We start from the raw sequence: 136351 nt of genomic DNA, 5'->3' as shown, positions 1-136351 counted from the left end.
TCTTACTCTCTTCATCGCTTCCTCTCTCTCTTTTCTCTCTCTTTCTCTCTCCCTTCCTCCTTGTATCTTTCTTTCTCTCTCCCTCCTTCCCGCCCTCTCTTTCTCTCTCTCTCTCTTTCTCTCTTGTATACCATGCTGCCGCCTCCCCCATTGCAGCTCTCGGGTGGTGGGAGGAGCTCGGGACCAAGGTGGGCCTGTAGGGGCAGCAGAGCTGCGCAGCTCTGGTGGGCATGGGGCAGCGGGGTGGGCAGTGAAGGTGGTGCCGCCAAGCAAGGGTCAAAGTAGGAGCGGGAGGGTGCTGGCAGCAGCGGCACTGTGCTGTAGCCTCAGAGTGGTGGCAGGTTAGTCGGCTGCGAGTGGCTGCGAGCAGGAGGCACCGACGGCGGCAGCTGGAAGTGTTGCCAGATGCCACACATGCTGGCGCTGTGATGGGCATGGACGCGGGGCTGGCACTGGCCCGTTGGCTGGGCCGGGATGGAGGTTAGGCAGCTGGGACGCCCGCTGCTGGCCCCCAAAGCTAACCTGCCGCCGCTACCGACAGGGAAGCTCCAGGCGGGCTGGCTGCTGCAGCTGCAGGAGAGGCCATTTCCGAAGCTGAATGGCGGAAGCTCAGCGCCTCCCTTGAAGGGCTGTGCGCCCGTTTGGCTCCAAACTTTTTGCAAACTTTGCCAGGCTTCAGGAGTGTGTGTGTGGGGGACCAGCTCCAAAATCGGGACATCTTTGAACCGCAGCGGGATGCAGGAAAAACCATTCAAAAGTGGGACTGTCCCACTGAAGTTGGGATGTCTGGTCACCTTAACCAAGGAGAGATTCGATCAATAAGTTGGAACAGCTTGCCTGAGGAGGTTGTGAGAGCTTCAACACTTGAGATTTTCAAAGGGAGACTGGACCGCTATTTGTCCAAAATAGTATAGGACAGTGATGGTGAACTTATGGCATGGGTGTCACAGGTGGCACATGGAGATATAACTGCTGGCACGAGAGCTGTTGCCCTAGCTCAGCTCCAACATTCATGTATGTGCCGGCCAGCAGGTTTTTGGCCAGCACAGAGGCTCTGGGAGGGCATTTTTGGCTTCCAGAGAGCCTCCAAGGAGATGGAGAGAGGGAAGCCTTGGAGCAAAACACGAGCCTATTGGGCCCACCAGAAGTTGGGAAACAGGCCATTTCCCGCCTCCAGAGGGCCTCTGGGGGACGGGGGAATCTGTTTTCATCCTCCCCAGGCATTTAATTATGGGTGTGGGCACTCGCGTGCACGCTCTTTCGGCACCCGGGGGGAAAAAGGTTCGCCATCACTGATATAGGGACTCCTGCTGGAACGGGGGATTGGACTAGATCAGTGATGGCGAACCTATCGCACGGGTGCCACAGGTGGCACGCGGAGTCATATCTGATGGCACGGAAGCCATTGCCCTAGCTCAGCTCCAAATTTCATGTGCATGCCAGCTAGTTGATTTTCAGTTCACGCAGAGGCTATGGGAGGGCATTTTCGGCTTACAGAGGGCCTCCGGGGGAATGGGGGAAGGCATTTTTGCCCTCTCCAGGCTCCAGGGAAGCCTCTAGACTAGAGCCTGAGGAGGGTGAAAAACAGGCTTACCAGGACCACCAGAAGTTGGGAAACAGGCCATTTCTAGCCTCCGGAGGGAGGAGGAGGCCGTTTTCAACCTCCCCAGGCATTGAATTATGGGTGTGGGGAGCCACACATGCATGATAGCGTGTGCACACGCACATTTCCATGGGAAAAAATGTTTGCCATCACTGGACTAAAGGATCTACAAGGTCCCTTCCAATTCTAACGAACGAACGAATGAATGTTATTGAACAGAAGCTTTCAGATGCTTTTCTGGTACGATAGGTCATCCTCGATTTACAACGGTTTGTTTAGTGGCTTTTCAAACTTACAACAGCACTGAAAAAAGTGATTTGTGACCGTTTTTCACACTTACGTTTAAGTTTAAGTTTAAGTTTAATCAGATTTGTTTGCCACCCCTCTCCGCAGACTCAGGGCGGCTCACAGCAATAACAACACAATGTAAAACAAATCTAATATTTAAGTTAATTAAACAAAAAACAAAAAAACCCACCCCAAATTAAAACCAATCATACATACTAGCGTACCATGCATAAATTTTATAAGCCTAGGTGGAGGGAACATGTCAATTCCCCCATGCCTGATGACAGAGGTGGGTTTTAAGGAGCTTACGAAAGGCTAGGAAGGTGGGGGCAACTCTGATATCTGGGGGGAGTTGGTTCCAAAGGGTCGGGGCCGCCACAGAGAAGGCTCTTCCCCTGGGTCTCGCCAAACGACATTGTTTAGTTGATGGGACCCGGAGAAGGCCAACTCTGTGGGACCTAACTGGTCGCTGGGATTCGTGCGGCAGAAGGCGGTCCCGGAGATATTTCTGGTCAAACTTGCAACATGCCCATGGTCACGTGGACAAAATTCAGACACTTGGCAACTGTCTCATATTTATGACGGTTGCAGCCTGCCCGAGTCATGTGATCACTGACAAGCAAAGTCAATGAGGAAGATAGATTGGCTTCACGACTGTGTTACTAACTTAATAACTGCAGTGATCCAATGAACAACGGTGGCCAAAAAAAAAAAGTTGCAACCATTGTCTCACTTAACAACAGAAATGTTGGGCTTAATTGTGGTTGAAAGCAGTGGTGGGCTACGAGCCGGAACGTTAAATTGCGCTCGCCGCTGCAGCTCATACGTTCTTGCAGGGCCAGCATGATTTTGCTTCTGCACCTGTGGAGGTAGCAAAATCGCGAACGGAGTCGCAGGTGCGCCCATGTTTCAGCGAGGTTTTTTGTTTCCGCGTATGCTGAAATATGGGCACACTTGCGGCTCTCTGCGCGATTTTGCTACCTCCACAGGTGCAGCAGCAAAATCACACTGGCCCCACAACAACTTATGAGCCGCGGCGGTGAGCACAATTTAGCCTTCTGGCTCGTAGCCCGCCGCTGGTCGTAAGTCAAGGACTGGCTGTATATTGGTTGCTTCTTGACAGCAGATTTGCAGCACAGGAAATGTAGAATTCATTTCAAGACTGTGTTACAAAGAAACCCACCACATCCTGTCCACATTCAAGACAAATCACAACAGCAAATGTCTGGTCTTTTACATATTTGTCCTGTTTACCTCTTTACTCCCTCCCCAGCTGCCTCTTTCTACTTATCACACTTAAAAACACCTGCAATTGGGAACAGCTGTTTTGTATATTTAACAACAACAAAACCCTGGGATTCCAGATTTCAAAACAGTTTAACCATTTGGACCCTCTTGCCGAGCCCTCCCATTATAATAATAATAATAATAATTATTATTTATTGGATTTGTATGCCGCCCCTCTCCGCAGACTCGGGGCGGCTAACAACAATGATAAAAACAGCATGTAGAAATCCAATTAATAAAACAACTAAAAACCCTTATAATAAAACCAAACATACACACAAACATACCATGCATAACTTGTAATGGCCTAGGGGGAAGGAATACTGTATCTTAACTCCCCCATGCCTGGCGGCATAAATGAGTCTTGAGTAGTTTATGAAAGACAGGGAAGGTGGGGGCAGTTCTAATCTCTGGGGGGAGTTGGTTCCAGAGGGCTGGGGCCGCCACAGAGAAGGCTCTTCCCCTGGGGCCCGCCAAACGACATTGTTTAATCGACGGGACCCGGAGAAGGCCAACTCTGTGGGACCTTATCGGTCGCTGGGATTTGTGCGGTAGCAGGCGGTTCCGGAGGTAATCTGGTCCCATAATATCCACATTCTTATATTTTATTACAACAAAACAAATTAACTTGGAATAAAATATTTAATAATAGGATTTATAAAGTCAGCTTGAAGACATCATCTGCCCAAAGATTAATAATTATTTTATATTCCTCTCCTTCCTCCTCAAGTACTGGAATTGTCATTGCTGGCATTCCTTAGGAGTCGGGGTACATTTATTCAACCCAGCTTGAATATTCCAACTGCTTTCTAATCCTTAATGCATGTTATTAAAAACAGCAGGTAGCATTTTTTTTTTGTTTTAAATGTCAGCAAAAGAAGCTAGAAGCCAGGCTGTAATTTCCCTAAAGCTCCTTTGTGCTGTAAAATATTCCTTCTACACTGAAAAGGGTGGTGAAAAGCCAGTTACAATATAGGCAAGATCCAGGGGGAAAAAGAATAAAACTAATGAATGTGGCAATATTCTGCAATTCCAGAATTACTGCAGAAAACACTTTAAAGGAATTATGGCTGCCAAGTATATTAAAAAACAGAAACAAAATCCAACGCCGAGCAATGCTTGCAACAACTAAAAGGAGAGCGAGCGGGAAATGCGTAGGAGGGGGGGGGATTAGATGATTAATATCACTGCAGACATCAAAAGCAAAGAGGCATGCACATCCTTACCAAAATTGTTCTTTGGTCCCTGGTGTTTCTGGTGAACAGATTATCCCTGCTGAGACAGAAATAAGATGAAAAGGGATTTAAAACATGGAACGATGGTCTCATCTGGGTACCTTGTGGAGTTACCATTTTAACCCAGGGCCCCAGAAGATTCAGAAGACCATCTGGAAGCGGCTGCACTTCCAAGGGAAAAAAAGCATGTGTACTACTGTGCCTACCGTCCCTGTCATTCTGTCCTATTGTCCTTTTTATCGCTTCTTTGTTATGTTAATACAAACTATAATTCTATACCTGTTTAGATAGATAGATAGATAGATAGATAGATAGATAGATAGATAGGTAGGTAGGTAGGTAGGTAGGTAGGTAGGTAGGTAGGTAGGTAGGTAGGTAGGCAGGCAGGCAGGCAGGCAGGCAGATAGGCAGATAGGCAGATAGGTAGATATACCGTAGATAGATTGATTGATAGATAGATAGATGATAGACAGATAGACAGATAGATAGAGAGGTAGGTAGGTAGGTAGGTAGGTAGAGATAGATAGATAGATAGATAGATAGATAGATAGATAGATAGATAGATAGATAGATAGGCAGATAGGTAGATATAGATAGATAATTGGTAGATAGATGATAGACAGATAGACAGAGAGAGAGGTAGGTAGGTAGGTAGAAAGATAGATAGATAGATAGAGAGAGAGAGAGAGAGAGAAAGAGAGAGAGAGAGAGAAGTAGGTAGAGATAGATAGATAGATGATAGGTAGGTAGGTAGGTAGATAGGTAGATAGGTAGGTAGGTAGATAGATAGATAGATAGATAGATAGATAGATAGATAGAGACAGACAGACAGACAGACAGACAGACAGACAGACAGACAGACAGACAGAAAGACAGACAGACAGACAGATAGTACTGTAGCCTAGAGTCCAGAAGTTGCCCCATATCTATGTCTGGTTTCGTCCTTATTGGTATTCCTCAGGCACAGGCAAACAGACTTTATTCTACACCAGTAATGGCGAACCATTTTTTCCTCGGGTGCCAAAAGAGCAGGCACGTGCGCTATCGCATGTGCGCGAGTGCCCATACCCATAATCCTATGCTTGGGGAGGGCGAAAACAGCTTCCCCTGCCCCACGGAGGCAAACCTATGACACGGGTGACACGGGTGCCTCTGGAGGCAAGAAATGGCCTGTTTCCCAATTTCTGTTGGGCCCAGTAGGCTCGTGTTTCGCCCTCCCCAGGCTCTAAAGGCTTCCCTGGAGCAGAGAGGGTAAAAACGCCATCCCCCATCCTCCTGGAGGCTCTCTGGAAGCCAAAACAGCCCTCCCAGAGCCTCTGTTTGAGCCAAAAATCATCTGCCTGGCACACACATACACATTGGAGCTGAGCTAGGGCAACGGCTTGCATGCCAGCAGATATGGCTCCACTTACCACCTGTGGCACCCGTGTCATAGGTTCGCCATCATTACTCTATGCAGTTGAAATCTGGAGAATCCCACATCTAAATTGACCACCAAGTGGCGCTGTGTCCCCCAATGAAGATGGAATTTGGGACACAGCACCTCCTGGTGGTCAGTATAACAGATAGTACAGTACTTTAAAAAAGGTAAAGATTTTCCCTTCCCCATTCTTCTCTGACTCTATGGCAGAGGTCTCCAACCTTGGCAACTTTAGGAGGTGTGGACTTCAAATCCCAGAATTCCTCAGCCAACTACAGTATGCTGGCTGAGGAATTCTGGGAATTGAAGTCCACACCACATAAAGTTGCCAAGTTGGAGACCTCTGCTCTAGAGGGATGGTGTTTATCCCCCTTTCTTGGCTGAGGGAGCCAGATGTTTCTGGGGTCACGTGACCACCATGACTATATGCCAAGGTGCATGGAATGCTATTATCTTCTCACCAAAATGATACCTATTGATCTACTCACATTTCCATCTGCTTGGTTAACAGGGGATAACTGAAAAAAGCACATACAATATACCCTGTAAAAATAAGAGAAAATCCCCCCAACTTCCAAGAGGGTGTAAATTCTTGCCCCTGGGAGCATGATGTAATATAACATTGTGTATGGCTCAGCGCTGAGAAGTTAAGGGAAGATGCTCTCTATATGGTAGTAAACCTAGAAAATTGTGGCCCATAAGCAATATTAACTGAGCCCCCCGTGACCTATTCTAAAACTTCAAATGAACAACACAACTTTAATAGTTGCCAGTATCACATTACTAATGGATGGCAGAAGCATTTCCTTGGCCTACTTTAATTCTCAAACCACAACACAGAGGAGAGGAGGTGTGTGTGTTCTGCTATGTCTTAACGCTATGTATAAGGATTATCTTCGTTTTTCTATTTGCAACTCTTGGAGGATGGCCATGTCTAGGTTACTATCCTATAAAAGTTTGGAAACATAATGGCTGTTGGATCCCAATGCAAAGTCAAATGGGCCACCAAACAGCCAGTTATAGGAAGACATATAAATGACCCCTCCCCAAAAATGTGCCAGGCTTTGTGCTACGACATCAGCAATGAAACGTAGAAACATAGAAGATTGACGGCAGAAAAAGACCTCATGGTCCATCTAGTCTGCCCTTATACTATTTCCTGTACCTTATCTTACGATGGATCTATGTTTATCCCAGGCATGTTTAAATTCAGTTACTGTGGATTTACCAACCACGTCTGCTGGAAGTTTGTTCCAAGGATCTACTACTCTTTCAGTAAAATAATATTTTCTCACGTTACTTTTGATCTTTCCCCCAACTAATCTCAGACTGTGCCCCCTTGTTCTTGTGTTCACTTTCCTATTAAAAACACTTCCCTCCTGAACCTTATTTAACCCTTTAACATATTTAAATGTTTCGATCGTGTCTCCCCTTCCCCTTTTGTCCTCCAGACTATAGAGATTGAGTTCATGAAGTCTTTCCTGATACGTTTTATGCTTACGACCTTCCATAATTTTTGCAGCCCGTCTTTGGACCCGTTCAATTTTATCAATCTCTTTTTGTAGGTGAGGTCTCCAGAACTGGACACAGTATTCCAAATGTGGAATAAGGCTGAAAATCAGTGCATGCATGAATGCTGGAGCTGACATGGAACAAAGCCTCGAATGCCCTCAGATGTGCCACCTGTGGCATGTGTGCCATAGGTTTCCTGTGACTGGCCTAGGCACTGACATATTTTATTTTATTTTTCTTTATTCAAACCTATAAGCCACCCTTCTCCAGTTTGTAATATTTATATTTTATTGTGTTCTACTAATCTAGATGAAATGTTAATATACACTGCTCAAAAAAATAAAGAGAATAACACTCAAATAACACATTCTTGATCTGAATGTGTTGTGTACCCTTGTAAATATCCAATATGTAAATAGGTTATGGTAATTCTCATTTAATACTGTACTTTGTCCTGTACAAAGTTGAATGTGTTGACAACAAAACGAAATTGATTGTCAATCAGCGTTGCTTCCTAACTCTGCGGAGAGGGGCGGCATACAAATTTAATAAGTAAGTAAGTAAGTAAGTAAGTAAGTAAGTAAGTAAGTAAGTAAGTAAGTAAGTAAGTAAGTAAATAAATAAATAAGTAATAAGTAAATAAATAAATAAATAAATAAGTGGACAGTTTGATTTCATAGAAGTTTGATTTACTTGGAGTTATTTTCTGTTGTTTAAGTGTTCCCTTTATTTTTTTGAGCAGTATATATTGTTAGTCCATCTATATATGCCATATGCTAAATATAATAAATAAGGATTTATCTTTTTAGGCTATTGGGAGTTCCCACCCATAAACTCTTCATAGACTTCATAGTTTATGAGAAGTTGGAAAGCCATGTATAATAACACACTCTGGAATGCTGAGAGAGGCACAGAGGTATTGGTAGCTGAGATAGTGCGTCATATATTTACTGTTTCACATTTTTAGTTCCTGATTTGTGTATGTTACAGAGATTTGCTCCTCAAATCAGTAAAGTAAAACCAACCTTCATTTTCTCGTGGCTTCATAAGTAAACTCAGTCTTAAGCCATAAATTACACTAAACTAATCAGACTGACTGGGTTCTCACAGCACATTGAACACAAACTAATCTTTTTAAATTAGCAAATCCTGCCAATTCAGAGGCAATTATTTGATCTGCAAACTTGTTTGGTTTCTTTATCGGATTCTAAACAATGAGCCAAGAATCTCACAGCATTACTTAGAGATGTAGATGTTCAAATAAACAAAGCAAGAAAATTGTAGTTTGGATATTTGACCCATGTCTTTTTATTTAAAAAAAAGAACCTGGTACAATTGGTTTGATACCATATATAACATCACAAAAGAGAAACAACTACTGTAGAGCGAAAATGCAAGGATAAAAACTGAGCTGGCCAAATTGCCCATCTACATTGTATTACAGTATTTAACTTACGTCAAATGATTTAATACGCTCCAGGAGTCTGTGGACATCAGTGCAAGCACAGCAGGGAGTGGCGAAGTTAATTTACAGCCAAAGCAATATATTTTTAACAAGGCAAGATAGGAACTAGAGGGAAAAAAATAAAGTGACTGATAACTGAAACCAAAGTAGCTGCAGTCATCTGAAGAGCCATAGAATTTTCTCTTCTGACCAAACAATTGCAATCAAAAAGTGCTAGCTCCCATATAATTCAATGCCCTAAATGTTTGGTTTGAACAAACTAAAATGTATGTCACAAACATGTTTGGACTTAGCTAAATCCTCCTGCAATGTTCCCCCACTCAAGAATGCACATTTTAATACAAAAAGCTTTTACAAAGATACTGCGAAGGTAGCACAGATATTGGTTGGACTGCACATCAAACTATTGGTATGTCATTTGATCTAGAGGTCATAAAAACAAGCATAACTTCTTTTTTTTAAATTGTTGTGAGCCGCCTCGAGTCTTTGGAGAGGGGCGGCATACAAATCTAATAAATTATTATTATTATTATTATTATTATTATTATTATTATTATTATTATTATTAACTACCACCTTGCTTAGCACTGGAAATTGTGGTTCCAATTGTGGTCATAAATCGAGGACTACCTTCATGGAAGTGGTTTTCCATTGTCTTGTTCCAAAATCTTTTTTCAATTTTCACTCGGGTGATCTCTATCTGTTCTATTATTTTGTTTGACTATTTGTCCTGGCGTTTAATACTCCTGGCTTTGGCTGTAATAAGATATGATTAAGATTATAAGTACGGTATATCATTTTGAGATGGAAACACTACACTAAATGACCCATTACTTGGATAAGTGCTGATGAAATAATTTGCCTTAGTAAATTTAACAATTATGATATTGTGTACATATTCCCTCAATGTTTGCTGTTCTTTAAGAAGATAGAACTGAGTTTAAAGTAACTCAGATATAAATACTTAACACCATTGGGATTTGTTTTAACAGCCTTTTCAGTTGAAACTGGATTTGCAATAATAGACTAATATGATGCAATTCTTTGTCCCTAATGTAGATTAATATAACAAAACTGAAATTATATGAGTATTATGTTATTAATATAACAAAAACAGAAATGAAATGATCTTAATATGTATTTTTCCAGGCAAAAGGATTGCTTATCCTGAAATATGGAGAAAAATTCATCTATTTACTTTTCATCCCAATTATGCTTCCTTTCAATATAAAAAGGGATTAGGAGTTTGGTGGATCCACATTTTGCATAAACTGGATCTAATTAAGCATTACTGTATCACCTATACAAAAAGGACTAAATAGAGTATATTTTTTATTACCAGTATGTACATACATTTATAGACCTACTGAATTCCTAAGGACTTTTAACAATGTACAGATAAGACACATACAATACAAGCTACAATGAATACAATGTAAATTATAAGACCTATTGAACTATTGTATATTGAAAATATGCAAATTTGAACTACGCTTTCTGACACTAGAATGTCTTTAGCATCTCAGAAAGATTTTTTCCTCATTGTACTCTCTGAAACAATTTTAACTAAGGGGGAATCAATGACTTGTAGGACGTTTTCTGCAACTAAGTCCACATTTTCCTTTTAGGGAACAAAGAATAAAACAATTAGCAAATTGCCTGAGGCTGTTTCGTAGTAGAATTCTTTACACTTGATAAATTCATGTTTGGTGGTTTGGTGCTTTTTACAGTTGCATCACAGTTTGCTCACATTCAGCTTGTTATTGACCAAGACTTCTAAATCCTTTTCATATATATTAATAATGAGTATGGTTTACTCTCCACCTCATACTAATGCACTTGATATTTCTTATTCAGGTACAGCTATTGAATTTTAGCTTTTGGAAATTCATTTTCTTTGACAAAAAATCTCTACCTATATGGGAGCTTTGCAACAATTTCATTTACAAAAAACTCTTTCTAAATTATTTGTTAATATTAATACTGAATGGAACAGGAAGAAACTTGAAATGGATGGCTTTTTTTCTGATCCAGTTTATTTTCACATCATATTTATGAATTAAAGGAGAATTTGCTTCATGAGGATTTCCAAAGAAAAACTAGTATTTCTTTAAAAAATAACTGCAAATAATTTAAATACCATTACAATTATCAGCTTAGGCTATAATATAAGGGCTTATAGCAGGGGTCGGGAACCTATGGCTCGCGAGCCAGATATGGCTCTTTTGATGGCCGTATCTGGCTCGCAGACAGGGCTCCTACCTGTCTATGGCCCGGGCCCCGGCGCCCGCCAAAAACTCCCCAACCCCGAAGAGAGCCTGAATAATGGGGGGGGGCGGGGGCGGCGCTTCTGCTGCTGAGCCCAGTCTTCTCCTGGTGGCTTTCGACTCCTCCCGCCGAGGAGCTGCAAGGCTGGCCTCGGCTCCCCTTCCCTAAACCCCCGCCAGCCCCCTCCTTCCCTTCCCACCCTGCCCTCCTTCCCCGAGGCGTCCCTTGCCCATCATCCCCTGCCGGCCAATGGGGCAGCGGGACTGCTAGATGGGCAGCTCTTCCGGCGAGGGTGGGCCTCCGCCCGCGCAGAAAGCATCCTCCCTCACACCCAGCGCCAGCCATGGGAGCTTCCGCCGCCGCCTTCCGCAAGGCCCCCAGAGGAGCCGCGTGGGTCTTCTCCTGGTGAGTCACCGCTCCCAGAGTGTAGGGGGGGGAGCTTTGCAACCTGCAGCCGAGGCGTCCCGGGGACTTGCAGCAGGTGAGAATCGCCGCCGGAATTTCCAGCAAGACAAAAGAGAAAAAAAAGTTTCGCTTCGGAAGCAGCCGGGAGTCTGTGCTTTTGACAGCCCCCCCACCCCCCGCTTCGTTTAGGGGCGTGGAGGAAATGCCGCCCGGGTGACAGGGGAGCCGATGGTAATCGCCCTTTTGATAGCTGGAGCAATTAAAAAGGGGAGGAGCTCCGGGCCAGGGAGGGGAAGGCGAGGGGGGGGTGCATGAAGGAATGCCTCCCTCCCTTCCTCCGGTATAAAAATCCAGGTGAGGCGTCGCGAGGGCTCCACGCGGGGTCTTCCGGCCCGGCCCACTCAGGAGCAAGAGAGGGACAGAGAGAAAGAAAGAGGGACAGAGAAAGAAAGAGAGGGACTGAGAGAAAGAGGGACAGAGAAAGAAAGAGGGACAGAGAGAAAGAAAGAGAGGGACAGAGTGAAAGAAAGAGGGACAGAGAGAAAGAAAGAGAGGGACAGAGAGAAAGAAAGAGAAGAGAGAGAAAGAAAGAGAGAGGGGGGAGAGAAAGGGAAAGAGGGAGAGAGAAAGGAAGAAGAGAGATAGAAAGGGAGAGAGAGAGAGAAAGCAGGAGACAGAGAGAGGGAGAGAGAAAGGGAGAGATACAAAGAGTGAGTGAAAGAGAGAAGAGAGAGAAAGAAAGAGAGAAAGAAAGAGAAAGAGAGGACAGAGAAAGAGAGAGAGAGAATTAGAAAGACAAGGACAGAGAGAAAGGGAGAGAGAGAAAGAGGAAGAATAAATATTAAATATTGTATTTGTTCCCATTTTGTTTTTTACTTTAAATAAGGTATGTGCAGTGTGCATAGAGATTTGTAAAATAATAAAATAGATAATTGACATAACTTACAATGCGTTGTGTGACATGTCCAACGTTCCATCTTCTTTCTTCTGCGAATGCCTCAAAGCTGGCATTCTCTCAACATCAGGTGGGAAGAATGCCAGCTTCCAGTCATGCGCAGGAAAAAGAAGAAGCCAGACTGCTGGACTGATGTCATGCATCGCAAGCTCACAATGTAAGTTATTTATTTAATTTTTTTACTGCTAATTACCATTGTTTCAGTCCAGTTGTGGCTTTATACAGCAGGGAGGAGCATTCCTTGCTGTACTAAGTGAACATTGGAGCGATTGATCTGTCAATGGCCCTTTAAACATATTGTACGGCTCTCGCGGAATTATATTTCAAAATATGTGGCGTTTACGGCTCTCTTAGCCAAAAAGGTTCCTGACCCCTGGCTTATAGGGAGAACTGTGTTTAGAGGCCACTAAAGATTGGAAGGTTAGAGAACGTATACCTAAATTATTCCTTCAGGAGCTCCAGGCAGTGTAGGAAGTTAGCACCCATCCCTCTCCTGGTAAAATAAAATACTGTATTTTAGGAAATATTTTAAAAGGCAGAATATTATATAGAATATCCCTAGAGAAATGGAAAAACATGCTTTTAGGCAGGAAACAGACTCACTCCTAGTAGCCTCCACCTTTGGTGATGGGATTAAGACCTTCACCCTAAGGACATGATAGGATTAGCCCTCTACCACATGGCACCTGGAAAATTACCAGAACTCAAAGAAGCTTGGGAGACAGCCTAAAAGGCTAGCTAAGACTCCCGTCCCTAGGGGGAGGGTCTGACCACCAATCGGAGTGCATTACATATAGGACAGGAAACTAAGATTTGGGGCCCAACAGAGATCATAAGACCAAGGGACTCAACATTTTCCTTTTCTTTTTCTCTTCACCCAACATCTTGAAGCATGTGATCCACCTTTTCTGTTCAGGAGCTCCTGCATCTGCTCCTGACCTCCATTAAACCTTCTTTCCAAGCAGCTTCCTGTTAATGACTACTTCATCTTCAACCGCAGCAATACATGAGCACCTAACAGATTCAAACTAAATGCAAACTGCTCCAAACTCGACTGCAGAAAATACCACTTCAGTAGCAGAGTGATCAGTGCCTGGAATGCACTACCTGATTCTGTGGTTTCTTCCCCCAAACCCAAAAACTTTAACCTTAGATTGTCTACAGTCGATCTCTTCCTGTTTCTAAGAGGTCTGTAAGGGACATGCATAAGCACAGCACTGTGCCTACTATCCATGTCCTACTGTCCTATTGTCCTTTTAGGTTGTCGTTACTTTTTTACTTATGTTTATACAAACTATTACTATCCTATACATGTTTGACAAATAAATAAAATAAATAAATAAAAAATAAACTTCCATGAATCCAGTATCTTTCCCCCCACTTGGAACTGAACCCAGCAATACCCAACAGTATTTTCAACAGCAGTATAACAGCAGTATACCGACCGGAGAGGGCAAATTGAAGAAAGGGAAATTTTTAGATAGAATTCTTTATTGGCCAAGTGCGATTGGACACACAAGGAATTTGTCTTTGGTCCATATGCTCTCACTGTACTGTACATAAAAGAAAAGATACATTTGTCAAGAATCATGAGGGACAATACTTAATGATTTGTCCTTTTTATTGCATTCTGTACTGCAGCTCGCTTATTTTCCAGAAGCCCCTCGAGATCTGGCTTTGTCATCAGGCCTAGGGGCCTCGGGGACCGGTGAGAGGTTGAGGGGGCTCAATTTATCAATTGTCGTGAGTGCTCTTTAATTTAAAAAATCCCCTCTGTAAAACATGTTTATTGCTTTACACTTTTTTTTTGCTGTACGCCGTCCATGGTAACTTTTTGTGAGGTGGTCATAAAGATTTGATTTTTTTTTTGCTACTTTTGGAGGGCGGGAGTTCATAAGACAAGAAACAGTCCCCTGAGGTTGCCCTGTTTTCACTCTTCCGCCATTAAAGCCTTGACCGTTCGCAAGTTCCTCAGCTAGCTTGTCCCCACTTGCCGTCACCTTCCAGAAAGGCACCTTCCACAACCAATTGAACGCCGAACTCTACGTTCCTTAAGCCAATGAAAGTTTCCACTTGGACCCGCCTACTGTGTCCTAACGAATACTGTACTACGATGTGCGCACGCGCTGTCTTAACCAATGCCCCACCCTTTTCTTCGTCTCGGCCCATCAGCCAATCAGCAACGCTTTCTTCCACATTGGCACAGCCTTAAAAGGCGAGGAGGTGGGAAGAGAAAATACTGTTTACCTCAGAAAAGAAACCCGCACGACCGAACGGTGGAGAAGAATAAGAAGAAAAGACGTGGGGGAGGGAAGGGGGCGTGGCCTCATTTTTTCCACGAAGCCTTGGCGAGGGAGCCGATTCCAAGAGAGAGGGAGCGCCGCTCTTGAGCAACCGGAAGTAGGCCGGGCTTTGGTTCGATACAAGTGGGCGCCGCTGACGCAATTCTACGTCACGGATGGGAGGGGCTATCTCCGCCCACTGCCATATAAAGGCAGTTGGCCGTCCTCCGACGCCCGCCATTTTGTGCTGCCGAAGAGAGCAGAACGAAGCAAAGTCTCGCCGAGAGGTAGCCCAGAAGGAGGGGGCTGGAAGGAGGAGGAGAAAAGGGCAAAGACCCGACCGGGGGTTCGGCGACCAGGGGGCGGCCCGGATGGTGAAATCCTCCCTGCAGCGGATCCTCAACAGTCATTGCTTTGCCCGCGAGAAGGAGGGAAATAAAAAGACCAGTATCGACACCATGCCCACCCTGCCCACCAACGCCGCTTTGAGGAGGTGAGAAGAGAGAGAGAGGAAATAAAACAAAAAAAACCCACAACCCGGCTAAAATAAACGCCTCGCTTTGCCTCACGCTCCGCGGCCTAGTCTCGCGGCCTCGCCCTGCGAGCCCCGCCCAGGCACGAGGGGAGGGGGCGGAGCCGGCCGGGCCACGCCCCCGTCTCCTAGCAACGTGTGGGGTGAGGGGGAAGAGCGAGCCTTCGGAAACGGAGGTTGTCTCAATGTCTCCTTTCGGGCCGGCTGTGCTCGCTTCTCCCCAATTCCGGGTGTCGTGTGTGGAGGGAGGATGCGCTTTTCCTGCGATCCTCCTGCCGTCTCTTTCACCTTTAGTCTTAACAAGGGGGAGGCTATTTATTAATTAATTTATTCGACTTCTGTGCCGCCCAATCCCGAAGGATTCAGGCCTATTGGGATTCCCTGTGTTCCCCAAAAACCTTGCCCCCCCCCCCGATTCCTAGTTTGGAAGCGTTCCAGAAACAACTCGTTGGAAACGGCCGGGCCCGAAACTCCCCTTCCCTATTTTGCAAACCGAAACTCCGGCATTTAAAAAAAGGGAAGGGAAAAAAGGAACTGAGAGCGGTCTTCTTTTAAAGGGCCTCTGTAGAAGCTCCCTACTTCCTGGTAGCTGAGCGCGTTTGTTAGCTACTTTCCGACCAGAACAGTGGTAAAATCCCTGAGTCCCATTGGGATTTTACTTATTTATTCGATTTTTTTAAAATGCCGCCCTTCTCTTTGACTCGGGGGCTTACAACATGTTGGCATTAGCCCTTTTTTTAAACAGAGCTAGCATATTGCCCCCACAATCCGTGTTTTACCCACCTGGGAAGGATGGAAGGCTGAGTCAACCTTGAGCGGGTGATGAGCAGATCTAGCAGATTGAGCGGCATATAAATTAAATTAATTGAATTAAACTAAAAGAATCGATTTTTTAAAAGAATAATACCTCAACAGAAGGTGTTTCACATTTATTTTATTTATTTATTTATTGGGCTTATATGCCACCCTTCTCCGATGACTCAAGGGGGCTCACAACATAAAAAAATACAATTTACCTCTTGTCCTCTAGATATGGCTTTAAAAGCTGGTGGAGGCCTTATTACTGGTTGTGTGGACTTTTCAGTCTACTGTATAGTCCCCTGCTGGTCACAGTGTTTTCTTGCCAGGTGTCCTCCCCAGAAGTGGGTTGTTTATTGCTTCCTTCCTAAGGCAGTGAGAGACTGCCTTGGCCCAAGATCACCTCCTTTTATGTACTTTTATTAAGGTGGGACTAAAACTCCACAGTCTCTCCATTTCTAGCCTTACCAGGCTCGCTATTTAATTGGTTTCAAAGAAGGAAAGAAAATGGAAAATTCTGATTAGTCCCTTATTGAAGAGAAAAAAATTACTCATTTTACCCCATTAAATGTTGCAAGGTGCCCTGAATCCTTGGAGAAGGGGGGGCATATAAGTCTAATTAATAATAATAATAATAATAATATAATGGTGGTGATTAAAAGTATGTACAATCCCATCAGTACAGGGAGGATGAAGCAAAATTGTATTGAAGCCATAAAGCTTAATTTTTGGGTGGGTCTGGCTTCCTTTTTCTTCCAGTTGCATAAACTAAAGAAATTTTAGTTATATATTACAGGAAAGAGAATTGGAAGAAAGCAACCTTTTATTGATAAAATTAGTTGCTGTCTGTCTATTCCCTTAACTGTTTAAAAATAAACCTTGTCCCTTATTTCACAGTTCCTGGGAAAGATCCTCTATTACCTATGCCTAGAATATCCTTAGCTTAGGGGGAAAAGGTCCCATTTGAGGTGATGTCTTATGTGAAAGTCTGTTTTAAACAAGTTATTCCTTTTCTCAGTTTCACCATCTTTTGGGTGCTGAGCATTAGCATACATTATAATATAAGGTCCAACAATCAAGTAGTAGGAAATATATATTTTTCAAGCCTGAATAGCTGCCCCCCCAAGAATATTTTGCTGTATGTGATCATCCACCTTCCCTGTTGTACATGAAATAAGTCCTATCTTAATACAGGGGGGGAAATCATCTCCCAGCTAGTATGCAGCAACAAGATGACATGAAGGTATTCCTAAGTATACATATAGACATACAGCTCATTTTCATGTGGGTGTTTCTTGCTTCAGATCTTGCCTTTCAAAAAATAAAGGTTTTATTAGAAAGGGAGTTATCTTGTTTTATTTCTATATGAAAAGCTGTACCTTTCTCCTCACCAAATATAGTCCTATGCATACACCCAATCTGCTCCCCTTCAATATGATAACACCCCTCCCACCCCACAATTAGGTGAATTTGAGCACTGTGACAGAATTGCTGAAAAGTAACAGCTGGATACAGTTGATCTATTGTAAAGACAAAAACACTTGATTGCAGGCTTTTCTTACATTCATATTTTCACATAGCAAATTCAATGGAATAAGGAAGGGAGAAGTATATATGGTTTTATTGTATGCTTTCCAAGACTAACCATGCTTCCTTGGTAAGATGAATTGTAGTTAAACCCATCTAGACAGCATCTGCTTAAGAGAAGCAATTGAATTTATAGCTAGAAGTATCTTAAATCGTTAAAGGCAAGCTGTTTGTTTAAATTTGATTTTATCTTTAGCAGATGTGACTTTGCTTGCAAAATGGGTGGCATCAGGGCGATCAGCTTTGCAGTTAGAAACCGAAACCAACAGTGGCCCCTGAGAGTCATAATAATGGATACAGGGAAAATGTTTTGGTTCCTCACCATTTTGAAGAAGGAAACAGCAAAACTTTTCTGTAATATGGACTATAGAATTTAAAAAGATATCTTCCACTCTAGAAAGAGTCAAATAATTCCCAGCCATCCCTGTATGGCTTCACTTTACATCATTCCCCTATGGGAAGAATGGCTGTATGCCACAGAATCTTTTCAGTAATTGATCTGCCTTAAAGTTAACTATGAACTAATTCCCACAACTGATATTTTTGTATGTTTTCTGAATTTGGATTTATACATGCTAAGAAATCTTTAGCCACAACTAAAGGGCTTCATTCAGTACACTATTGGGTTAAACCAAACTACATATTATGGCTTGGTACTAGCGGTGAACTTAATCAAGATAACAGTATTTCATTCGTGCTATGCAGTCAGGAAAAAAGCTGCTTCAGGGAAAAACCCAGCTATTTGGATCACCTAACCAAGGCAAAGTTCACTTGCAATGTTTCCTCAGTTGAACCAGACCAGCTCTAAGACTATAAAATGGTTGGTTGAGATAAGCTTAGATTTTTTGCTTAGCACGCATTTTCTTTTCCTGATATGAGAAGATCTTCATTGTAATAAGTTCCTTTGATGAGCCAAGGAAATTTTGCAGAAGGTACAAAAAAAGGCTGGCTTCTATATCATTCATAGAGTTCCCCATCTTGGGCTCCAGATAATTAATTATGTATAACCCTTCAGCCATCATGATCAATAATTGTGAATAATGGGATATACAGTATTGGCCAACATCCAGAGCTTCCTATGCTTGGGATATTGTTGCATTAAAGTAGAGCCCATTTCAACTTGCTGATGCAGTTCATCTTAGAATTTCCTTTCTCTGTTCTACTGGTATAATTCTCAGTTGTATATGATAGAACAAGGGGCACGTGAATGAAAGTTGTTTTCTTCCTTTGAGAATTTATGAGATGCATCTTCCTGACCCAACTTGGAGACAACTCTAATGTGAATTGTCTTTAGCAGATAGTTGAATTAGGTGCTGTAATAAAAGTAAATTGAATTAGCACCCCCAATAGCCAGCCCTGAATCCCCTTTTTAAATCTGATTAAATGCCATTCAGTATAGTTTCTGCCTGTTAGATTTCTCCCAAGAACTAGCTGGGCCTTTATTCTCCAGACCAGACATTGGCAGTGTTGATTAATGCTACGGCACCTAAAATAATGGTGCCAACAGAACCTTAGACAGGCAGACCGAAATGAATGGCCACTATCTTTTAAGATTTCAATGTATGGCATCTTAGAGATAAGTTTAGCAAGTTTGTTTTTTTAAAGAAAAACATGGCTTATGTGCTTCAGCAAAAACTGTCTGCCATTTCTCTACATTCCAGTCTTGGTTAGATTTAAACAAAGCAGGAAAGAACCATTTTAAAATGTATGCAAAATGGGCTGTTTTATCCATAAACATTTCCCACATAATAGAGAATGGGACTGAAATACTTCATACCATAGTTGAATGGTTTTGATGAGTACTCCATTCAGCTTAGTTTTTGTGGCAAATAATGTCAATATCAGATGAAATACAAAAGAAAGCAGAATGAAAAGCTTTGATTCAGAGCTATTGAAATTGGCCTCAGGACACAATACAGCATTTGAGTATGGAAAATAATGATTAGAAAATAGACGGAATCTATCTTGCATAAGACAATTCCTTACCAGAATTTTTTGGTTCACCCATGTAGATTAATATTTTGGAAACAAATGAGTGAATTCAGAATTTTTGTAAAATTAAGCCCTTATTTAACTGATATATAGGTGACATTGAACAGAGTAAGGTCCAGCTAGTTCAGTGATTTTTTTAGGACTCCATTAGCCAACAGGTAATTGAAGCTATCCATAAAAGAATAAAATGCTGTTTCATATTGCAGGAGTAGCAATGTTAAGCTTAATGCCTATTTTTTTCTGAAGCTATTCTGGGATACATTGATTATTTAATTGCTGAAGTATGTGCACTATCCTTCAAAATAAAATCACAAATTAAAATTTAAAAGCAGTCATCAAATAAATTAAAGTAGGAAACCTTTAATTATTATGAGTAAACCTTAAAACTGTGTTTTAACATTGACTCAAAGCAGTGCAGGGTGAAATTTGCTTCCCTGTGCCGCACTGCACATTAATCAAAACATCTCACACAGCACAAAAAGCCCAGTTTTGTGCAAGGTACGGGAAAGGGGTTCTTAAGTGGAAGGTGGACCCGTTTTGCATTGTCGTCTTCTTTTTTTGGGAAAAAAAGACTGCCGTATATGATAGAAAAGTCTGTTAAAGAGTTTATTTTAGGAATGCTAATTTAATGCCTACTGCTAAAAGATTTCAGGGTTTTTTTAAAGGGTGTTCAAAATGGTGGATTTCTCCCCCTTCTGTTTTGCAAATGGCTGCTGGCAGGATGGTTATGAGAATTTCCCTGAGGGGGACCTTGATCTGCTGCATCTGCTGTGGTGACGCAACCCCAGTGAGCTTGCAGAATGAAAGATGGTGCAGAGGGGAGGGGCTAGCAGGAACAGCAGTAGCTGTGGTTGGTATTAAAGGCAAAATAATTGCTTTCAGTTAAATTGTATGCTGGTGACAAAATCACCTCTGCAAACAAACAGGATTCCTTTCAAGATGACAAAATGTTTTAAATTGCATAATTGAACTACCTTACAAAATTATTACAGAATATAATTGGAGTAGACCCACACATTTTAAAAATACCTTTATATATCCATTTAATTGAAAATTATGGGAGCATCTAATAGTTTGCTAACCTATCTAAGAAAGAATGAAAGTTTTCTATACTATGGTAGTAATTAGGAGAGTCCTAAAGGAAGCCTCTGATTTTTCTAACTTTGAAAGGATTTCTTTTTTAATTTGGCATAGCTGGATCTAATTTTAATGCAAAATGAATTTACTAACAACTGAATATTGGCCAGCTCAGATTATTTCCACTTATTTAAAATAAAATTTATTTATTTATTTATTTGATTTTTATGCCACCCTTCTCCTTAGACTCAGGGCGGCTTACAATATGTTAGCAATAGCACATTAACAGAGCCAACATATTTCCCCACAATCCATTATTGCAATCCAGCAATAAAAGCTACATAACATTAAAAACCAAAACACAGTCACTGAGAAATTAGGACAGCACCAACCATTTCCTAAAAAGCTTCATTAAATAATACTGTCTACCCTTTGTGGCACTGATACATTCTATAATGGGGCAGTCATAATAGGAGCTATGTTTGGGTTCATGCCCACTTGTTGCAAAATGGAACCCTAAACTCCTCCCTCTGCACTTAGTTTAGACAGATTCCACTTACATTAACTGGTCTCTGAAGCCCCGTGGAGTGTTGCAGCTCAAACGCAGCATTTTGCATTGGATTCAGACTTACTAGCAATCAACTGGAGAATAAATGTTGCATTGCAGTACTATTCCTGCTTGCTAGCATCCCAGTTGCTATATTTCTACCAGTTTCTACATAATTTTCAAAGGCTATTTAGAATGTGTTACTGTAATCTAAATGTAGGTTTACAGTTTTTTTGTTTTTTTAAAAACCACAGTCTGAATACAATGGTTATGTAATGTAAAGGTTGCATTGTGACACATAAAGGATCTGTGTTTACTTATTGGATCTACCAAAACTAAGAAGAGACTTTGCACTGAAGTCTGCCCCATTCGGTATATATCCAGGTGTGATTCTGGGGGCAGCTGCATAATTCCCAGAAGTTTAAAACAGTCCATGTAACTACTAGAAACACATAGAGCAGGAATGATACTGAGATAATTTCATCTCTCAGTTTGCTGATCAGATTATCTAGACATCTTCAACTTTAGACTTTCTAAATGTGCTGGTTTATACTTCTTGCTGGCTGGATGTAATGGGTTATTTTTCAACATATTTTAGTCTGCCCTTGAATTTTGATCTCAATAATGTTTCTGTCTTCCTCTCAGTTCCAGGGTGTCCTTCAGTTGCTGTAGTAACCTGGGTCCAGGGCCTCTGTGGTGCTCCTGATGTCCCTCACCCACCCCTGAAGATCCCAGGTGGGCGAGGGAATAGTCGGAGGGATCACAATCTTTCAGCTAACTTATTTTATTCTGTAAGTACCTATCCTCTTTATAAATGGAGATTGATAGAGTTTGAATATGTGGAGGGCTTGAGAAGTGTAAAGGAATTGGAAGAGGGTGGTTTCTGGATTGGGGTATTAAGAGCAATTGTACTCATTTTGTACCTATCTGAATATTGGGCCTGGCAAGTAAAGCCAGCGCAGGAGCGAATCTTGTGTTGTTGGAAAATTTGGACTGCATTGTTTGATCAATATGTTCGGGGGAGCTACAAATCTAAATTCTGTCTTGCTTTCCTAGGATAATCGGCTGAATGTAACAGAAGAAATAACATCAAGTAACAGGACAAGAATCCTGAATATCCAATCCAGGCTGACGGATGCCAAACACATCAGTTGGAGAACTGTGTTGAATAACAGCAATTTGTATATCGAACTTCCCAATGGTTCTATGCCGGAGGGGAGCAAAGACAGGTAGAACAAAATAGCTGGTTTTGAAATAGTCAAGATTACGAAATAGTTCTTAACTGTTAGGTCAACAGCATATTTCATAATCACGAGTAATATAGTTGTTGATCCACAGCTGCAAAATGTTCTTGGGTATTATGCTTGCAGTTATGTTCTTGCCAGTGTCACGTGTTGCCTCTTTTCTTGGATTCAGTTCATACTTTCCCATGATTACATTTCATGACTCTACATGGCATTTGAGAAGAAGGTCAAACTATACATATTGATAGATTTGAAAATTAATTAGTGAAACTGCCAGGTGATACTTTTTCTCCTATTTAGCTGAAACAGTAATGAGTAATTAGAGAAAAAATTATCAGTGCCCTATGGTGTTCAGGAGCATGAGAAAATGATGCATTTTAATTCTCAAAACTATTTTTCACCAACTACATTGAAAGTGTGTGTTGCTGTGGTGTTTGAGAAGGGGCTTCTTGGTTTATAATCATGTGTAAAGCTAGAAGAGCATGAAACTTAAAATGGCCACAAGATTATAGAGCAAAAAGCATATAAACTTGCACAACAGCCCCCAAATATTTGAGCAAAATACAATGAAAAATGCCTCACCACACACACAAGCTTACCCTCACATTGTAACTACTGTTAAAACTATAATCATTTATACAACTAGCCAATATTAAGGCCATGATCTGAGCTCCGGTTCACAAATGAGCCGATTTTTCCCCCTCCTGGTTGCATTTGGGAGCTTAACATTCTTGACTTATCCCTAACTATGTATGGTAGGTGGATTATAGATTTCCTAATTTACAAAGTTCTTTTTTTAATCTTTTAACTTTCCTTCTTATCAGCGGATGTTTTAGATAAAAACCATAGTTTCGAAATACAGTACCGCTGAGGCTGGGTGGGGGAAGTGTCTCACTCTCTTCCTGTCTTTAGTTTTGCAGTTCTTCTTGAGTTTGCGGAAGAGCAGCTTCAAGTAGAGCATGTGTTCATTTGTTTCCACAAGAACCGAGATGACCGAGGTAAGGGAGCTGGGATGTGAGCAGAGACTGCGTTTCTAAGAGGGTTGTGCAATGGGTGGAGCGCTTGATTGCCTGTTAGCCTTGAGTCCTAGATCTCAAGGAGAATTGAGGTACTAAATCTCTTTGTTTTTCCTCATAGCTTCGCTGCTCCGTACCTTCAGCTTCTTGGGCTTTGAGATTGTGAGACCAGGTCATCCCCTTGTCCCCAAGAGACCTGACGCTTGCTTTATGGTGTACACCTTTGAACGAGATTCTTCTGAAGAAGACTAGATTGCAGTGTTTGCCTCTTAGAGCTTGTTCCTTGTCGAAGATGAATCTGTAGGATTTTTTGTCAACATCTTATGCATCAGCATACACGCACACACATAAAACGACTTGCTCTTTGTACGAATTATTGTGACAGCTGCTCTGGTGGTGGGAAAGATGTTGAAAATTTCCAACTCTTGTCATCTTTTCTCTTTTTTTCCCCTGGACTTGTCCGCATGTTGTAATTGTGCAAAAATAAATGCTCACTCCAAATTAGCAGTATATTTCTTGGAAGTTTAATATTGTGTGTTTGTGATACTGAAGTATTCGCTTTAATTCTAAATAAAAGTTTATATTTTACTTTACTGCTGGTTTTACTGTTTCAAAACCTTTTCGGTTTAGAAAGAAATTGGCACAAACCCTTGAATTGTTATCTTTCATTTATATTAAAATCCAGCTACTCCTAACTAGCCTGGTCAATAACTTCGGTTAAAATATATCAGGAACCATCATACATACATAACCAGCTTGGTGGAAGATGCTATAGAGACAGGAAAGTTAGATAAACAATTTTGGATGCAACAACCCACCCTCAGTGGTTGAGCTCCTCTGCACTGACTAGTTTTTAGACATTGTATTATTATTTTAAAAGATATTAAAACATTTATTAATCTACTATCTAAAAAAATACAAGGCTTGTGGAAGTGAAAAGCATATACTGTACTGTACTTGTCTTTGAGTTCTGATCATACAAGTTATTTAACCTTGAAAAACCTGGCAATGGGGAAAGAAGTTATGATGGGTTTAGAGCTCCTCATCTCTGCCTTTCTGCTGTTAAGATCTCCCATCTTTTCCCCCCTTCCCATATGAAAATAAGATTGGGGCAATTTCAAATTTTGGCATTAAATTGGTCACCCTTTCTTGATAAATTATCCCAAAACAATGGACAACTTAAATCCCATAGCTACTTTTCTGAATTGCCTCTACCACATTGCAGAAAGAATATTTTGAAGACTGGATCTTGCCAAGCATTGAATACATGAGCCTGTGAAGGTAATTCTGGATTTCCACTTCGGTATTTCAAGCTGGGATGCAGATTTCCTGTCTCCTTAAACTGGATCTGGTGTTTGGGAAGAAACTAATGGATTACTTCATCTACCTCATTGTCTATCTGAACCAGGACTCCTAATGCCTTCTCCAATGCACTTGCAAGGAGAGTCCAAGACGGGGTTATTCTTCAGTCTGATTGGTCGGGACTGAGTTTAATTTAAATATTAATTATTAGGCAGGCACCGCCTCCCCCCTTAGCCCTCCAGTCTAAAAAACTCAGTCGCAGTAAAGGGACTTCTGAGTTTGCTCACATTGTCACAGTGGTGTCACGTGATGGTATTATGGCTCCCTCCCCTTTGCTAAACCAGTTGTGGCCAGCGCATGACGCATCTGGCCTACGGGCCATGAGTTTGATAGCCTTGGCCTAGAATGTTAACAGTCATGTTCTAACAGGATACATGTTGTAAGACGCACCTAACTAAATTTTTAGTGCTTTTCATGACGACCTCAGACAACTATGCAACCATCTTTTCATAATCATCCTTTGAAGACAACCATAGGTTCTGTCTGTAGCATAAGTTGCCAATGTTAGTCTTGTTTAGGATGGGATTATCGTGGCTCTTGTAGTTCAGGTTTATGTTCCTGAGCTACAGTTCAATGCAGCTGACAAACAATGTGGCCCATGGTGAGGTATGCTGGGAGCTGCAATTTAACAGCTGAAGGGGTGGTAGGACTTCTGCCTGAACTTTGAGGTAAAACTTTTTTTTTTTTACAAACTTACAAATGTTTACCTCTCATGTTTTGCTGGTCTCGGGTTTCCTAACAGATGTGATAAATCAATCCATTCTAAATTATTAATTTCAGTATGCCCCCCCCCCCCCAATGAAGTTTCCTGAGTTAAGTATTGGTTGCCCTTCAAATGGGGTGGAGATTGGGGGCGGGGATTTGACACGTATACTTGCGCCAGGAAGATCCCAAGTTCAATATTTTGGGACTTTCCAATTCCCTTTTTCTCTTACAGTTTGACTATCCTGCATTGATGCCACTTTAAGAAATACGGGCCACAAATCCCATACATAACTTCCAGGGTTCTGCTATACATTCCTGTTGAATTTATTCTCCCAGGAGGCAATTTTTGGAAAAATAAAAAAGACAGGACATTAAAACTCGTGGGATGAAATAATGGAAATGAAGAAAGGCATTTAATACTGCCAGATGAATCCCAGCGACCGGTTAGGTCCCACAGAGTCGGCCTTTTAGAGGGCCTGTCAACTAAACAATGTCATTTGGCAGGACCTAGGGGAAGAGCCTTCTCTGTGAGGGCCCCAAGTCCCGACCCTCTGGAATCAGCTTCCCCCGGAGATTCATACTGCCCCATCCTCCTCGCCTTTCGTAAGAATCTTAAGACTAATTTATGTCATCAGGCTTGGGGCTATTAGATCTTGGCCCCTGGCCAACTGAATGATTGTGTGATTGTTGTAAGAATGAGTGTGACTGACTTTTAATCAATTGGGGATTTTAAATTGGATTAATTTTATTGTAGATTACTGTTATTTATATACTGTAAGCCGCCCCGAGTCTTTGGAGAGGGGCGGCATAGAAATCCAATTAATACAATCAATCAAATAAAATAAAATAATATAATAGAATTGCTTCAGTTTAATACCCCTCCTATCAGCGGCAGTATGCCAAATTATTCAATTCATCTTGATGTCCATAAAGCTGTAATAAACAAAGCTCTAATGTTTAATAAGTGCCATATTGAGAAACCAAAAGAAGACAGGTGGAATCCTTGTGCTTTTAAATTTGATATTTTATTTATCTGTGATGCCTCGAACAGGATTGCATCAGCTGTCCAGACCCAGAAAGCAGTGCCTCCCACATGCGTTCAGTTCTCCTCAGCTAATTATTTAAAATGCTTTACACCCTCAACACTGGGCACCTTAAAAAGATCATACAAGTGAAGAAAGGTACTAGGTCTACTCTCTTCACCGAGGTTCTTAAAACAACAAGGTTGCTGTTTTGGAAAAAAGCCATTGAAAAATATCCAGCTAAGAGTTTCTTTGTGGTTAGCCCAACTCGCCTCCGTGAAATGGCTAATTCACTCGTTCCTATCTTGCCTCTCACTTCCTGTTTCAGATGGCTATTTCTGTTCAGATCTTCTCCACGTAATTCCCAGGAAAAATTCCTTCTCGGCCATGGAGACGACCCTTCCACCATCCAGACTGATCTATAAAATCGACAACAAAAAGCAACAGTTAGAGTAGAAGAGTTTCGGTGGCACAGTGGTCAGAGTGCAGTACATACACATGCACACCATTCATAAAATTGGCCATCTAGGATGTAAAAATTTATGTCCTCCAGGCTTGCTGACACAGCCAGGTCTTCAGTACATGTGCAGAAGCCGAATCTTGTGCCCACGCGCACCTGCGCCGGTCACCGGGAACGTTCTGGTAGCGCTGGCAACAAGGATCCCTTCACTGGAACCAGTGTTGTCCAAAGACACTTCAGGCGAAGAAATAAAGGTCAGTTTTAACCCAGGGGCTGGCGGGAGGGCTTTTTTCAAAGCATAGAACGAGGACAAGCCATCCAAACAGGAAAATCGGCCAAAAATCCAGGAAAAAAAGATGGCAGTGAGCACAGACTGGCACAGTTAGAATTGGATCCACGATGCCAAAATTACATCACCAGAGGGTCACTAGTGGTTCGGGCGATCAGGTCCGAACTGGGAGGAACCCATCCCTGGCTGAGGTGCACAGAGCACTGTGACCTTCCCAACAAAGGGATACCTATTTATCTACTTGCATTTGCATGCTTTTCAACTGCTAGGAGCTGAGGCAAGTAATGGGAGCTCACCCTGTCGTGCAGTGCTTGGGTCTTGAACTCGGGCTGTCTGATTTCCAGCTGACAAATTGAGCACCTTTAACCACTGAGCCATCAAAACTCAGTGAAGGGCTGCAAATTTTTTTACTATCACACTGTGGGTGTGGCTTATTGTGGGTATGGCTTGATTGTCATGTGACCAGGTAGGAGTGGCTTGCTGGCCATTTGAATAGCCACACAAAGGACAAAGGACAGACCGTATTATTTGTTGAGGAGCACAATAACATTTTAAGGTTTTGTCCTGAACCCACAAGGTTCAGTATGATAAGAGATTAGGCAAGTAGCTCCATTTTCTTTAATTACTATAAAAGTTCAGTTCTAGATAATGATTAAAATGATTAAGGCATTTATAAATTTATAAATATTTAATTATACTATTTTAAAAGTAATTAAAGATCATGCTAAGGTACTAGAGAAAGGACAATAAAAAAAACTACTAAGTATTCAATAAATAGTGCATAAACCTATTACCTCCACTGCCTCCCCCCGCCTTGTGGGGACAATAGCCCATTACTGATCACACCCCACTAACTTTGCGAATACTTGCACCTTCAATCATTCTCATTTTAAGCTTAAAACCATGTTTATATCAGATTCCCATTTACAATATTTCCCACAGCTGCAAGTGTGGGGATTTCCAGTCCCCTGCTCTCAAAAAACGATTGGCGACATACGACAACTGGGCCAGAGTGAATTCTCCTCACCTTCCATCAAGAGATCTATGACATCGCCCACTTTGAAACTCAGTTCGTCAGCATCCTGGCTAAGATATCGATACAAAGCCCGACAACGTGGTCCGGAAATCTTGGGTTGTGGTTTGGGTCTTCCTGCAGCAGGAGGTGGCCTTTGGCTAATGCTTCTTTTCCTTTGTGTCCTGATACATCCGAGAGAAAAGAGAACAAGTTAGCCAACATGGCTGAGGACGAGGTTACCCCTGGAACCAACTTCCCCCAGAGATTCGTATGACCTCCACCCTCATGGCCTTTCGAAAGGCCCTTAAATTATGGGCTTTTAGCTTTCTAATTATTGAATTTCTACTATATATTGTTTTCTGTTGCCACCCCGAGTCTGCGGAGAGGGGTGGCATAAAATTTAATAAATAAATAAATAAATAAATAAATAAATAAAACACAGCTCTGTCGACAGGCTTGGAGCCATTGAGCATTATACTCTGCTCCGGCCAGCTGCTATGAATGTACGAAGAATGAATGTTTATTTATTATATTGTATTTTATCATTTTCTGTGGTTGGCTGTGGTGAGTGGCCCCGTTCTGAGGAAACAGAGATGAGCAGCAACCGTCCTCTAGAGTTGGACACCACTGGACATTGGAAATCTTTAGTGAGAGACACGGTGGTGCAGTGGTTAGAGTGCAGTCCCGCATGCTACTTCTGCTGATCAACAGCTTGGCAGCAATTTGGCAGATTGAATCTCACCACTGGCGCAAGGTTGACTCAGCCTTCCATCCTTCCGAGGTGGGTAAAATGAGGGCCCACATTGTTGGGGGCAACATATGCTGACTTTGTAAACAGCACTGTGAAGCGGTATATAAGTCTAAATGCTATTGCTATTTAGGTTTTTTTTTTAAATAAACTAGCACCTACCCAGCCATGCCCTGGTCGGGGACACTGAGGAACTCCATGTTTTGATCCTGGGGTGCCCTGGCCCTTGGCCGCCGTGACATATTTTGTTTTGGAAGTGCCGTGGCAGGGGGTCCTGACCCAGGCCTTTGGGGACTGCAGTAAGTCTGCTCCTGTTGCCTGGTGTTATAAGGAAGTTGAGCAGCTCCATTCCTGCAGATAACTGATGGATTTCCTCCTGGAAGTGGTACAAACAGCAGTCTTAGTAAACCATCCACTTTTTACATACTAAATACCATATTTTTCGGAGTATAAAGTGCATCTTTTCTTCCCTAAAAGAGGCTGAAAATTCAGGTGCGTCTTATACTCTGAATGTAGCCTTTTTCAAAGCTTTTCCCCCCAGCCCTAAGTAGGTGCTAACGATCTTCCCAGCTCTTACCTTGCAGATTCTTTCATTGTTACTCTCTGCAAAGAATGTTTTCCAAGCCCTAAGTCTTTGCTCTGACTTGCTCTAAATAAGTTTCTTTCCAGCCCTAACCAAGTGCTAACGATGTTTCCAGCTCCTACTCACTTTCAAGCTCTTTCATTGTTACTCTCTGTGAAGAATGTTTTCCAAACCCTGTTTTCGTAGGGTTTTATTTATTGCTCTACATACTCCAAATGTTTCCTTCCAGCCCTAACTAGGTGCTGACAACGTTCCCAGCTATTCCCAGCTTGCAAGCTCTTTCATTGTTACTCTTTGCGAAGAATGTTTTTCAATCCCCAAGTCTTTGCAGGGTTTTTTTCATTGCTCTACTTGCACTGAATGTTTCTTTCCAGCCCTAACCAGGTGCTAATGATTTTCCCAACTCTTACTGGCTTGCAAGCTCTTTCATTGTTACTCTCTGCAAAATAAGGTTTTTTTTAAAAGCCCTAACCAGGGGATAAAATAATGTGCTGAAGCTGACCAGACTAAGGACGGCAGCCAGATTAATATCTGGTAAGCAGATTCTTTTGTTTATTTTCCTCCCCCAAAACTAAGATGCGTCCTATACTCGAATGCATCTTATACTGTACTCCAAAAAATACGTTACCCAGCAGATAACCCTCCTTGCTCCTCATTTAGACTCTGTAGGAGATCTGGGATATTTTTGTGTGTGAAATGTGCTTTTGTTGGGGAATTAATTCTTAAACTTTTGAGAGGTCCCTCAAATTCTCAGAGAGCCTAAGACCATGTAGGTTTAAAATTATGAAAGTATAGTTCACCGTATCTGGTGAATTTTAGCTGCTAAACTCTCTAAATTAGTGCTTCTCAAAGTTGGCAACTTTAAGATGTGGGGACTTTCAATTTCCAGAATTCCCCAGCCAAGAAGAGAATTCTGGGAGTTGAAGTCCACACATCTTAAAGGTGTCAATTTTAAAACCTGCAAGCTTCTCTGAGATACATATACCGGTACCTACAAGGAGAGGATCCCATTCTTTACATAATTTTTTAAAAAAATCATAGTGCCCAATCAGAAGCTAAAAAATAAAATAAAAATCACACATCAGGAGGTTTTCCCTCTTCAGACTTAATACCCACTCCAAAGGAGACACTGCAAACAGATTCATAGTGCCTTGGTATGCTTAGGATAGTGCTGACTTTTTGAGCCTGCCTTCTCTATGTTTGTAACTCTCTCACAATAGTCTTAGAAGTTGAGCACAGTCTTCCTACCTCTTGGAATTGGCGCAGCAGCTCGGGATGTTGGTGGGTGCTTGGGAGGACGCCCTCTGCTTTGCTGGATTCCTTTCTTGGTTGGCTCTGTGGGATGAGAAAAAACATGGAGGGAGAAAAGGTTGAAGGTGGAAGTTCTCTGATGGCATTTCTTAATCTGGTGCTAACCTTTGAGTGCCCCCTCTATCTATCTATCTATCTATCTATCTATCTATCTATCTATCTATCTATCTATCTTTCTTTCTTTCTTTCTTTCTTTCTTTCTTCATTAATTCATTGATTCATTGATTCCTTCCTTCCTTCCCTCTTCATTCTCCATTCTTCTTTCTTCCCCTCTTTCCTTATTTTTCCTTCGTTGTTCTCTTCCCCGTTTCCTTCTTTTTCTTTTTTCTTTCCTCTTCCTCTTTCCCTTTCCTTCTTGCATGCTCAATTGCAAAAGAGGAAATATTTCTCCCTTTTTTTTGTTTTTAGTTTGTTTTGCTAGCCCTCTGCCAGCACAAAGGGAGCTCGGGAGGGCTGTGCATGCCACCCCACTCTGAGCTCCATTTCTGCCAGCAGAGGCTCCGGAGGCCTTTGCTGTTTCCAGGCCGGCCCTGTGGGCTAGATCTATACACCTTGCGAGTCTGATCCAGCCCACGGACCTTGAGTTTGACACCCCTGTCCTAGGAGAAGTCAAACCAAGGCATTATTGATGCTGGAAGAGTGCCAGAAAAGATTCAGCTGACCAGCTTCCTTAAACCTCTAAATTGCCCCCCTCTGGTTGGCCTTTCAGACAAGACCCATAAGCTGGCATTAATTTAATTTAATTTAATTTAATTTAATTTAATTAATTTTTTATTATTTAATTCTATGCTACCAAATTCCTGAAGGACTCTGGGTGGTTTACAACAAGATATAGAAATTAAATTTAAAAACATCATAAAAGATTTAAAAACTGTTAAAAATCACATACATATCATTCAGGCCGGACCTCCTCCTCCAGAATTAAGTCCTAAACGAGGGGCAGGGGACTTACTGGAATTTTTAGGCAGCCCATTCCCAATGTAGACACAAAGATTTTTTCCGGATGGTTTGAGAAAAGCTATGTCGCCTGGACCATTCATAAAAGTCACTGTCCGGGTACCGCCTCCGCCCCAGCCTTCCTTCTTCACACGGAATTGTAGTCTGAAATGAAGAAAGAGGAAGACAATCCAGATTACAACATTTAAGGTATGCTGTGGTTTGCACGTGGGATGGGGCAACCTCTAGTCTCAAATCCTAGTTCTAATTCTATATTTGGGCGCTTATTCATCTGCCTTTGGTGATTTCATCCAGGAGAGCCAAAATGGATTAGAGCGCCATTTTGCCCAGACAGCAAAAAACGAATGACACAATTACGCAAATTAGAATTAAGACACTATCACAGGAAATGGTGATGGCCAAAGAAAGGCAAGCTTTAAAAGGGGATTACATAAATTTATGCATGAATGGGCCACAAGAGATTAGTAGTCACCATTATTTATATACAGATAGTCCTCAACTTTCAATCATTTGTTGACGTTACAGTTGTATTGCCACTGGTTTGCATTGTGATGCTTCCATGAGTGATTTCACTTCCGCGCATGCTCAGACAGTGGATTCAGCCTGAAACACAGCTGAGCAGCTGTGCTTTGGGTGGAGAAATAAAGGTCAGTATTAACCCGGGGGCGGGCGGGCTGGAGGGCTATTTTTCAAAGCACAGAGCAAGCAGAAGTCATCAAAACACAGGAAAATTGGACAGAAATTCAGAAAAAAAAGATGGCGGCGAATACAGACTGGCACAGACAGAACTGGATCTGTGATGCCAAAATTATATCACCAGTGGGTTGCTAATGGTTCAGGCGATCTGGTCCGAACTGGGAGGAACCCACCCCTGTAAATTGTAGAGGCAGATAGTGGAGTCCGCCATGTGGCAAGACTTTGTCTATAGGTATAAAAATAATAAAAAGCTCGGCTTGGAAGAATTACCATGTCCATTCTTGGTTTGGGGCCTGACAACTCAAGGGGCTTCTGCAGTATTGGTAGCGAAAATGGAGACCGGTGGGAGGCCACGTGCGGCCGTGTGAGATTTGGCTTCTGTGCATGTGCAGGAAGCCAAATCTCACACAAGGACACGCGCATGCATGAGATTTTTACTGAATTTTGACCTTTTTTTGTTGCGCAGAAGCTGTGTGTGCAACTGCACTGGTAGTGGCAATGACAAAGAACCCCTACCTGGGCTTCTGACTTCTAATCCAGTGGCTAAGGTTACTATACACACAATGGTTTTCCACAGAACCTGAAGATGGATGGATTTGTAGATAAGAGAATGGCAGTGTAGTATTCCTTGTGTAGGTCAAAGGTCATATGGTTGGGCAAGCCCAGATGTGACTCAAAGCCACACATGGATGCTCAGTTCACATTATGCTGTTAGCATGGGCTTTGCTCAGGCTTTACAATCACGGAGTTCTGGGTAGAGTTCAAGCTGAGGAAATTATAGCCTGTAGCAAAATGTAACACAGGTGATGTGCCTGCTGGCACCACACAAGCACATTCTTTGCCTACTGCCAAGATACTCCTTTAAGTTCCCTAGAGTTTGTCCTTGAATTTGCAATATTATGTATGCTACAGAATTCATTGTATGCACGTTACCACATCATGTACCAAATCAAGTCGGCCTTCTCCAGGTCCCATCAACTATACACTGTCACTTGGTGGGACCCAGGGGAAGAGCCTTCTCTGTGGGAGCCCTGGCTCTCTGGAATCAACTCCCCCCAGAGATTCCTGTTGCCCCCACCCTCCCCGCCTTCCGTAAGAGTCTAAAGACTCATTTATGCCACCAAAACTGGGGTCAATAGATTCTACCCCTAGCCAATGAATGTATAGCAAGTTTGTTTGAATGGACATGTGTGTAAGCTAATAGGCTTTTAAAAGTTTTTTTAATGTAATTCTTAATTTTAATTAATCATATCTCAATGGACAGTAATCCCTCGTTTTTCATGGGGGATGTGTTCCAAGACCACCCGTGAAAAACAAATTTCTGTGAAGTAGAGGAAATATTTTTTTAATGTATTTAACGAATATTTGGACTTTTAAAACCCACCCTTTGCATTAAACTGTCATCCTATAATGTTTCTCAGCTGGAACTACATGTGATATCCTACCATTTTCTTTAAGAGTACAGTAATACTGTAGAAGAATTTTATTAATTTTTAATGGATTTAAATTTTCAATGGATTTAAGCCCCCTTTGAAAACCCGTGAAATAGTGAATCCGCAAAAGATGAACCGTGAAGTAGCAAGGGATTACTGTATACTGTTTTTATATGTTGTAAGCCGCCCTGAATCTTCAGAGAGGGGCGACATAAAAATTTAATAATAATAATAATAATAATAATAATAATAATAATAATAATAATAATAATAATAATGTAAAACTGCGCATGTACATAGCTAAAGTAGCCTAAGAGATAGCATTCATTATAAGAGAGCTGGGCGGAAAAATAAAGCTGGCTTCACTCGCTCCTACATGTCTCTTGTCTCTCTTTGAACCCTTCTCCATTCTTCGTGGCAGAAAAAGGAAGGGGAAGAAGGAAAACAAAACCACCAAACACACTTCCGGCCCACAGTTGCTATGGGAAACGGCCGTGACTGAGAAGCTGAGGGAGGTTTTAAATCGTTTCCCATTGTCGAGGCAGGGAACTGGTTTTGCTCCTGTTATATATCATAATTGGAACTCTGAGTTAACTCTTTATTGACTTAACAAGGAACTACAGGACAGGCACGAACTAGAACTGAACAGACACTGGAATAAAAACGCCTCAGCCGTGCCTGACAACTCTTATAAATAGCTGTCAGGCGCGGCAGCCAATCCGGGCTCCAGAAACTGCCGCTCCCGGAACTGGCCAATCAGGAGTAACTCCGGCTGTTGCTAAGGTCGCAACACCTCTCTTGTCTAATAAATGAGGTTTCCAAAGCCCACCCCCTCGGTCTGCTCACGTGTCACTAAAATGGAGCTGGAGCTTTCCTCGGGTGATTTCCTCGTAGCGTTTGCACAGCAGGCTGATGACTTCCGTCTTGAAAATGGATTCCAGAAGCGTATCTGCCTCGGCTTCATGCAGGATGAAGAAATCATCCTGTTTCGTGCTGGGGAGAAAAGAGGCGGGGGAGGGGGAGGAGGAGGAGAAAAAAGGATGTCAGTTCTCTGGAAAGAAGGACAGATGCCTCAGAACCCCCCGAGGACCCCAAATAACGCTCGTGACAAAGAGGCATCTCAGCCAGGCGTGGTTTGTCTTACAAGGACCAGCAATTGCAAAAATCCTTTCTCCCTAAGTTCTTAAATCAAAGTTTTTTTTCCTAGTCCTCTGGTCAGGGGTGGGCTACTGCCCAGACGGGTGGGGGGGAACGCAGTGGGGTAGTGAAAATTGATTGATTGATTTTGTCCATTACACAATGAGGGTTTTAGTGGGTATACACATAGTAAAATACATAATGAAGGTTATAGAGGATATACTCATAGTAAAATATATCTAAGAAAGAAGAGAAGAGAAGATATAGGAATAAAACATATCAATGAAAGAATAGAAGAAGAGATATAGGAATAGAAGAAAGATATAGGAGAGCTAATAGGACGGGACGGAAGGCACTTTACTGCACTTATGCAAATGGAGCTCCACCCCAGAGGACCCAATTTGCACTGAAAGATGTTGAAAGAAAATGCAGGGCGTCCTGCATAAGCCGCGCCCACACTGTGGTAGTAAAAATTTTGGTAGCCCTTCACTGCCTCTGGCCCAATTATGTGTTGGGAGTCTGGAAGAAGCAGCTGGGCCTGTAGGCTTTGAAATGAGGGGGAGAAGCAGCATTGGGTTCCTACTGGTGTGCTTGACGCCATTGAACCGGTAGTAAAAATGGACCTGCATGCGCAGCTTCTTGTGACCGGTGGGTGGGCATGCACACCTGTGCAAGATTTGGCTTCTGCGAATGCGCAGAAATCTAAATCGTGCAAGGATGCACACCCGATTTTGCCAATTTTCAGCATTTTTTTTGCTGCCATGCAATCAGCAAAATCTCTCACATGTCCATCGGGCGAAATTTAGCTTCCTGCACATATGCAAAAGCCAAATCTTGCACAGGTGCACCCGTCCACCCATTGGTCACCTAGAACTGCGTGCGCAACTGCATCAGTAGCGGTGGCGACAAGGAATCTCAACTTTGATCTTGTATGAATGATGGCACTTCCCCATTCAAAACTGATGTGTAAGATGGGGATCTTCCCAGTGGTGAAATCCAATATTTTTTACTACCGGTTCTGTGGGCATGGTGTGGTTTGGTGGGCATGGGAAGGGAAGGATAATATTATTAATAATAATAATGATAATAATAATAACAACAACAACAATAATAATAATAATAATAATTTATTAAATTTGTATGCTGCCTCCCCTCTGTGGACTCGGAGCGGATACTGCAAAATCCCTATTCCCACCCCACTCTGGGGCCAGCCAGAGGTGGCATTTGCTGGTCCTCTGAACTGCACAAAATTTCCGCTACTAGTTCTCCAGAACCTGTCAGATTTTACCCCTGGATCTTCCTGCACTCAAGGCCTCCTGTTCAATGAGCAGAGGACAACTGTGACTAGAAAAAAATGTCTCCTGCTTTATTTGTTGTGCCACTACTGCACTACACACCAAGACTACTAGACAACATTTCCCCCACGAACGCCATCACTTTGCTAAACATAATTCCCTCACCACTGTCAAACATAGAAACATAGAAGATTGAGGGCAGAAAAAGTGCTCATGGTCCATCTAGCCTGCTCTAATAGTATTTACTGTATTTTATCTTAGGATGGATATATGTTTATCCCAGGCATGTTTAAATTCAGTTACTGTGGATTTACCAACCACGTCTGCTGGAAGTTTGTTCCAAGCATCTACTCCTCTTTCAGTAAAATAATATTTTCTCACATTGCTTCTGATCCTTCCCCCAACTAACCTCAGATTGTGCCCCCTTGTTCTTGTGTTCACTTTCCTATTAAAAACACTTCCCTCCTGAACCTTATTTAACCCTTTAACGTATTTAAATGTTTGCATCATGTTCCCCCTTTCCCTACTGTCCTCCAGACTATACAGATTGAGTTCATGAAGTCTTTCCTGATAAGGTTTATGCTTAAGACCTTCCACCATTTTTGTAGCCCGTCTTTGGACCCGTTCAATAAGGTTGCATTTCTCTTACTATTAGTCTTCTCATAGTTTCTATTGTTAGTTCTTAAAGCAGTTGGGTTGGCCTCCGTGCCTTTTACAGGATGGGAATGCAGCTCACCTGAGAGACACTCGGTTGACTCTTTCGACCTCCAGTTTCTTCTTTAGCACCTCCCGGATCTGGCCTTTCTCAGGCCCCTTTTTCACCTTCTCTCGGCCAATCAGGCACAGGTGTTTGGGTGTTAAGATTAAGTCCCGCTTGATGGACTGTGCAGATGAAAAATAAGAAGGAAATAAGTTTGGAAATAAGTTAATTACCGTTGGTAATCTGCTCCAAAAAATTCCTTTTTTCTTTTTAAACAAGTACTGAATTTCAGAAAAAAATATAAAATACAAAGATCCAGTAAAAATGGTTTCGAGGGAAAAAGAGGGAAAGCAAAATTAGGGGATATAGACAAGAAAAAAAAGGAAAGTATAAGTAGTCCTTGACTTAGAATCATTTGTTTAGTGACACTTCAAAGTTATAGTGGCATTAAAAATGACTTATGATGTCAATTCGCACTTATAACCATTGCAATCGTGATCAAAAATTTGAATATTTGGCAACCTAATCCTACGTAGCTTCTTCTCCGGTAATCTCACACTACTAACCAGAGCATACAAAACTTTTGCCAGACCAATCCTTGAATACAGCTCATCTGTCCAGAACCAAACCGCATTTTGGACATAAACACTCTAGAAAATGTCCAGTGATAATTTCCTAGAAGAGCCCTCCACTCCTCCACTCACAACAGAATACCCTACGCAACTAGACTTAAAAATCCTAGGTTTAGAAAGTTTAGAACTATGTCACCTTAAACACGACCTAAGCATAGCCCATAAAATCATCTGTTACAACATCCTTCCTGTCAACGGCTACTTCAAGCTTCAACCACAACAACACATAAGCACCCAACAGATAAAAACTTAAAAGTAAACTGCTCTAAACTCAACTGCAGGAAATACGATTTTAGTAACTGAGTAGTTGATGCTTGGAACTCAGTACCAGACTCTGTAGTGTCGTCACCTAACCCCCAAAACTTTACTCTTAGACTATGCACTGTTGACCTCTCCCGATTCCTAAGAGGTCAATAAGGGGCGTGCATAAGTTCACCAGCATGCCTACCGTCCCTTTTTCTGATGTTTCTCTTTTACTAGTATTATATCTTTGTATACCACTAATAAATTTAAAAATAAATAAATAAACTTGACAAATGGCAGGAATTATTTCAGGTTTTGGAAAAAGAGTTCGGTACTGGAAGACAGACATGTTGGAAGATCAACTCCATCTTACCTTAAACCGCCTGTCATACTTGTTGACTGAATCGGCAAAATCGATTCTCTCCCTTCTGCCCAAAAACTGACGCAGTTCTGGTTTGTCCTCCATGCCCAGATAATCACCCACGAAATTCCGGTTGATGCTGTTTCGTCGTCTCTCTTTGAAGTTGTACAGGATATGGGATGCTTCATAAAGAAGGGACGACAGGGGAAGAGCAAACAGTGAAGTGCAGTAGACATTGGTGGTTCTATAGAGATGGTTATATGACTGATAATTATTTATTTATTCAATTTTTTAATGCCACCTTTCTCCTTAGACTCAAGGTGGCTTGCAACATGATGTAAGCCTTACAACATGCTTATAACATGTTAGCAATAGCACTTTTTGACAGAGCCAGCATATTGGCCCCCCAATCTGGGTCCTCATTTTACCCACCTCGGAAGGATGGAAGGCTGAGTCAACCTTGAGCCGGTGATGAGATTTTATTTTATTTTTATTTACTATTTATTTTATTTATTTATCCATTTGTCCAATACACAAATACATAGAGAGAAAAATAGACATGTAGTAATCAGTGTTCCCTCTAATTTTTTGGGGTGGGTGGGCGGAAAAGTATAGTGTCTGAGCGGCAGTCCCTTCGGGACTGGGCGGCACAGAAATATTAAATAAACAAACAAACAAACAAATAAAAAACCCACCCTGTTTTGCCTCAGAGAATTTCAAAATAAAATACTGTACTGTGTGTCTATAACAGTGAGCTCATAATAGGGCAACTCTATCAATATCAAAATGCCACTTAAATAGTTGAGCTAGTTTCAAACTAGATTTTGATTTTTTTTCTCTCTTCCTTACTCCCATTCTTTTTCTTTCTCTTTTCCTTCCTCTCTTTTTTCTATCTGTTTCTCTCTCTTCCTCTCTCTCTCCTTCCCTCTCACTCTTTCCCTCTCGGCTTCTGGGCAGGTTTGAAAAACTCTGAGTTGATGATGATTTTTAAGTGAGCGATTGCTCACTGCTCAGCTTAGAGGGAACTATGGTAGTAATATATATAAGGGTAAAGTGAACTTAGAGGAGAGGATATATGAAAGAAAGAAAATATATATGATAAGTGAGAGAAAGGAAAGACAATTGGACAGGGGACGAAAGGCACAGCAGTGCACTTATGTACCACTGATACGCAAATCTAGCAGTCAGCTTTAGTGGCCTGCAGTACTGCACTCTACCCACTGCGCCACCTCGGCTCTAATGTTATTGATTATTAATATGAGGGAGAATGTGCAGTTCAAAAATGTGAAAAGCAAATATTTGTTATAAATGAATTGGAATCTCGCAGTTACTACCTAACATACAAGGTGACTGGAAGGGACTGGGAGGTCTTTTAGTCCAGTGGCCCAGTTCCATAGAGAGATCTTTCCACAGATTGGTGGAGTGTGGTTTTGCATGCTGCCTGCATCGCGTGGATGGGGCTTCGCTTGTTTGCATAGCCCAGTTTCTGGCATGACACGGCAGTGCCGGTCCATGGATTGTGGGTTGGGACCCCTCTTCTATTCTAAACCCTTACTCAAAGCAGACAACCTTATAGCAAATGTAGAAGCTCTTATATACTGTCAAGGATTAGCTCAATCCTAGGTGATATTCCATTATGTTATCATATAAGGCAAAAGAGGGATGTAGTAAGCACTTTAATGAATGCTGAGTCATAGGGTGTAAACTGCAATCTGGTTGGGCCAGAGCATTATAGAATGCAAAGCAACTTTACAATGATAATTGGCTTTTTATGTTGGCTGTTTATGTTGGCGGTAATGTTAGTTAGTTGAGGCAGTTTGAGCATGAGTTAATTGAGTTAGAGCTGTAGTGTTGATATGGGGAAACCTGGATTGGTTTAGTATCTACATGTAAGTAAGCTTTACTGCATATTGTTAAAGCAGTGTTTGCTCCTGTAAATAGAAGACTAAGACTGTTATGTTCGTTTAAAGAAATAAAGAGAAATTCACTGATTGGTTAACGCGGATAGTTTTAGGTTGCCACCAACAGAAGATGTTTTGATCGCACTGAAGAATAAAACTCTTTATTACTGTTTTTTACAAAGTGTCTTCATTATTTCTCTGCACTGGTTCCTAAATTGCCACACTATAAATTATGTTATCTTGTCAAGTCCTACTGTGTGACTCTGTATATATGGACATATACTGCTCCACAGTGCTTTGCAGCCCTATCTAAGCAGTTTACAGAGGCAGACTATTGCCCCCAACAATCTGGGGTCCTCATTTATCCACCTTGGAAGAATGGAAGGCTGAGTCAACCTTGCGCCTGATGAGATTCGAACTGCCAAATTGCAGTCAGCCAGCAGTCAGAAGAAGTAGCCTGCAGTACTGCATTCTAACCACTACATCACTGTGGCTCTTATACCATCCTGGTCAAACAAGTCTATTTTTGAAAATCTCCAAAATAGAAGTTGGAAAAAAAAACCCTCCTACCTTCTTCTCGCATCTGCTCATACTTCCTGACGGCGATGTGACGGCGCCACGCTTTCTGGATGACCCGGGCGTACCCATCAAACTTTCGTTCCCGCATCTCCTCTAGGAGGAAAAGCTGGGGGCAAAAAGAGAAAGGGGGAAAAATAAATAAAATGAAGGCAGGAGGAAGAGAAAGGGGGAAAAACTTGCATTTTTTTTAAAAAAAAAAATTAAATTTTGTTTTGTCAAGTATGTATTGATAGTATACAAAGATATAACAATGTTTATATACATGATACATAAGAGAGAAACATCAGGACAGGGGATGGAAGGCATGCTGGTGCACTTATGCACACCCCTTACTGACCTCTTAGGAATCGGGAGAGGTCAATAGTGGATAGTCAAAGGGTAAAGTTTTGGGGGTTGGGTGATGATACTACAGAGTCAGGTAGTGAGTTCCATGCATTCAACTACTCGGTTACTAAAGATGTATTTCCTGCAGTCGAGTTTTGAGTGGTATCCTTTAAGTTTGTATCTGTTGTGTGCTCTTGTGTGGTTGTGGTTGAAGCTGAAGTAGTCGTTGACAGGGAGGACATTGTAGCACATGATTTTATGGGCTATGGTTAGGTCATGTTTAAAGTGACGTAGTTCTAAGCTTTCTAAACCTAGGATTGTAAATCAAGTGGAGGAGTGGAGGGCTCTTCCAGTAAAGTATCTCTGGAAATTCCAACCAGCCCTATCAGGTAAACAGGACCAAGATCACAACTCCACAGGAAGGCTAAAACTACTTTTATTGAAATAGCTACGATAACAGAATCTTGCAACCTGGATTGTGCTACCCCATCCCTTTATATGTGGATTAGGGAGGCGACCCTTTCCAAAAGTTATCTTATTGTTGTGGACTGAAGATATGAGGGGCGCTTAGTGCTCTCTGAGCTTGGTCGATATGAGCCAAGGTGGCACAATGGTTAGAGTGCAGTACTATAGGCTACTTCTGCTGCCTGCCGGCCTACTGAAATTTGGTAGTTTAAATCTCACAAGGCTCAAGGTTGACTCAGCCTTCCATCCTTTACAGGGTGGGTAAAATGAGGACCCAAATTGTTGGGGGCAATAGGCTGACTGAACCAGTTAGAGAGGGCTGTAAAGAAATATATAAGTCTAACTGCTATTGCTATTATTTTCTTGCATTTTGGGGGGGGGGCAAAGAATTTTTTTTCTCTCTCCAAAGACAATACAATAAAAATTATAACAACAACATCAAATTGTTTTACAATAAATCAATTTCAGGAAGTTATAGAATACAATGCTATGTAGTTTTCTGTGTATGATATGACTGTATGTATGCTTTTTATATACAGTATTGGGGTTCCTTGTTTTTAGACTTTTAAAAATGTATTATTGTTATTTTAGAGTTTAACTATTAGATTTGTCATTATACAGTAATACCTCATGATACGAACTTAATTGGTGCAAGGAGGAGGTTCGTAAGACGAAAGGTTCGTAAGACGAAACATTGTTTCCCATAGGAAACAATGTAAAGTCAATTAATCCGTGCAACCAAAAAACCCCCCGCAAAAAAACGGCTTTCGGCGACTGCTGGGAAGCCGCGCGGCTGTTTTAAAAGGTGACAGCCGGGCGGCGGGGCTTCCCAGAAGCCTCCCGAACGCCGGTTCATAACTCGAACAAAGTTCGTAAGAAGAGGCAAAATTTTTCTGAACCCCGGGTTCGGGGGGGTGCTGGGAAGCCCCCCAGGCCGGCTGTCACCTTTTAAAACAGCCGTGCGGCTTCCCAGCTGTCTCCCGAAGCCGAACGCCAAAGCCGAACTTCCGCGTTCGGCTTCGGGAGACAGCTGGGAAGCCGCGCGGCTGTTTTAAAAGGTGACAGCCAGGCTGGGGGGCTTCCCAGCAACCTCCCGAACCGAACCCGGGGTTCAGAAAAATTTTGCCTCTTCTTACGAACTTTGTTCGAGTTATGAACCGGCGTTCGGGAGGCTTCTGGGAAGCCCCGCCGCCCAGCTGTCACCTTTTAAAACAGCCGCGCGGCTTCCCAGCAGTCTCCGAACGCCGGTTCGTAACTCGAAAAAAGTTCGTAAGAAGAGGCAAAATTTTTCTGAACCCTGGGTTCGTATCACTAGTTGTTCGTAAGACGAGGGGTTCGTATCTTGAGGTACCACTGTATATTGTTTTTATCATTGCTGTGAGCCACCCCGAGTGTACGGAGAGGGGCGGCATACAAATCTAATTAATAATAATAATAATAATAATAATAATAATAATAATAATAATGCTACCACCTTCACTTTTGATATCTGAATAATAATAGCTGCCCAATTTTCTAATGCTATAAAAATATACTATTGCATATTTTTTATAGCCTAAGCTAGGTAACATTATCCATGCTCAGCTACAGATACAGATAGTCCTTGACTTAAAATAGTTCATTTAGTGACCATTCAATGGTACAACGTCACTGAAAAAAACAACTTTAACCGTTTATCATTCTTATGAGCAGTGAAGGGCTGCCCATTGCCGGCACTACCGCTATGCTCCCGGGGTCCAGCACGGGCGCGCAAGCGGGCAGCGGGCGGGCATGTGCGCATCAGCATGAGATTTGGCTTCTGCGCATGTACCCAAAGCCAAATCTCACATGAGGACACACGCACGTAAGATTGTGGCAATTTTTGCCAATATTTTTGCTTCTGCACATGCACAAAAGCAAAAAAGCAGTGAAAATCGCCGAAATCGTTTGTGCGAGTGTCCTCATGCAATATTTGGCTTCGGGCGCATGTGCAGAAGCAAAATCTCATGTGGGGGTTTGCATGCGCCTGCTGGGGGCGCACGGCTGCTCCCGCATCCCCGATTTTACTACCACCCTATATAATGGCCCGCACCAGGAGCAGCCTAACGCTGCTTATGACATCCCCATGATCAAAATTTAGATTCAATTAAATTCAATTTATTAGATTTGTATGCCGCCCCTCTCCGAAGACTTGGGGCGGCTCACAACAACAATAAAAACAGTATAACAATGGAACAAATCTAATAATAAAATTACATTAAAACCCCCCAACAATTTAAAAACCATACAACACATACATACCAAACATAAAATATAAGAAAGCCTGGGGGAGATGTCTTAATTCCCCCATGCCTGGCGATATAGGTGGGTCTTGAGTAACTTGCGAAAGACAAGGAGGGTGGGGGCCGTTCTAATCTCCAGGGGGAGTTGATTCCAGAGGGTCGGGGCCGCCACAGAGAAGGCTCTTCCCCTGGGGCCCGCCAAACGGCATTGTTTGGTCAACGGGACCCGGAGAAGGCCAACTCTGTGGGACCTTATCGGCCGCTGGGATTCGTGCGGTAGAAGGCGGTTCCGGAGGTATTCTGGTCCAATCCTTGGCAGCCGGTTCATGTTTATGACGATTGCAGTGCCCTGGGATCATGTGATGCTTTTTAGGGTCCTTGTAACAAGCAAAGCTAATGGGAAAGCCAAATTCACTTAACAACTGTGTTACTAACTTAATGACTGCAGCAGTGATTCGCTTAACAACTGCGGCGAGAAAGGTCGTGAAATGGGGCAAAATTCACTTAACAACTGTCTCACTTAGCAACAAAAATGTTGAGCTCAATTGTGGGCATCAGTCAAGGATTACCTGTATTCAACAATCCTGAATACAAATACAGTGGTACCTCTACCTAAGAACGCCTCTACTTAAGAACTTTTCTAGATAAGAACCGAGTATTCAAGATTTTTTTGCCTCTTCTTAACCATTTTCTACTTAAGAACCCGAACCTGGAAAAAAATTCCCAGAAAATTTGAGAGCAGCATGAAGGCCCAGCCAGTTTCCTGCCATTCCCCCTGGGTTTCTCTCTCTGGTGCAGTGTATGGGAGGCAGCCTTGCGCTGAGTATGGGAGGCGCGTGCTACTCCTCGCCACCTCATAGTCCCTCTTTTTTTTAAGCCTTAAAGTTTTGTATTTTTTTGATTCCCGTCACTTCACCTTCTTCCTTCAGCAGCGTCTGTCCTTCTCCTCTTCTTCTTCCTCCTCCTCTTCCTCCCACCCAAATTCCGAGCTTTGTTGTGGGTGGCTCTGGCTCAGCTCCTGCCCCAGGGAATGGGGAGGTGGATGCAGGGGAAAATTCAACATGTCACAGGCCTGTGTTATTGCCGACAGAATCAGTTCAGAGTTTAGTTTCCTCGGATGAAGAAGAAGGTGGGAGTGACTCGGCAGGGGAGGGCTTGGCACACAGCCCAGGCAGTCGCTCTCCCTTATCTTCCGTTGATTCAGATGATGACATTTTGGACCCACGCAAGCGCAGAATTATGCGTAGAAGAGACCAAATAAGAACATATTACAGGAAATAAGGGAGGCCACTTGTGTTTGGTTGGAGCTCCAGTAATTACGGCTGCTGCTATAAATAGCAGCATGTGGGTTTGGCCATTGTGGAAGAATATCTGATCAGAGATCGTCAGGAATCCTGTTTTGCTGGACTTTGTTGCTTTTTCATGCCTTTGAAACCAAAGCAGAGCAACGTGTGTGTGTGTGTCTCACTTCGTTGAAAGAAGAAGGGGTTGAAAGAAGAAGTTCCTTCACAGCTGCTAGCTAAGTACTTAATGACTGCTTAAGGGAAATTGTACAGACTACCCGGTTGTTTTGGGAAGAGTGCTCTTTGCAATACAAAAAGAGTGCTTAGTTTATTTTGAATTTTGTGATAAAGAACATTGTTTTGAATTTTCAAACATGTGTGTGTGTCTGAAATTTGTACCCTTGAATTTTCGGGAGGCTCCTATCAGAGAGCCTGGCAGAACAAGCTTTTATTTCTTTCCTAATGGATTTGCACGCATTATTTGCTTTTACATTGATTCTTATGGAAAAAATTGCTTCTACTTACAAACTTTTCTACTTAAGAACCTGGTCATGGAACGAATTAAGTTCTTAAGTAGAGGTACCACTCTATTCTCCTTTATCGATACTTACTGTTTTTCCTTTTGTCACTTTAGTAACAAACCTTGCATATCTCCATCAAGGTTTCCTTCCTTACCCTCCAACCCTGTAAGTCAATTTATAGATTGTATTTTTCACCTGACATCAACTATGGAAAAGGACCCCATTTTTCAAAAGAGCTAAGTTTGTCTAGCTTACCGACTCTGGATTCTTGACAAAAACCTTTGTGCGGCCCATCTGGTACTGATCCACATCCATGTTGACAGACTTTAACAAGTGCTGGACGCCTTGGCGTTCATCCCCTCGCCACCTTGGCCAGGTTTCTGGGGTCAGGATGGCATACCTTAAAAAAAAAGGAGTACAGTGATCCCCCGCTCGTTGCGAGGGTTCCGTTCCAGGACCCCCCGCAACGAGCGGGTTTTCGCGAAGTAGCGCTGCGGAAGTAAAAACACCATCTGCGCATGTGCAGATGTTTTTACTTCCGCAGCGCTAGCGAGCAGCCAAAGATTGGGGGTGGCGCGGCTGTTTTAAAACGTCGCCGCCGGCATGGGGGGCTTGCCAGCACCCCCCGGACCCCAAACCCGGGTTTGGGGGGCTGCTAGGAAGCCCCCCATGCGGGCGGCGACGTTTTAAAACAGCCGCGCTGCCCCCAATGTTCGGCTCCTCGCTAGCGGGCAGGCAGGCGGCGGACAAGCCGTTCGCTGGCGCCGCTCGCTCGCGCTTCCCAGCTGAGTCCTGAAGCGAATTCGCTTCAGGACTCAGGTGGAAAGCGGCGAGAATGAACGGCGTGGGCGCGGGACGCGCGAGCAGGCGGCGGACAAGCCGTTCGCTAGCGCTCGCTCTCGCCGCTTTCCAGCTGAGTCCTGAAGCGAATTCGCTTCAGGACTCAGGTGGAAAGCGGCGAGAATGAACGGCGTGGGCGCGGGACGCGCGAGCAGGCGGCGGACAAGCCGTTCGCTAGCGCTCGCTCTCGCCGCTTTCCAGCTGAGTCCTGAAGCGAATTCGCTTCAGGACTCAGGTGGGAAGCGGCGAGAATGAACGGCGTGGGCGCGGGACGCGCGAGCGGGCGGCGGACAAGCCGTTCGCTAGCGCTCGCTCTCGCCGCTTTCCACCTGAGTCCTGAAGCGAATTCGCTTCAGGACTCAGCTGGGAAGCGGCGAGAATGAACGGCGTGGGCAGGCGAAGGGCGGGCGGCAGCGAGGAGTTTGCGTGGGCGGTGGGGAAACTCCTTGCTGATGCCCGCCGCTCGCCCTCCCGCCAGCAAGAGGGGGAAGACCCAGGGAAGCCGCCCAGCAGCTGATCTGCCTGGCGCCATCTACGCATGCGTGCCCATAGACAAAAAGGGCACGCATGCGCAGATGGTGTTTTGACTTCCGGGTTCAAAAATCGCAAATTACCCATGGTCAGGGACGCAATAACCGGGGGATCACTGTACCTGTATGTGCTCAGATAATAACCTGAAAAGTGATGCTAACATTCAAGGAATCCATGACTATAAGTGTAACCTGTTTACTGAAGGTTATTATCAATTATTGCAATGATATGATATTGCCAATAAAGCATTTCATTATTCTGAATTATTTAAAACATAAAAATTATACCCCCCTCTAGGTGTCTTGGGAAAAAGTTACCTTTTAGCTAAAAGGTCAAACCAACCATGATTGGATTAAGAACCTGTATGCTGAGTTAAGGCAACTCACCCCTTCTTGATTAGTTTAAGGAAATAATTATTTGGAGTTCTTGACTTTAGGTAATTGAAATCCTTCTCTTTGTTTAGTTAATTAAGATGCTCTCCTGTTTATTTAGCAACCATTGTACCTGACGGGATTTGTCTTTATGCTATGTGTCACATATTAAACTATTTACATTGTAATTAGGTTAAGAATTACAGTGTTCCCTCTATTTTCGGGGATTCAAACTTCGTGAATAGACTATACCACGTTTTTTTCAAAAAATACTAATTAAAAAATACTTCGTGGTTTTTTTTCTATACCATGGTTTTTCCTGCCCGATGACATCATACGTCATCACCAAACTAATAATTTTTGCAAATAAATAACAAAAAATATAATTATTGTTAATAAATAATTATGTTTATGAATATCAGAATCACTAAGTGTCTTATTCCATGGTGAGTACCCGTAACAATGGTGAGTGAATGGTTGTTAAGGGAATGGGGAAGGGTAATTTAGGGGTTTAAAGTGTTAAGGGATGGCTTGTGATACTGTTCATAGCCAAAAATGGTGTATTTACTTCCGCATCTCTACTTCGCGGAAATTCGACTTTCGCGGGTGGTCTCGGAACGCATCCCCCACGAAAATCGAGGGAACACTGTAATGTTTTATATTTGTACTGGTTAGTTTCTCAGGAATTTCATGCTGGCCGCTTTCTCTCTAATGAGCTGGAGATATGAACTCCCAGGCTGCAAATCTTAGTCCTGGAAAGTGACTCTGGCAGCTTGAAACAGATTCACGGTTCATTGAAACTATGCAAAATATATCATCGGCATGAAGGAAAAGGATTTGAACTCAGAAAGTCCTCTCATCTTCAAGTCTCCGGCATCCATGATGAGGAACGTTGTTTGCCACGATCACCTTCTCTTAGAAAGTCCCTTATATACTGGCAAGGCATAGCCAAGTGTCCAATAGATCTATTAATGCTAAGAACCCCTTCTTTTCAGGTATTCCTGTCTGGACCACATTCTCCTGACTCTTGCATCTAACTGGGGGTCCTCCTTCTCCTCTGATTCCTCATCATCCTCTAACTCAATAAGTCCCATAACTGGGGGTGCTACAGTCTCCGGTGGTTCCTCAGTCTCCAATTCCCCTTCACTCTCACTCTCAAACTCAGGTGGCAAGAACACTGGCCTGCGATGCCAGTTCTCCTCCGTCTCCTGGTCCTTGAAATCTGTGACCAGCTGAGCCAGATGTGGGCCACTCACAACACTATATCTATCTATCTATCTATCTATCTATCTATCTATCTATCTATCTATCTATCTATCTATCTATCTATCTAACTAACTAACTAACTAACTAACTAACTAACTAACTAACTAACTATCATCTATCAACATAGAAACATAGAAGACTGACGGCAGAAAAAGACCTCATGATCCATCGAGTCTGCCGTTATACTATTTTCTGTATTTTATCTTACAATGGATATATGTTTATCCCAGGCATGTTCAAATTCAGTTACTGTGGATTTACCAAACACGTTTGCTGGAGGTTTGTTCCAAGGATCTACTACTCTTTCAGTAAAATAATATTTTCTCATGTTGCCTTTGATCTTTCCCCCAACTAACTTCAGATTGTGCCCCCTTGTTCTTGTGTTCACTTTCCTATTAAAAACACTTCCCTCCTGAACCTTATTTAACCCTTTGACATATTTAAATGTTTCGATCATGTCCACCCTTTCCCTTCTGTCCTCCAGACTATACAGATTGAGTTCATTAAGTCTTTCCTGATATATTTTATGCTTAAGACCTTCCACCATTCTTGTAGCCCGTCTTTGGACCCGTTCAATCTTGTCAATATCTTTTTGTAGGTGAGGTCTCCAGAACTGAACACAGTACTCCAAATGTGGTCTCACCAGCGCTCTATATAAGGGGATCACAATCTCCCTCTTCCTGCTTGTTATACCTCTAGCTATGCAGCCAAGCATCCTACTTGCTTTTCCTACCGCCTGACCACACTGCTCACCCATTTTGAGACTGTCAGAAATCACTACCCCTAAATCCTTCTCTTCTGAAGTTTTTGCTAACACAGAACTGCCAATACAATACTCTGATTGAGGATTCCTTTTCCCCAAGGGCATTATTTTACATTTGGAAACATTAAACTGCAGTTTCCATTGCTTTGACCATTTATCTAGTAAAGCTAAATCATTTACCAAATTACAGACGCCTCCAGGAATATCAACCCTATTGCACAATTTAGAGTAATCTGCAAATAGGCAAACCTTCCTTACCAAACCTTCCCCTATGTCACTCACAAACATATTAAAAAGAATAGGACCCAGAACAGACCTACCTACCTACCTACCTATCCAATCATCCATCTATCATCTACCCCTCCATCCTCAATCTATCATTTATCTATCAGTTTGATAACAGTAACTTAACTTCTTACCTTTGCTGGAATTTATGAAAGATTCTTCGGTATGCAAATCCAGCTCGGCGGACTCGGATATTCTCCTTCAGTCCCAGGTACTCCACTTGGTGCTTCACCCTGCAAGGTGTAGGTGTAACATAGCAGGGGGATGATGCACCTCTCAAGGACATTAATTTTATGAAAATTGCCAACGAGGGAAGACGTCTTAGAAATGGGAGAGGCCAGGCCAATTGGCAAGTACAGGTAATCCTCAATTTACAACCTTTGTTTTAGCAACTGTTCAAACTTACAATAGCACTGAAAAAAACTGACAAACAATTGATCCTCACTCTTATGACCATTGCAGTATCCCTATGATGGTGCTTCTCAAATAGTGGGGCATGCCCCCCCTGGATGGGCATAGAGCGATGCTGGGAGGGGGTGTATGTGACTCCAGGGAACATGCGTGGTCCCTCTCGATTGATTTCCCCCAGACAGGGAGTGTTTTTCCATTGCACACTGTTCCGAGCCCGGAAGAGAAGGCGGTCAGGTGGAGCAGGGGTGGCTGCGTGGGTTCTTGTTGTTCTCGGTGGGCGTCGCAGTAGCCATGAACGGCGTGGCGAACCTGCTGGTGGACAAGGAGGAGCATCCTCTACCGCTGGGTGAAAGCTTTGAATGGTACCCTAAAGCAGTGTTTCCCAACCTTGGCAAGTTGAAGATATTTGGACTTCAACTCCCGGAATTTCCTAGCCAGCGAAAGCTGGCTGGGGAATTCTGGGAGTTGAAGTCCAGATATCTTCAACTTGCCAAGGTTGGGAATCACTGCCCTAAAGCTCCTTCCACACCATTCGCTGTGAGCGCCCGGCAGAGGAGACGCTTATGGGTTAGGCCGGCAACTCCAAACATCAGCTTGACTAAGGTGGCCTGGCTCTGCCAAAAGAGGGCCCTAACCACGGTAGACTATGCTTGCCTAACCGAAAACGGGCTCCACTGAGTTCAAGTGTGACTCACTGCCAGGTAAGTGGGTAGAGCAGTCTTCCTTAGCCAATATTTTATTTATTTTATTTATTTATTGTTAGAGTTGAAAGGGACCATGCAGGTCATCAAGTCCAACCCCCTGCCTGAGCAGGAATCCTGGAGCACCCCAGCCAAGTGGCAGTCCAATCTCCTCTTGAAAGTGTCCAGAGTTGGGGAGTTCACATCCTCCGCAGGCAGGTTGTTCCAATGGTTGATCGCTCTGACCGTCAGGAAGTTCTTCCTTACTTCTAGGTTGAATCTCTCCTTGGTCAGCTTCCAGCCGTTGCTCCTCATCCGGCTCTCTGGTGCTCTGGAGAATAGAGTGACCCCCTCCTCTCTGTGGCAATTCCTCATATACCTGTATACAGCTATCATGTCCCCTCTGGCCCTCCTTTCCTCTAGGCTATCCATACCCAGTTCCTGCAATCTCTCTTCGTAAGTCTTGGTTTCAAGTCCCCTAATCATTTTGGTTGCTCTTTTCTGCACCTTCTCCAGAGTTTCAATGTCTCTTTTGAAGTGTGGTGACCAGAACTGGATGCAGTACTCCAGATGTGGTCTGACCAGGGCGTAGTAGAGTGGTATTAATATTTCCCTGGTCTTGGAGTGTATCCCTCTGTTGATGCAGCTTAGGATGGTGTTGGCTTTTTTGGCCGCTGCTGCACATTGCTGGCTCACGTTTAGTTGATTATCCACCAAGACTCTTTCGCAGTTACTGCTGCTAAGTGGAGGTTTTCCCAGGCTGTATGTGTGTCTAAGTTTTTTTTTACCAAGGTGAAGGACAATAGTTTGCTTGTAGCTTATATTAAGTAAAATAAGAAATTTTAACACTAAAATTCCATTGAGGCCCAGATCGGAGTGTTGGGGTAGGGACGCAAAATGTTTACTTCTTCATAACAGAAAACAATTGAGAAGCACTGCCTTATGGTCACGTGATCAAAATTTGGGTGTTGAGCAACCCTCATGAATTTACAAGTGCGGCATCCCCGGGGTCATGTGACCACCATTTGTGACCTTCCCATCTAGTTTTTGACAAGCAAAGTCAATGGGGGAAGACCGATTCGCTTAAGGACCGATGGCACTTGAAAACTGTAGTGTTTTGCTTAACACATGTGGCAAAAAACATTTGTAAAAATCAGGTGTGGGTCACTTAAGGATCTTGCTCAGCATCAGAAATTCTGGTCCCAGTTGTGGTTATAAGTCAAGGGCTACCTGTCACAGGATCAATTCATACCTTAAATGCATTTTAAGATTAGGTTCTGCTTGCGGTTTTGATGTGGTGATTTGTGCACCATTAGTAGCAACTCCTTCGCTCTTACCTACTCTCTTCCCAGTCCCGTGATCTCTTCGTCTCGTTGGGCTTAATGCAACGGATGTAATGAGGTGTACACTTCATCAATGTGTTCACAAGGTCATTGGCTTGTTTCTGGGAAGATTCAAGATCCATAGTATTTACCCAATCTGTTCCGCCACATTCATTAATTCATTAATTCATTAATTCATTAATTCATTAATTCATTAATTCATCAATTCATCAATTCATCAATTGATTCATCAATTGATTCATCAATTGATTCATCAATTGATTAATTGATTAATTAATTGATTCATTAATTAATCAATTAATTAATTATTTAATCAATCAATTAATTCATTAATTTAATTAATTTAATTAATTTAATTAATTAATTCATCCATTAATCCATTAATCCATCAATCCATTAATTAATTAATTAATTATTTAATCAATTAATCAATCAATCAATTAATTCATTAACTCATTAATTCATTAATTCATTAATTCATTAATTCATTAATTTAATTAATTAATCCATTAATCCATTAATTCATTAATTCATTAATTAATGAATTAATTAAGTCAGTGTTTCCCAACCTTGGCAACGTGAAGATTATTTGGACTTCAACTCCTGCCAAGGTTGGGAAACACTGAATTAATTAATTAATTAATTAATTCATTCATTCCTTGGATTTGTATGCAATTAATGTCTTCTGATTTTGTTTCAGAACACTAAGAATAAAGTACTTTCCAAGAGTACTTCCAGAATTAAAATAAAATAAAGTATTTCCAGAATTTCCAGAATCCAAAATGAAGTACAGTGGTACCTCTACCTAAGAATGCCTCTACTTAAGAACTTTTCTAGATAAGAACCGGGTGTTCAAGATTTTTTTGCCTCTTCTTAAGAACCATTTTCTGCTTAAGAACCCGAGCCTGGAAAAAATTCCCAGGAAATTTGAGAGCAGCAAGAAGGCCCAGACAATTTCCTGCCATTCCCCCTTGGTTTCTCTCTCTGGCGCAGTGTATGGGAGCCAGCCTCACGCTGGGTGTAAGGGAGGCACATGCTCCTCCTTGTCGCCTCAGTCTCTCTTTTTTTTAAGCCTTAAAATTTTAGATTTATTTTTTAATTTCCCTCACCTCACTTCTTCCTTCGGCAGCGACTGTCCTCCTCATCTCCTTACTCCTCCTCCTTCCACCCAAATTCCGAGCATTTATTACTTTCCTAATGGGTTTGCATGCATTATTTGCTTTTACATTGATTCCTGTTGTGGTTAGCTCTGGCCCAGCTCCTGCCCCAAGGACTGTGGATGTGGGGGAGACATCCACATGCTGCAGGCCTGTTTTGACCCCGGTGGAATCTGATGATGAAGGCTCCTCTGACCAAGAAGACATGAGTGACAGGGAGGAGGAGAGTGTGGCAGACAGCTCAGAAGGAGATCAATTATCTAGCTTCTCCTTGGATTCAGAACAAGAGTTAATGATACAGCCACGCATGCGGAGAGCGATGCATAGGCAGCAACAACTGAGAGATTATTATCAAAGAAAATGAGGCCACCTGTGGTTGGGTGGGGCTGTGGTCATTAGTGAGGCTGCTATAAATAGCAGCCTGTGGGTTTGGCCATTGTGGAGGATTATCTGATCGTTGTGTTTCGTGACTGCTTTACTGACTTTGACTTTTTGTGTGCTGATTTTTCCCTGCTTTGAAACTAAACCAGAGCAAAGTGTGTTCCACTTTGTGAAAGAAGAAGGACTGTGAATTGCCTCACAGCTGCAAGATAAGTATCACAGAACTGATAAGGGATTTGTACAAATTACCAGTTTGTTTGGAGACCAGTGCTCTTTGCTATACTAAAAGAGGGCTTGGTTCAAGTGACTTTTCCTTATAAAAAACATTGTTTTGAATTTTCAAACGTGTGTGTATCTGAAATTTGTACCTGTGAATTTTTGGGAGGATTCTACCAGAGAGCCCGACAGAACAGATTCCTATGGAAAAAATTGCTTCTACTTACAAACTTTTCTACTTAAGAACCTGGTCACGGAACGAATTAAGTTCTTAAGTAGAGGTACCACTGTACTTCCAGAATTCTCCTTCTCAAATAGTCTCACTGACGTCTGAAATTTAATTGAGAACTGCTATTGCTTTGAGATCAGTATTGGGTTGCTACCGGAACGGTGGGGGGACACTGCACCGGTAGCAGAAATGGAGCTGCGTGCAGAGCTGTGGGTGATCGGTGTGTGCATGCGTACGTTGGAGTGAGACTTGGCTTCTGCGCAGGTGCTGGAAGCAAAATCTCACATAAAGGATACACACAAACGCAAGATTTCGGTGATTTTCGGTGATTTTTTTGCTTCCGTGCATGTGTGGAAGCAAAAAAATTGCCAAAATCTTGCACACCTGCGCAACTTCTTGTGAGATTTGCTTCCTGCACGTGTGCAGAAGCCAAATCCCGTTCTGACGTATGCGTGCACCCTCCACCTGCTTGAGATGTAATGATTGTGTTAGGAATCCAACCGACAATCACCAGCTTGCGCTAATCAGGCTGTGCTGAAACTGAAACAGGCTTTTTGCTCCAAGGAGGCAAATTACTGGGAGGCAGAGGCCAAAAGGTGTGTCTGTGGGGGGGGAGAAGGCTACATTTGGTGAATAAGGTGCACCCAAACTTCCACCATCTTTTAGTATTTATTTATTTATTCATTCATTCATTCATTCATTCATTCATTCATTCATTCATTCATTCATTTATTTATTGATTTGATTTGATTTGTATGCCGCCCCTCTCCGGAGACTCGGGGCGGCTAACAACAATAAAAAAGACAATGTAAACAAATCTAATATTAAAAATAATCTAAAAAACCCCAATTTAAAGAACCAATCATGCATACAAGCATACCATGTATAAATTCTATAAGCCTAGGGGGGAAGGGAAAATTTCAATTCCCCCATGCCTGACGACAGAGGTGGGTTTTAAGGAGCTTGCGAAAGGCAAGGAGGGTGGGGGCAACTCTGATATCTGGAGGGATTTGGTTCCAGAGAGTCGGGGCCGCCACAGAGAAGGCTCTTCCCCTGGGCCCCGCCAGACAACATTGTTTAGTCGACGGGACCCGGAGAAGGCCAACTTTGTGGGACCTAACTGGTCACTGGGATTCGTGCGGCACAAGGCGGTCCCGGAGATATTTTTGGGAGTATAAAACACACTTTTATAAGACATGGCTCTAACCCAAATGGGAATGTACCTTAATTTTGGATCCAGCTGTAGTGGGCCGTCCCTTTTTGTCTGCATCAAGTTTTTCTGGGAAAAGCATCCGGATGAAAGCACTAGGAAGGGGAAAGAAAGTCAGAAATAGACATGTAAAAAGAAACCACTGATGCAGACTGTGATTGTATTTGAGATGTTGTTCCCCTGTATCTATGGGGCGCAGTATCGGGTTCCTATCCAGTACGGGCCACACTGCGCACCGGTAGTAAAATGGGAGATGCCTGCACAGCTTTGAGTCACCGGGGTGCGCACGTCGTCTCACAAGAGTTTGCTATCTGCGCATGCGCAGAAGCAAAATCTTGCTGGGACTCGCATGCCTCCACGCCGGCGACCTGAATCTATGCGTGCAGCGCACCAGTAGCAGTGGTAAATGGCAACCTCTGCCTGGCACAAAAGGATAAATTCTTCCATGCTTTATATTCAGACAGACCCTGAATAAGTTAATCTACTATCAATAGCCATATATTTATATATGATCCTCTTAATAGAATATAATTCTTTATTGACCAAGTGGAATTGGTGCATATACTCTCAGTGTACATAGGTTTGTTGTTTTTTGAAGGCTGAAAGAACATTGTACCACAAACCCCGTCACTTTAGCATTATAGGCGTGATGTTGATAGGCTTATAGTCAGTGAAGGGCTGCAAATTTTTTTTACTACATTGTGGGCGTGGCTTATTTTGTGGGTGTGTCTTGCCAGCCATGTGACCAGGTGGGAGTGGCTTGATGATCATGTGACTGGGGGAGTGGCTTGAAGATCATGTGACTGGTTTAAAAGAGGGCCGACTTGATGTCACTCACATCAAAGGTTTGGGTTAGGGTGCCTGGTCTCCCCTCACCTCAAAGAGATACAATTTCCCTATCTATTTACCATTACTGAACATCCAAAATATTCTATTTAATTCTAGGGATATATGCCACATGTGTACATACATATTACACACAGGCACAGGCTCAGGGTCTTGTACCAGATATGAGATGGGCAGCCATATACATTTACTGAATAAATAAATAAATTACTGCTTTTGCCAATCTGACCAACACCTTCACTGCTAGTTTTATTTATTTATTTATTTAGACATGTTTATGTTGTGTATATTGGAGGGGATGACCTTTTGAGAGCTGCCTGCAATGAAATTTCATTTTAATGTATGCCGATTAGTATACATAGAAACATAGAAACATAGAAGACTGACGGCAGAAAAAGACCTCTTGGTCCATCTAGTCTGCCCTTATACTATTTCCTGTATTTTATCTTACAATGGATATATGTTTATCCCAGGCATGTTTAAATTCAGTTACTGTGGATTTACCAACCACGTCTGCTGGAAGTTTGTTCCAAGGATCTACTACTCTTTCAGTAAAATAATATTTTCTCATGTTGCCTTTGATCTTTCCCCCAACTAACTTCAGATTGTGTCCCCTTGTTCTTGTGTTCACTTTCCTATTAAAAACACTTCCCTCCTGAACCCTATTTAACCCTTTAACATATTTAAATGTTTCGATCATGTCCCCCCCTTTTCCTTCTGTCCTCCAGACTATACAGATTGAGTTCATTAAGTCTTTCCTGATACGTTTTATACTTAAGACCTTCCACCATTCTTGTAGCCCGTCTTTGGACCCGTTCAATTTTGTCAATATCTTTTTGTAGGTGAGGTCTCCAGAACTGAACACAGTACTCCAAATGTGGTCTCACCAGTGCTCTATATAAGGGGATCACAATCTCCCTTCTCCTGCTTGTTATACCTCTAGCTATGCAGCCAAGCATCCTACTTGCTTTTCCTACCGCCTGACCACACTGCTCACCCATTTTGAGACTGTCAGAAATCACTACCCCTAAATCCTTTTCTTCTGAAGTTTTTGCTAACACAGAACTGCCAATGCAATACTCTGATTGAGGATTCCTTTTCCCCAAGGGCATTATTTTACATTTGGAAACATTAAACTGCAGTTTCCATTGCTTTGACCATTTATCTAGTAAAGCTAAATCATTTACCATATTACAGACCCCTCCAGGAATATCAACCCTATTGCACACTTTAGAGTCATCGGCAAATAGGCAAACCTTCCCTACCAGACCTTCCCCTATGTCACTCACATTCAAAGTGACAATAAAGTTATTCTAAATCAATGCCTGGGGAGGATGAAAACAGCTTCCCCCACCCCCTGGAAGCCCTCTGGAGGCCAGAAATGGCCTGTTCCCCAACTTCTGGTGGACCCAGTAGGCTCATGTTTTACCCTCCCCAGGCTCTAAAGGCTTCCCTGGAGCCAGGGGAGGGTAAAAACTCCCTCCCCCATCCCCCTGGGGACTCTCTGGAAGCCAAAAACAGCCTCCCAGAGCCTTTGTGCAAGCCAAGAATCAGCTTGGTGGCACGCACATACACATTGGAGCTGAGCTACGGCAAAGGCCTACGTGCCAGCAGATATGGCTCCGTGTGCCACCTGTGGCACCCATGCTATAGATTCGCCATCACTGCTCTAGAACAATTAGCCATGCCTTCTGGCTATATAAGGGCTAGTCTTGTGATGAGTGAGTGCGGAAGTCAACTGTATAATGTGAGTGATGGATGATCGGAGTTGGATCTGGGACTAATTAGGTTATTAGGACGAAATTACCAACCGAGAAGAAGGAACTTCTTATCTCTGGGTTGCCTGCCAACTCAAAGTGAGTCAGTGATAATGCTAGCTGCCTGATCAAAGGAGAAATAGCTATGATATCAATGCCCCAAATAGCATCTGAGAAATAAATCAGATTCCAGTCCAGTTCTCACAACATTGCCATTCTGATACTAACTTCTTTCCAGTACTCCACCCAGATTAAGGTTCATCCCACCTCCCAACACCCACAAGTTCATCATGAGGACCAGTCCGAGTGCAGGGATTCCACCGGCTTCCTCTTTCATTCAGTTGATGCAGAACAAAAGATGACCTTGGGCTCTAAGAAAGGAATTTGTTGTGGCTAGTAACTTTCATTCAACCACCCCTCCCAATTCCCTTAATACTGTACTACTGTGGCAGGCCAAAGCCTCTAACTCCACCTGACGGCTTTCAGCCTGACATATGAACTGGAGATCTGTTCTCGGTTGATAATTAGCTGGCCCAGAAAAGACATTCCTTACTAAGTTCCAACACATCTCAGTTTAAGCAAGTCCACTTTGAAAGTTGTCGGAATAACTCCTCCACTCGAAATAGAATACCCTATGAGACTAGACTTTCAATCCTGGGCCTAGAAAGTTTAGAACTAAGACGCCTTAAACAAGATCTAAGTATTGCCCACAAGATCATATGCTGCAACATCCTGCCTGTTGGCGACTACTTCAGCTTCAACCACAACAACACAAGAGCACACAACAGATTTAAACTTAATATTAACCGCTCCAAACTTGACTGTAAAAAATATGACTTCAGTAACCGAGTTGTTGAAGCGTGGAACTCATTACCGGACTCCATAGTGTCATCCCCACACCCCCAACACTTTACCCTTAGATTATCTACGGTTGACCTATCCAGATTCCTAAGAGGTCAGTAAGGGGCGAGTACAAGTGCACTAGAGTGCCTTCCGTCCCCTGTCCTATTGCTCTCCTATATCTCCTATACCTTTCTTCTATTCCTATATCTCTTCTTCTATTCTTTCATTGATATGTTCTATTACTATATCTTCTTTTCTATTATTTCTTAGATATATTTTACTATGAGTATCTCCTCTATAACCTTCATCATGTATTTTACTATATGTATATAGATATATACCTACTAAAACCCTCATTGTGTATTGGACAAAAGAAATAAATAATAAATAAAATAAATAAATAAATAAAATTCCCATTCCTGACTCTTGGCCATGTTCTCTGACTGGAGTTGTAGTCCATGCACACTCCAAAACTTTCTATTTTCCTTCATTCTGTGTTTTTGTTTTGGCAGTAAGACAATGCCTCAGAGAAACCTATAACCAAGTATATATAAAAAAAGAAAAATACAACCAAGTAAAGTTTGGGGAGAAAAGCAGGGGAAAGAGACTCACAATTCACTGCTCTGCATTAGTTCTATCAGGTCGGTGAAAAGCACATCCCGATTTCGTTCACAAAATCCATTCACGTCATAGGAGACCTGTGGTTAGAATAGCCCAATGGTTAGCAATTTTGCCATCTGTAATTCCTGTTAAACCTGTGTGTTCTCTCACTGTTTCTTCAAATAAATCTATCCACTCCCAGTCCAGCACCGTGCAGGTAGTCCTTGTGTTAAAACCCATTCATTCAGCGAATGATTCACATTACAACGGCACTGTAGAAAGTTACTTATGAATGGTTCTCTGCAAAACTCACACTACTAACTAGAGCATACAAAACTTTCACCAGACCAATCCTTGAATACAGCTCATCTGCTGGGAACCCACACCGGATTTCGGACATAAACACTCTAGGAAATTTATTTATATATATTTATATAATTAGATTTGTATGCCGCCCCTCTCCGAAGACTCGGGGCGGCTCACAACAATAATAAAAACAGTATAACAATGGAACAAATCTAATAATAAAATTATATTTAAAAAACCCAACAATTTAAAAATCATACAACACATACATACCAAACATAAAATATAAGAAAGCCTGGGGGAGGTGTCTTAATTCCCCCATGCCCCCAGGTGATATAGGTGGGTCTTGAGTAACTTGCGAAAGACAAGGAGGATGGGGGCCGTTCTAATCTCCGGGGGGAGTTGATTCCAGAGGGCTGGGGCCACCACAGAGAAGGCTCTTCCCCTGGGCCCCATCAAATGACATTGTTTGGTCAACGGGACCCGGAGAAGGCCAACTCTGTGGGACCTTATCGGCCGCTGGGATTCGTGCGGTAGAAGGCGGTTCCGGAGGTATTCTGGTCCAATGTCCAGAGATACTTTATTGGAAGAGCCCTCCACTCTTCCACTCGCAATTTTGCTGTAGCTCTGCACTTTTTCTAGAGTCTCGACACCTTTTTCTATACTGCTCAAAAAAATAAAGGGAACACTTAAACAACACAAGTAAATCAAACTTCTGTGAAATCAAACCGTCCACTTAGGAAGCAACACTGATTGACAATCAATTTCACATGTCAGCACATTCAACTTTGTACAGAACAAAGTATTCAGTGAGAATATTTCATTCATTCATAGAAACATAGAAGACTGGTGGCAGAAAAAGACCTCATGGCCCATCTAGCCTGCCATACTATTTCCTGTATTTTATCTTAGGATGGATATATGTTTATCCCAGGCATGTTTAAATTCATTTACTATGGATTTAATAACCACGTCTGCTGGAAGTTTGTTCCAAGCATTTACTACTCTTTCTGTAAAATAATATTTTCTCACGTTGCTTCTGATCTTTCCCCCAATTAACCTCAGATTGCGCCCCCTTGTTCTTGTGTTCACTTTCCTATTAAAAACACTTCTCTCCTGAACCTTATTTAACCCTTTAACATATTTAAATGTTTTGATCATGTCCCCCCTTTCCTTCTGTCCTCCAGACTATACAGATTAAGTCTTTCCTGGTAAGTTTTATGCTTAAGACCTTCCACCATTTTCCACCATTCAGATCTAGGATGTGTTCTTTGAGTGTTCCCTTTAGTAGAACAGAGTTAGCAATTTTCAGTGTAGAAACCGAAAGGAACAAGGAAGGGTGGGGGGGACAAGGAAGGAAAGTGGGGAATTCGGGAGACCTTGCCAGCATAGTGGTGGATGATGAATCCTGAACTGGAGCCGTTGAAATGCTCGTGCATCCCCACTCCGGACTGGAGCTTCTGCAGGAGGGTCTGGTCTGCCCCCTCGCCCTTTGCATACACAGTGGCGCAAACATCATCTAAGATGCTCATAATTCCAGGAGGATTCTGGAAGAGAGAGACAAGGAGTGAAAAATCTGGCTTCTCCATCCCAAAGGAGCATTTTTTTCAAGAAGCGATTGGGGGCATTCTTAGAAACATAGAAACATAGAAGACTGATGGCAGAAAAAGACCTCATGGACCAGCTAGTCTGCCCTTATACTATTTCCTGTATTTTATCTTACAATGGATATATGTTTATCCCAGGCATGTTTAAATTCGGTTACTGTGGATTTACCGACCACGTCTGCTGGAAGTTTGTTCCAAGGATCTACTACTCTTTCAGTGAAATAATATTTTCTCACGTTGCTTTTGATCTTTCCCCCAACTAGCCTCAGATTGTGCCCCCTTGTTCTTGTGTTCACTTTCCTATTAAAAACACTTCCCTCCTTAACCTTATTTAACCCTTTAACATATTTAAATGTTTCGATCAGGTCCCCCCTTTTCCTTGTTCTTTGTTTTGCCTTGAAGATATTTCGCTTCAGAAATGGTAAAACTTACATTAGAATTAAGAAATAATGATGAATTTTACAATTGTTGGGACTTATTTTACTGTTGGATTGAAAAAAGAAGGCCAAACCGTCATAACATACCTGCTAAAGGATAAAAGAAAATTACCTGGTGATAAACTTTAATGTTTATAGGAGATTAAGGTATTTATATTAATTAAGAGAATGCACATAGTTAACATTATAATCCAGACTTGTCACGCAGTCACCCATTTTTTGCGAGTTTTAACCTTGTACATCTATGTTGTCTTTGTAATATTTGTTTATATAGGTAAATAAAATTTTCTAATTTAAAAAAAAAAGGTATTTCACTGCTCACCAAAGAAGCTTCTTCGGTTCTCTTCAGAAGTGAAGAAACTTCTTAGATGAGAGAAGTGAAACGTCTTTAAGGGAAAAATAAAGAAAGTCTAGTTGTTTCTTCGGAAAAAAAGCACCTATGGGACAACCATGACTTGGATGACTGAGAATCTCCATAGACATTGGGCCTCTCTCCATGAGGGGTGGGTTCGTCCGGGTTCGGACTGATTCGCCCAAATGCTGGTGATGTCATGATGATGTCACTGAACCAAACCGGATCAGTCAGTGCCAGTCTGTGGGTGCCACCATCTTTTTTTTTCTTTTAAAAAGGAATTTTTTAAAAAATTAAAGGGAAGAGGAAGCAAACCGACAGTGAGGTAAATTGGAACCCACCTCTGCTCTCCATCCTGTTCAAGAGGGCAAGATTGCTTGAGTCCAAACATGGCAAATTCAAACCGCTTTTAAATTGGTTGTAAATTGTATTATTAAGAAATGGGCAAAATGGGATACTGTTTTTATAGCTCCACTTGTAATGCGTTTGTTTTCAGATAGAGATGGTTTTATTTTTCCCAGCTGGTAGCAAAAATCCTTAAAGATTTCTCTCAGATATTGTAATTTATCTGTCTTTTGTATTCTTTTAATTCTGGGAGTCCATACATCTTAAAGTTACTGAGGTCGAGAAACACTGTCCCAAAGCATTGAAAATGTATTTGTTTATGCAATTTACAGCCCAACCGTTTTACCTCAAGGTAATTCTGAGGTAAAAAATTATAATTCCATCCAGGAAACAAAGCTAAATTTATGCTAAGCCCTCTCTGAGTCACTTTGAATAGTGAGATGGGTGGCATATAAATTAAATAAATGTATATAAATAAATGTAGGAGTCTCTGAGGTTTCTTTTTTAGAGAGTAATAGCTGCCATAGAAAAAAATATGGCAAAAATTTAAATGAATTTTAGGGGAGAAAAAGGCATGGGTGTTTCATTATTTTATGGAAAAAAGCAAGGCCTTTTAAAAATTTAATTCAACTTGAATAAAGTACCCTGTTTCTCCCAAAATAACACATCCCCTGATAATAAACCCAATCGGGCTTTTGAGTGCATGGCAATAAGGCCAAGCACTTATTTCAGGGTTCAAAAATAATATAAGACACTGTCTTATTTTGGGGAAAACATGGATAGTAACACCATCCCCAGTTCAACCCTCACACCTCAGCAAATTCACAATCTCCTCCTCAGTCCTTCCCTTACCACTTTGTTTTCAATCAGGTCACACACAATTTTGTTGTTGAAATATTCAATGGGGTTCCACTTGATGCCTTCCTGCACGTACTCTTCCTAGGGCAAGAGAAGAGATTGCTTTTAAACAAGCAATTAATGCACATTGGAAAGAACAGTAAAAATGAGGACCTAGTTAAAAATACCATTCTCTACCTATCTTGTTAAGAACACTTTTCTGAACTGATAATCTGCAGCTCACAGATCGGAACAGATCACATCCGTTTCAAACAAATACCGTGTTTCTCCGAAAATAAGACAGCGTCTTATATTAATTTTTGCTCCCAAAGATGTGCTATGTCTTATTTTCAGGGGATGTCTTATTTTTTTCCAATGAATTGTATCCTGTATCCTGCTGCAGAAAAAATGCGTCCAAACATGCAGCCGCATGTTGGATGCATGTTGGATGTGTTTTAAATCTGATTGATGCAGCATTTTGGGATGCAATTTATGGACAGCAGTGTTATTCTTGACAAATGTATCTTTTTCTTTTATGTACGCTGAGAGCATATGCACCAAGACAAATTCCTTGTTTGTCCAATCACACTTGGTCAATAAAATTCTATTCTATTCTATTCTATTCTATTCTATTCTATATGTTATGTTTTGGAATGCTGAGAAATGAAACGTCTCCTTCGTCTTACTTTCGGGGGATGCCTTATATTAGGCAATTCTACGAAATCTTTCCTATGTCTTATTTATTTATTTATTTATTTATTTATTTATTTATTTATTTATTTATTTAGATTTGTATGCCGCCCCTCTCCACAGACTCGGGGCGGCTCACAACAAAGTGAAAAAAACAATTCACAACAAATCTAAATTTCTACTAAAAACATTTTAAAACCCCATTTTCTAAACACACATACATACACACATACCATTCATAAATTGTATATGCCCGGGGGAGATGTCTCAGTTCCCCCATGCCTGACGACACAGGTGGGTCTTAAGGAGCTTTATTTATTTATTTATTTATTTATTGCTTGGATTTGTATGCCGCCCCTCTCCGAAGACTCGGGGCGGCTCACAACATGTAAAAAGACAAATCGTAAGTAATCAACAATTTAAAATTTTAAAGATTTAAAAAACCCCACAAACTAACAGACTCACACACAAGCATACCATATATAAATTCAACGTGCCCAGGGGGGGGGATGTTTCAATTCCCCCATGCCTGACGGCAAAGGTGGGTTTTAAGAAGTTTGCGGAAGGCAGGAAGAGTAGGGGCAGTTCTAATCTCCGGGGGGAGTTGGTTCCAGAGGGCCGGTGCCGCCACAGAGAAGGCTCTTCCCCTGGGGCCCGCCAACCGACATTGCTTAGTTGACGGGACCCGGAGAAGGCCCACTCTGTGGGACCTAATTGGTCGCTGGGATTCGTGCGGCAGGAGGCGGTCTCGGAGATATTCTGGTCCAGTGCCATGAAGGGCTTTAAAGGTCATAACCAACACTTTGAATTGTGACCGGAAACTGATCGGCAGCCAGTGCAGACTGCGGAGTGATGGTGAAACATGGGCATACCTGGGTAAGCCCATGACTGCTCTCGCAGCTGCATTCTGCACGATCTGGAGTTTCCGAACACTTTTCAAAGGTAGCCCCATGTAGAGAGCATTACAGTAGTCGAACCTCGAGGTGATGAGGGCATGAGTGACTGTGAGCAGTGAGTCCCGGTCCAGATAGGGCCGCAACTGGTGCACCAGGCGAACCTGGGCAAACGTCCCCCTCGCCACAGCTGCGAGATGTTGTTCTAATGTGAGCTGTGGATCGAGGAGGACGCCCAAGTTGCGGACCCTCTCTGAGGGGGTCAATAATTCCCCCCCCCAGGGTAATGGACGGACAGATGGAGTTGTCCTTGGGAGGCAAAACCCACAGCCACTCCGTCTTATCCGGGTTGAGTTTGAGTCTGTTGACACCCATCCAGGCCCCAACAGCCTCCAGGCACCGGCACATCACTTCCACCGCTTCGTTGACTGGGCATGGGGTGGAGATGTAAAGCTGGGTATCATCGGCATATTGATGATACCTCACCCCATGTCCTTGGATGATCTCACCCAGCGGTTTCATGTAGATGTTAAATAGCAGGGGGGAGAGGACCGACCCCTGAGGCACCCCACAAGGGAGAGACCTAGGAGTCGACCTCTGTCCCCCCACTAACACCGACTGCAACCGGCCAGAGAGGTAGGAGGAGAACCACTGAAGAACAGTGCCTCCCACTCCCAACCCCTCCAGCCGGCGCAGAAGGATACCATGGTCGATGGTATCGAAAGCCGCTGAGAGGTCAAGGAGCACCAGGACAGAGGATAAACCCCTGTCCCGGGCCCGCCAGAGATCATCCATCAACGCGACCAAAGCGGTTTCCGTGCTGTAACCGGGCCTGAAACCCGACTGCTGGGGACCTAGATAATCGGCTTCTTCCAAGGACCGCTGGAGCTGGAGTGCCACCACCTTCTCAACAACCTTCCCCATAAAGGGAAGGTTGGAGACTGGACGGTAGTTATTAAGCACAGCTGGGTCCAGGGAGGGCTTCTTGAGGAGGGGGCGCACAAGCGCTTCTTTATAGAGTGATGGAAAAACTCCCCTCCCCAAGGAAGCGTTGGTAATCTCCTGGGCCCAGCTCCGTGTCACCTCCCTGCTGGCCAAGACCAACCAGGAGGGACACGGATCCAGTAAACAGGTGGCGGAACTCACAGCTCCAATGGCCTTGTCCACTTCATCAGGTGTCACCAGATCAAACTCTTCCCAGACAGGTGGACAAGTACGTGCCCCAGTCACCTCGACTGACTCGTTGTCAGTCGACTCTGCTATACAATTGGAGTCGAGGTCGGCCCGAATCCGAGCGACTTTATCAGCGAAAAACGAGTTAAAGTCCTCGGCACTACTCTGCAAGGGCTCCCCAACTCCCCCCTGATTAAGAAGGGAGCGGGTCACCCTAAACAGAGCGGCCGGGCGGGATTCCGCTGATGCAATCAAGGCGGCATGGTACGCGCATCTTGCCGCCTTGAGCGCCACTTTGTAAGTCTTAATAAAAGCTCTTACAAGTGTTCGATCAGATTCAGACCTACTCTTCCGAAAGGCAAGGAGAGTAGGGGCAGTTCTAATCTCCGGGGGGAGTTGGTTCCAGAGGGTCGGGGCCGCCACAGAGAAGGCTCTTCCCCTGGGGCCCGCCAACTGACATTGTTTAGTTGACGGGACCCAGAGAAGGCTCTTCCCCTGGGGCCCGCCAACTGACATTGTTTAGTTGACGGGACCCAGAGAAGGCCCACTCTGTGGGACCTAATCGGTCGCTGGGATTCGTGCGGCAGCAGGCGGTCTCGGAGATATTCTGGTCCAGTGCCATGAAGGGCTTTAAAGGTCATAACCAACACTTTGAATTGTGACTGGAAGTTGATCGGCAACCAATGCAGACTGCGGAGTGTTGGTGAAACATGGGCATACCTAGGTAAGCCCATGACTGCTCTCGCAGCTGCATTTTGCACGATCTGAAGTTTCCGAACACTTTTCAAAGGTAGCCCCATGTAGAGAGCATTACAGTAGTCGAAACTCGAGGTGATGAGGGCATGAGTGACTGTGAGCAGTGAGTCCTGGTCCAGATAGGGTCGCAACTGGTGCACCAGGCGAACCTGGGCAAACGCCCCCCTCGCCACAGCTGAAAGATGGTTCTCTAATGTGAGCTGTGGATCGAGGAGGACGCCCAAGTTGCGGACCCTCTCTGAGGGGGTCAATAATTCCCCCCCCAGGGTAATGGAAGGACAGATGGAATTGTCCTTGGGAGGCAAAACCCACAGCCACTCCGTCTTATCCGGGTTGAGTTTGAGTCTGTTGACACCCATCCAGGCCCCAACAGCCTCCAGACACCGGCACATCACTTCCACTGCTTCATTGACTGGACATGGGGTGGAGATGTAAAGCTGGGTATCATCAGCGTACTGATGATACCTCACCCCATGCCCTTGGAGGATCTCACCCAGCGATTTCATGTAGATATTAAATAGCAGGGGGGAGAGGACCGACCCCTGAGGCACCCCACAAGGGAGAGACCTCGGAGTCCACTTCATCAGGTGTCACCAGATCAAACTCTTCCCAGACAGATGGACAAGTACGTGCCCCAGTCACCTCAACTGACTCGTTGTCAGCCAACTCTGTTTTCCAATTGGAGTCGAGGTCCGCCCGGATCTGAGCAATTTTATCAGCGAAAAACGTGTTAAAATCCTCGGCACTACTCTGTAAGGGCTCCCCAACTCCCCTCTGATTAAGAAGGGAGCGGGTCACCCTAAACAGAGCGGCCGGGCGGGATTCCGCTGATGCAATCAAGGCGGCATGATACGTGCATCTTGCCGCCTTGAGCGCCACTTTGTAAGTCTTAATAAAAGCTCTTACAAGTGTTCGATCAGATTCAGACTTACTCTTCCTCCATCGCTTCTCTAGACGTCTCTTCTGGCGTTTCAACTCCCGGAGCTCCTCGTTGAACCATGGAGCTCTATGGGGTCTAGCGCCACAGAGAGGTCGCAAAGGCGCAATCCGATCAAGAGCCTCCGCTGCAGTCTTGTTCCAGGCCTCCGCAAGAGACTCCGCTGGACTGTGGACGAGTGCATCTGGAATAACCCCAAGCGCCGTCTGAAAGCCCTCTGGGTCCATCAGGCGTCTGGGGCGGAACATCTTAATTGGTTCTGCCTCCCTGCGGGGAAGGATTGGAGCCAGGAAGTCAAGCCATAGTAGAAAATGGTCTTACTTTCAGGGGTGACTTATTTTCGGGGAAACAGGATAGTTGTCCAATCGATTCTTAAAACCTCCAGTGACAGAGCACCTATAACTTTTGGAGGCAAGTCACTACACTAATTTTTCAAACTGCCAGGAAATTTCTCCCTAGTTCTAGGTTAGTTCTCTCCTTGTTAAATTCCCAGCTGTTGCTTCTTGTGCTTCCAGTGCTTTGGAGAATAGGTTGACTCGTTCTTCTTTGTGGCAGCCCCCCAAATATTGTAACATTGTTATCGTGTCACCACCAGCCCTACCCTATTTCCCCGAAAATAAGATGTACCCCGAAAGTAAGGCATGTCAGAGGTTTTGCAGAATTTGCTAATATAAGGCACCCCCCGAAAATAAGGCGTAGTCAAGTTTACATACGGTACGGTAGAAAAACATACGGTACCATTCAAAGCTGTTCATAGCGGTACCGTAATAATGTGGTGTCCCCTGCTGGCCCCTTCCATCGCTTTGTACCGTCCAGTACAGCAGACACAGTCTGTTGCTGTCTCACCGCCATTACAGTCTCCACTACAGTGCATAGACTGTAGTTCCTCTGGTGGCTGGAAGCTGCAATAGCTGGAGTATACTGTTGTACCATATAAGTACCGTCGTTTGTGTGTGTGGGTGCCATACTGACAGGTACCGTACCGTAATCAGTGTACCGTATGGTACACTTTCTTTGGGGGTGTCAGCTTTTCTGCCTGTGAATTTGTTCTTATTTGAGAAATATAAGGCACCCCCCGAAAATAAGACGTAACACAACTTTTGGAGCAAAAATTAATATAAGACAGTGTCTTATTTTCGGGGAAACACAGTACTTTTCTTTAAGTCAAGACGTACCCAATTCCTGCACTGTTCTTCATATTGTTAGCCTCTCTGTTGCTCTTTTCTGCCCTCTTTCTAGAGTCTCCACGTCTTTTTTTATGTCATGGAAAGCAAAACTGAATGCAATATTTCAAGTGTGTTCTTATCAAAGCATTATAAAATGGTACTAACATTTCACACGATCTTGGTTCCACTAATGCAGTCTAGAACTAGGACAATTTTCCTGAATCTGATGCCTTCCTGATATTTTATTTATTTATTTATTTATTTGTCAAACATGTATAAGATAATAATAGGTTGTATAAACATAAGTAAAAAGTAACGATAAAGAGGGCAATAGGACAGTAGGACAGGATGGAACTAAAACTCCTAGAGTCCCAGTCAACTTTTTAGGAATTCATGGAGATGCTATCCCCAAACTTCCTAACCGGGAGATATTTTTTTAAATTAACTAACTCACGGACTAATTAACTAACTAATTAATTTGTTGACCGGGACTCTAGGAGTTTTAGTTTCATCCAGTCCTACTGTCCTATTGTCCTCTTTATCGTTACTTCGGAGAGGGGTGGCACACAAATCTAATACATTATTATTATTATTATGTCAGTACAACACAGCAAACAAGATCACTATGCTGGATTTCGTATTTCATCACCAGTCGGGCGCTTCCCAAGCACCTAGGACTGCGTGATGCAGTGGCGAATTATGTTTGCCGATCCCAGTAAAGCTTTTGCAATTGACAGATGGAGATTTTGTCAATTCTGATGGTTTTCAAATGTCCGCTGAGATCCTTTGGTACTGCGCCCAGCGTGCCAAGTACCACTGGGACCACTTTCACTGGCTTATGCCAGAGTCGTTGCAGCTCGAATTTTAGATCTTCGTATTTCACTAATTTCTCTAGCTGCTTCTCCTCAATTCTGCTGTCTCCTGGGATTGCGATGTCGATGATCCATACTTTTTTTTCCTCCACGATCACAATGTCTGGTGTGTTATACTTCAGAATTCGGTCAGTCTGAAGTCGGAAGTCCCACAGTAGTTTTGCTTGCTCATTTTCGACCACTTTTTTGTGCTTATGATCCCACCAGTTCTTTGCCATTATTATCATTATTATTATTATTATTATTATTATTATTATTATTATTATTATTATTATATCAAATTATTTTTACTTATGTTTACACAAACTATTATTATCCCATACATGTTAATCAATCAATCAATCAATCAATCAATCAATCAATCAATTAGTAAGTTAAAACATGTACAGAATAGCAGGTACTAGTAGGAACATAAACAAAAGCAAAGTAGGTACAGGTAAATTTGGACAATAGGGCAGTAAGATAGGGAAGGTAGGCACAATGGTGCACTTATGTACCCCCCTTTGCACATCTCTTAGGGATGGGATGATATACATCTATTATGCAGGTTAGGATAGGTTGTGTCACAAGTGGCCAATTGGGGACTTATCCACACAATCCACAGTCCACCCTCAAAAGGAATTTGTACCTTCTCCCGCACCAAACTCACTTGCTCTGCTTTAAGTGTCAATTCAATGAAGATCTGTTGAAGTTTTTCATTCACAAAGTTAATGCAGAATTGTTCAAAGCCATTTCTCTGAAGATCAGGGGAATATGAGGCAAAGGAAAGAGGAACAGTTTTGAAAAGGAGGCGGTTAGTTGACATTCCATCAAATTCCAGATAAGGATAAAAGAAATGGCAAACTGCGTGGATCACAGGTTGCAAATCAGCACAACTCAACATGGCAAAAATACACAGGAAGCTTCCCATTACTAATAAATTATTCTTTCATAAGATAGATCTCTAGGGTCTAAAGCTTTGATGGTGAAAATGCGGAGCCATATATGAGGGCTCACAAGGCGTTGTCCTATGTCAGCTCCCACATGTGCACGTTGATTTTGGGCCTTTTGTAGTGGGAGGTTGTTTTTGCCCTCCTCAGATTTCAGGAAAGCCTCCAGAACTTTTGGGTGGCAAAAAATGGACCCAATGGGCCTACCGGAAATTTGTAAACAAATTTGTAAACAAATTTCCTGTAGGCCTGTTGTACCTTTTTTCACCCTCTCCAGGCTTCAGGAAAGCCTCCAAAACCTTTGGGTGGTAAAAAATGGACTCAATGGGCCTACTGGAAATTTGTAAACAAATTTGTAAACAAATTTCCGGTAGGCCTGTTGGGCCTTTTTTTCACCTTCTCCAGGCTTCAGGAAAGCCTCCAAAACCTTTGGGTGGTAAAAAATGGACCCAATGGGCCTACCAAAAATTTGTAAACAAATTTGTGAACAAATTTCTGGTAGGCCTGTTGGGCCTTTTTTTCACCCTCTCCAGGCTTCAGGAAAGCCTCCAAAACCTTTGGGTGGTAAAAAATGGATCCAATGGGCCTACCGGAAGGTTAGAAACAAACTTTTGGTAGGCCTGTTGGGCCGTTTTTCGCCCTACGCAGGCATTGGGAAAGCCTCCTGAAGCCTGGGGAAGGTGAAAAATGACTTAACAGACCTATCGAAAGTCCAGAGATTTCAGTGAGGCCTGGGTGCATGTGCGACAGGGGGAAGCATGGGGTGAATTGTGCACACATGCGCAGGGGGAGGGCATTGCATTATAGGTGTAAGCACGCACATCTGTGCTATTGCATGCACGTATGCCCTCATGGTACCCAAGCAAAAAAAGATTCACCATCACTGGTCTAGTGGTTAAGGCACCAGGCTAGAAAGCTGGAGAACATGAGTTCAAGTCCAGCCTTAGCGATGAAAGCCACCTGGGTGACTTTGACTAATTATTTGACCCAACCCACCTCACAATATTGTTATGGGGTAAATGGGAGGAAGAAGGTTTGCCACCTTTGGTTAGTTTCTAAAACAATAAAGGTGGGATACAAATAAATAAGTAAAAAATAAATGATCAACCATTAAGAGTAACCAACAATTAAAATAGGATTGGTCCCAAAATTTTCAGAGCTTTTCTTCGTTTCTGCTTAAACGTAACAAACTATTCATATGTTCTGCTGTCATTTATTTATGGCCCCTTTGATATTAAAATGAACAATGAATATTTTGTCTTTTAGTAAGTTAAATCATATAACCAACTGGACAATAGTGTCTTTGGGGTAAAGAAACATTTTTGAGTTCAGAATTTTCTAGAAAGCCAAGACCAGTGGTTTCTCAGTGACACAAACCTACCTTGAATATTTCAAAACCGTAAATGTCTAGGACTCCAATGCTGTATTCTTCTTTGGGTTTCTGTATGGCTCTGTTGATGGACTGGAAGTGAAGAGAAAGCAATTACTAGCTGCAGAATATATATAATTTTATTTCCAAAGGCCGTGTAACTTCAGTGTTGATACTGAATGATAAAAAATTAGTATCATCTGATAGAGAAGAACCCAAATCCCCAATATAAGACAGCTATTTTTCAAACAAAGCAAAGCAAAAAGGCATTTTCCTCTCTCTTTCTAGAATTAAAAGAAATTTGGGGTGATAAAGAGGCCACAGTTTTTCTGATAAAACTTTAGTCCTTCTGCCATCTGAGAATTTTAGTCCTTCTCATGTTGGGTATCTTTCTAATACGTCCATCTTTTGATTTGGTGTTAAAAAAACCCCATAGAGTTAGAAGTGACAAACCAGACAGTATTGTATTCAACATTTTGTTCTGTCTTGCAGCTGAAAACACCATAGAGTTGGAAGTGATAAACTAGACACCATTCTTGTTCAACCCACTGCAGAAAGTCCATCCCTCACAGTTGTTAAAGTAAGAAATGGAATGAGCCAACCAGTCATCAATTTGTTCCGTGCTCCATCCTAAAGGTATTGAGATTGCCCAGTAAGGGACTGCAAATTCTTTTACTACTACATTGTGGCTGTGGCTTATTTTGTTGGTGTGGCTTGCCAGCCACGTGACCAGGTAGGAGTGGCTTGATAATCATGTGACCCGGGGGAGTGGCTTAAAGATCATGTGACTGGCTTAAAGGTGGCCAGCTTGACGTCATTCATGCCAAGGGTTTGGGTAGGGTTAGGGTTTCCCTGTCTATTTACTATTACTGAACATCCAAAATATACTATTTAATTCTATGTATATATGCCATATGTGTACATACATATTACACACAGACACACAAAAATATACGTTATCTACTACATAAAGTATATGTACGCACACACACACATGCACAGCTCTTCTAAAATTATACATATTCAACCTCATTTACTGCAATAGGAAAAACATACCCAGAGCCCAGAAGGGAAAAAAAAGAATAAAATTCTAAATTTTTCAACTGGTTCTGCGTACCTGACCATACCCGTAGGAGCCCATCACTGTGCCACCACCCCCAAGCACAGAACAAGGTTGCATACCTCAACGAGGAAGTCAAAGACCCGGGAATAAAGGCCTTTGGCTAGGGCATCACGCGTGTAGGATGCTTGTTCTACATTGAGGGTTACGTTAATGGTCTCTGACCGGCCACCCCATTTGCTGTCCATTTTCCGACTGGTGAGCTTCTCATCTAGACGGTCCTTGTCAATTCCCAAAAGATAGGCAGGAAAAGCTAGCACTGGAGTGGGGAAATGGAAAAAGACTCCTTTGGCATCTCTGGATAACAGGATATGTCATCATATATAAATGTCAGCGTTCCAAATAGCATCGGAGACATAAATCAGAGTCCAAGCCTTCAATTTCTTCAAAGTTCCAATTTATTAACAGGGCAATGTTAGCACAACTGGAGAAACCCGAACCTAAGGAAGGACGTCTTCATGACGTCAAAGCTCCGCCCATGGAATTCCCTATTGGGATTCCCCACCTCCTTTCCAGCCTCCAGATCGGCCGAAAACACCACCGCCGATCGCAAAAACGGCGCTCCGCTGGGCACCGCCACCCAGCTGTAACATTCTGAAACATCTGGGTGCTTCTCGGCGGCCTCCGGAACCCGAACCCGAACCCGGAGAACGCCGAGAAGCCTCCCGGCTGTTTCAGAAGGTGACAGCCGGGCGGCGGCGCTTCTCGGCGGCCTCCTGAACACGAACCCGAAAAGTTCGGATTCGGGAGAAGGCTGAGAAGCCCCCCAGCTGTTTTAAAAGGTGACAGCCGAGCGGCGCCACCCAGTGGAGCGCCATTTTGCGATTTTTTTTCCCCTTTGCACGCATTAATCGCTTTTACATTGTTTCCTATGGGAAACAATGTTTCGTCTTACGAACTTTTCACCTTACGAACCTACTTCCGGAACCAATTAAGTTCATAAGACGAGGTATTACAGTACTTGTATAGGAAAAGGAAGTAAGCTGTAGTTTTTAACTCTAGGGTAATGAGGGCTAACCATTTTTCCCTCAGATGCGTGGGCGCGTGCTATCGGGCATGCCAGAGTGCCCACACCCATAATTCAATGCCTGGGGAGGGTGAAAACCGCTTCCCCCACCCCCTGGAGGCCCTCTGGAGGATGGATATGGCCTGTTTCCCGACTTCTGGTGGGCCCAGTAGGCTCGTGTTTCACCCTCCCCAAGTTCCAAAAGCTTGAGGGTAAAAACGCCCTCCCCCATCCTCCCAGAGGATCTCTAGAAGCCAAAAATGCCCTCCAGAGCCTCTGTGTGAGCCAAAAATCAGCTGGCCAGCACACACATCATGTTGGAGCTGAGCTACAGCACCAGCTCACATGCCAGCAGATATGGCTCTGTGTGCCACCTGTGGAACCCGTGCCATAGGTTCTCCATCACTGCTCTAGGGAATTGTTGACCACTCCCAATAGGTATTTAAGGGTGGCCTCATGGGAAAATTGGGGTAAAGTTCTAACATTTGTAATGGAGTCAGCTCGAGGTTTGGGGTTTCCAGATATAATACACTAGCACACTGCTATTTTTCTGCTAAAATCCATGGAGTCAAAATGCCCCTGTCTGCTGAATGTCTAGAGCAGTGTTTCCCAACCTTGGCAACTTGAAGGTATTTGGACTGCAAATGCTGGCTGTGGAATTCTGGGAGTTGAAGTCCAGATATCTTCAAGTTGCCAAGGTTGGGAAACACTGGTCTAGAGAATCTGTAAGTGTGTCTATGTAACTCAGAAAACATTTATCTCCCCTCTGGAGTATTAATTGGCTTTGATCGGCCGGGAATCTTATTTCCCCTGCGCTTTCATTGGGAAAGCGGCCAAGATGGACTATAATGCTTATAAAGTGCTGCTTCTTGTATAATAGAGTTTGCTTTAAAATAGCATCGAGTGGGATTCTTCTTTGATTTTCAATCTGCATAGGCCCAGAACAGAACAATTACCATCCACTTAGTTAAGGCATGTTGGGGATGGATTTTAAAGCAGGACTTCAGCAGGCAGGAACCAAAGTGAAAACAAACTTTATTTTATAAACAGAAATAAGTACATTGTGCCAGCTGCGCTTCATCAAGCAGCTTCTAACGAAAACATGGCTGCAAGCACACAAGAAGGTTAGATTAGAATGTGCTTGCTCACATAAGCAGGCGGATATATATATAGGAAACAGAGAAAGAGAAGAACTGTGGGAGTGATGTAAGAGGGGATGTGATCAGAGAAAATAAAGAAACACAGCAACACTTTAACTAAGGAAAGTCTCTGTTGGCTGGCAATTCCCAGCGTGACAAGGCACAGCCTTTGATCACCCCCCACCCAATGTTTTCTTATTTTCCCAATATTAATACATGTTTTTGTAACCAACAGCACATATTTTTTCCAAGCTCATCTTTATGGCTCTTCACAGTACCATCGACCATATCAGAATTAATATTCACAGATTAATGAATGCATCCCCATTAAACTGGTAGCTACTCACAGTCTGAATTTTCTACTTGGGCGTAGTTCCCTTGCTCCTCAAAACTGATATTCCCTAGATGGAGAATACCTGCTACAATCTGTACGACAAGCTGCTTATCTTGGCCTGTGATGCCAATCACATCCATGGCATTCTGGAGAGAGAGAGAGAGAGGGAGAGGGGGCGGGATGTAGAGGAGAAAGAGGAAGAAGACGAATAAGGGAAAGAGTGGAAAGAAAGGAAAAGAAAAATATGGAATAGAGGGAAGGGAAGAGAGAGGAAAAAAGAAAAAGAAAGAAGGAAGGAAAGAAGGAAGGGTGAGGGAAGGAGGGAGGAAGAAAGGAAGGAAGAAGGAAGGAAGAGAGAAGGAGGGAAGAAGGAAGGAAGGAAGAAGGAAGGAAGGAAGGAAGGAAGAAAGAAGGAAGGAAGAACAAAAGAGAAAGAAAGAGGAAGGAAGGAAGGAAAGAAGGAAGAAAGTGAAAAAGAAAGAAAGAAGGAAAGAGGAAGGAAGGAGGGAAGAAGGAAGAAAGGAAGGAAGAGCAAAAGAGAAAAAAAGAAAGAGGAAGGAAAGACGGAAGGATGGAAGGAAGGAAGAAAGGAAGAGCAAAAGAGAAAGAAAGAAAGAGGAAGGAAGGAGGGAAGGAAGGAAGGAAGATAAAGAAAAAAGAAAGAAAAAAAGAGGAAGGAGGGAAGGAAGGAAGAGCAAAAGAGAAAGAAAGAAAGAAAGAAAGAAAGAAAGAGGAAGGAAGGAAGGAAGGAAGGAAGGAAGGAAGGAAGGAAGGAAGGAAGGAAGAAAGATTATTTGTAGGTTTCAGGTACAATGTTGAACATGATTGAAAATACAAAATTTATTGGCTAATAGACTGGGCAGCATTCAAAACATGAAAAAACCCTAATGATAATGGTCCCTTACCATGGTCTCATGGAATTCACTCCGATCATCTGTGCCATCCACTTTGTAGGTTTCTGACTGGCTTAAATAATAATAATAATCTGGGCTCATAATGCCCAGGTTGTGTTTCTGATCTTGGGAAGCACCTTCAATAAGCTAGAGAAAGAAGTAGATAAAAGACATGAGACTGATGGATTACCGTCTTAAATTCTTCAGGATCCGGTCCTGAACTTTTTTCAAAGACTGCAGTCTCTCCATGTCATGGAACCCAAATTGTAGAGAGGCAGTTAGTGGATTCAGAAACAAAAGTGAATGGGACCCTTGATCTGTCCAGTCTTTCTCTTTCCAATTTTCCCTCCCCTCCCTCCTGCTTTCCCGGAATGCTCAAAGAGTTCACACTGGAAGTTCAAACTGAACTCTGGCGGAACTCTTTGGAAACTGAGCAGAGGTTTCTCAAAGGATCTAAAAAAAATTGCATAGTGTGCAGCAATTCAAGGGACGCTGTTCAGGCCAACTTTTAAAACTACTTTAATCTAAACAAATAATTCCCTCACCACCGTCCAACTATTCACTAAGACTGCATTACGGTTGTATTTTAAAATATTGGGGATTTCAGGTTAGTTATCTAGTTTAATTAATTGGATTTGCCCTTGTAATTTATTGTTTTTTATTATATGTTATAAGTCACCCCGAGTCTTCGGAGAGGGGCAGTATATAAACCCAATAAATAAATAAATAAGTAAGTAAGTAAGTAAGTAAGTAAGTAAGTAAGTAAGTAAGTAAGTAAGTAAGTAAGTAAGTAAATAAATAAATAAATAAATAAATTACTATTACTATTAATCTTCTCGTTGTTCCTATTACCCATCTCCTCCCACATGACTGCATGACTGTAACATCTTGCATGTATTCTTACGATTTATATTTTTATCATTTCCTGATTGCTTATTTGACCCCTGTGACAATCATTATGTGTTGTACCTCATGATTCTTGACAAACGTATCTTTTCTTTTATGTACAATGAGATCATATGCACCAAAAAAATTCTTTGTGTGTCCAAGGCCAATAAAGAATTCTATTCTATTCTATTCTATTCTATTCTATTCTATTCTATTCTATTCTATCCTATCCTATCGGTAGAACTCAACTTACAACCAACTTTGATTGTGTTTCTTCTCTGGAAAAAGGGCTTCCATAGATCAAATAGAAGGCCAACATCATTTTTTCCTCCAAAATTTTACTTTACAATTTATAAGGGATAAAAACTAGAGAAAGCACTGAAATATGTAAAAAAATATTCCACAAACAATCGTATTTTAAAGTAAATAAACCCTCCCCAAATTTACTGCTGGTTGTAAATCAGCAGTGTTCGCATAGCTCACACCACAATGTACAGGTGGCTTTGCACTAGCATTTCATGCCAAAGGCCATATACAGTATGTCACAGAAGTGAGTATACCCCCTCACATTTTGTAAATATTTAAGTATATTTTTCATGTGACAACACTGAAGAAATGACACTTGGCTACAATGTAAAGTAGTGAGTACAGCGGTACCTCTACTTACGAACTTAATTCGTTCCGTGACCAGGTTCTTAAGTAGAAAAGTTTGTAAGAAGAAGCAATTTTCCCCATAGGAATCAATGTAAAAGCAAATAATGTGTGCGATTGGGGAAACCACAGGGAGGGTGGAGGCCCTGTTTCCTCCCAGGAGATTCCTAGAGAGGCCCCACAGAAGCTTCTCCCTGCCTTTTCCAGCTCTGTTTCCTCGCAGGAAAATTCCAAGAGAGGCCCCACGGAGGCTTCTCCCTGCCTTTTCCAGCCCTGTTTCCTCCCGGGACATTCCTGGAGAGGCCCCACGGAGGCTTCTCCCTGCCTTTTCCAGCCCTGTTTCCTCCCAGGAGATTCCTAGAGAGGCCCCATGGAGGCTTCTCCCTGCCTTTTCCAGCCCTGTTTCCTCCCAGGAGATTCCTAAAGAGGCCCCATGGAGGCTTCTCACTGCCTTTTCCGGTTACAGTTTCAGAGGCTCGGGTTTGTAAGTGGAAAATGGTTCTTGAGAAGAGGCAAAAAAAATCTTGAAACCTGGTACTTATCTAGAAAAATTTGTAAGTAGAGGCGTTCTTAGGTAGAGGTACCACTGTATTTACAAAATGTGAGGAGGTGTACTCAGTTCTGTGATATACTCTGTGTGTGTGTGTGTGATTTTTTTTGTTATATATATATGATTTTTTAAATATATATATATATATATATTTGTGATTTTTCCAGTTACCTGGTAATAGATGTGGAAGTTCCTTTCGTTCTCGTTTTGGCTCACCACCCGGGATTTTTCTAGCAAGAAATTGGAGATCTTTCCTCCGTCGGGCTCACCCCCACGACTGAACTGGATCTCAAAGTATTTCCCCTGGTATGAGACAGTGGAAGTTGCAAATCCAATGGTGCAGATGCTTCAGCATCTCATGACCTACCGACCACAAGGGGGCAGCAGTTTTCCTTCCTTATATTTGCTCTTTGTCTAAGACAGTGTTTCTTAACCTTGGCAACATGTTGGCTGGGGAATTCTGGGAGTTGAAGTCCAGATCTTTTAAAGTTGTCATGGCTGAAAAACGCTGATCTAAGAGATTGCAAATCTGAAACCACTTCCTTCTGCTTATCTTCCCCGGGAACAGAGTATAGACTTGGCCTATCCTATTTCCTGTAAATAAAGTTCCTTAGAGTTATACAACTTGTTTCACTAATCTTTGCTTAGATCCGATTCACGCTCTCAAGAGTGAATATGTGCACATAGAAAACATTTCAATATTCAATGGGAGAGAAAGCATATTGGGCAAATCTGAAAGGGAGGATCTAGAAATAGATACCCCAAGATTTAAAAAAAAGAATAACAGAGTTGGAAGGGATATTGGAGGCCCTCTAGTCCAACCCCCTGCTCAGGTAGGAAACTCTACATTTATATATTTGTTGGGGTGATGTATTTCTAGCTCCCCAATGAATTCTATTTCTAGTTTCCCATTGTTGTATCTAATGTTTTATGATGAATATATTTTTACAATGACCATGATAATGATCTATCACAGTGGTTCTCGGCCTTTTTAATGCCTCAACCCCTTAATACCCCTCATGTTGTGGTGACCCCCAACCATAAGTCTAGTGCCAATTCTCCCAACAGAGCTTTAAGATGATTGGCAGGAAGGTCAGATGGACACCCCCACTGTAAACACCTGATTGGTCGGATTGTAAAAAATATGTTCCAAAGTACCAGAATAGAAACTTTAGTTCCTGAGTTCATAGGAAATTTGTCTTTTTCCATGGTCTTAGGCGACCTCTGTGAAATGGTCGTTCGACCCCCAAAGGGGTCCTGACCCCTAGGTTGAGAACCATTGATCCATCACCAATGTTGTATGTACACTGGGAACTTATTCTACTCTGCTCTACTCTACTCTACTTTCCTGTCCTCTCCTCTCCTCTCCTCTACTACTCTCCCCCCATCCCATCCAATTGCATTCTTCTCAATATGTACAGGTAGCACCCAAGATATCACCATAATGGAGCTTGCTCATTTCTGTCCTAACTCATGACAGTTCTAAAATGAGTCAGTCACATGATTGATATAATGACTTTTTCGGGAGTTGTTAAGCAAACCAAAGGTTCACTAGGGGTGCAGTTATGATGCTAGTTTGGGGCAAAATCACATACAAGGTGGTCATGCAACCATGGAGCAGTGCAAATGGCTATCAACATGGCCAGTTGCTGAACATTTGGTCATGAACCATAGGGGAATGCTGACCATCAAGATTTGAACCTGGGTTGCAAGTGCCCATGAGGTAGGTCTGTCAGAATTTTGACAGTTTCAAGTTGAACGTACTTGTAGATGAGAGACAGATGCATCGTTATCTTAAAGTTGCCAAGGTTGAGAAGCACTGCTACAATGCATTCACACACACCCCCCCACACACACACCAGCATTCTACGTTGTTCCCCATTCAACAACCTGCTCTTTCCTATATTGATCGCAGAAACGTCTCTTCTACCCAAAGACTTACGAATCGACTGGAGTTATTATTTCTCACGGTCTTGGCGTTGCCAAAGGCTTCAAGTAACGGATTGGACTGGAGAATGATGTCTTTGACATGCTAAAAAGAAAAAAAGAAAAAGGAAGGAAAAGGTTGTGTGGAGGCCAGACAGAGCCAGCTGGAATATTTATTTATTTATTTATTTATTTATTTAATTTATTTTGTCCAATACACAATGAGGGTTTTAGTGGGTATATATCTATATACACATAGTAAAATACATGATGAAGGTTATAGAGGAGATTCTCATAGTAAAATATATCTATGAAAGAATAGAAAAGAAGATATAGGAATAGAACATATCAATGAAAGAATAGAAGAAGAGATATAGGAATAGAAGAAAGGAATAGGAGATATAGGAGAGCAATAGGACAGGGGACGGAAGGCACTCTAGTGCACTTGTACTTCCTCCTTACTGACCTCTTAGGAATCTGGATAGGTCAACCGTAGATAATCTAAGGGTAAAGTGTTGGGGGTTTGGGGATGACACTATGGAGTCCGGTAATGAGTTCCACGCATCGACAACTCAGTTACTGAAGTCATATTTTTTACAGTCAGGTTTGGAGCAGTTAATATTAAGTTTAAATCTGTTGTGGGCTCTTGTGTTGTTGTGGTTGAAGCTGAAGTAGTCGCTGACAGGCAGGACGTTGCAGCATATGATCTTGTGGGCAATAATTATATCTTGTTTAAGGCGTCTTAGTTCTAAACTTTCTAGGCCCAGGATTGAAAGTCTAGTCTCATAGGGTATTCTATTTCGAGTGGAGGAGTGAAGGAATAGAATCATGGTTAGCTAAAGCAGTGTTTCCCAACCTTGGCAACTTGAAGATATTTGGACTTCAACTCCCAGAATTCCCCAGCCAGCATTCGCTGGCTGGGGAATTCTGGGAGTTGAAGTCCAAATATCTTCAAGTTGCCAAGGTTGGGAAACACTGAGCTAAAGGACTAAGGGAGCTTCCCTCTCTCCTGCCCGGCTCCCCTCCAGCCTCACGTGCCTACCTCCAGAGGCCAGAAAGGAGGAAAGAGGAAAAAAGCAAGGAGCGCGCAGCAGCAGGGAAAAAAAGGAGAGCTGAGCCAAGCCGAGCCCAGCCGTGCCAAAGCAGTCTGGGCTGCGAAGCCCTCCCTCCACCTGCAGCGGAGATGAAAAGGCATCGTGCGGCAATAATAACCTTGTAACTCTCCCTTGGCTTTCCGATATTTTTAAATCTCCCCCCTCCCATCCTCATCCTCCTTGGAAAGCGGCAGGGAGACCAGCACTGGCAGGAATTCCAGGGGGCCCTTTTTCTCCCCACTCTTCTCTCTCTTTTTTTAAAAAAATAATAATTATTTTTATTAATTTTTAACAAGTTTAATACACACAACATAAAACAGTGCATAGTGAAATGTGCCCACCACCCAGACACTCACACATTCCCCACCACCAAATTGGGGGTGTTTCTTATATAGTCCACTTGACCCAAGAGCAATATATCTATTTACATATTATAGAGTGATTCCAATTTATTTCCTGTAGCTTGGTCTCGGATTCTGCTCGTCATATATCATCTTACCTTGTCCCACCATCCCATCAGTTGTCACAACTCAGTTTCATGTTCCGAATTTATCCTTTTATCCATAATTTCAAATTGAATATGGTCCACCATGTACCTATACCAATTTTGCATTGTCCATTTTGTCGCATCCTTTTCCCCACTCTGTTCTCAATAGCTGATCAGCATCCATTCTCCTAGCTACCCAGCCTGAGGCAGGGGGCAACCCAGGAAGGAGAGCGTGCGAAACGCAAAGCAAATTGTGACCCTAGCGAGCGACACTGGTGAAGTTGTAAGTCGAGGCCTTAACAATTCACTTGAACAATGATGATCATTCAAGCTACTCCCACCTGGTCACATGGCCAGCAAGCCACTCCTACCCAGTCACATGACCATCAAACCACACCCACAAAATAAGCCACACCCCACAGTGTGGCAGTAAAAAAATGGGCTGCCCATCATTGACCATACCATACCCACCGCTGGCTAGGTAACACTTTTAAAACCTGCGGTACATACATGACTTCTGAAATAAAAGAATCAGATTTTGTTCTGCCTGCGCAATGCAATGGAAGGGAAAAGTAAACCAACTGAAAACCAAAGCAGAATTGGAAGAAAGAAGAGAAGGAGAATGTTGCTCTTTCACACTCACCTGCACCTTTTCTCCTCCTCCCGACACCTTGGAAATGTACCCCATGATGTATTTTGCAGCCACTGTTTTCCCAGCGCCACTTTCACCACTAAAAATACACAGACATGCTGTAAAATGGGCGAAATAGGATGAATTTAGAAAGCAGAGAGGACAAGAGTGTAAATGCCCCATAGTCAGTAATGGGCTGCTGCCCCTAATTGGGGGGGACAACGCAGTGGGGTTAGTAGGTTTATGCACTATTTATTGAATATTTAATAGTTTTTTCAATTGTCCTTCCTTCTCTAGTACCTTAGTATGATCCTTAATTACTTTTAAAATAGGAAATAATTAAATAATATGTTTTTACCCATAAACGCTTTAACCATTTTAATCATTATCTAGAACTGAACTTTTATAGCAATTAAAGAAAATCGAGCTACTTGCCTAATCTGTTATCGTACTCAATGTTGTGGGTTCAATACAAAACCTTAAAATGTTACTGTGCTCCTCAACCAATAATGCTGTCTATCATTTGTCCTTTTTGTGGCTATTCAAATAATGTGACTTAATCAACTGAAAAAGAGTCCAAGCACCTGTTTGAAAACATATCTTGGTCGGTAAGCCACTCCAGTCACATAACCTTTAAGCCAACCCTAGTCACATGATTGTCAAGCCACTCCTACCTGGTCACATGGCCAGCAAGCCACACTCACAAAATAAGCCACGCCCACAGCGTGGAAGTAAAAAATTTGGAAGCCCATCAGGGCCAATTAGGTTTGGCAGAAAAAGCATGCTACGGTAATTTAATTTAATTTAATTTAATTTAAATTTAATTTAATTTAATTTAATTTAATTTAATTTAATTTAATTTAATTTAATTTAATTTAATTTAATTTAATTTAATTTAATTTAATTTAATTTAATTTAATTTAATTTAATTTAATTTAATTTAATTTAATTTAATTTAATTTAATTTAATTTAATTTAATTTAATTTAATTTAATTTAATTTAATTTAATTTAATTTAATTTAATTTAATTTAATTTAATTTAATTTAATTTAATTTAATTTAATTTAATTTAATTTAATTTAATTTAATTTAATTTAATTTAATTTAATTTAATTTAATTTAATTTAATTTAATTTAATTTAATTTAATTTAATTTAATTTAATTTAATTTAATTTAATTTAATTTAATTTAATTTAATTTAATTTAATTTAATTTAATTTAATTTAATTTAATTTAATTTAATTTAATTTAATTTAATTTAATTTAATTTAATTTAATTTAATTTAATTTAATTTAATTTAATTTAATTTAATTTAATTTAATTTAATTTAATTTAATTTAATTTAATTTAATTTAATTTAATTTAATTTAATTTAATTTAATTTAATTTAATTTAATTTAATTTAATTTAATTTAATTTAATTTAATTTAATTAATCAACTGCTATGCCGGCCGATCCTGTAGGACTCGGGGCGGTTTACAACAATAAAAACAATACAATGATACATACAATGATAAAAAGAAGTCGAACAACAACAATAAATAAAACCCCAATGTCCTAAGAACCCTATTATAACACACACACACACCCCAAAACCCCCCCCCCCAATCTAAGAAACATCCATACCAACAAATATAATTCGGGCTGAAAAAATCACTGAAATCTCTCTCTTGCACATGTCCCCTCGCAAGATCTTGCTTCTGTGCATGCCCACCAAGGAAAAATACAGAAAAAAGCGCATCTGTAGGACTGGCACCATAGTGTCCATGTGCAAATTGCGCAATCTGGTGCCCGCCTCTGGTGCACCATCCCCTACCGTACTGATAGCCACCCACTACTGCAACTGAACAGTGAGTGGAGTGAAAAATACCAGAGGCATCTCATTAGGGAAGATTTATGCCTCTAGCTGGCTGGCATCCCGGACTGTTATCTATGCTCCTTAGACAGGAACGCTGTCAGTCTGAAATGCCTGAGAATTCATTTATTTCTTGCTGGACTTTGCGTAGATAATAATACTTTTACCTCGATCAATGTTTCAGGCATGTGTGGGTTTGTTTTCTAGTAACTGATCCGGCCAGACAGAACACATACTACTCAAAGGAGACAATTCAAATGCCCAAAAGGAAACAAAAACTTCCAAACACACCTCCTCACCAGCAAACAAAACCCAAATGAGCAGAGATTAAATTCACGATTAAGAGTCCAACAATCAAGGAGAAACAATATCCCAGTCAAAGAACTACCCATGCAGATAAACAATCTAACATTAAATAACAGTCTAATCAAGGAACCACCAAGAACATTCCCACCAACACTGATGAGCCAGCAGTGTATTAAAATAAGGGCAAACCCTACTGCCTCCTAGCGCTGATGATGTTACTTAGTTTGGTAATGAAATGCCTGCAAGAAAAACACCAAGCTCAGACAGTGCTAAGGACGCCACGTGACCTCAAAGTTCCAGGTTACAAATTTAAATCAGAATCCAAGTCAAGGCATTCCTTAAAGTTCCAATTCAGTTCCGGAGCCATCCTGGCATCTACATCGGAAACCCGAATCTGAGCTTCCTACACAGTTGAAAGTTCACATTCCTTACCCCCCACCCACACATTTGTCACATTGTCCACTCAGGTTGTGCCAGTGTGGCAACTCCTTCCGCTTCCACCCAGGTGGTGGGCACAGGATGTCCTTGAACCCCTTGAAAGAATGCTTTCTGGCTGCATCTGCTCGCTCATGAAAATCACCCCTCCCAAGTTCCCATAAACATCAGGCCTTTTACAGATAGTGTGGCAAGATATTGACCATCTTCTGCACTGGTTTGACAGCATGAGCTACAAATATCCTCTTCCATGAATACAAAATTTACCTGATGATGACACATTGGTTCTCTCCATCAATGAGCATATTGCGATACATGTTGTCTGTGAGCGCATAGATGTGAGGTGGATTCTCGTACTGAGCCTAGAATATAAATCAGAGGTCTACGGTCAGGATGTAACGGTTGCATTCATGGTCTTAGTTTTACTTTCCTGCTTCTGATATATACAAAGGGAGATTTATGTTTACAGTGGAATCCATGATTTTTTAATTATTGACTCCTTCAAATCATCTAATAACAAACAAAGGAGAAAATTCCCACTATACCATATGAACCAAGGATTTACCTTATATTTTGGAGTATAAGACCCACCTTTTTACCACCAAAAAGAGGGTGAAAACCTGGTTGCGTCATATATACCAAAAGTAGCCCCACCCACCCTTTGGCCTCTGCCGACCAGCAATTTACCTCCTTGCAGCAAACAGTGCAGAGCCTGTTAAGCCAAGCAACTTATTATCACCTTCCCGAACCTCAGTGGAGTGAGGCTGCAGGCTGACTGGCCATGTGCTAAAATGAAAGTGAAACTAAAGCTGCAAGGAAGCAAATTGCTGGGAGGGAGACGCAGAATTTTATTTTCTTGTACTAGTCAGTTGCTGAAACTGAATGCAAGGGGGTAAGTCAATAACTATAAATGTCAGTAGACTGTTCAAATTATTAGACTTATTTTTTAAAGGTAATTAAACACATTGATTTGATTTGATTTGATTTGATTTGATTTGATTTGATTTGATTTGATTTGATTTGATTTGATTTGATTTGCCGCCCCTCTCCGCAGACTCGGGGTGGCTCACAACAGATATTACATTACATTGTAATAAATAAACAGAATGCTTACATGGATTTGTACTAGTCTGTGATTTCAATAAGCTGAATTGATGATTGATTAATACATGAATTGATCTGAACTCATGGATTTAAAAGGACATAAAATTGAAATAAAACCAGCATTTCTGGGGATCATACCAAAAATCAATTTAATATATAATTTTGATTTGCTGGATGTTACCTGCAACCTGATCTAATCCAATAGTTCTTCTACCTTTCTTGCTTCAATTTGCAAAATCGTAGATCAAATCAATATTTTAACCAGCTTTCCTCAAAGAAAGGTTTTGGTAGAAAGAGTGATATCATTTATACAAATCATTTTACTGGGTGAATTAAAAATGTAACTGGATAACAAAATAGATGATAAGAAATTCAAGGAATGATATCGTTCATATTTCTTGGCTCTTACATTAATTTTTCCCATTGAATTGACTCACCGCTCCTTGATAGAGTTCAATTTCTCGATCTGTAAAGTAGGGCATCTGCTTAAAGGGGTTGACAGAAATGAGGACTGGTCCAATATAGGTCTGAGCATTGCTTTATTAAGGTCCAGAAAAAGATTTTTCCCCTCCTATTATTTCTTTAATAATGTTTGAGCTAAAAAACCGAGAGATTTGCAGCCACTGTGGCTGACATCTTGTAGGCCAGACAATATGAACTTTAAAAAGTGAAAATCTCGAGGTATGAAAGCTACACCTGCGAGATATCTGGAAGATAAGTGGCGAAGATAAGTGGAACCCACCCCTGATCTATATATATCCTCACAAGTCAAGGACTATCATATAGGTAATCCTTGAATTATGACCAGTTGCTTAGTGACTATTTGATTGAGTGACTGAATCAGAGTGGCACAGTGGTTAGAGTGCAGCACTGCAGGTTACTTAGAAACATAGAAACATAGAAGTCTGACGGCAGAAAAAGACCTCATGGTCCATCTAGTCTGCCCTTATACTATTTTCTGTATTTCATCTTAGGATGCATATATGGTTATCCCAGGCATGTTTAAATTCAGTTACTGTGGATTTATCTACCACGTATGTTGGAAGTTTGTTCCAAGGATCTACTACTCTTTCAGTAAAATAATATTTTCTCACGTTGCTTTTGATCTTTCCCCCAACTAACTTCAGATTGTGTCCCCTTGTTCTTGTGTTCACTTTCCTATTAAAAACACTTCCCTCCTGGACCTTATTTAACCCTTTAACATATTTAAATGTTTTGATCATGTCCCCCCTTTTCCTTCAGCTAACTGCTAGCTGTAGTTCAGCAGTTCAAATCTCACCATCAGCTCAAGGTTGACTCAACCTTCCATCCTTCCGAGGTGGGTCAAATGAGGACCCAGATTGTTGGGGGCGATAGGCTGATTCTGTAAACCGCTTAGAGAAGGCTGTAAAAGCACTACGAAGCGGTACATAAGTCTAAATGCTATTGCTAGAGCTAAATGATGACCCACCCCACCCCCAAAATAGCAGCAGCATTTAGACTTATTACCGCTTCACAGTGCTTTACAGCTCTCTCTAAGCGGTTTACAGAGGAAGCATATTGCCCCCAACAATGTGGGGCAGTTTATTGACCATGGAAGGGTGGAAGGCTGAGCCAACCTTGAGCTGGTGAGATTCGAACTGCAGGTTGCCAGCAGTGTTCCCTCTAATTTTGGGGGGGGGGGGGGCGGAAAAGTATAGTGTCTGAGCAGCAGTCCCTTTGGGACTGGGCGGCACAGAATAAATAAATAAATAAATAAATAAATAAATAAATAAATACATACATACATACATACATACATACATAAATAAATAAATAAATAAATACATACATACATACATACATACATACATACATACATACATACATACATACATACACTGCTCAGCTTAGAGGGAACTATGGTTGCCAGCAGTCTGCAGAAGTAGCCTGCAGTACTGTATTCTAACCACTGTGCAACCATGGCTCTAGGTCATAGTTCCCTCTAAGCTGAGCAATGAGCAATCGCTCACTTAAAAATCATCATCAACTCAGAGTTTTTCAAACCTGCCCAGAAGCCGAGAGGGAAAGAGTGAGAGGGAAGGAGAGAGAGAGGAAGAGAGGAAGAGAGAGAAACAGATAGAAAAAAGAGAGGAAGAAAAAGAAAAAGAATGGGAGTAAGGAAGAGAGAAAGAAAATCAAAATCTAGTTTGAAACTAGCTCAACTATTTAAGTGGCATTTTGATATTGATAGAGTTGCCCTATTATGAGCTCACTGTTATAGACATACAGTACAGTATTTTATTTTGAAATTCTCTGAAGCAAAACAGGGTGGGTTTTTTGTTTGTTTGTTTGTTTATTTATTTATTTATTTATTTATTCATTTATTTATTATTTCTGTGCCGCCCAGTCCCAAAGGGACTGCTGCTCAGACACTATACTTTTCCACCCCCCCCAAAAAAAAATTAGAGGGAACACTGCTCTAGGTACTTTTAAACCAGTTCTGAAGTTCCAATGGCTGCCATTCCTGCGATCATATGACCACAGTTCAGATGTCTGGTAACCAGCCTGCATTTATGGTGGTTTGCAGCGTCCTGCAGTCATGTGCGCATCATTGATGAGATTTTTGCAGAAAACTGGTATTTACTTCCAGTTTTTGGCAAGAAGACTCCCGATGCGCTCCCGGTGACTGGTGCTGGCGTGCGCCTGTGTGAGAATCAGCTTCTGCGCATGCGCAGAAAGCGAAATCTTACATAAGGACCCTTGTGCAGGAGAGAGTTGGCTGATTTTTGGCGATTTCTTTATTTCTGCGCATGTGCGGAAGCAGAAAAACCACCAAAAATCAGCCAAATGACTCACATGTGAGCGTCCTTGTACAGGATTTCGCTTCCTGCACATGCGCAGAAGCTGAATCTCATGCGGGCATGCGCAGGCATGCATCAGGGACGGGGAGATGCATACGCCTCTCCATTTTTCCCACCAGGATGGCGTACTGGACCATCCATACTGCAGCCCAATACAGTAGTACCTCTAGATACGAGTTTAATTTGTTCCAGAAGGGAGCTTGTATGTCGAACAACTCGTATCTGGAACAAATGGCTTTAGACTTTGTTTTTCCCCTCCGAGATAACCAGAAGCAAGGATTCTTGCGCCACCTAGTGGACGCTCGGCTCGTATCCCGAATTTGAGCTCGGGTCTCGAAAAGAAATTTCTCTCCCCTCGTGGCTCGTATCTTGGAATACTCGCATGTGGAGCAGCTCGTATCTAGAGGTACTACTGTACTGAGGCTCCACCCATTCTCCCGGGATGCTTCTGCGCGCATGAGCATGGACACAAACTGGTAGCGATGGTAATTAGAGCGCACTACTGGAAAGGATACGAAAATATAGTCATCCATGTAACGTTTCTTCAGATTTTCAACGATGGCGTCTTCATTAATTTTGGAGAGCAAGACCATGTCATCCACCCCACTCTGTTTGACATTGTGGCTTTGCCAATGAAAGCGTTCCTTGCTGCCCTTTAAAAGAAAAGGAGGAAAAAGAGAGAGATTTTATTCATGAGAAAGTAACTCTGGATTACATTAGTGATCAATCATTTTTCTTCGCTCAGGCTAGAAACATAGAAGACTGACGGCAGAAAAGGACCTCATGGTCCATCAAGTCTGCCCTTATACTATTTTCTGTATTTTATCTTAGGATGGATATATGTTTATCCCAGGCATGTTTAAATTCAGTTACTGTGGATTTACCAACCACGTCTGCTGGAAGTTTGTTCCAAGGATCTACTACTCTTTCAGTAAAATAATATTTTCTCACGTTGCTTTTGATCTTTCCCCCAACTAACTTCAGATTGATGTTAGTTGGGTAGATGGAGTAGATGGAGTTATAGACAACACACCTGGAAGGCACCTGGTTGAACAAGTATGAGATATAAAGGTAGTCCTCGACTTACAACCATTCGTTTAGAGCATATGCACCAAAGACAAATTTCTTGTGGGGCCAATCACACTTGGCCAATAAAGAATTCTTGTTCTGTTCCAGCACCGAGCCCCCCAGGAATCAGATGAAGACCACCAGATTTAAATAATAAAGGTTTTACTATGTACAAGGATTATTTACAGGTAAAGACTTTACAAAATGAAACTAAAGTCTTTAAATGGCTTAGCAGAAATGATTTAGAGTCTTATCAGCCGGCTAGAGTCCCAGAAGGAGATAAGCACGGCAATAATTACCCAGTTGGAATAATAGTCAGAAGTTAGCTGAAAGTCCAGAGCTCATCCAAAAGCCAAGAATGTATTGTTTTAAAACACAAACTGCAAGAACTAGCAACTAGATGCTAGAATAAAGCCTGCCCACACTACTCAGGAGGCCACCCCTAATCTGTAAACATCAACTAATCTGCATACATCAACTACATCAATTACTTGAGGTGTTACCCCAACAACTAATCAGGATGTTTCAAACAGCTGAGCCAGGACTCCACACCCACCCAGCAGTATTTATAGAAGGACGACAGCTCAGACCACACTTTGTTCGCCCAAACACAAAGCCAAAGACAACAGCCTGAAGATGACGAGTGGGACCTTGTCAAAATGTTGCCAGGAGTCTATCAACCTTACATGGAAAAAGACCTGAATATGCCTAGACCAGTGATGGTGAACCTATGGCACGGGTGCCACAAGTGGCACACCAAGCCATATCTGCTGGTACGCGAGCCATTGCCCTAGCTCAGCTCCAACATGCATGTGTGTGCTGACCAGCTCTGTAGTGACATTTTGAGGGTAGGAGTTGAAACAGTTTGTGTCCAGGATGTGAGGGGTGAGTAAATATTTTCACAGCCCCCTTTTTGACTCGTGCAGTATACAGGTCCTCAGTGGAAGGCAGGTTGGCAGCAATTATTTTTTCTGCAGTTGTGATTCTCCTCTGAAGTCTCTGTCCGTCTTGTTGGGTTGCAGAACTGAACCAGACAGTTATGGAGGTGCAGATGACAGACTCAATGATTCCTCTGTAGAACTGGATCAGCAGCTCCTTGTTTGTTTTAAATGGACTCCAGACAATGGTAGAGGACAGGAAGGCCTGGAGGAACGTTACGGGGCCCTGATGAGTCGGACATGACTTTGCAACTAACAACAAAATTTAGCAACTGTTCGAAGTTACAATGGCATTGAAAAAAAATGACTTAACAACCATTACAACATCTTCCATGGCGACAGGATCAAAATTTGGTTGCTTGGCAACCGGCATGCCTTTATTACAATTGCAGCATCCTGAGGTCTCATCATCACCATTTGCTACCTTCCCCAGCTGGCTTCCAACAAGCAAAGTCAATGGTGGGGAAATGAATTTGCTGAACAACTTCATGATTTACTTGGCAACTGCAGTGATTCACTTAAAAGTGTGACCAAAAAAAAAAAGATTGCGAAATCCGGCATCACTTAATACCTGCCTTGTTTAGCAATGCAAATTCTGGTCATATGTCAAAAACTGCCTATTCAAATTATTATTATTATTATTATTATTATTATTATTATTATTATTATTATGTCAATATAATACAGCAATTATTATTATTATTATTATTATTACTATTATTATTATCATTATTATCATCATTATTATCATCATTATCATCATCATTATTATTATTATCATTATTATTATTATCATTATGTCAATAATAAAGTTTGCTTCACCTTGAAAAGTTTCCTGAAGCAAACCGGGAAGCTTCTCAAGGTGAAGCAAACTTTATTATTATTATTATTATTATTATTATTATTATTATTATTATTATTATTATTATTTTGTTGTTATTGTTGTTGTTTATTATTATTATTGTTATTATTATTATTATTATTATTATTATTATTATTATTATTATTATTTAGATTTGTATGCCGCCTTTCTCCGAAGACTCTTTTCTCAAGAAGCACTTCGTTTTTATTTATTTATTCATTTGTCCAATACACAAATACATAGGAAGAAAAATAGACATGTAGTAATATATATAAGGGTAAAGTGAACTTAGAGGAGAGGATATATGAAAGAAAGAAAATATATATGATAAGTGAGAGAAAGGAAAGACAATTGGACAGGGGACGAAAGGCACACCAGTGCACTTATGTACGCCCCTTACTGGCCTCTTAGGAACCTGGAGAGGTCAATCGTGGAGAGTCTAAGGGAGAAGTGTTGGGGGTTAGGGGTTGACACAATTGAGTCCGGGAATGAGTTCCATGCTTCGATAACTCGATTGTTGAAATCATATTTTTTACAGTCAAGTTTTCTTTGAAGACATTTCGCTTCTCATTCAAGAAGCTTCTTTAGCTTTTCGGAGAAGCTTCTTAGATGAGAAGCGAAACATCTTCAAAGAAAAACCAGAAAGCACCTTTGGGACAACCATGACTTGGATGACTGATAATCTCCATAGACATGAAGAACCTCCTGTACCAGTAAGAGGCGGCCCATCGCTGGTATTACCGGTGCGCTCCTGGCGATGGGCGTGGGCATGTCCGGTGTGTATGTATGCGCAGGAAGCGAAATATCATGCAAGGAAACTCGTGCATGAGAGATTTTGCCAATTTTTGATGATTTCTTTGCTTCCAGGCAAAACACTGAAAATGGCAAAATTTATTTATTTGTTTGTTTGTTTATCTATTTATCCATTTACCCATTTACCCATTTACCCATCTACCCATCTACCCATCTACCCATCTACCCATCTACCCATCTACCCATCTACCCATCTACCCATCTACCCATCTACCCATCTACCCATCTACCCATCTACCCATCTACCCATCTACCCATCTACCCATCTACCCATCTACCCATCTACCCATCTACCCATCTATCTATCTATCTATCTATCTATCTATCTATCTATCTATCTATCTATCTATCTAATCTATCTATCTATTTTCGATTTTTATGCCGTCCTTCTCCTTAGACTCAGGGCAGCTTACAACATGTTAGCAATAGCACTTTTGAACAGAGCCAGCCTATTGCCCCAACAATCCGGGTCCTCATTTTACCCACCTCGGAAGGATGGAAGGCTGAATCAACTTTGAGCCGGTGATGAGATTTGAACCGCTGATCTACAGATCTACAGTCAGCTTCAGTGGCTTGCAGTACAGCACTCCACCTGCTGCGCCACTCCGGCACCCTGGAAATCTTGCATGTGCGAGCGTCCTCGCGTGAGATTTCACTTCCTGTGCATCTGCAGAAGCTAAATCTCACCCGGGCGCATGCGTCCATGCATCGGAAATGCAGGGATCCATGCGCATCTCTGTTTTTCCAACCGGGATTGCGCACCGGACCGTCTATGCAGCAGCCCATTACTGCCCTGTACTCAGCCATGGGTTGCTCCTGGTTTGGCTAACAGTTTGTAACCGTTAGGGAAGGTGAATGAATCCCAAATCTGACCAACAAGGTTGGATAGAAAAGATTTGAGCTAGGCATCTCTACAAGAATGTCTCATCAGAGGCAATTAGACCTTGCCCCTCTGACCAATAAATGGTCTGGTGTAGAGTGATTGGACTGTATGATTGTGTATTACATTAGGGTTTTTAGTTGTTTTTTTAAAATTATTAGATTTGTGCTATACGTTTATGTCTGTATCTACTCTGTGAGCTGCCCTGAGTTTTCAGAGAGGGGCGGCATACAAATCTAATTAATAATAATAATAATAATAATTCCAGTGGATCATCTGTGCCACAGCATCATGACTACAAGCATAGACATGATGCTGTGGCACAGATGATCCACTGGAACTTGTGCCGGAACTACCATTTACCAGTGGCAAAGAACTGGTGGGATCATAAGCCCGAAAAAGTGGTCGAAAATGAGCAAGCAAAACTATTGTGGGGCTTCCGACTTCCGACTGACCGAATTCTGAAGCATAACACACCAGACATTGTGATTGTGGAGAAAAAGAAAGTATGGATCATCGACATCGCAATCTCAGGAGACAGCAGAATTGAGGAGAAGCACCTAGAGAAATTAATGAAATACGAAGATCTAAAAATCGAGCTGCAACGACTCTGGCATAAGCCAGTGAAAGTGGTCCCAGTGGTACTTGGCACGTTGGGCGCAGTGCCAAAGGATCTCAGCGGACATTTGAAAACCATCGGAATTGACAAAATCTCCATCTGTCAATTGCAAAAGCCCACTTTACTGGGATCGGCAAACATAATTCGCCGCTACATCACGCAGTCCTAGGTGCTTGGGAAGCGCCCGACTGGTGATGAAATACGAAATCCAGCATAGTGATCTCGTTTGCTGTGTTGTACTGACATAATAATAATAATAATAATAATAATAATAATAATAATAATAATAACAATAATAATAATAACAACTACAACAAAACAACTACAACAACAACAATAATCAGGGCTGTTAAACATCATCATCAACAATGTGTCTCCGTGTCTGATTTAATACGCAAGATAAATTTAAGACAAGCACTTCCTCTTTGCAACCCTTACTCTGAATTTAGTTTGCTCAGGCTAAGACTTGCCCTTTGCAGCTGATTGGCCTACATGTTCAAAAGCCTCCGTCTCTTCACTGTTACTGCAAGCAACACAACCTGAAGAGTTGATGCAGGATACTGAAAATAAAGATACCACATCCTGTGTTGACCACTGAGAAAAACGCTTGTTGGATTCTCTCTTTCAAAGAGGAACTAAGATGATGGTTAAAAAAAATAGACTCACTTAAGCTTAATTTTTTTTAAATTTAATTTGATTTGATTTAATTTAATTTATAATCCACCCAACTCCAACTCTGGGTGGCGTACAACAGATAAAAACAATATAAAAACATGTTTTATTTGCAGTCTTCTTTTCACACCATACAGTAATAATACAAATAAGTGACTATGAGCAGTGAGTCCCGATCCAGATAGGGCCGCAACTGGTGCACCAGGCGAACCTGGGCAAACGCCCCCCTCGCCACAGCTGAAATATGTTTCTCTAACGTAAGCTGTGGGTCGAGGAGGACGCCCAAGGGTAATGGACGGACAGATGGAATTATCCTTGGGAGGCAAAACCCACAGCCACTCCATCTTATCAGGGTTGAGTTTGAGTCTGTTGACACCCATCCAGACCCTAACAGCCTCCAGGCACCGGCACATCACTTCCACATATGAGGGAAGAATATATATGATATAGTTGCCATTATGGAAACTTGATGGGATGAGATTGACAAATGGAATATACAGCTAGAGAGATTTAAATTGTTCAAAAGAAATAGACAAAATAAATGAGGAGGTGGAGTTGTACTATATACATTGCTCAAAAAAACAAAGGGAACACTCAAATAACACATCCTAGATCTGGATTAATGAAATATTCTATTTGAATACCTTGTTCTGTACAAAGTTGACTGTGCTGACAACAAAATGAAATGGATTGTCAGTCAGTGTTGCTTCCTAAGTGGACAGTTTGATTTCACGGAAGTTTAATTTACTTGGAGTTATATTCTGTTGTTTAAGTGTTCCCTTTATTTTTTTGAGCAGTATATAAGAAATAATTACATCTCTACACAAACAGAAACATAGAAGACTGACAGCAGAAAAAGACCTCATGATCCATCTAGTCTGCCCTTATACTATTTTTTGTATTTTATCTTAGGATGGATCTATGTTTATCCCAGGCATGTTTAAATTCAGTTCCTGTGGATTTACCAACCACGTCTGCTGGAAGTTTGTTCCAAGGATCTACTACTCTTTCAGTAAAATAATATTTTCTCATGTTGCTTTTGATCTTTCCCCCAACTAACTTCAGATTGTGTCCCCTTGTTCTTGTGTTCACTTTCCAATTAAAAACACTTCCCTCCTGAACCTTATTTAACCCTTTGACATATTTAAATGTTTCGATCATGTCCCCACTTTTCCTTCTGTCCTCCAGACTATACAGATTGAGTTCATGAAGTCTTTCCTGATACGTTTTATGCTTAAGACCTTCCACCATTCTTGTAGCCCATCTTTGGACCCGTTCAATTTTGTCAATATCTTTTTGTAGGTGAGGTCTGCAGAACTGAACACAGTATTCCAAACGTGGTCTCACCACGTAGAGCACAACATAGAGCCGCCCTGAGTCCTTCGGGATTGGGCAGCATAGAAGTTGAATGAATGAATGAATGAATAAATAAATAAATAAATAAATAAATAAATAAATAAATAAATAAATAAATAAATAAATAAATAAAATTATAAAAATTATCTTGAATGCATTTAGGTCAATATTAAAGGGGATGGGGGAAATGGCACATTGTACTAGGTCTATACTATAGGCCACCCAGCCAAACAGAGGAAGTAAATAAACTTTTTACTAGTTAGCTAACTAAGGTAGGAAGGACATCACAATAGTAATGGGGGATTTTAACTACACTGACGTCAACTTGGAGACAAACTGCACCAAGTGGAAGAGCCAACAGGTTCCTAACAAACCTAACAGACAACTGTGTTACCCAGAAAGTAGAGAAGGGAACAAGGGGATCAGCTATATTGGACTTAATTCTCACTAACAGAGATGAAGTGACAGAAGATGTTGAAACTGCAGGAACCTTGGGGACAAGTGATGCAATTTTGTAATTCAACATTATGCAAACACAAGCAGTAGAACAAAGTCAAACTAGAGTCTTGGACTTTAAGAGAACTGATTTCAGTAAACTTAGAGGAAGTATGGATGAGAATCCTCAAGGGGAAAACAACTGAAGAAGTGTGGGAAAATTTGAAAAGCGAGATTATAAAAGCCCAGTCTAGCACAATACCAATGAAGAAGAAAAATGATAGGTCCCGAAATTGCCGCCCCTCTCTGAGTGGAAATACGAGGAAATAACTAAGGCAGAATACCAGCAAATAGCCCAAGTCTGTAAAGATGAAGTGAGGAAAGCTAAAGCTCATAATGAACAAAGGCTTGCAACAAGAGTAAAAAGTAACAAAAAAAAAAAGCTTCTTCCAACATACTAAAATCAAGAAAAAAGTCAAGGAAACAATTGGTCCATTGCAGGGAGAAAGTGGCAAGAAAGTCCCTTGAAAATGTCCAAAGATACTTCACCAGAAGAGCCCTTCACTCCTCCACTCGAAACAGAATATCCTACGAGACTAGACTTTCAATCCTGGGCCTAGAAAGCTTAGAACTACGTCGCCTAAAACACGATCTAAGTATTGCCCACAAGATCATATCTGTCAATGACTATTTCAGCTTCAATCGCAACAACACAAGAGCACGCAACAGATTCAAACTTAATGTTAACCGCTCCAAACTTGACTGTAAAAAATATGACTTCAGCAACCGAGTTGTCGAAGCGTGGAACTCATTACCTGACTCAGTAGTGTCAACCCCTAACCCCCAACATTTTTCCCTTAGACTATCCACGATTGACCTCTCCAGGTTCCTTAGAGGTCAGTAAGGGCCGTGCATAAGTGCACCAGTGTACCTTCCGTCCCCTGTCCAATTGTCTCTCCTTATCTCATTTATCTTTTCTTCCTTTCAAATATGTTCACCTATACTTTTATATTTTTTCTTCTATTCTTTTCTTTACTTAGATTATTACATATCTTTCTCTTCAATGTGTATTATGTATTGGACAAAATAAATAAATAAAATAAATAAATAAAATAAGGTGACAAGTATCAGGGAGAAAGCAGAGCTACTTAATTTGTTTTTTTGCATCTATCTTTACACAAAGGGGAAAAAACAGTCTAACCTATCAAAAACAACATCACAAAAAGAATCAGGAATACAAGTTAAAACAAGGAAGAAAATGGTAAGGGAACATCTGTCTACCCTAGACGAGTTCAAATCACCAGGGCCAGATGGATTACACCCCAAAGTTCTGGAGGAAATGGCACACGAGATCCAATATCATACAGTGTTCCAATATCTCAGGGGTTGCCACAAAGGAGTCAACCTATTCTCCAAAGCATCTGAGGGCAGGACAAGAAGCAATGGGTGGAAACTAATCAAGGAGAGAAGCAAGTTAGAACTAAGGAGAAAATTCCTGACCACAGTTAATCCGTGCAACAGCTTGCCTCCAGAAGTTGCTAAGTGGAACACAACTTAGCAACTGAATAGCAACAATACCAAACATTCAACCTCCTAGACACCCATTGGCAGATCTCAAAGTAACTACAGTGGTACCTCTACTTCAGAACTTAATTCGTTCCGTGACCAGGTTCTTAAGTAGAAATGTTCTTAAGTAGAAGCAATTTTTCCCATAGGAATCAATGTAAAAGCAAATAATGCGTGCAAACCCATTAGGAAATAAATAAAAGCTAGGAATTTGGGTGGGAGGAGGAGGAGGAGGAAGAAGAGGAGGACGACAGTTGCTGCTGAAGGAAGAAGGTGAGGTGAGCGCCCCCTTTTGCCTTTCCGCGCCCAGATGCTCCGGGAGGCAATCTCACATCAGGTGTATGGGAGGCAGCGTGAGGGAGTCACCACAGTGAAGTGGTTTATTCCCTCTCCAAGTGCCCAGAGAAAGGAAAATGCTTTGTTCGCTCTGGTCTGCCAAAGCCTCCTTAAGTGCCACCAAAAGGCTCCTCTGGCAACCCAGATGGCCGGGATTAAAGGGGGAATGGCAGGAAACTGGCCGGGCCTTCATGCCGCTCTCAAATTTCCTGGAAAATTATTCCGGGCTCAGGTTCTTAAAGTAGAAAATGGTTCTTAAGTAGAGGCAAAAAAATCTTGAGCACCCGGTTCTTATCTAGAAAAGTTCTTAAGTAGAGGTACCACTATATTTTGGACAAAAAAGAAAGAAAGAAACTTTAACAGCATGATTAAGCAAGAGGTTGCACAACTCCCACACATCAAAGGATTTCAGGCCATCTGAAAAAGGTCTAAACAAACACAATGAGCTTTTAACACATTGTGTTAAGCAATCAATAAGGTACTTGTAATCTGTCTTCCTCTCTTTTTCCTTCCCCTCCCCCTCCTTATCTTACTTAAAATCCTATATCAGTTTAGCCAGTCCAAGCATCCTTTGGTGAGCTGTACCTCAGGGAAAGATAATGAAACCTGTTAGTTCAAAAGGCTAATTAATTAGTTAGTTAAAAGGTTAGGTAACAAGGTCCTGATTTGTGATTACCCTTACAGTAGTCCTGGAGTTATGACCGTAATGGTACCTAACCATCATAGTCGTAACCCGTGATGGTTATACATCAGTTTACCCACGTGACGTGACCAATCTAATTTTATGGTTTATTTTGCAGGGGTGTTTAAGTAAACCAGTGGTTTGCAATGGGCATGGTTTTGCCAAAAGTCAGGAGCAAATGATGGTTTTTTGGCAAAACCATCCTAAAATATTGTCATGTGATTGTGGGATTTGCAAACCACTGTAAATACGGTGAATAGGATAGGATAGGATAGGATAAAAGAAAAAGAAAAAGGAATGGAATAGAATTAAAAAGAAATGGAATGGGATGGGGTGGGATGGGATGGGATCAGTGTTCCCTCTAATTTTTTTTTTGGGGGGGTGGGCGGAAAAGTATAGTGTTTGAGCGGCAGTCCCTTCGGGACTGGGCGGCACAGAAACAATAAATAAATAAACAAACAAACAAACAAACAAATAAATAAAAAACCCACCCTGTTTTGCCTCAGAGAATTTCAAAATAAAATACTGTACTGTGTGTCTATAACAGTGAGCTCATAATAGGGCAACTCTATCAATATCAAAATGCCACTTAAATAGTTGAGCTAGTTTCAAACTAGATTTTTATTTTCTTTCTCTCTTCCTTACTCCCATTCTTTTTCTTTCTCCTTTCCTTCCTCTCTTTTTTCTATCTGTTTCTCTCTCTTCCTCTCTTCCTCTCTCTCTCCTTCCCTCTCACTCTTTCCCTCTCGGCTTCTGGGCAGGTTTGGAAAACTCTGAGTTGATGATGATTTTTAAGTGAGCGATTGCTCACTGCTCAGCTTAGAGGGAACTATGGATGGGATGGGATAGAATAGAATTAAAAAGAAATGGGATGGGATGGGATAGAATAGAATGGAATGGAATAGAATAGAATCAGCTCCCCCCAGAGATTCATTCATACTGCTCCCACCCTCCTTGCCATCCCTAAGTGTCTGAAGACCCACTTGTACCGACAGCCCTGAGACACTAGTCATCAGCCCCTGCCTATGAATGAATGTATTTTGAATGGAATGGATGTTAGTGGACTCGAAATGACTGTTTTTAAAATTAAATTGAAGTTTTAGGCTGCTTGTTTCAGTTATTATTGGATTTCAGAATTGTATTGTTTTTCATATGTTGTAAGCCACCCCGAGTCCTCGGAGAGGGGCAGGATATAAATCCAAATGATATACTGATAATGATAATAATAATAATAATAATAATAATAATAATAATAATAATAATAATAATAATAATAATATATTAGATTTGTATGCTGCCCCTCTCCGAAGACATGATAATGACAATGACAATGACAATGACAATCATAATCATGATAGCACTGTTCCCATATTTGACGGGCTGCCACAGAGAGGAGAGGGTCAAGCTATTTTTCAAAGCACCAGAAGGCCAGACAAGGAATAATGGATGGAAAGTGACCAGGAAGACATTTTCTGACATTGAGAACAATCTACCGAAGGAACATCTTGCCTTCAGTTGTGGGAGCTTCATCACAGGGAACTTTCAAGAGAAATGTCTGCCATTTGTCAGAAGTGTGTAGGGTCTCCTGCTTGGATGGAGGGTTGGATTAGATGACCTCCAAGGTCCCTTCCAACTGTGTTAATCTAATGCCCAGACAAGCCAGCAGCTGTGGGGACAAGATGAAAGAAGGCTCCAGTATGGGGTGTCCATTTCCCTGAAGCTGAATTATTGTCACCTTGTTTGGTTTGGACAAAACTTAGGATTTGATACAGTTGCTGCTCTAAAGAACTATTGATTCAAAATGTCTAGTCTCTCTAGTTCAGTGTTTCCCAACCTTGGCCACTTGAAGATATTTGGACTTCAACTCCCAGAATTCCCCAGCCAGCAAATGCTGGCTGGGGAATTCTGGGAGTTGAAGTTCAGATATCTTCAAGTGGCCAAAGTTGGGAAACACTGCTCTAGTTTAATGAAAAGAAGGACTAGGGGAGACATGATAGAAGTGTTCCAATATCTCAGGGGTTGCCCCAAAGAAGAGGGAGTCATGCTGTTCTCCAAAGCACCTGAGGGTAGGACAAGAAGCAATGGGTGGAAACTAATCAAGGAGAGAAGCAACTTAGAACTAAGGAGAAATTTCCTGACCGTTAGAACAATTAACCAGTGGAACAACTTGCCTCCAGAAGTTGTAAGTGCTCCAACACTGGAAGTTTTTAAGAAGATGTTGGATAACCATTTGTCTGAAGTGGTGTAAGGTTTCCTGCCTAAGCAGAGGATTGGATTAGAACAGTGTTTTTCAACCAGTGTGCCGCGAGACATGGTCAGGTGTGCCGCGAAGAAGGAAGCTCAGGTTCCGGTCTTGCAACTGTTTGCTGAGAGAGAGAGTGAGAGTGAGAGAGAGAGAGAGAAAGAAAGAGAGAGAAAGAGAGAGAGAAAGAGAGTGAGAGAGAGAGAGAGAAATCAAGAGAGAGAAAGAAAAGAGAGAAAGAGAGAGGAAGCAAGAGTGAGAGAGAAAGAGAGAGAGAAAGAGAAGAAAGGAGAGGAAGGGAGAGAGAGAGAGAAAGAGAAATAAGCAAAAAGGGGAGGAAAAAAGAGAAATGAGAAAATGATTGAGACAGAGAATGAGAGGAAAGAGAGAGAAACAAAAGAGAGAGAGAAGTGACTCTTGATTTAAAGCATATGATAAAAAGCACCCAAAGAATAAGAGAAAAAACCCAGCCCTCACCTGTTTTTGGAAATGGTTCAAGAGCGTGTATACACACACACACACACACACACACACACACACACACAAGGCTGGGGAGGAGACAGGGATGGAAAAAAAGAGGAGAGTGTCTTAGGGTGTAATTTTGTGTCATTCTGGTTGATGGTGTGCCCCAGCATTTTGTAAATATAAAAAATGTGCCGCGGCTCAAAAAAGGTTGAAAATCACTGGATTATAAGACCTCCAAGGTCCCTTCCAACTCTGTTAGGATTGATTCTGGGAATTAAGCAAGAATAAACAAGTACTGTATGTCCTTGCCACTAAAATATGGATTTTAAATGTGAGTGTTTAGCTGCATATATTTCTGATGAGGATATTTCTTTTATAGAGTTCCAAAGCTCCGTCCTTGTTTTAATTTTGAGCTCCTGGCTTAGTGCATTCATAGAATAATTAACATTGTTACAAAGTACAGATTGCCTTGCCCCATTAATTCATTGGAAAACAATGTCATCTGGTTCTCATCAAATCACATCACATCACACTGAACCATGATACAATTTGGTTTTTTTTTTAATGGGATCTGTACATTTGTTTATTATTTATTTAATTTATTAATTAGATTTGTATGCCGCCCCTCTCCGAGGACTCGGAGTGGCCCACAACAAAAACAGTACAAATCCAATACTAAAACAATTTAAAACCCTTAATATAAAAACAATCATACATCTCATACAAACCATGCATAAAACGGAACAGTCCGGGGGAATCAATTTCCCCATACCTGACAACAAAGGTGAGTTTTGAGGAGTTTGCGAAAGGCAAGGAGGGTGGGGGCAATCCTAATCTTCAGGGGGGAGTTGATTCCAGAGGGTCGGGGCCGCCACAGAGAAGGCTCTTCCCCTAGGTCCCGCCAGACAACATTGTTTAACAGGTCGCTGGGATTCGTGCGGCAGAAGGCGGTCCCGGAGATATTCTGGTCTGATGCCATGAAGGGCTTTATAGGTCATAACCAACACTTTGAATTGTGACCGGAAACCGATCGGCAACCAATGCAGACTGTAGTACATCCTAATCCTTTGATTTGTTAATCATTTTTTGTATCTTGTCTGAAGGCCATGCTAGATTTCAGAATGGGGATTTGGGGAGACACAAGGTGAAAATATTTGATGGAGCCAGGACAATAATAAATGGACTTCGTTTCATTTTCAAACCTTTTGCAAACTTTGACACTCAAAGCTCCCAAAATTATGAAACACTACATTACACCCAAAATTATGAAACACTATATTACACCCACACTACATTACACCCACTGTACACTAAATTTAACCCACTGTAATGTGGGTTAAATTTAGTTAAGGTGGCCTGTATTTAATATTTTCCCACTTCTATCACATTAAAAAGTTGTCTGTGGATGACACTTAAATAGACTAGACTAGACTAGAATTCTTTATTGATCAATTGTCATTGGTGCATATGCTCTCAGTGTACATAAAAGGAAAGAGACGTTAATCAAGAATCATGTGGTACAACACTTAATGATTGTCTTAGGGATCTAATATGCAGTGAAGAAAAATCAATATTAATATAAATTGTAAGGATACAAGCAACGAGTTACAGCCATACAGTCATAAGTGGGAGGAGATGTGTGATAGTAACGATGAGAAGACTAATAGTAATAGTAATGCAGCCTTAGTGAATAATTTGACTGTGATGAGGGAATTATTTATTTAGCAGAGTGATGGCATTCAGGGAAAAAATGTTCTTGTGTTTAGTTGTCTTGGTGTGCAGTGCTTAAAGACCATAACAGCACATTTTCTTAATGACTGTTACAAAAAAAAAAGTGATGGGTAGGCTCCATTATGGTCATAACTTGAAGAACACTTTGAAAAGTGGGGTAGATCACTTCTGGGATCCTTTTAAAGTCCCCATGCTTTCTGTTGTGTCTTATCTGACACTTGGCCAGGCTGTGGCTCTTTCTTGTTCTTTCTCAAGGATTTCCCCATAGACAGGAGGCTGTCGCAGAGGCCCTGACACTAGTGACATCAGGATAGACACGTCCACCTTGGCCATGCCCACTCCAGCCCCCCCCCTCCGAGGTCAAACACAACCCTGATGTGTGGTCCTCAATGAAATTGAGTTTGACAGCCCTGGAGCCCTCTGACAGTGAAAATGGAGCCTAGCAGAGGGTGCATTTGGGCCCCCTGAGCTCCATTCTTACTGGAAGAGGGCAGCAGGAAAAAACGGAGCCTGGGACCTCCCTAGCTCCATTTTCGCTTGCAGAGGCACTGTGGGCTGGTCCTTCGCTACGTTATGCTGGGCTTCACTTACGAGCCCAAATTAAGTCCAAAGTGTAATTTCAACACTGTGGTAAAATAAACAATGAGTCGGTTTATCAGCAGAAAAATATGATACATACGTACTTTAAATCAGCCAAATGCTCTCCCACAAACCACGAGCCTGGAAGGCTGTGAAAAGCAAAAACAAAAGCGAAGCAGATAAAAAGCAGCTGTGAAGACGTCACAGCCACCCCCTTTCAAGAGTTCTCACACTGTACTTAACTGTGAAATTGTTCAACAAAGCCCTGGTAAATCCTAAAGCAGTTCCAAAAGCAAACCAGACTTCTCTCTCACCAAACGGATAATCTCCCACGCCGAGAGGCAACAATGCTGGCAATTTATCAGCAGCCCCATTAGCCTAATTTCCCCAGCCACAGGGGTTCTCCCTTATTTTCTATAATACTTGCGCAGTTATTCCTTCCTTGTCATAAACCTGCGCCTGCGAGCATCAATGAATCCCTCTTCTTCCAAGTCTAATGACAATGACTCACTAATGGGGTAATTAGCTAATGGCCTGCCTGTAACTACTCCATCATCCGATCCTGCTTCACTCCCAGAATCCTCCCTTTCAGAATCTTCCCTTGACACAGAAGCTTCACTGTCTGAAGCGGTTGGCAGTAAAAACAGTCTCTGATAATGTGAGGATTCTCCCAAACCAACCCCTAAAGTCCTTGGAGCAGAGCCAACCACAACACGTTGTTTCCAGGATGGCCCCCTGGGGCCAGATCTAAGCACCCCGCAGGCCAAAATCCAGCCTGCAGGCCTTGAGTTCGGCACCCCTGCCATAGACCCAATAGCGGGTTGCTACCGGTACCGGTTCAGGATGCTGCACCGGTAATGAAAATTGACCTGTGTGCGCATCTTTGCATCCCTGACGTCTGTGCGGCTCAGCAAGATTTTGCTTCTGCGCATCGGTATGTGAGACACATGTGCTCACATACCGAAGATGTACAGCTGCACACGCAGCGCCCTGGTATCATCAGGTGCGGCAACTCCCACCTGCATAGACCACTACATTGCCTTTGGACTTTTGCCATCTCTGTAAGCATGATTTGTCGAAACTTTCTAAAATATGCTGAACATGCTGAAGCAAACATCGACTATCAACCAAAATAGCAGAGCACAGTAGACACTAAATCAAAAATAACCACTAAAGCTTATTATAGACAACCCATGACTCCTGTCCTTGGTCATCTTTTCAGAGAACTTCCTTGCCCTCTTGCCCTCTGCCTTCCTTGGAAGAGCCTTATAGCTCCCGCTGCCTTAAGAAAGTTCATAACCTTCTTTAAGCACCATCTCATCCTGGGCATTCTTTTTTTTAAAAAAAACTATTATAAGGTGACAAGATGTCCCGATTTTGATGGGATGGTCCCAATTTTGGGCGGTTTGGCGGCATTCTTTTATTTATTTCCCCTCTCTGGGAAACCCTACCTCCAGACTTCCGTTGCCAGAGAAGCACCCGTTTTTGCGATCCTGGGATTCCCCTGCTGGTATTCCCCTACAGCATCGCAAAAACACGGAAGTCCGGAGGTGGGGTTTCCCATGGAGGGGAGCCTCAGGGTAATCCCCCCAGCGCAAAAACGGGTGCTTCGGCTTGAAAAAGAGGTGAATTTTGGGCTTGCACGCATTAATCGGTTTTCCATTGATTCCTATGGGAAACATTGTTTCGTCTTACGAACTTTTTACCTTACGAACCAATTAAGTTCGTAAGATAAGGTATCACTCTATTATTATTATTGTGTGTGTTTGTGCTCTATTTTTATAGTTATAATGTACATGGAAGATGGAATTTAATTTCATTGTATGTGGTGTAATTTATTTGTTTGTTTATTTATTTGGACTTATATGCCACCCAACTCCCAAAGGACTCTGGGCAGCTTACAGTCAAATACACAAAAAAATGCAATACAAAACCCTCTAAAAATGGTTTAAAACAATTTAAAACCAGGAGTTAAAACAATTAAAACAGTAGCAGAAAACCCCTATGCATATCTTAGTGGCCAGATCCCAATGGTATGCCATCTGATCAACGACCTCAGGCCTGCCAGGAAAGCCAGACATTTACAGCTTTTCAGAAGATCAGTAGGATGGGGGTAGTCCGGATCTCGGGAGGTAGCTGGTTCCAAAGAGACGGAGCAGCCACAGAGAAGGCCCTCTCCCCAGTTTAGATGATGGGACCTGGAGAAGACCAACCCTGTGGGCCCTTATTGGTCGCTGGGAGCTCTGCTGTAGAAGGCGGTTTCAAAGATAGTCTGACAATGACAATAAAGCAAACTACAGTACAACTAAATTTTCCTTATATAAACAGAAATAGAATAACGAAGGACAAAAAAGATGTGGGACTTCCCCATTGACTTTGCATGAGGGAAGCTGACAAGACAGCATCAGAAATTGTTGCCCCGTGACCATGGTGATGTGGAGATGTGACCACGGTGATGTTGACTAAGCCCATAACTTAGTCAACATAGTTGATCTGAAGATCTTTGAAATTTCAATCTCAGGGGTCCCACAGTAAATCCACAGCAGTGCTGGGCTCCTACAGGTGCGGTCAGGTACGCAGTATTGATAGCAAAATTTTGGCCAGGTACACGGCACTGGTAGCAAAATTTTGATTTTGTTTCTTTTTCCCCCTTCTGGGCTATGGGTATGTTTTTCCTATCACAGTAAATGAGGTTGAATGTGTATAATTTTAGAAGAGCTGTGCATGCATGTGTGTATATACATTTTATATAGTAGATAATCAGGGGTGAGCTACTGCCCAGACCGGGGGGGGGGGACGCAGGGGGGGGGGGTAGCGAAAATGGAGCTCCATCCCAGAGTGCTCAATTTGCACTGAAAGATGTTGAAACAAAATTTTGTTCATTCCTCCATTCGAAACAGAATTCCCTACGAAACTAGACTTACAATCCTGGGTCCTGAAAGCTTAGAATTACGACGCCTTAAACATGATCTAAGTATTGCCCACAAGATCATATGCTGCAATGTCCTGCCTGTCAAAGACTACTTCAGCTTCAACCACAACAACACAAGAGCACACAACAGATTCAAGCTTAATATTAACTGCTCCAAACTTGACTGTAAAAAATATGACTTTAGTAATCGGGTTGTCGAAGCGTGGAACTCATTACCGGACTCTATAGTATCATCCCCTAACCCCCAACATTTTACCCTTAGACTATCCGCAGTTGACCTCTCCAAATTCCTAAGAGGTCAGTAAGGGGCGTGCATAAGCGCACTAGAGTGCCTTCCATCTCCTGTCCTGTAGTCTCTCCTATATCTTGTATTTCTTCTTTACTATATAACCTTCATTGTGTATTATTGTGTATGGGACAAAATAAATAAATAAATAAAATAAAATAAATAAATAAAATGCATAAGCCACGCCCACGGTGTGGTAGTAAAATTTTGGTAGCCCATCACTGATCCACAGTAATTGAATTTAAACATGCCTGGGATAAACATAGATCCATCCTAAGATAAAATACAGGAACTAGTATAAGGGCAGAGTAGATGGACCAGGAGGTCTTTTTCTGCCATCAATCTTCTATGTCTCTATGTCCCAGATTTTGGATACTTTCTTTAAATTAGCCTACTTGAGATATTTTGTGTCAAAAACTGTCAACCTATGATATATTGCTTTGCCCAATTGATGGCTAAAAAACAAACAGACCGACAGGAGAATTCTAGTAGTATATAGATCAGCGAAGGCCTGCCGTCTTCGGCGCTATCAATGTGCTTTGCGAGGCTGCTGCAGGCACAAGTGCGTCTTCAGACACTTACGGAAGGCGAGGAGAATTTGGGCAGTACGAATCTCTGGGGGGAGCTGATTCCAGAGGGCCGCCCCCCCCCACAGAGAAGGCTCTTCCCCTAGGCCCCATCAAGCGACATAGTCTAGTTCAGGGGTAGGCAAAGTTGCCTCTTCTATGACTTGTGGACTTCAATTCCCAGAATTCCTGAGCCAATCATGTTAGCTCAGGAATTCTGGGAGTTGAAGTCCACACGTCATAGAAGAGCCAACTTTGCCTACTCTTGGTCTAGGTTAACGAAAAGAAGGAATAGGGGAGATACAACAGCAGTGTCCCAGTATCTAAGAGATTGACAAAAAGAAGCCACAACCTATTTTCCAAAGCAACAGAAGGCAGAACAAGAAGTTGTGGGTGGAAACTAATCAAGGAGAGAACTAAAGAGAACTTTCACGACAGTTGGAACAATTAATCAGTGGAATGACTTGCCTCCAGATGTTACAGGTGCTCCATCACTGGAGATTTTTAAGAAAAGATAGGGCAACCATTTGCCTGAAATAGTATAGGGCAGTGATGACGAACCTATGGCACGGGAGCCACAGGTGGCACGCGGAGCCATATCTGCTGGCACGTGAGCCATTAGCTCAGCTCCAACGTGCCAGCTGATTTTTAGCTTATGCAGAGGCTCTGGCAGGGCGTTTTTGGCTTCCAGAGAGCCTCTGGGGGGATGTGGGAGGGCATTTTTACCCTCCCCCTGGCTCCAGGGAAGCCTTTGGAGCCTGAGGAAGATGAAAGTTGGGAAACAGTCTGTTTCCAGCTTCTAGAGGGCCTCCGGAGGGCGGGGGGAAGCTGTTTTCATCCTCTCCAGGCATTGAATTATGGGTGTGATAGTGCACACGCATGCTCTTTTGGCACTCAAGGGGAAAAAAGCTTCACCATCACTGGTATAGGGTTTCCTGCTCAAGCAGGGGCTTGGATTAGAAGACCTCCAAAGTCCCTACAACTCTGTTATTCTGTCCCCAACCTTAAAATTACTGAATTGCACCTCAAGTCAGGAAGCTCAAACTGCCCAAGGAGCTGCTGATCCAGTTCTACAGGGGAATCATTGAGTCTGTCATCTGCACCTCTATCACTGTCTGGTTTGGTTCTGAAACCCAACAAGCCCGACAGAGACTTCAGAGGACAATCAGAACTGCAGAAAAAACAATTGCTGCCAACCTGCCTTCCATTGAGGACCTGTAGACTGCACAAGTCAAAAAGAGAGCAGTGAAAATATTTACTGCCCCCTCACTTCCTGGACACAAATTATTTCAACTCCTACCCTCAAAACTTCGCTACAGAGCATTGCACACCAAGACAACTAGACACAAGAACAGTTTTTTCCTGAACACCATCACTCTACTAAACAAATAATTCTCTGAACATTGTCAAACTTTTTACTAAGTCTGCACTTCTATTTCTACTAGTTTTTTCTCATCATTCCTATCACCCTTTTCCTCCCAATTAGGACTGTATGACTGTAACTTGTTGCTTGTATCCAAAGATTTTTTTATTAATATTGATTGTTTCTTCATTGCTTATTTGACCCCTGTGACAATCATTAAGAGTTGTACCACATGATTCTTGACAAATCTATATTTTCTTTTATGTACACTGAGAGCATATGCACCAAGACAAATTCCTTGTGTGTCCAATCACACTTGGCCAATAAAGAATTCTATTCTTCTATTCTATTCTAAAAATTTGGATAATAACATAGCATAAACAAAAGGTCCCCAAACCTGGCAACTTTAAGACTTGTGGACTTGTGGACTCCCAGCAAAACTAGGTAGGAACTCTGTGAGTCAAACTGTGAATTGGTCAGAAGAGCTCAAAACTCTGGGAGTTGAAGACCACAAGTCTTAAAGTTGCCAAGGTTGGAGACCCCTGCTATAGACACAAACAGATCGAAAGCAAAAGGACCTCCCTGGATGCACTGGGCCACTGAAAATATTAGGCCTGCTGCAGCCTGCAGAGCATCATTTATCACCTTCTTCTGAGTTTTGACACTGTGGTTTGAAGATCTTCAGTAAAGGGAAGGGAAAAAGGAGAACTGTCGGAAGGGGGAGGATGGGGATTGTGAAAGTCGTGCTCTGCCAGGTCAGTTTCGAGAAGACGAAAAGCCATCAAGGAACCAGCCTCAAGCAATCACATTTCTAAACTAGCAGTGTTGTGTAAGGCATTAAGGCAACAAAAAGGCACACCCGACCTGCTCCAGAAAAACTCGCTTGCAAAGCTGGCCGTAAAATGCAGCTCTGTATGATCAGCGGATCCAAACTTTTATCCCTTTTGATTAAAAGGGACCAGATTATCTCCGGGACTGCCTTCTGCTGCACGAATCCCAGCGACCAGTTAGGTCCCACAGAGTGGGCCTTCTCCGGGTCCCGTCAACTAAACAATGTCGTTTGGCGGGGCCCAGGGGAAGAGCCTTCTCTATGGCGGCCCCGGCCCTCTGGAACCAATTCCCCCCGGAGATTAGAATTGCCCCCACCCTCCTTGCCTTTCGTAAGCTCCTTAAAACCCACCTCTGCCGTCAGGCATGGGGGAACTGAGATATTCTTTCCCCCCTAGGCCTTTGCAATTTATGCATGGTATGTTTGTTTCTATGTATGTTTAGTTTTACAATAAGGGTTTTTTAGTTGTTTTAGTATTGGATTTACATGCTGTTTTTTATTACTGTTGTTAGCCACCCCGAGTCTACGGAGAGGGACGGCATACAAATCCAATAAATAAATAAATAATAAATAAATAATAAATATATCAGGGGTGGGCTTCTGCTCGGATGGGGGGTGGGGGAATGCAAAGGGGTAGCAAACGTGGAGCTCCACCCCAGAGCACCCAATTTGCACGGAAAGATGTTGAAAGAAAATGCAGGACGTCCTGAATAAGCCACGCCCACAGTTTAGTACTAAAAAATTTGGTAACCGTTCACTGAAAGATATGTATCTCGCTTACTCACTTATGACTCTGCATGTAAGCTTCAGATATCTCGTGTGGCATTTCATATGATTTTGTTACTCAATTGATTAAGGGTTTAGTTTTCTCCAACGTGAAAAACCTGAGGTTTTGCTATTTGCCACCACTTAAAAACAAACAAAGTAATAAACAGCAGCCAACACGGGTTTGTTAAGAACAAATCATGTCAAACCAATCTCACTTCATTCTGCAACACTATGGCCAAATTAATAGACCAGCAAAATGCAGTGGACATAATATACTTGGACTTTAGCAAAGCATTTGACAAAGTAGACCACAATCTGCTTCTGTGTAAGTTAGAAAAAAGTGGGATAGACAGCTACATCCACGATACTTTCAAAGGGAGATTGGATTGCCATTATCTGAATTAGCGTGTAGGGACTCCTGTTTGAGTGGGGGGTTGGACAAGATGACCTACAAGGTACCTTCCAATTTTAATAATAATCTAAATCTAATCTAATTACATTACAAAGCGGAGGAGGTAATGTGACTGAATCTACAGCCACATAACATTCCTGACTTATCTCTGAGTCCTCGGAGAGGGGCGGCATACAAATCTAATAAATTATTAAATTATTATTAGTATTAATTAATAAGAATTTTTAAAAAAAGGCTGGGTAGTAGATGTGACAGTGCTTGAAGACAGCAAAATAGAAAAAAGAGGCCGGGGTGGTGGTGGAGAAAATCAGAAATCAAAGGGAGCTGCAAATAGAAATTGTATTGTATTTGTATTTATTAGATTTGTATGCTGCCCCTCTCCGAAGACTCGGGGCGGCTAACAACAATAAAAAAGACAATGTGAACAAATCTAATATTAAAAATAATCTTAAAAACCCCAATTTAAAGAACCAATCATACAGACAAGCATACCATGTATAAATTCTATAAGCCTAGGGGGGAAGGGAAAATTTCAATTCCCCCATGCCTGACGACAGAGGTGGGTTTTAAGGATCTTGCAAAAAGCAAGGAGGGTGGAGGCAACTCTGATATCTGGAGGGAGCTGGTTCCAGAGGGTCGGGGCCACCACAGAGAAGGCTCTTCTCCTGGGTCCCGCCAAACGAGATTTTTAGTCAACGGGACCCGGAGGAGGCCAACTCTGTGGGACCTAACCGGTCGCTGGGATTCATGCGGCAGAAAGCGGTCCTGGAGATATTCTGGTCCGATGCCATGAAGGGCTTTATAAGTCATAACCAACACTTTGAATTGTGACCAGAAATTGATCGGCAACCAATGCACACTGCGGAGTGTTGGTGTAACATGGGCATACCTGGGGAAGCCCATGATTGCTCTTGCAGCTGCATTCTGCACGATCTGAAGTTTCCGAAATAGAATGACTGTGGTGAAAAGAAAGCAAAGAAACACAAGGTACAACTTCAAAACATCTGGAACACCACTTAAACATCATTGGCATTGACAGCATCACTATCCATCAATTGCAAAAGGCAGCTTTATTTGCAACAGCTGACATCCTGTGACGAAACCTTTAATGCCATCAAACATCAACATCTGCTTAGCTCAGAGTCTTGGAAGAACTAAATAGATGGATAAAAAAAGCCAAAGACAGTCTAAGCATCTGGATAATCTTGCAGTCTAACCATAGTAATAATAATAATCAAAGATTTTTTTTTTCTACCAAGGACACAATACAAAAGATGCCCATGAAGGAGAAAGATGACAGAATTATCTTAGTCTGAAAAGTTTGTTTTCTTGGGATTTCTTTTAAAAATAAAACCTTTCTTTTGTTATTGAAGGATCATTTTTGATCCTATTGTAAGCTATTTCCACTGTGCAAATTCTCATGACCCAAATATATAGCAGGTCATCTACTCAGTAAAGATTGGATTCACAGGAGAATGCTTGGAAACAACGGAATTTATCCTCCTAGAGGCTCTTCTTAGAAAAGGTGATGTTCTCAGCAGGTATATTATTCTATTAGCGACTGCTGTCAAATTTTGCAAAATAAAAATTGACAGTATTTTTAATTGTTGGAACTGCTCTTGATGTTGTGTAGTTTCCTTAGTGATCTTTAGAATGTTAGTCTAGGCCAGGGGTAGGCAACGTTGGCTCTTCTATGACATGTGGACTTCAACTCCCAGAGTTCCCGAGCTAGCATGGTTGGCTCAGGAATTCTGGGAGTTGAAGTCCACAAGTCATAGAAGAGCCCACTTTGCCTACCCTGGGTCTAGACCAGGGATGGTGAACCTATGGCATGGGTGCCACGGGTGCCACGGGTGGCACACGGAGCCATATCTGCAGGCACGCGAGACATTGCCCTAGCTCAGCTCCAGCATGCTTGTGCACACCAGCCAGCTGATTTTCAGCTCACACAGAGGCTGTGGGAGGGCATTTTTGGATTCCAGAGGGGAGGGCCCCCAGGGGGATAGGGGCAGGGGTGGGCAGCAGGCAAGACGGGATGGAGCACAGTTTCACTGGTGGAAATGAAGCTACATGCACAGCTCCAGCTGACTGGCGGCAGTCACTTCCTGGATTACCGGCCTCGGCTCAGGTCTCCTTTTTTCCCCTGCTGCTGCTGCCGTCTACATTCCTTGCTTTTTTCCTCTTTCCTCCTTCCTGGCCTTGGACGATCTTCCCTCTCTCCTGCCCGGCTCCCCTCCAGCCTGACGCAGCCACCTCCTCAGGCCAGGAAGGAGGAAAGAGGAAAAAAGTGAGGAGTGCACAGCAGCAGCAGCAGAGCCATGGCAAAGCAGTTTGGGCTGCAGTCTTTTTCCCCTTGCAAAGCCCTCACTCCATCCACAGCTGATATGAAAAGGCGTCATTCGGCAATAATAACCTTGTGACTCTCCCTCGGCTTTCCGATATTTTAAAAACCCTCCCTCCCGTCCTCCTCCTCCTTGGAAAGCAACAGAGAGACCAGCACTGGCAGGAGTTGTGTGTGTGTGGGGGTCCTCTTCCTCCATCTTTTCCAAACAGCTGATCAGCACCTGTTCGCCTAGCTACCCAGTCTGAGGTGCGGGAAACGCGAAGCAAATTGTCACCCCAGCGAGCGACACTAGTGAGGTTGTAAGTCGAGGACTTAACAGTTCACTTGCATGATGATGATCATTCAAGCCACTCCCACCTGATCACATGACCATCAAGTCAGTCCTACCCAGACACAGTGTGGCAGTAAAAATTTTGGCTGCACATTACTGGATAGGGAAGGGCGTTTTTGCCCTCCCCAGGTTCCAGGGAAGCCTCTGGAGCCTAAGATGGGTTAAAAATGGGCCTATCAGGCCCCCCAGAAGTTGGGAAACGGGCTGCTTCTGGCTTCCAGAGGGCCGCTGGGGAAGCAGGGGAGGCAATTTTCATCCTCTCCAGGTATTGAATTGTGGGTGTGGCCACTCACCCAGGCGCAATAGTGTGTGTGCATGCACTTTTGGCACCCTATGGAAAAAAGGTTTGCCATCACTGGTCTAGACTCTTGAGCATGATCAAAAGCTAACATGGTGGAAAAGATTCAAAAGTGACATTATGGGAAAAGCTCTATTAGACCAAAGAATGTAAGAACGTATGGTTTTTAGAGTCTTGCTGATTTAGAATTCCAGCAGTGGCAACATCAGCCTCCTTCATTCTGATGTCCTCCAGATGTACAGTGGTACCTCTACTTAAGAACTTAATTCGTTCCGTGACCAGGTTCTTAAGTAGAAACGTTCTTAAGTAGAAGCAATTTTCCCCATAGGAATCAATGTAAAAAGAAATAATGCGTGCAAACCCATTAGGAAAGAAATAAAAACTCAGAATTTGGGTGGGAGGAAGAGGAAGAAGAAGAGGAGGACAGTCGCTGCTGAAGGAAGAAGGTGAGGAGAGGGGGATCAAAAAAATCCAAAACTTTAAGGCTTAAAAAAGGCTTTAAAAAAGGGACACTGAGGCAGCGCCCAGAGAAAGGAAAATGCTCCGTTTGCTCTGGGCTGCCCAGAGGGAAGGGAGCGTTTCTTTTTTCTAGGCGCTGGAAGAGGTTTATTCCCTCTCCAAGTGCTCAGAGAAAGGAAAATGCTCCGTTTGCTCTGGGTTGCCCAGAGGGAAGGGAACTTTTCTTTTTTGTAGGCACTGGCAGAGGTTTATTCCCTCTCCAAGTGCCCAGAGAAAGGAAAACGCTACTTTTGCTCTGGGCTGCCCAGAGGGAAGGGAGCGTTTCTTTTTTCTAGGAGCTGGAAGAGGTTTATTCCCTCTCCAAGTGCTCAGAGAAAGGAAAATGCTCCGTTTGCTCTGGGTTGCCCAGAGGGAAGGGAACTTTTCTTTTTTGTAGGCACTGGCAGAGGTTTATTCCCTCTCCAAGTGCCCAGAGAAAGGAAAACGCTACTTTTGCTCTGGGCTGCCCAGAGGGAAGGGAGCGTTTCTTTTTTCTAGGCGCTGGAAGAGGTTTATTCCCTCTCCAAATGCCCAGAGAAAGGAAAATGCTCCGTTTGCTCTGGGCTGCCCAGAGGGAAGGGAGCTTTTCTTTTTTGTAGGCACTGGCAGAGGTTTATTCCCTCTCCAAGTGCCCAGAGAAAGGAAAACGCTACTTTTGCTCTGGGCTGCCCAGAGGGAAGGGAGCTTTTCTTTTTTCTAGGCGCTGGAAGAGGTTTATTCCCTCTCCAAATGCCCAGAGAAAGGAAAATGCTCCGTTTGCTCTGGGTTGCCCAGAGGGAAGGGAACTTTTCTTTTTTGTAGGCACTGGCAGAGGTTTATTCCCTCTCCAAGTGCCCAGAGAAAGGAAAATGCTACTTTTGCTCTGGGCTGCCCAGAGGGAAGGGAGCGTTTCTTTTTTCTAGGCGCTGGAAGAGGTTTATTCCCTCTCCAAATGCCCAGAGAAAGGAAAACGTTCCATTTGCTCTGGGCTGCCCAGAGGGAAGGGAGCGTTTCTTTTTTCTAGGCGCTGGAAGAGGTTTATTCCCTCTCCAAGTGCCCAGAGAAAGGAAAACACTCCATTTGCTCTGGACTACCAAAGCCTCCTTAAGCACCACCGAAAGGCTCCTCTGGCAACCCAGAAAAGCCTGAGATGGCTGGGATTAAAGGGGGAATAGCAGGAAACTGGCCGGGCCTTCGTGCCGCTCTCAAATTTCCTGGGAAATTTTTCCGGGCTCGAGTTCTTAAGTAGAAAATGGTTCTTAAATAGAGGCAAAAAAATATTGAACACCCAGTTCCCTTCCCTCTGGGCAACCCAGAGCAAATGGAGCGTTTTCCTTTCTCTGGGCATTTGGAGAGGGAAAAGTTCTTAAGTAGAGGCGTTCTTAAGTAGAGGTACCACTCTATTGGGTTTTTGACATCTTAATCTCCAGTCGATTGGCTGCAAGAATTTGAGACTCAAAAGACAATCTGGGACTAGGGAGGGACTACGACCTTAGTTAGATCACACCCAGAGTTCTGCATTCAGTTTTGGTCACCGCACTACAAAAAAAGATATTGAAACTTTGGAGAAAGTGCAGAGGACGAGAGCAACCAGGATGATAAGGGGACTGGAAACTAAAACATGCGAAGAGCGGTTGCAAGAACTGGGCCTGGCCAATCTGATGAAGAGAAGGACCAGGGGAGACATGATAGCAGTTTACAAATACTAGAGGAGCTACCACAGAGAATAGGGGGTCAGGCTGTTTTCCAAAGCACCAGAAGGCCAGGCAAGGAATAATGGATGGAAACGGACCAAGAAGAGATTCATTCTGCAAATAAGGAGAAACTTTCTGATGGTGAGAGTGATTAACCAGTGGAACAACTTACCTGCGGAGGAGGTTGTGGGAGCTCCAATACTTGAGACTTTCAAGGAGATATTGGACTGCCATTTGTCTGAAATGGTGTGCAGACTCCTGCTTTAGTGGGGGGTTGGACTAGATGGCCTACAAGATCCCTTCCAACTCTTAATTTTAAAAAAATGAAAGGAGGAGTCTGGCTGGGGAAATTCCTAACTTATATTATTAGACACTTATGGGAAGTATCAGGCAAAGAATACCCTGAATGGCCATCTGTTGTGTCTCAAGGGGGATACAACCAAAATCAACAGTATGACACCTATGTTTGTAACACCATCCACAGAACTCACTCTCCTACACTTTATTAAACAATTTATTTCATTTATAAAGACTGAAATCTTATGAGATTGATCTCAGGAAAGTTTAGAGTTCTTGTATTAATTTTGGAGTCAAAACATCCTATGATAAGAGTCTCCAAAATTTAATAATAATAATAATAATAATAATAATAATAATAATAATAGTAATAATTTATTAGATTTGTATGCCGCCCCTCTCCGAAGACTCGGGGCGGCTCACAACAATAATAAAAAACAATATAACAGTGAACAAATCTAATATTAAAAGAAAAAGATATATAAACCCCAGCTATTAAAACCATACAACAACACATACATACCAAACATAAAATATAAAAGCCTGGGGGAGGTGTCTCGGTTCCCCCATGCCTGGCGATATAGGTGGGTCTTGAGTAATTTGTGAAATATTTAATCATCCTGCAAGAATTTGAATAACTTGGGGGAGGGAGAGGAAATCAGGGGATCCATCTCTGAACAGGAATATTCTATTTATTTTACCTGCTTAAAACATATCACAGAATTGCAAAACACATGATCTGAATTGAAACATTTCTACCCAGGATAATAAGAATAATTGTCCCCGACAAAAAGATTCTTCAAAGCAAGGAGAAGACATTTCACCGGCTACCTCAAATTTATGAAAGCAAAAATAATTTTCTAGTTCACTCTAATACCTCCCACCCAAAACGATTGTTATGTTGATTTGGGTGGGATTTACAAACAGGCCCCTGCAAATGTCACCCTGACATAACTTCCAGCTGGTGTTGAGTAGTCATGTACAAATGAACACTTATTTCAAATGTTTACAAAGGTCTGTCCATATTAAATCTCAATACATGTGTGTTTGGGGGGCTCATTTTTGCAGGAGACATTTCCTCTTAGTCTCCTCTTCCACTATCCAGGTGTGATGAGACATTCTCCCCATTTTTAAGTGATTCAAAATAAGGACCTCAAAATTTCACCCATTGTGTTCCTCCTCACCCTCCAGCTCTGCACCGAAGTTTTAAAGTCTGATGGGACTTACCATGGCCTTCTTCCTGTCTGATCTCCAGCTTGGGGGCCGAGATTAACCTACCACCAAGATGGGCTAATTGCCGTCTCGATTCACCACGTTTTCCCAGGGGACATGGTAGAGTTGATGGCAAGCGAGCTTTGAGTCCTTCAACAACTCTTTGTGCAACAGAGAGAGCGAGCGAGCGAAATGGAACCACAGTTGCAGACTTCCTCTATTCCCCCCCACACCCTTTGCTTAATTCCCCTTCATTTCCGTATTTTGGGTACGTATAAAAAAAAGAGAGAGAGAGGTTTGTCCCCGTTTGTCAAAATGAGATGAAGAATGACTTTAGGAACACCTCTGCTAAAATCAGTCCGGATGTATGAAAAAAAACCAAAAACCAACACCCTTGTTGTTGTAAAGGTATCATCTTCAGAGAAATGACTCATCAGACACGAAACTTTATCAGCAAAGGATCCATTAAAAAGGAGGATGTGCGAAATATCCAGCCCCTTAAAAAGAAGTTATGCTCTTAGAAATGCAGATTAATCCATTTAACATTGGGCGCTATTGAACAAAATGAAATTCAATGGTGAAAAAAATGAGGTTCTACATTTAGGCAACAAAAACAAAATGCACAGGTACAATATATACGTGGTACCTTGTTCAACAGTAGCAACTGCGAGAGGGATCTTGGAGTCCTAGTGGACAACCATTTATGGTAAATATGAGCCAGCTGTGTGCAGCAGCTGCCAAAAAAGCCAACACAGTTCTAGGCTGCATTAACAGAGGGATAAAATCAAGATCACATGAAGTGTTAATACCACTTTATAAGGCCTTGGTAAGGTCACACATACAATACTGCATTCAGTTTTGGTCACCACAGTGTAAAAAGGATGTTGAGACTCTAGAAAGAGTGCAGAGAAGAGCCACAAAGATGATTAGGGGATTGGAGGCTAAAACATATGAAGAATGGTTACAGTAACTGGGCATGGCTAGTTTAATGAAAAGAAGAACTACAGTATAGGAGACATGATAGCAGTCTTCCAATATTTCAGGGGTTGCCACAAAGTAGGAATCAGGCTATTCTCCAAAGCATCTGAGAGTAGGACAAGAAGCAATGGGTGGAAACTAAACAAGGAGAGAAGCAACTTAGAACTAAGGGGAAAAATCTTGACAGTTAGAATTATTGATTAGTGGAACCATTTGCCTCCCGAAGTTGTAAATGCTCCAACACCGGAAGATTTTAAGAAGTTTGTCTGAAGTAGTGTAGGGTCTCCTGCCCAAGCAGGGGGTTGGACTAGAAGATCTCCAAGGTCCCTTCTAACTTTGTTGTCATTGTTATAATAGCAATAGCATTAGCATTTAGACTTACCTGTATTTTTCAGAGTATAAGACATACCTTTTTCCTCCCTAAAGAGGCTGATAATTTGAGTGCATCTTATACTCTGAACTTAGCCAGCTAGAGAATTCTGGGTGTTGAAGTTCCACAAGTCTTAAAGTCGCCAAGCTTGGGGTCCCCCTGGCTAGGGGAGTCTGACTTCAACCAAGAGACAAGAGATCCATTAATTATTCCCCTGATTAGATTGTAAGCAGGTGAATGTCACTCATGCCCTCATCACCTCGAGGTTCGACTACTGTAATGCTCTCTACATGGGGCTACCTTTGAAAAGTGTTCGGAAACTTCAGATCGTGCAGAATGCAGCTGCGAGAGCAGTCATGGGCTTACCTAGGTATGCCCATGTTTCACCATCACTCCGCAGTCTGCATTGGCTGCCGATCAGTTTCCGGTCACAATTCAAAGTGTTGGCTATGACCTTTAAAGCCCTTCATGGCATTGGACCAGAATATCTCCGAGACCGCCTCCTGCCGCACGAATCCCAGCGACCGATTAGGTCCCACAGAGTGGACCTTCTCCGGGTCCCGTCAACTAAACAATGTCGGTTGGCGGGCCCCAGGGGAAGAGCCTTCTCTGTGGCGGCACCGGCCCTCTGGAACCAACCCCCCCCCCCCGGAGATCAGAACTGCCCCTACTCTTCCTGCCTTCCGTAAACTCCTTAAAACCCACCTTTGCCGTCAGGCATGGGGGAACTGAAACATCTTCCCCTGGGCATGTCTAATTTACATATGGTATGCTTGTGTGTATATCTGTTAGTATATGGGGTCCTTTTTAAATCTTTAATATTTTAAATTGTCAGATTATTTATGATTTGTTTCCACGTGTTGTGAGCCGCCCCGAGTCTTCGGAGAGGGGCGGCATACAAATCTAAGTAATTAATAAATAAATAAATAAATAAATAAATAAATAAATAAATAAATAAATAAATGTTAAAGACCTCCATGAATGTGTCAAGCCTGGAAACCATCTTGGGCCTTGGATCTTCAGGCCTGCCACATTTAGTACTGCGGGAAACTAGGAGCGGGGATGGTACGGAACTGGGGAGATATAATAATAATAATAATAATTATTATTATTATTATTATTTATTAGATTTTTATACCGCCCCTCTCCAAAGACTCGGGGCGGCTCACAACAACGATAAAAACAATATTATAATGGCACAAATCTAATATTAAAAAACTAAAAACCCTATCATAATTAAAAACCAAACAGCACATACATACCAAACATAAATTTTAATAAGCCTGGGGGAAAGATGTCTCAAATCCCCCAGGCCTGGCGGTATAAGTGGGTCTTAAGTAGTTTACGGAAGACATGGAGGGTGGGAGCAGTTCTAATCTCTGGGGGGAGTTGATTCCAGAGGGCCGGGGCCGCCACAGAGAAGGCTCTTCCCCTGGGGCCCGCCAGACGACATTGTTTAGTCGACAGGACCCGGAGAAGGCCAACTCTGTGGGACCTTATCGGCCGCTGGAATTCGTGCAGTAGCCAAATTTCGTCAAAGCCTTTCTCCGACAGTCAAGGTCACTCTGCCCTGCACCTGGAGGGGTGTGACTGGAAAGCATCTCCATTTGGGATGTTGCATTGATTGGACCATGTGATGGGCATGTGGGTGCTGGGGGCAGGGACTGGGACTTGCTTTTAGGCGGGGAAACTCCAGAAGCTTTCAGATTTGGGTTTCCCCAAATGGGCCAATATGACATCTCTAATAAAATGGAACTTTGGGGAAACTCAAGCCCCTGAGTTTTCTTTTGCTGGTGGGGTGTGACTTGGAACCTTTACAGGATGATAGAAACATAGAAGTCTGATGGCAGAAAAATACCTCCTGGTCCATCTAGTCTGCCCTTATACTATTTTCTGTATTTTATCTTAGGATGGATATGTTTATCCCAGGCATGTTTAAATTCAGTTACTGTGGATTTATCTACCACGTCTGCTGGAAGTTTGTTCCAAGGATCTACTACTCTTTCAGTAAAATAATATTTTCTCATGTTGCTTTTGATCTTTCCCCCAACTAACTTCAGATTGTGCCCCCTTGTTCTTGTGTTCACTTTCCTCTTAAAAACACTTCCCTCCTGGACCTTATTTAAGCCTTTAACATATTTAAATGTTTCGATCATGTCCCCCCTTTTCCTTCTGTCCTCCAGACTATACAGATTGAGTTCATTAAGTCTTTCATCATATGTTTTATGCTTAAGACCTTCCACCATTCTTGTAGCCCGTCTTTGGACCCCTTCTATTTTGTCAATATCGTTTTGTAGGTGAGGTCTCCAGAACTGAACACAGTACAGTATTCCAAATGTGGTCTCACCAGTACTCTATATAGCGGGATCATAATCTCCCTCTTCCTGCTTGTTATATCTCTGATGTAGGTAGGGACAAACAAACCACCTTTATTATGTCTTTCTGGTGCTTTGTTCTGAATCCTCTAATTTTAGCTCACCTGGAGACATTGCTAAAACAGTAGAGGATAAAGCAGCTTTCTGTTTTTGTATATTTCCTCCTAGAATATAGGCACTGTAGTTTTCAGAGTATAAGACACACCAGAGTATAAGATGCACCTTAACTTTTGGGGAGGAAAATAGGGAAAAGAATCTGCTTACCTGACATTCATCTGGCTAGCATTCTTAGTCTGGTCAGCTTCAATACATTATTTTATCCCCTGCTTAAGGCTTTAAAAAAACTTTATTTGGAGAGAGTTACAATGAAAGAGCTTGCAAGCCAGTAAGAGTTGGGGACATCATTAACATCTGGAAAGAAACATTGGCAGAAAAGTAGAGCAAAGTAGAGCTGGGAACATTGTTAGCACCTGGTTAGGGCTGGAAAAAAAACTTACTTAGAGCAATGAAAAAAACCCTGCAAAGGCTTGGAAAACATTCTTTGCAGAGAGAAACAATGAAAGAGCAAGGTAAGAGCTGGGAACATTGTTAGCACCTGGTTAGGGCTGGAAAAAAACTTACTTAGAGCAATTTAAAAAACCCTTGGAAAACATTGGAAAACATTCTTTGCAGAGAGAAACAATGAAAGAGTCTGCAAGGTAAGAGCTGGGAAGATTGTTAGCAGCTAGTTAGGGCTGCGGGAGGAGGGGGAAGCTACATTCAGAGTATAAAACACACCCAAATTATCAGCCTCTTTTAGGGAGGAAAAATGTGTGTCTTACCCTCAGAAAAATAAGGTAATACTTGATTTATGATCTCAATTGGGACAACTGATAATTGATATATTTGCTAAGTGAGCTGTGACTAATTTTACAACATCTTTCATTAAATAAATCTGGTTTTCCTCGTTGCTTGTTGGAAGCTGGCTGGGAAAGTTTGCAAACGGTGATCAAGTGAACCTGGGACACCGCAACAATCATAAATAACATGGCAGTTGCCAAGAGACCAAAGCTTGATACTGTGATTGTGATGACACTGCAATGGTCATAAGAGTGAGGACTTATCTGCACATGATGCACATGATGCAAGCAGGATAGAATTCCCGGCAGAAAGGTAATTGTTGGCATTGGTGTCAAAAGAAAGGACTTTTCATGCATATGTTCTGGGAGTGTGCTGAACTTCAGAAATTCTGGAAGGAAGTGCAGAATGAAATAAACAAGATGTTAAACATTAAGTGGATAATTACAAAAGAAATAGCGGTATTAGTTAAACAAAGAGAACTGAGAGATTTTAAAGAAATTAAAACTGCAGCACTGGAAAGCGCTCAAGCAGTAGTGGTATTGGGTTGGAAAGAGGCTAAAAAATGGACATTACAGAATTGGTACTGGTACATGGTGGATCACATTCACTTTGAAATTATGGAAATAAGATTAAACAACTTTAATGAAAACAAAGTGGAGAAACAGATGGAACGATGGGACAAGGTGAGGGATTATGTGTTAAGTAAAATTTGCGACGAAAAGGTGAAAAATAAACTCAAATCAGTCTTTGAATTGTAAATAAATGCAAACCAGAGTTGAGGAAATAACAGAATATATACTCGTAAATAATTGACCCCCCCCAATTGGTGGTGGGGAATGTATGTTTAGTCGGGTGATGAGGCACATGCACAGAGCACTGTTGTGTGTTGTTTGTATTGTGTTATGTGTGTGCAAAAACCAAAAAAAAAAATATTTTTTAAAAGATAGAATTCCCGGCAGCAGAAGCAACTCTCGTCTAATAAATATTATCTTCCAAAGAGCTTTGCCCCTAAGGCCATTCAATACAAGCCAACAGTTATTAAATGTGCAGATGTATGCAATGATCAAACATTGCATGCACACACAAACACATTTGCACACACGTAGCCCAGTCATGATTAGAGATGGGGGGAAAAAATCTCCCAGACTTATTTCTTGAATTTTTGGGAGCCCTGATGCCTGTTGATCATAGAAAATACTGGAAAATATTTCATTCAATATGCATCGCTGAAAATTATAGAGAAATTCAATATGGGGCAATTGCCTGCAAGACTATATACCAGTTCTTGATACATTTGCAATCAAATGTGGATGTTCAAAGAAATTTAAGAAATATTAGTGCATTTCTTTTTTTAAAAAACCCTCAAAATTGTTTGGAAGTGTGAAGTTTACAAATAAAAAAACCCAGAAAAATGGAAGACAGAAAATAAGTCCAATAAAATTGACCAAACTACAAAAATGAGCATCAGGGAAACTGGAAGTTAATAGTCTATTTTGATTTTATCTTTTATAGTCAAGCAATATATATTATATGCATGTATACAGTTTTAAAATATAAAGATTGCTGCTCTATGTATGCCAGGATTCTATTTGTTGTAGTATTTTGAAGTGCTACAATGAATTGGAAAAACTACACAAATATAATATAGCGTCACAACTCTTTTTTTTAAGAAAAGCATTTTATTTTATGTCCATATATACGGTAGTAGGAAGATAGATAATAGGGAGGAAAAGTGGATGAATGGAAGCATTTGAAATTATGATTTATACATGTATTTTTTTTTTTAATGGAAATTAAATTGCATGTGATTCAGAATTCTATTTGAGCAGTATTTGCCTTGAACATTTTTCAACTAATAAAACAAAAGAAAACATATAGGGCTTTCATACATACACACTCCATGTCACATAAAGAAATTATTCCTGCAATTAAAACAAAAACCCCCCATGGATAATAGTATTACATCTGAATCGGTAATAAATGTTCTATTGCAGAATAAAAATAAGCTAAAGTGATGTTACATTGAAACCTTAGCACCAATTATTCCTACTCTCAGTTGAAAAGCTGGGAATGAAAGTGAGTGATAAGGGGGATGGAAAAATCACAACAAAAATCATTGAAACATGAGCCTTAAAAAAATTGGCACAGATTCAAGGCATTAGCAAACAAATTAAAAACCAGATAAACAAATAGGATTTTTCTTTCCCTATATATGTATTTTGGCTACCATTCTCTTTGTGATAATAAAATATTGCGACTGAGCTTCTTATATTTGAAAGAAAACTACTAAAACTTCTCACACATGATCCAATGTCTGTGAGTAAATTCAGAATACAGAATAACAGAATTGGAAGGGAGCCTGGAGGTCATTCATTTGTCTTTTCCCTTCTTTTAGAAAGCCAAAACAAGAACAAACCCACAAAGTGAGTTTTATGGAATTTCTTGTGTTATGTGCAAAGGAAAAAAACCACATCAATGATTTCTGTTCTACAGGATTTGGGGGGAAATTAAAGGCGTGTGGACTTCAACTCCCAGAATTCTCCAGCCAGGCATGCCAGCCAGCCCAAATACTGGGATTGCATGCTGGCTGGAGAATTCTGGGAGTTGAAGTCCGTGCATCTTAAAGTTCCCAAGGTAGAGGAACACTTTGTCCTACCATTTGATAGTAGGTTTGTGATTCCATCCACTTCTCTCTTCAGTTCTTTTACCTGTTCTATGAACCTGCAAGGCGGCACTGTGTGAGGAAATTTCAGGCACCGCTTTTGGGGGCAAAGTCTACAACAGGGCTCCCCAAACTTGGCAACTTTAAGACTTGTGGACTTCAACTCCCAGAATCATCATGCAGCTATGCTGGCTGGAGAATTCTAGGAGTTAAAGTCCACAAGTCTTAAAGTTGCCAAGTTTGAAGACCTCTGGTGTAAAACATATCGGTGGGGTGCTGGTGCCTTGAATTTCCTTCCCTGTTGGGCAGTGGGGGATGATCTCTGTGACAGTGCAGTTGGCTAGCAATCATGGTACCCAGCTGTGTAATAAAATAAATACAAATGTTTAGCATTTCAAGTAATGCGCTTAAATATGCTTCCCCATCTATTCAGTCTCCCTCCTGCCTCCGTGTAGTACTTCCTAGCCTGATATTGCCATTGTCTGCCTCAGTGTACATTTCAGCAGTGGTTTAACAATGGCTCTTAACCAATGGGGGAAGATAGAGATTTTCTTTGGTTTCTGGGAGCACCAAAGCCTATGGTGCTGGCTTTGGCACTGATGATCTTGGGGGAAAGAGCAGGTGGAGATGGGGAAAGGGTGCAGCTGTCTCCTCTCCTCCTGGGCCTTTCCAGTTCTCCTGCAGTTCCAAATGGACACGTATCCATTTAATGGCCCTGGCAGGTTTTGCAACACATCTGTCGGAAGTAGGAACGACTGCAGAACTTAGCTTTCAGCACCAAAGGGCAATAGGCAACCTTGTTGACATCTTTGCATTCTGGAGAGGAAGAGGGGGAGAAGGCAAGAGGGAGGGGGGGGGAGAGAGAGAGAGGGAGGAAGAAAAAGAGAGAGTGGGGAGATGGACAATGAATTAGTCACTGTGATAGAATATCTGAAACTTAAGGCTGAACCGTGGAGTTTTTGTTGCTTTCTGTGGCTGTTTGCTTACAGCCAGTGGCGCAGTGGTTAGAATGCAGTACTGCAAGCTACTTCTGCTGCCTGCCAGTTGCCTGCAATTTTGCAGTTCAAATCTCACCAGGCCTTCCATCCTTCCAAGGTGGGTAAAACGAGGACCCAAATTGTTGGGGGCAATAAGCTGTAAAACCTTAGAGAGGGATGTAAAACTTGTGAAGCAGTATATACAGTGATACCTTGTGTTACAAACTTAATTGGTTCCAGGACGAGGTTCGTAAGGTGAAAAGTTCATAAGACGAAACAATGTTTCCCATAGGAATTAATGGAAAAGCGTTTAATGCGTGCAAGCCCAAAACTCACCCTTTTTGCCAGCTGAAGTGCCCGTTTTTGTGCTGCTGGGATTCCCCTGCTAGGATTCCCCTACAGCATTGCAAAAACGTGGAAGTCTGGAGGTGGGGTTTCCCATGGAGGGGAGCCTCAGGGGAATCCCAGCAGCGCAAAAACGGCCGCTTTGCTGGCAATGGAAGGTCCGGAGGTTGGGTTTCCCAATGAGGGGAGCCTTCACCTGGCAACGGAAGTCCGGAGGCGGGGCATCCCAGCGGCAGCGGCGGGTTCGTAAGGCGAAAATAGTTTGGAAGAAGAGGCAAAAAAATCTTAAACCCCGGGTTCGTATCTAAAAATGTTCGTATGACAAGGGGTACGTAAGACGAGGTATCACTGTATGTCTAAATGCCACTCCTATTTCTACAGACACCTTATTGCCCAACAAGCTAATATCGTCAGTGAGACTGGGAATTGTTGTCTCTTTATATATGTAGTTAGATAGGTTCCCTCTATAAATGAGCAAGTATAAGGTTTATAATTTATTTATTTAACTGGGTTCTTTTATCTAGTTTTAGGACATGGGTAGAAAACGGAATACATTTTCGTTAATATTTATGCTGAAATATTGAAAATTCAAATAGTTCCACAAACTTTTTTTTACCGCCACTGTAGTTGTTTGCTCTGCCAGTTGTGGTGGGGTGTGGTTTCCTCCTTGGTGGTTCCTTGTTTAGAACATTGTTTTCTGCCTGACTGTTTTTCTGATGTTTTAGTCTCTTACACTACACGCTATTCAAAAGAAATACTAAAAACGAAAGGAAGGAAATGAAAAGATCAGAACACATCTTCTCCAGCGGTCAACGTTCAGATAAGCCGGGATTAAAACCAGGCAAACAATAAGGTCGAAGACGGTACTCTAATCAAGGAGCCACCAAGGAGGAAACCACACCCCAACAAAACTGCAGGGAAAGCTACAATATATAAAGCGGTAGTAAAATTCACAATCCATCACACTGATGGTGTTAGCTAGTTGGGTAATGAAATGTCTGCAAGTGAGCAACCAAGCTTCAAAAGTATCAAGAACTCCACAAAACTAATCTCTTATCCATATAACATGCTAAATTTGAGTTTAGTTTAACCATAGCTTGGTGACCAAGGCATAAGGTCAAAGTTCATTTAGAATTCTAAATCATACATCAAGGATGAACCATAAATGGCCTTTTATGGCTTCTAGAGGCTTCTGATGCTACCTATAAGCTGCTACTTGTATTGCTTGAAACTCTGCACCCCAGAAAATGAGAAAAACAAGGCCAAATATTCTAATTCTCCTTTTGAAAATGAACAAAACAAGGCCAATTATTCCAATTCTCTTTTTTCTAATGATATCATCGTGTCACCCACTGTCATCTCTGCAGCCCTTAAATGATGGGGTAAAAAACCTCAACAACTAAAATAGGGATGTCTAACCTGGACAACTCTAAGACTTGAGCTCCGAGAACCATGCTGGCTGGGGAATTCTGGGAATTGAAGTCCACACTTTCTTAAAGTTGCCAAGGTTGGACATCCCTGAATTAAAGTCTACTTTTAGTATGCCCTCCACCCCCACCCCACCCCAAGCCACTGTAATGCTCTGTTGTAAAAAATCAACATGGCTGGGCTTTTGTGAACTGCATGGCAGTTCTCTTGGCCAAAAGAACCATAGGCCAAATTTACATTTGGCAATCTATGGTTCCAGGCTTCTGAGCCACGTTGCAGTCCAGATTCCAAACAGAATACCCTACGAGACTAGACTTTCAATCCTGGGCCTAGAAAGTTTAGAACTAAGACGCCTTAAACAAGATCTAAGTATTGCCCACAAGATCATAGGCTGCAACATCCTGCCCGTCAGCGACTACTTCAGCTTCAACCACAACAACACAAGAGCACACAACAGATTTAAACTTAATATTAACCGCTCCAAACTTGACTGTAAAAAATATGACTTCAATAACCGAGTTGTCGAAGCGTGGAACTCATTACCGGACTCCATAGTGTCATCCCCAAACCCCCAACACTTTACCCTTAGATTATCTACGGTTGACCTATCCAGATTCCTAAGAGGTCAGTAAGGGGCGAGTACAAGTGCACTAGAGTGCCTTCCGTCCCTTGTCCTATTGCTCTCCTATATCTCTTATACCTTTTTTCTATTCCTATATCTCTTCTTATATTCTTTCATTGATATATTCTATTACTATACATTCTTTTCTATTATTTCTTAGATATATTTTACTATGAGTATCTCCTCTATAACCTTCATCATGTATTTTACTATGTGTATATAGATATATACCCACTAAAACCCTCATTGTGTATTGGACTAACTAACTAACTAACTAACTAACTAACTAACTAACTAACTAACTAACTAACTAACAGGTTTGAGTAATTCGGCCCTTTCAAAGGGTTCTTTGCTCAGCTTGCAAATCATTCCATGCTATGGGTACCTTCAGAGTTTTCTATCAGTCCAGAGTCACACTTGCTTTCACACTGCTGCATGGCCGAGGGCTTCAGGGCTTCCACACATTCACCAGACGGTTGACCTGTGTAAGTCATGCACTGCACAGAACGCCTCTGCTGGCCAAAACTGCACTGCCCGGAGCACTGCAGGGAAGAGTAAGGGAGACGCAGAAATTGGGCTAAATCAAAAGAGCAAAATCTATTATTTTGAGTTTGAAACAGAGCCTTTCAGTAATGGTAAGAAATATATATTAAATTGATATTAAGGATATATCGAGGAGATTGAAGTATGACGGTCTAAATGATCAGATGTAATAAGAAAAGAAGCAGCTAAAAGAAACTGTATTAGTTAATAGCTTTTTTAAAAAAAATGCATATAAGAAATTTAAATAAAATATTTTTTATCCAGATGTCAAATGTACAGGAGGTAGCACTGGATGGATTATGAATACCCAATTTAAAAAAAATCATTATTGTATTGTATTTTAAGATTGATGGTACATTATATTGCCTTCTCTGTGGCGGCCCCGGCCCTCTGGAACCAACTCCCCCCAGAGATTAGAACGGCCCCCACCCTCCTTGTCTTTCGCAAATTACTTAAGACCCACCTTTGTCGCCAGGCATGGGGGAGTTAAGTTATCCTTTCCCCCTAGGCTATTACAAGTTATGCATGGTATGTTTGTGTGTATGTTTGGTTTTTTATAATAAGGGTTTTTTAGTTGTTTTTATTAATTGGATTGTTCATGTTGTTTTACCACTGTTGTTAGCCGCCCCGAGTCTGCGGAGAGGGGCGGCATACAAATCCAATAAATAATAATAAATAATAATAATAATAATAATATGTGATTGGTGTGGGGAAAAAAACCCAAACTTTTTCCTTATGAGAAAAGCTATATTCAGATGCAAAGAAAATTTCAGCCTCTTTTAGGGAGGAAAAAGGTGGGTCTTATACTCTGAAAAATACGGTATTCATCAGTGACTGAAGAAAAATAGACCTCAAAGGATTTCATCGTGGATTAAAACCAATAAGTGCCCCCATCATGCAGTGCGTTGCTTCTTGAACAATGATTGACTAATGCTTTAAAACTGTAGGAGAAAAATATACTTTGTGTACCTCTCCCCATTCGCCAGTGACCCACCGCGGGGGTGGGCAGCGCCGAAGACTGCACCTTATGGCATTTGGAGGTCTGGAGCTCTCGGGACACTGGGAGGTAGACAGAGTGGCATGATGGTCACCACTTTTGCAAAGGACAACGCGATGACGGAAGCCAAGTCCACAACTTGGAGTACACTACAAGGAAGAAAAAAGTTGGCATTCACGTATCGGTTGTGATTGATGGCAATTCCCATGTGGTTTAACAGCCTCTGGGGTGGGTGGAAAAACAAATCGGTTAAATCATCTTGGGTGTGGATGTTGTGACTTTGCAGCGAGTTTGGCCAAAAGTGGAATCCAACAGATTTTTTTTTTTTTGTTTCTCGTTGGAGCCAGCAAAATTATTTTATAACACAAACAGTGGTAGTCATGAACCTAACATCTAGTACACATGGCGAGGGGAGGAGATCTCAAAATTGGTTGGTTTATTTTAATATATTTGGGTTTTAGCTTGTAGTTTTAAACTAATTTAATATTTTATATTGTAATTTATTGGATTTGTTATAAACTGTTTTTATTATATTGTGAGCCGCACCGAGTCTACGGAAAGGGACGGCATACAAATCTAATAAATAATAATAATAATAATAATAATAATAATAATAATAATAAGATTTGTTTGTACGCATTGTTTTATATTGTATCTTGTGAGCCACCCCGAGTCTTCGGAGAATGGCGGCATATAAATCTAATTTAATAAAAATAAATCAAATAAATAAATCAAATTTTGGTCATGTAACCACGTATGAAAAAGGGTCATAAGTTACTTTTCCCAGTGCTGTTCTATCTTTGACTGGTCATAAAGAAACAGTTGTAAGTTGTATTTAACTCCCTACATTTGCGATCTATTGGATATTTATAAAAATGCTTCCTTATTCCAGGCTTTTGTTACTGGACTTGGTATTAAGAGCATTCAGTTTTCTCTTTTATGTTGTACGAGGGTTGCCCAGAAAGCAATGCACCACATTTTTTTTCTCAGCCTGTAATAATGGTACGAATGTAAAACTTTACATATACATTATTTGAATTGTCAGGAGTGCGTGTCCAAATTTTGTGATTCTTCAGACAGATAGCGTAACTGCCGCAGTGTTTCGAAATGGCGTCTGTAAGTGACGTATGTTACAAGCAGCGTGTCGTCATTGAATTTCTCACTGCGTAGAAATAAACTGTTGGGAACATTCACAAACATTTGTGTACAGTTTATGGAGAATCTGCAGTCGACAGAAGTACGGTTAGTCGCGGAAAACATTTTGAGGATGACGAAGAGGTGATTCGCACAGTGTAGAAATGGCTTCGTGACCAGAACAAGGAGTGGTACCGACAGGGCATACACGCCCTTGTGTCTCGCTGGAGGAAGACCATAGAGCCGGTATGGTGCAGCAGGTAGAGTGCTGTACTGCAGGCCACTGAAGCTGACTGTAGATCTGAAGGTCAGCGGTTCAAATCTCATCACCGGCTCAAGGTTGACTCATCCTTCCATCCTTCCGAGGTGGGTAAAATGAGGACCCGGATTGTGGGGGCAATAGGCTGGCTCTGTTAAAAAGTGCTATTGCTAACATGTTGTAAGCCACCCTGAGTCTAAGGAGAAGGGCGGCATAAAAATCGAATAGATAGATAGATAGATAGATAGATAGATAGATAGATAGATAGATAGATAGAACCGGACAGAGATGACGTAGAAAAATAGGAAGTTTAGAAGAAACATCATTCTTTCTTGTGTGTAAGTTTCATTGTGTTCAATAAATAATTGTTGGAGAAAGAAAATGTGGTGCATTACTTTCTGGGCGACCCTTGTACTTTTTATTTCTGTAAGCTGCCTGTTGGGTGGAAAGGTGGAGTATAAATTAATTTATTGACAAATTAACTGCCTGATGGATGAATGACAGAATAAAATTGGAAGGTGCCAGACTGAGAAGGTCTGAAGAGACGCTCATTACCTCAGACCAGTCAAGGGTTACCCATTCTGGAGGACACGTGTGGTTATTACAGGGCTCCAGCACGTGAGGCCGTGGCAAGTTGCAAGAGGAATCATCCAGGGTTTTCCCATCCGTGGTGGAGGTTTTGCGCTGACAGGTCACGCTTCGGGTCCTCACTCCCTGATTGCAGCTGCGGCTGCATTCGGACCAGTTCCCGATCAGCCAACTAGTTGAGAGGAGAAACAGAAAGCAAAACAAAAGAGCGTGGCACATATTGAAACTCATTGGCCCTGTTGCCATTCTACCCTTGTTGTAGACCGCCAGCTACTGACCCCTCCAGCAGCCGAATCAGAGGAGGAGGAGGCAGCGTGGGAGTCAGGGTCAACATCAGGGGGGGGTTGCTGCTCCTACCGCTACTGGAACGCTGTGCATGCAGTTCCGCATCTCCGGCATGTGCATGCGCATATCCGACCGAGATTTTGCTTCTGGGCATGTGCAGGAAGCCAAATCTTACAAGGGGATGCAAGCATGTGAGAGATTTTGGGGATTTTTTGCTTCTGCGCATGAGCAGAAGCAAAAAACACCCACCAAAATCTCATGCTTGCCTGTGCCCTCGCAACATTTAGCTTCCTACACATACTCAGAAGTAAAATCTTGCTTGGATGCATACGTGTGCACACCAGAGACACGGAGCTGCGCGTGAAGCTCCAATTTTAGTACCGGTGTGCAGTGTGGCCTGTACCAAGTAGGAACCCCATATTGGTCAGCATCGAGGAAACCTGAGAGCTCCGAGGGAGAAGAGGGGATGGAGATGGCAGAGAGAGACACACAGAGGTGGACACTGGGCCATCTGTCAGACCTCAGTTGGAGAATCAACAGCCCCCAAGTCTGGAGGTGGTTGATGAAGAAAAGGAGGGACAACGGAGTCCGGAGCCTGATGCGCAGCTGCGCAGAAGGCAGAGGAGAGGAGAGCAGGGCAAATCCATGGGCCGATCCTAGGGAAGGAACAGCCACTGCTGCTAGCAAGGCCCCACCCTAGCTCTGGGGATAAAAGGGAAGGGGCAGAGATGAATAGATGTGCAGACAACTATTCGTCTTCCAGCTGGACTTGTTAATCTGTTTTGAGAGAGAAACTTTTTGCTGGGGCTGCCGGCACTCCTAATAAAGGAATTTTTTGAGTTCACTTCAGAGGGAGCTGGGTCACGACCTCCCTTTTGATAAGAGCTCCTGCACATCCCCCTTTGAATGCAGCCCCCAAACCAGGGGCGGGTAGCTTTCCTTTTCCTACCGGTGCGCTGTGTGCACATTGCGATGCTTTGCTCGCACGCACACATCCCCCGTTTTGATTTTGCTTCTGTGCATGTTCAGAGGAACGATTTTCCTTCTGTGCATATGTGCTCACAGAGCCGAAAATCATGGAAACTTATACAGTGGTACCTCGGTACTCGAACGCTTTGGTTCTCGTACATTTCGGATACCGAACAAAATTTTCGGCAAAAATTTGCTTCGGTATCTGAACAAAAATTCGGATACCGAACAGCCACAGAAAATTTTGTTTATTATCCGAAATGTTACAAGATCTGAGGGGACGGGGTGAGATGGAATGGGAGTTGGAATCCGACACGCCCATCCTGGCCGCCCACTTAACAGCCTCCCAGTCTCTAGTCTAAGCGCTCCAAGCTGTAGGAAGGGTGGGGGCGACTGCAATACCGGCAGTTTCAGGGGGGCTCCTTTCCTCAGTGGTTCATCTTGTTACCTGTAGGCAGCTACACCAACTTTCTCCTTCCTGACGGTGGCGGCGGCTTTCCTTCGAGCAGCAGCAGCGCCGGGAACGTCAGCGGCTTCCCTTTCTCATGTGACGTTCCTGGCGCTGCTGCTGCTCGAAGGAAAGCCGCCGTCGCCGGGAAGGAGAAAGTTGGTGTAGCTGCCTACAGCTACAAGACGAACCACTTAGGAAAGGAGCTCCCCCCCCCCCCGAAACTGCCGGTATTGCAGCTGCCCCCACCCTTCCTACATCTTGGAGCGGAAGGGTGTAGGAAGAGTGGGGGCGGCTGCAATACCGGCAGTTTCGGGGGGGGGCTCCTTTCCTCAGTGGTTCGTCTTGTTCCCTTTAAGCAGCTACACCAACTTTCTCCTTCCCAACGGCGGCAGCGGCTTTCCTTCAAGCAGCAGCAGCGCCGGGAACGTCAGCGGCTTCCCTTTCTCATGTGACGTTTCCGCCGCTGCTGCTGCTCAAAGGAAAGCCGCCGCCGCCACCGCCGGGAAGGAGAAAGTTGGTGTAGCTACTTAAAGGGAACAAGACGAACCACTGAGGAAAGGAGCCCCCCCCCCGAAAATGCCGGTATTGCAGCTGCCCCCACCCTTACTACAGCTTGGAGTGCTTACACCTCAGATCTTTATCCCATAGGAAATAAAGGAAATAGGGGCTGGAAACCAATTAAACCAATTTCTATTATTTCCTATGGGATAAATTAATTCGGTACTTGACCAAATCAGTTCTCGACCACAATTCTGGAATGAATTGTGGTCGAGAACCGAGGTACCACTGTATTTAAAAGATGGTGGCGCGCACGGAGCAGCAAAGACAGACCAAACGGCGAGACGCTATTGGAGCGCACTGGTAGGAATCCACTACTGGTCCAAATGCTGGAAAGAATTAAACTCACGCTGGTGGGCATGGCTCAGTGTTGCATGGCCGCTGTTTCTCCGGGAGCTTGGTTTCAGGGTTGCAGAAATGATTAAGCACCGTGGAGCTGTCAGCTTGATTCCTGCATACAACGGGTTGAACTTGACTGCCTGTGGGATGATGGGGAAGGCTGAATGAGGAGGCAAAATCTCCAACATTAGAAAAGTGCAAGGTCCCCCCCACTTTCTGTCAATATCCAGAATGTCTCCTAATCAAATAATATGCATTTGAAGACCAGAAAGCACATCACCCAATGCCAGAACATTACTTTTTTTTTAAAAAAACATAGTTTTTATTGATTAAATACATTAAAAACAACAAAGAATACTGTTTGTGGAATACTGTGTTCAGTTCTGGAGACCTCACCTACAAAAAGATATTGACAAAATTGAACGGGTCCAAAGACGGGCTACAAGAATGGTGGAAGGTCTTAAGCATAAAACGTATCAGGAAAGACTTAATGAACTCAATCTGTAGAGTCTGGAGGACAGAAGGAAAAGGGGGGACATGATCGAAACATTTAAATATATTAAAGGGTTAAATAAGGTCCAGGAGGGAAGTGTTTTTAATAGGAAAGTGAACACAAGAACAAGGGGACACAATCTGAAGTTAGTTGGGGGAAAGATCAAAAGCAACATGAGAAAATATTATTTTACTGAAAGAGTAGTAGATCCTTGGAACAAACTTCCAGCAGATGTGGTAGATAAATCCACAGTAACTGAATTTAAACATGCCTGGGATAAACATATATCCATCCTAAGATAAAATACAGAAAATAGTATAAGGGCAGACTAGATGGACCATGAGGTCTTTTTCTGCCGTCAGACTTCTATGTTCTATGTTTCTATGTTTCTAAAGAAAAAATAACAACATATTGTAAGAAAAAAGAAACAACATAATAGCAAGAGAGCAAAGACTGACAAAATATTTAAACAACAAAGTTGTCAACTATACAGTTAACTGATAATTTGCGACTTTCCAAATTAGATACTATCAAGAATTTGTACATGTTTTTGCTATACAGTATTTACATTTTGCAATTGTCGGATATTCATCTACCAAGGAGTTTACTATTCCTCTTGTCTGAAATATAATGATTTTTCTTTTTGG

The 136351-nt window shown here is 42.3% G+C and overlaps 3 protein-coding genes across 3 annotated transcripts in view; 1 reads left to right on the top strand and 2 right to left on the bottom strand.

Moving 5' to 3' along the window:
• The first annotated feature begins 14805 nt into the window (after window positions 1-14805).
• OAZ1 (ornithine decarboxylase antizyme 1) lies at window positions 14806-24106 on the top strand. The gene is given in 6 exon segments (XM_070746632.1): window positions 14806-15213; window positions 21899-21956; window positions 21958-22044; window positions 22310-22482; window positions 23410-23495; window positions 23635-24106. Coding segments are annotated over 6 exon segments (852 nt in total). The 5' UTR covers window positions 14806-14896; the 3' UTR covers window positions 23766-24106.
• A 2480-nt stretch (window positions 24107-26586) lies between these two features.
• On the bottom strand, window positions 26587-118720 carry MYO1F (myosin IF). Its single transcript, XM_070746623.1, has 28 exons — window positions 118507-118720; window positions 89954-90091; window positions 87054-87143; window positions 85780-85874; window positions 82926-83013; window positions 80718-80807; window positions 78947-79078; window positions 76699-76833; window positions 75807-75939; window positions 73377-73573; window positions 72207-72287; window positions 70546-70632; window positions 63425-63511; window positions 61211-61378; window positions 59538-59623; window positions 55493-55574; window positions 52281-52387; window positions 49987-50085; window positions 46052-46196; window positions 40934-41048; window positions 38475-38644; window positions 37263-37408; window positions 34941-35087; window positions 31961-32109; window positions 30946-31032; window positions 29277-29490; window positions 28379-28548; window positions 26587-27021 (listed from the first exon to the last, which is right to left on the bottom strand). The coding sequence occupies exons 1-28, from the start codon at window positions 118507-118509 to the stop codon at window positions 26945-26947; spliced, it is 3318 nt and encodes a 1105-aa protein (XP_070602724.1). The 5' UTR covers window positions 118510-118720; the 3' UTR covers window positions 26587-26944.
• Window positions 118721-125546: 6826 nt separating this feature from the next.
• LOC139164453 (A disintegrin and metalloproteinase with thrombospondin motifs 10-like) overlaps window positions 125547-136351 on the bottom strand; it is a 234460-nt gene continuing 223655 nt past the window's right edge. The window contains 5 exon segments of the mRNA XM_070746611.1: window positions 125547-126532; window positions 129474-129630; window positions 130601-130777; window positions 132577-132781; window positions 135222-135351. Coding sequence (XP_070602712.1) covers window positions 126423-126532; window positions 129474-129630; window positions 130601-130777; window positions 132577-132781; window positions 135222-135351 — 779 coding nt within the window. The 3' untranslated portion in view covers window positions 125547-126422.

This window comes from Erythrolamprus reginae, chromosome 1, assembly GCF_031021105.1.
Source record: "Erythrolamprus reginae isolate rEryReg1 chromosome 1, rEryReg1.hap1, whole genome shotgun sequence".
NCBI lineage: Eukaryota > Metazoa > Chordata > Lepidosauria > Squamata > Dipsadidae > Erythrolamprus > Erythrolamprus reginae.
Note: the sequence above shows the minus strand (reverse complement) of the source record. Positions and strands in the feature narration are given on the sequence as shown.

Bases quoted from the DNA above. Each gene is read 5' to 3' on its own strand.
- MYO1F (XM_070746623.1), bottom strand. The intron at 63,512-70,545 runs GTGAGTTTGGTG...CTCTTGCCCTAG, and splicing joins TGACACTTAAAGCAGAGCAA to GAAGAGTACGTGCAGGAAGG. The intron at 61,379-63,424 runs GTAAGGGAAGGA...TCTCTCTTCCAG, and splicing joins ACCTGATTGAAAACAAAGTG to AATCCTCCTGGAATTATGAG.